At 39.5% G+C, this 115643-nt stretch overlaps 8 protein-coding genes across 18 annotated transcripts; 4 read left to right on the top strand and 4 right to left on the bottom strand.

Moving 5' to 3' along the window:
- Nucleotides 1-7078: 7078 nt before the first annotated feature.
- CEP97 (centrosomal protein 97) lies at nt 7079-20807 on the bottom strand. The gene is made up of 11 exons (XM_008499951.2): nt 20731-20807; nt 18134-18276; nt 16676-16834; nt 16164-16265; nt 15468-15581; nt 14392-14558; nt 13022-13186; nt 11162-11295; nt 9870-10605; nt 8765-8840; nt 7079-8040 (listed from the first exon to the last, which is right to left on the bottom strand). Exons 1-11 carry the CDS (start codon nt 20783-20785, stop codon nt 7342-7344), a joined length of 2550 nt encoding a protein of 849 aa, XP_008498173.2. The 5' UTR covers nt 20786-20807; the 3' UTR covers nt 7079-7341.
- A 204-nt stretch (nt 20808-21011) lies between these two features.
- RPL24 (ribosomal protein L24) lies at nt 21012-25054 on the top strand. The gene is made up of 6 exons (XM_008499939.2): nt 21012-21122; nt 21248-21323; nt 22576-22686; nt 23801-23937; nt 24309-24372; nt 24924-25054. Exons 1-6 carry the CDS (start codon nt 21118-21120, stop codon nt 25002-25004), a joined length of 474 nt encoding a protein of 157 aa, XP_008498161.1. The 5' UTR covers nt 21012-21117; the 3' UTR covers nt 25005-25054.
- Nucleotides 25055-27950: 2896 nt separating this feature from the next.
- ZBTB11 (zinc finger and BTB domain containing 11) lies at nt 27951-46104 on the top strand. Its single transcript, XM_030465494.1, has 11 exons — nt 27951-28792; nt 30911-31146; nt 31784-32015; nt 33130-33950; nt 36579-36758; nt 37262-37498; nt 37836-37980; nt 39027-39144; nt 41545-41703; nt 42164-42339; nt 43671-46104. Exons 1-11 carry the CDS (start codon nt 28483-28485, stop codon nt 44195-44197), a joined length of 3141 nt encoding a protein of 1046 aa, XP_030321354.1. The 5' UTR covers nt 27951-28482; the 3' UTR covers nt 44198-46104.
- A 3909-nt stretch (nt 46105-50013) lies between these two features.
- Nucleotides 50014-60015, bottom strand: PCNP (PEST proteolytic signal containing nuclear protein). Of its 2 annotated transcripts, none has more exons than XM_030451165.1 (5): nt 59915-60015; nt 56280-56500; nt 54340-54414; nt 53817-53872; nt 50014-51977 (listed from the first exon to the last, which is right to left on the bottom strand). In XM_030451165.1, the coding sequence occupies exons 1-5, from the start codon at nt 59967-59969 to the stop codon at nt 51848-51850; spliced, it is 537 nt and encodes a 178-aa protein (XP_030307025.1). In that variant the 5' UTR covers nt 59970-60015; the 3' UTR covers nt 50014-51847. The 2 variants fall into 2 exon arrangements, with proteins under 2 accessions (XP_030307025.1, XP_030307030.1); XM_030451170.1 differs by lacking the exon at nt 59915-60015 and adding an exon at nt 56524-57090 and having other exon boundaries at nt 56280-56448.
- Nucleotides 60016-61612: 1597 nt separating this feature from the next.
- On the bottom strand, nt 61613-66275 carry TRMT10C (tRNA methyltransferase 10C, mitochondrial RNase P subunit). 4 transcript variants are annotated; one of them, XM_030457036.1, is made up of 2 exons: nt 65835-66275; nt 61613-63620 (listed from the first exon to the last, which is right to left on the bottom strand). In XM_030457036.1, exon 2 carries the CDS (start codon nt 63576-63578, stop codon nt 62343-62345), a length of 1236 nt encoding a protein of 411 aa, XP_030312896.1. In that variant the 5' UTR covers nt 63579-63620; nt 65835-66275; the 3' UTR covers nt 61613-62342. The 4 variants fall into 4 exon arrangements, with proteins under 4 accessions (XP_030312896.1, XP_030312894.1, XP_008498160.1 ...); XM_030457034.1 differs by having other exon boundaries at nt 66031-66275; XM_008499938.2 differs by having other exon boundaries at nt 66062-66275.
- Nucleotides 65725-68092, top strand: TXNL4B (thioredoxin like 4B). Of its 6 annotated transcripts, none has more exons than XM_030457064.1 (4): nt 65725-65870; nt 66623-66785; nt 67136-67287; nt 67729-68092. In XM_030457064.1, exons 2-4 carry the CDS (start codon nt 66654-66656, stop codon nt 67892-67894), a joined length of 450 nt encoding a protein of 149 aa, XP_030312924.1. In that variant the 5' UTR covers nt 65725-65870; nt 66623-66653; the 3' UTR covers nt 67895-68092. The 6 variants fall into 6 exon arrangements, with proteins under 6 accessions (XP_030312924.1, XP_030312934.1, XP_030312907.1 ...); XM_030457074.1 differs by lacking the exon at nt 65725-65870 and adding an exon at nt 65945-65965; XM_030457047.1 differs by lacking the exon at nt 65725-65870 and adding an exon at nt 66068-66296.
- Nucleotides 68093-69381: 1289 nt separating this feature from the next.
- LOC103534031 (putative protein FAM172B) lies at nt 69382-71529 on the bottom strand. Its single transcript, XM_008499948.2, has 2 exons — nt 71503-71529; nt 69382-70491 (listed from the first exon to the last, which is right to left on the bottom strand). The coding sequence occupies exons 1-2, from the start codon at nt 71527-71529 to the stop codon at nt 69433-69435; spliced, it is 1086 nt and encodes a 361-aa protein (XP_008498170.1). The 3' UTR covers nt 69382-69432.
- A 539-nt stretch (nt 71530-72068) lies between these two features.
- SENP7 (SUMO specific peptidase 7) lies at nt 72069-114223 on the top strand. Of its 2 annotated transcripts, XM_030467575.1 has the most exons (25): nt 72069-72119; nt 74246-74292; nt 74844-74905; nt 76888-76995; nt 80213-80307; nt 87737-87934; nt 89524-89721; nt 93648-93760; nt 95644-95813; nt 96758-97115; nt 98099-98256; nt 99225-99371; nt 100764-100797; nt 101517-101690; nt 103075-103334; nt 104400-104533; nt 105150-105266; nt 105801-105920; nt 108115-108207; nt 109023-109234; nt 109657-109709; nt 110020-110057; nt 110274-110342; nt 111039-111189; nt 112080-112345. In XM_030467575.1, exons 1-25 carry the CDS (start codon nt 72079-72081, stop codon nt 112215-112217), a joined length of 3288 nt encoding a protein of 1095 aa, XP_030323435.1. In that variant the 5' UTR covers nt 72069-72078; the 3' UTR covers nt 112218-112345. The 2 variants fall into 2 exon arrangements, with proteins under 2 accessions (XP_030323435.1, XP_030323438.1); XM_030467578.1 differs by lacking the exons at nt 72069-72119; nt 74844-74905; nt 87737-87934 and adding an exon at nt 72614-72700 and having other exon boundaries at nt 112080-114223.
- Nucleotides 114224-115643: the final 1420 nt, after the last annotated feature.

The raw sequence follows: 115643 nt of genomic DNA, 5'->3' as shown, positions 1-115643 counted from the left end.
TTCTCCTCAGGTCATACAGCCTCTACACACACAAAGCAGTCGTTACCTCTGCAGCTCATTGTTCATTAACTGCCCACATCAGAAAAGCTACTTGCAAATTCTCAAGGGACCAGAGAACTTCACCCGGTGTAACAAAAATGGACAGGAAGAGATATTACAAAGGCTGCTGCTTGAATGCAGTTTAGCACAATACTATCAAAAGAGTCCTGCCTGCTAGACTGCTGTTCCTCACAATCTCACATTGTTTGAAAATTGTTTATGCTTTCTGAGAGTTTGTTGCTTTCATGAGCATGAACATTTCCAACACAATGTGCACTTACATTTTTAAGGGCATCCTTCGTGATCAGGGTCTTCCCAGTTTTCACAGACAAATTGAAGTGTTTTGGAAGTCAAAGGGAGGGACTGGTTTCATCAGGGCATCTTGTACTCAATTTTATGCTATTTCTTCCCTTGTTCAATGTTGTCTTTCACATATTTGAAAGAGCTGGAAAATGGGATCTTGGTATTGAAAAAAGGGATAGACCTGAGCAGTCCCAAAGCACTCACATTTACAAATTCTGCTGGAAATAACTTGGGCTGTATCTGAAAACATCCTAGAAATGCTCAAGAAGCCCTCACTTGGACAGTGGGCACCATCCCCCAGGATAGAACATTAACTCCATTGGTCTTGATGCTTCTGCACAAAGGAACATACTGGATTATTTTGCAGGACTTCTAGGTCTGAAAAGGCACATGGGACTGCCATATTAAGTAATGCTGGAGTGTAACAAGGGACATACCCGAAAATACCCTTATGTACAGGCAAAACGTGTACAAAGTTATAGACCAAAAATGAAAATGAGCTCCACCAGTGACACGAACTAAGTTGAGGTGGCCTGTGTGTTCAAGTCAGTTGAGATCTTCATGTGCTGTCCCACGTAGGCCGCAATAATACCTCCTAACTACACCCCAAATTGATGCATTATAGCACCACAAATCCTTCAAGCTATGGCTTGAAATCAGTGATGTACTGATGCAAGCTGTACCTGGATGTTCTTGTTTGTGCTTTTCCAATTGTAACAATAGAGAAAAATCAATTTAACCTCACCCCAGCATCATACTGTCACATAGAATTAAGTTTTTCAAACCACACTGTCACGTACAAAAGAAACCCCATGCCCTAAACACATATAAGGATTTCAGCCCATGAAATTCAAAGTGACTATTTCTGTTTGAACAAAACTAGGTCTGTTCACTAGATATTAAAATGTTTTGGCTACATTTGGAAAACTACTGTCTTTATTTATTACACATATGAATCAAAAAAAGGGACTAAAGAGGAGCCTTCAAGCCAGAGCTCCTCAAGTGTTACAGTTAATATCCCTTCAAGATACAGCGTTTAAGAACTTAACATAGCACAGCTTTAAGGACTTAACTACTCCAAGAGAAAATGACATTGTTCTTCTAAGATCTGAAGTCACTTCAGCAATGCTCATTCCTGTCTTTCAAGTATCTTCACAGAAAAGCAAGAAGAATGTCACCTAAGTGTCAGCTAATTTCTTCAATGTAATGAAGTGGAAACACAAAGTAGGTAAAAAATGCCCACTAACCTCTAGGTGTGAAATGAGAGTGAAAAAAAAAAAAAGTTTTGTTTTGTTACCTTAGTGATGAACGTCCCGCAGTTAAAAAATGACTTTCCTATATGTTTGAGCTCTTGGTCTGTTTGTCTGTTAGAGCCTGAAAGATGTTTAATTAGTCTTAATTTAAGCGCACAGCAGGTTATCTGAAGATATCAAAATAGTAGAAGAGGGAACAATATGCTTGGGTGTTTCTCTTGATAAGCCCATAACCTTAATTTTTTTCTAGAAAGCTCTTTACAGAGTACTGTCACATTTTTATTTTAAACAAAGAAGGAAATAAGAATATGAAAGAGAGCCTGTGAATGAAACAAGACTGCAAGTCATGAATACCAATTTCAGTGGCATCTACTAAACTGGTGTATGAATTTTGAGTGCCCTACCATACTCTTTCTCTCTTTAATGATGAAACAGTAGGCCACTAGATGCCAAGTCATGAATGCTAACGCTTACCTTGTCATCACTGGTTTGTATTTCTAAACAGTATCTCTCCAAGATACCATCCAATGGTTAAGACAGTGACTGTTAGCTGTGAGCATCAGGATCAAGAACAAATTAACGTTTACAATAAACGTACAAATCATTTATTTAAAAGTCAAAACTCAGATGTACAAACAAAATATTCCAGAAACAATAAATCCATAAATGTAAACACTTAGAAAATATACGAACTGTACCCATTTAATCACCCACCATTCTTCACAGAAAACAGTGAGAAGCAGAAAGACAAATGAATGCCTAATTGTTCTTTCAGATTCGAGTTTAGAGGTAGAATATTACTGTGAAAGATTCAACAAAATTTAGTTCAGTAGAATTATGCTACAAGTTAATTTGGCCCACATGCTTACAAATGTAATGAAGACAGAAAATAAATTTGTTACCAAGAGGTCTTACACAATAAAATTTGGCATGGCACTTTTCAAGAGATAAAGCATCTTTCCCGATAAATACTATTTTATGCTTTTGCAAGTAAGGGATCCTGTGCTTTTTAATTACTGACATAAAGAAAGCACTTAAAAATAGACAATGTCCCAACATCTTGACACATAGAACTTGTCCTACAAAGGCAAACAAGGAAAAACCCTGTAACTATGAAAGAAGACTCTTTTTTAGACTTCATGAATACTTGATGCTTACTTGTGTGGCACAGTCCTCCAGGAAAAAAAAAATTAATACAAAAGGGAAAAATCTCTTTACCACTATCTAAAAACACAGTAACTGACCATTTTTTAGTTATTGTCATTCCAACTGTCTCCACCACATGCTACAGTTCTATCCTTTCCCAAAAGGGTCTATCTACGAGACACACTAACTTCAAGTCCAGTAAAAAGTACCCAGGTAGTCTCAAAGGAATGCATCTTCCATTTTTTGTTCATCAAACAACCTGCTACAAGTAGAAATAAAGATTGGAGTCCTTCAAACAATATATACAAATTCATAAAACCCAGGAACAATTTGCACACTCAATGACTTGCACCATTATTCAGAAAAAAAATGAAACTTGATTTTTATATACATACAGACTGGTTGCTAAGAGCATTCTCTAAATTGCTGCATGCAACTAATAGAGTCTATGGCTGTTTAGGGAGCTTAAACTATAAACAAGCTATAGGCTTCTGCAATTTAGTTTAATAAGGGCGTTAAGTATTTGCTGAAAGATATTTGTGTTTTAGAAGTAATAAAATAAAATTTGCAGCCTTACTGCCTTCTTGCTTTGTGGTTGTAAGAACACTTCTGGAGATGTAAATGTGATAAAATCCTAACTTAAGACAGCCATTTCACAAGAACACTAATACTTAAAGTATGACCTTGCTTTTGAGGAAATAAAAGCAAAGTTACACCAATGTTCAGTACCTTCTAAAAAGTCCACCCTTGCCACACACATTTTGTTTACAAAATAGCACCACACAGGAATAGATACCACCCATAAAACAAAACCACCCCACAACAAAACCCTAAACAAAACCACCCCACAACAAAACAAAAAACCCACAAACATAAGAGTTGCTGCATTCATTCTGAGGCTAAATCTCCCATTCATTTAAATAACAATTTTAGGTAATAGAAACTAGTTGTGACCATTAAGCTCAATTCACAGGAGGCCAAAACATAAATCCAGTTACTATCACTGGTGAGGCATTGCTTTTTGTTTCCCTTTTGTAAAGAGGAATCAGTACTATTCAAACACCTTAAAAAACTTTGAAAAATAAAATGTGACCAGGCCTGCTTTCATGATATTCTTCTCCCTTTCCAAATACTATCTGGTACAGTGTATACCGAATATTACATACAGTAGAAAAAATGCATTCTTGATTACATGAATGATTGAGATGTGCAGATTCTAAAAATAATTGTGAGGAAGCTGAAACGATAACACCAACTCTTATTACAGACTCAACCTAAAAACACAGAAATTCATCAGTACCTCCCTCCTTGCTCCTGCCTTCAGAAGAAGCAGGCAGAAAAGTAATTTCTGCCATAGATTAGCTGAAAGAGGTTTGCATGTGTTACTCATCTCATTTGGTACAAAACTAGTAATGTGGAACAGTTTGACTAGTTAGCCTGAGTTATGTTTAGCTGATTTTTTTCTGAAGTAAATTAAGGAAGCATTGAAACTGTACTCAAGGCAGCGTTAGCAATATTGCCTGACAAATAACCATCAGTAATCTCTTCCACCTGCACTGGAGGATCAACCCAAGATGAAGAAGAACATACAAGCTTTCCTTTTATAAGGTACAGTATTCTGCTGAATGTGAAGCCTTACAAAAGGAAAATGCTGAAAGACATACAATATTAATACAGGAAAATTTCAGACATGGATTTTCATATAGTAGGCCTTCTGAATTCTTTATGAAATTTATCATCTCCAAAGGGAGCTCTGCATACCTATTCAGGTAAGAGAGTATCACATACCTAGCTTAAGAAAACTGGAGAAGAAAAAAAAAAAGAAAGTACATGTTAACCATACATTTAACTGTGATATTTCCACATCAGGGTTCATTGAGACTCATAACAGACTGCAAGAAGGCATTTTTAAGTATACATCCAGTTACAGTTCCTTATTTTTCTACTCGGTTGCCCATTATGTCTTTCTCTCATTTTAATGGTCAGGATGAAAATATTTTGTGTATATACAAACTAACATTTAACTCTAAAAACTAATACAAAACATCACAGCTGTTTGTAATGTTTGCATATTTAAGCAGCTCATCTTCTACATATGCAAGATACTTTTCAGAATGTCAGAAAAGAAATTATCATCTTTCCCAGCTTCCCTCAAAAAGTAAGAATAAGCTGATATGTCAGTACACATTTTGATGCACCTTCATAAAATCACTTTGAGATATACAACTTAAAAAAAGCCAACAGCTGACCTAGGCATCAGTTTAAAATAAGTAATTTTGAGTTTGTGTTTAAGGCCTAATAACAGGAAATTTCAATAAACATGTAGGGCTTCCATGAAAAATTGAGTTTCACCAAGTTTTCCTACTTTGACACCTCCAAAATTAAAGTTGTTACTCCTCTAATTCTACAGCAAAAATGACAATAATGAAAAATAGCAAAATATATATGGTCCTTTAGTGTCTTACGTAAGCAGAACATTTTTATCCAGACAGTAGTCTCATTTTTCTTGGGTCTTGCATATGCTAATAGAGCACTCTGCAACTAAAATCAATGCAGTTTTTTATTACACCTAACCACTGTCTCCAGAGTTTAAGGTTCAACAACTGTTTCACAGACAGAAATAATTTCTCTCTTAAAGCCCGGTTGAGATGGTATTTCTTTTTATGTAACAGTTTGACAGCTAAAGAACCAATTTCTGTGAGTTGCAGAGATCACCAAGCGTGGTAGACTTTAATCCAAGCTGAGAACCCTTCAGAGGACAAGGGTAAGATCATGTAGCCTACACACTCCTTTGCACAATTAATTAAAGGTTGTGATACATTGATGCACCTGTAACACTTTCAATACCCAAGCACACTCATGCTCTAAAATCTAATTATGAAATTAATTATGCTACAAATGTGCTGTAACTATACAGAGTTAGAAAAATAGCACATTAAGAATTTACCACCTCAGCTGTTTGTTTTCAAAATGCTCTCACGTATGTCAGCTTGACTGCAATGACACAGTGACAGCTCTTTTGAGAAGTCAGTGCCCTAGAAGGAATCTTTGGGGTTGGGAAAAACAAGACAATGGCTACTTCATACACAGGGGCAATCTTTTTTCTTCCAAGGTGAACTTTACCACAGGGCAGATAGCTGGTACAAGTCCAATACACCATTTATGTTCTAAATAAAGGCTACGTTCAGGACTCAAATGGATGCTGGCCTCATGCCAAACTCCTGAGTAATGGTAAATTTCAGCTCAGAATCTAAAGTAGACAAGCAACCAGAACTTTTATAAAAATTAGATTATTTTACATTGTAATATGACCAGAGTCACTTTAAAACAGCACTAGTTGATTTTAACAACATAGCACCAGAAGTTAACCTGTGGATTTAGAGAATTATAACATAGCATATGTCTGTATCCAAGAAGTCAGTATTAGCAAGTTACCAGAGCACTGCCCTTCCAATGCACACTTCAAAATGAAGTATGACCCCACTGAAGTGACCCCTAAAAACCATAACGTTAACTTTTATTTTGCTAATGTCAATCACAAATTGCATGGCAAAACTGATTTCTCTTGCCACTTTTACAGTACTCTAATATACCTGATCTTTTTTCCATTAAAAAAAACAGAGCAACGGGTAGGCAAGAAACAAACCCTATTGCATGTCCAGTGTTGAATTCTGGACATATAGAGAAAAATCAAACAAAACACCCCAATAACATCAAAAAATAGTTCTAAGTTATAATGTCTTGAAAGCCATGCAGATCCAAATCCAAAATGACATTAGCATCCTTGAGGCAGAAAATAGATCACCAAGTCTGCTGCTGTAACCCAGCAGTGTGGTCTTGGAAAGGATGTTCCCAAATCACATGCCCTTTTGAAATTATTATTTAAGTAAAGGCTGCTACTGGTTCCACTCTGAGTTTTACCTGAGAAAGTGGGGAAATTCAACCACAGGGTAAACAAAGGTTTAAACTCTGTTTGAACCTCCCTAGGGTCTGAATCCTCTAAGTCCTTGTTTCAGTGTGTACGTAGATTTCCTAATTCCTCACCAGCAACTTCAAGTAAATGACAAAAAGAAGTTACTGACTTGGACCCTGGTTTCATGGAATGCATCTTTGAAACACTGATAAAAATACTCTTGTTAAAGTCAAAGAAGTCTGAAAGGCAACTGCTTTCATTTTTCTCATCAGGCTGTATATACTTACATGCATATGCTGCCTATATTGGCTGTTTCTTCTCACATTGCTTCCTTGTCTTAGTAAAGTAAGTATTCAATCCCACTTTTTAGAAAAAAAAAATTTAAGACTTCCTAACACATTCAGTGAAGTGAATTTATAGCAAACACACACCTTCCCAACACCCCCAATCTTCAGAATTAATTTAACAGAAGCCAGTTATTTGGATACCAGTTTTATGTTTGGAAATAAAGTGCATAATGACTGTCACTGAGAACTTTGCTGATTTCAGGTTAGCATAGCTGGTTTTCAGTCCTCAGCATCAACACTAAAACAAACTGTTAACATGAGTCAAAATCTGAAACAGAACACATTAAAAACATGAAGGAAAGTAACATGGAATCCCTAGGTCTTTGTGGAACTGAACCTACTATACAGCTATTCCAACGTGCAGCATCTGAAATGAACAATCACAGTCCGCCTGTTTCCCTTCTATTATTCCTGAATTCAGTTTGCAGCTTTCTGGTGTCTGACTGATTTCATCTTGGCCAGGAGCAGATGTACCTTGAGAGAGATCTACAGAGACAGTGTCAGAAGAAAAATCTTGGTTTTCTGCTGAAACAGTGGTTTGTGGCCAGCTACCCTCTCTTTCATCATTGCAATTTGTCCCTTCATCAGCCTCTTCCAGTTGCTGAACAGATTCCAAATACTGTTGAATTAGTCCATTCTCCTGCTCATTACTAGAGCTTTCTTTACTTTGCTCATATTCTCCATGGCCATCCTCTACATCTGAGGAATATGCTGAAACAGAATTGCCACAGTGCTTGACAGTTTCCATTGAAAGAGAGCTCTCAGTTCCTTCTGCTAAACTCTTTTCAGAGCTACACAAGTCACCTGCATGAGTCTGATCAGCCATTGAAGAATGAAAACCAGAATCTGGGAACCGCAGCAAAGACTTTTCCTGAACAACATCACTACCTGGAACTAACAAAGCAGACTTGACATCTGGTGGGGTTTCTTGCTCGAGTGTGGATGATGGACTGGAAGTACTGGATGAAGGGATCCCAGGTTGCCAAGTGGCACTTGAATTTTGTGTCACTGAAAGCTGCCATTGTTGAAGGGATTTAACCTGCAAAGTACAGAGAACACACCAGTATGAGATGCAATGAATAAAGTACTTTGATTTCAAGAGTAATACTTGCAATCAGCTTGAGTATAAAAGAGAAGAACAACTGAATTAACAAAAAGTTCTCTACACCTTAAGGGAAAATACATTCTTGCCATTGGCTTTTAAACCTAGATGCCCACCAGTGACAGAGCACACAAGCCTCCCAGTTCAAATATGTGAAGAAAAAGGAATCTTCTTGTAAACCCAGGAAGGATGGGGAACCTTTATAAAATAACCTATGCTTAAGAAAACAGCAAGTCTTACTTTTGGATTAATGGTTTATTAGAAGATGTATTAATACAACTTTTCTACTTTTGAAATGAGCTGCTCACAAGCAACATAGCTTGACACCATTTCATTTGTCCTGGGCATCCAGCAGTCACATAATTCTTCACTACTCTGCTATATTTATTTTACTTCCCTTGTGTTCTGCCCCCCCCTTCCCACACCAGGCTATAATTTAGCCTTCTTTAACAAAACCAGTTAAACAAAACTTCTGAATGTTATTTTCCACCTGAATACCAGTATAGCAAACAACATGGCAATTAGACTCTAATAAACCATCCAAGTCATCACTTGAAAAAAAAATGAACCATACTAACTATCTCTTCAGGATCTACAGTATCACATAATGCCTTTCAAATTCATATGTAAGCATAAAAATAAGAGGACTAGAAGTATTTACCTGGTTCCAAAGAAATCTGACAGCTTCCTCCTGCACAAGTCTCTGCACTCTATCTTCCTCTCTTTCTTTTCTTAGCCTGCAAGAACATGCAGCCAAAGTTATGCAGCTAAAATAAGCAACATTTTGGTAACAAGATCAACAAGAATACATAAAAATACCTATTTATGTAACAGCACTCTTCAAAGACATAACAGATCCTAATTGTAAGGCATTACTGCAGTCTGGCTTGCCATCAAAATGCAGCTGCTGACTTAAGTTTCTTTTTCAGAGTTACATTAAGATTCTGCTTCCTTTTGCTGCAGCATATTTATTGACTTGCTAATACTGTCTGTTCACAAGCTGAACCTGAGCTCTTAATTTTAAGTAGATGTGTTTTTTCTTGCACAAAAAACCCAGCCCCAGGATAGTGCTTCGTCATTTCAAATTATGCTCTCCCCAACTATCACTTGGGTGTGTAAGCATTGTGAGCTTCTAGAGGTTCCCTGTGGACTCAATTTGTAGAACTTTTGCATCTTGTGATAGAAAAAGAGCATGTTAGACCACCAGTCCCCAGATTGATCCTGAAAGATAATAACTATATCTGCAATTTGTATCTTATAAAGTAGCTTTTATAATAATCTCCTGTAGAGATTTACAGGATGAAAAAAAAACAAAACAGAACACCAAACCATAAAGCACAGAATCACATTTTAAAGTTATCATGCAAGGCAGAGAGAGAATTCTTCTTTTCACAAGTAAGAGGAATTATGCAATATGGACACTTCATTTACAGACTCTGTAATTGCTAGGAGACAAGTGAAAAAAACATTTAAAAAAAAAATTTCTATTTTGGTTATGCAGTGAAACATTCAAGTCTCGCTAATAGAGACATAGAAAAAATATTTTAATTCAATCCATTCACAGAAGAAACTTTGAGAGTATGAACAGCTATAACTATGCTTACCTTACAGAGAGCAAACCTCTACTGTAACTGCAGTTCTTTTTATGGATGCTAGTACAGTGGGCAGTTATATCATCAACACCCATTTATACCTGTTCTGAAATGTCCTGGAACGATGGTTATTTTCATTCAGATTTGTAAATACACAGCATGACCACAACTTACTTTTCTATTTCATCAGTTAAGCAAATGATGTGCTCCTGCATTCTCTTCAGTCGCATTTCGTACCGCACTTCCTTGGCTCGGGAATGGTAGTTCCTTGTGTAAAACCCTCTCCAGCAGGCTTGGAGCTTGGTGGCTGCTTTAGTCATACTTTCCAGTTCAGCTTTGCCTCGGTCAACACCAGCTAACGAATCAGAACTTTCTCCTGCCATCTGGTCAGGACAGAGAGATGCAACTCCTGACACAGCACCTACTGAGGTGCTGGGCGGACTACGTAGAACTTGGTCTTCAGAGGATGCTGACGTGTTGCTGGTATTAGCAGTCAGGGTAGCTGGTACTGGGTCAGAAGAAGGTAACAGCATACTCTCTTTCACACTCCGAGTTTCCACACTTCCCACTGCTCTGCTGGAGCACTCTCTTGTGACATGTGAGGCAATTTGTCCACTATTAACACCTCTCACACACTCGGTGACTGTATCATCATCATCTTCTAGGCCCAAACCGATTCCATGTAGCTTCAGGTCTGACGTAGGAAACACTGGAGACAATCCTGAAGCAACTGGCATGAAAGTAGACTCTGAAGATAAAAGGCTGGTGTTTAGTTTGTCTTCATCTGTCTGCGTATCTTCAAGGTATAGCTCTTTGTGAAAACTTTTTTCAAGAACAGTGTTCTTTACTGCATAGGAATGATCATCATTTGCACTTGGTCCAACCCAAGAATTCTTCTGGATGACAGGTTCTAGAGAGGCAGAAAGCCATTTTCACAAGTGTTAGAGTATTTCATAGGGATTCACAGTTTGGTTTAGATAGTTAGATCTTCTTACACACCCAGGTTCCAACATGCTAGTAGAGATAAGCATTATTTCTATAAAACAATAAGGTCAGTAACTACTTACCACAATAACATCCACAAAATTTTACAAATACTGGGTAAAGTATACTGCACCACTGGAGAATTTACACTTTTACCAGATGGAACAGCCAATGTAGTAACTCTTTAGTTTATCAGATTGCGGTTTTTATCTCACAATCTTTCTAGCATTTTGAGACTTGAGTTAGTATAGTTTTAGAAAACAGAAGTATAATTTCAGTTGAAAATACTAAATAAAAATCCAATAAAAACCATACACACACACAGAAAAAAAAAACCAAAACAAACAAAAACCCCCAAACCAAAATCAATAGAATAAAATAAGAAAGGTGGCATGTTCTGAAATTCTCTCCACAAAGTTATCTATAAAAAAACCTACAACAGCTTCCACAGGTTTGATTACAAGTGCAGATTAGCTTCTTACCACTTTCAAGAGCTATCTGTGGTGGCTGGGCTGGACTGCTGTGTTCGTAAGTATCTGGCAGCATCTTGCTGGGAGTAGATGATGTGGGTGATCCTTCATTTTGGTTCTGATGCATCAACTGCCTCTGGTGAAGCCTAAGCACAGAGAGTTCCAACATTTTATATTTATTTTAAACATTTTTGGTAAAGAAGACATCTAGAAGAAACTATCAATTACTTCAAAGGAAAGAAATGATCAAACTATTCTAAACAAGAGGGCAGTTACACATATCACTATACCTACTAGACACTAACAGGGCTATTTGCAAACTAGGGGACTGCCCAGACTGCTCCTGTTCCCTTGCCCTCCCTCCTGCTCCTTTTTCTCCCTTACAGGTACATGCATATATTAAAAAAACAATTTAAAAATCCATAATGCAATTTGGACTACAGGCTGAAAACCATGAAGTATTTCCATAGTATGCAGATATTTCAAGTGTCTGCTGCAGGATACAGTATGCTTGTATGCATAAGCAATCTGAGGAATAGAGGGAGTGTCTTTTACATTTGAAAAAGACTAAGTATTGAAAAAGATATCCCTGGTCCTAAAGGGACAAAATTCTAACACAAATCAACAAGTATTGCCAAACCCAATGAAAATGTCTTTTACAAACTAAGAAAACACACAGGTTATTTCAGTCCAGCTAAGCTCAAAGATCTACCTTGCCTTAAAATCATATATATCTGCACATATATAAATATTTTGTATGGGAATTTGAGGTGGTTGGGGTTTTTTTGGCGAGGATTTTAGGGGTTTTTCCTTTGGTTTGGTTGTGCTGTTATTACTTTTTTTTTTTAATTTTAAAGAGCTTCATTTTGCAAGCCAACTTCCTGATTTTCTCCAGAAACATCACGTGAAAGTCTTAGCTGGAAATACTAATATCAATATGCACCTTTTCCTCTGGAACAGCCCCAACGTTTTTGTGATTTAGTCCTGAAAGTTAATTTACACTGAAAGCATGCAGTTGCTGCTTCCAGACGCTCCCAAGTTTCCAGCCCTTCTGATAAGATGCTGCCCTTCTGCTTGCCACAACACTTGGTTGCTCAAATTTCTACCCCTACTATGCCACTTATGTAGCCTGCTCCTTTGAGCCTACTTTTCTATCTTTCTAAACAAAAAAAATTTCAGTAAGTACCAGAGAATAGGGATACCAGTATTGTTATATTTTATCGCTGTTGATCCCTACCAGTTCACCTTTTAATGGGAGCAAAGAGTAACACAGTAACTATACTGATCTCCAGGCTCAGAGCTCTGTAGAATGGCTACTGCTGGCAGAACCAGCAAGCTCCAAAGTGGCCTCTATGTGACCCAAGGTGCTGGATGCAGAGATCATAAAGTGTGTCACTGGGAATAATGTTCCTTAAAGGACAGCCTTGAGTTTAAACCCAAGAAAGAGCACACTGACAACAAATAATTGGCTGATACACCTGTGTACCACAGTAGCCTGCATTTACAATTAAATCTAATCTTGTTTTTGTAGTATTCCTCACATTATCTGTGGCAAAAAAAAAAAAAAAATCTCAGTAGGTAGTTTATTTTAATCACAGTCCAAACATAAATCACCTTTAATGTTCTACAGATCACAAAAAAATATAAGAGATTCTGTTCTTATATGGCCCAGCAAGCAGGAAAACACTTGTTGCTGCTGCTGTCTTACATCTTCCACTTCTAGGGCACGTCCTGTACCTCCTTTACTCTTCCTATTTCCATGCACTCGCTGTTGCTTTGAAATATTTAAAATCTTATTCTATCAAACACACAAGACATATAACAGTGTTCTCAATTACATTCTCGAACAGTAGAGAAACAAGAAGTTCTCACCTTTGCTTACTCAGTATTTTTTCTAGTTTGGCATCCTCTTCAGTCTGGAGACCATAGGTAGATATCAGAGGACAAACAGTAGCCAAGTATTGGACCAGCTGAACATGCTGCCCGGGTCGGTATGATCTGCCTTTACCTTGACTATACAGCCATTCTGCTTTCAAACTGTCAGGAAAAGGGAAAACTGTCACCATTAATGCATGGCATAAACCCCCTAACTCTCCTTTGGTTACTCTTCTTCTGGTGACGACCTAGGAGCTAATCCACAATTCTAATCAAAACTTGGAACATGAGCAGTACCCAGAGAAACTGGGAAATTTTATTATCAGGATAATGAATAAAGAATTCTTCACATAAACATGGATGTAACAAACAAACAAAAAGATCCCTGACCAACACTGTGGAGTTTCTGCTTTTTCTGTGTGGTTTTTGAGCACTGAAAACTCATTTGTATCAACATATTTATACGGAAAGCTTTCTTGAAACTGAAAAGCTCCCACAAGCATGCAGAATAAGACATCTGATTTTAAATTAAATGCTTTTCAGCCTGAGAACACTTAGTATAATATGCCCATATATACTAATACAGTTGATCCAGAAAATCCCATTAGTCTTAAAAGAAAAAGTCTAGAACTCTTAGAAAGTAAAATAAGTTGCAGTGAAACATTAACAGAACTAGTTCACCTTTCACCTAAAAGGCAGCTTTTTATTTCATTAATGAGGAATAAAAAAAATTAATACCCTGGAAGACAATGTATTGGACTAGAATGTGTTTTCACTGGATATTTATGCTTGAACTGCCAAGAACTTTAAGACGACATCTGTACTGTCATACAGATATGACAGTGATACAATGGCCACAATGATAGAGTAACAAGTGATTTGAGCAAAGTAATATTTGACTAGTTGATCCAGGAAGTGCCAAGTCTAAAAATGCACATGCAAATTAGGCCCTTTATAAAAGGGTACATCTGAGCTTCCCCCAAGATAATAGCTTTAACATCTGCTGACTGCCTCATTCTGCAAAACTGAAGTGTCTGTAAGCTTGGAAGGAGTAATTAACCACTGAAATTGCTACCACAGTTTTGCTTTGTGCAAGTGCTATTGTAAGTTGAATAAGAAAACAAAAGCTTACCTTTATACTTCTATTTAAACAAACTTATGATCTCAGGTAATTATTCCAGAGTAACAAATGAAAAACTGAGCAAAAGCAACAATATTAATTGACCTGTATCACATAAGGCCATCAGCAAAACAATTTCAGATCACTATCACTTTTTTTATTATTATTTGAAAACGCATTTTCAGCTTAGCCAAACTTTATTTAATAATTTTAGAGACTGCTAATAATTTTAATACTGCTATGTTACCTTTCCTTCTGAGAAATCACATAACCATCAAGAACTTTAAGGTTCAGACACCAGCTGACAATATATGGTCTGTAGTCAAACCCAGGGATAGAAGGTGTGGCCATCACACAAGGGTTGTTCATAATTGACAACTGTTCCAAATGGGGAAGAGAAGCTAGGAAAGAAACCTTGAGAAAAAAAAGATACATTTGTTAACTGAACAGAAACCATTAAATACCTACAGAATATACCACATTTCTCCTGGTTACAACTAGAAATATCACACAAAATAACCAAATGCAATTTTCGATTAATTTATGGGTTTTGAATATAAATATCTTCAAAAGACTTCCATCAAGTATGGCCGTTTTCCCACTAATTCTCCTGTGAATGCTATAGCCCTTGGAAAGTATTACCCTTCCCCTGAAAATGGGGCTACATGTATGGAAAAGTATAGTACTTCTTTGATTCCAGTTCACTGCAACAGGCATTGAGATTTGACCAAAAAAAAAGACAAACAGTCCAACCAAAATCAAGCAAAACCAAAGAAAAGGTAAGCAAAAAGCTGGAGAAACACCATCCCATTCTGAAGTGAAATGAATTACCAAAATAAGATATTTTTTTTTATTCCAACATGGAAGTCCAACTGACAGTTTTGACTGCCACTTACATTTTAAAAAATACAACCAAAAAAAATAAAGCAAAAAACCATAGGCAGAATACTTATTTTTAATATATGGCATTTGAGAAATAAATAAATGAGGCATGGGCCCAAAAATGCTCAGTTGCAACACGTACAATTTAAACCTCTAAGCACAGCAGCTAAAGCAGCCTGAAGCAGTTAATCAGCTCAGCTTTCAACCTACAGGCAATCATGAAAAGCTCTCTCTGAATTTACTCCTCAAAGTATACTTCTGACATCCCTGAATAATTTAAAGGCATAAAATAAATTAAAAAAAAAAAAAAAAAAAAAAAAGCTAACTTTCTTTCCAGGATAAATATTAAAAGCTAACACCTAGCTTGTTACATCCTCAGAAGACCTGCCCAACTATCTGCTTTCAGCCTTCAGACAAGATGATGCATCTTCTATGTCATACCTCATTTAAGTCTCTGATTTCATTTTCTGCCAAAGAAAAAACAGTCAGATTCTGAGGTAGGCAAACAGGGGCAGTGCGAAGTGAAGTTATAATATTTCCATGTAGCAATAGAGTCTATAAAATAAAAATATAGTGATTAAATGTACATTTGATCAAAACACCAGTATTTTTTCCTCGGGCAATACCTGCACAATACACCCAAAAGAACTATAATTAAGGCTTTCTGGCATAATCAATTTTTTTTTTTTTATTCCAGGAAGAAAAAATTAATTTATATTTTAGAGCAAAATGTTCTTATTTTAAATTGTAGAACTGAAGTACAGTCAGTTGCAAAAAAAAAAAAAAAAAAAAAAGGTATTTGTAAACATTTCCTCTACTGTTCATGCCGAAAGAGTTGACACTATTTTGTCTTGATTCATGACATGAGATGAGAACTGGGGGCTATGAACAAGATCTCACCATCAAGATCTCATGTTATCTTTATCACTAGAGTGGTTATAGAAAAATGACTGCCTCTGTTCCTGCAACTTGAAAACAACAAAAATAAATTTTACATCGTTCTTTCAGAAGTTATAGTTATTAATTAAAATGCATTAAGAGCTAGTGTTTGAAGAATCAATGCTTTAAAAGGCAATTTTCAAAGCAAATTTCCTCATGCAAAGAATGTTACAAAACAAGAGATAATATAGCACCTACCTTCAGTGATGTAAGCTTGGAGAGATCACCTAATTGTGCAATATTATTGTCTGACAAATCAAGATGCTGAAGAGACAGACAGGAATTGATTTGTTCAATGGTCTACAAAAAAAACCACAACAAAACAAAACAAAACCGAAAATAACCAGAAGTCAGTTACTCACAGTAACTCTTTTTCTATCATTCAATAAAAGCAGGCATCAGTAAGGATATATTATTTTGTAACCAGGTAAGCAACTCAAAATGAAAACCATGTGTTTACACAGTTTCGTTTTTAAGATAAATATCATCTTCCTATTTTGGGTACTTCCAATTCTCATTACATTTTGATATTGAACTTCATTTTTTTCCTAGACAGTTCTTGTCCAGAAGTTGCTCTCTTTTATTTCGTAAACCAACAGACCCAATATTTCAGCAACTGTTCCATTTAAACCCAGAAACTCGGATTTCTTTGCAGCATTTACCAAATTTGTGCAACATTAGATTCTGGGAAATGTATAAAGACTAAATACCTTGAGGTTATTTCCTGCCAAGTTCAGCCATTCCAGGTGCACCAAGTCCTTCAGCCCTTCCACATATCCAATACTATTGTGAGGCAAGTTTAGCACCCGGAGCTTAGTCAGTTTTGCTACACCCATCATCCGCACCAAACGATTGTTGGCTACAGAGAGCTGCAAATTGATACACAGATTAAAAAAAATACTTAACTCTTAAAAGGCAGACAAAATAGGCTTTTATTTTTAGTCGTCAAATATCTAATCGAATAGAAACTTTGTCAATCTACATGTTCCATTTTCAAGCAAATAACAGACAAAAGCTGCAAGAATCGGGAAATAATTACTGATCGAAGAAACTCGCTCCACAAACTTCAGAGGAAATCCTTCTAACAACAGCCAAAGGAAATTTTTACAATTTTTTTTTTACAATCAGAATTGCCAAATCATTATGCAAATTGTTGCACCATTCCTGGTGTAAAATCACATTTATTGTGAACATGGTAGAGGACAAAATGTACTCCACGTGATTCTCCAAAAAGGTCCCATGCCAGCAGGCTTTATGAAGTGAAAATCACAAACTTTTTAAAGCATAAATCCTGACAGGACATACACATAAATAACATTACCACCAAGCTGAGAGACTGGTCAAGGTTTGTTGTAGCAACAAACCCCACCTCTCCTGTCTCAGCTTAGCTTGTCTCAAGCAGCTACCAGGTGCATTTAAGTCTGTCTGGAGGCGCTTGCAGTGGTAACTAACATGGACTTGAAAGGTCTGCCCAGGGGGGATTAAATACACTGATTTTTGCAAGCACTATGCACAGGCTTAACATTGTTATCACTAATACCCTCATGAACTGAAATGAACTGCTGGTAGTATTAAAGATAAACACTAGCAACATCCAACATCGGGGCTTACATGAATCATACATTAACAAGACTATGTTGATACCTTCCACTTCACATTTTTTATTTGCTATTTCTATTTTAACCTAATCCACGTGGCTTTTTTCTACATGTAAATTATGGCTACAAATCCTCTTCCTTTGTGGGGAGTTATGAAACCCAAATGGGGAGGAGTGTCCTGTATGTGGCTGCATATTTACAATTACATAAAGGAAAGATAAGGTTATTTTTTAATGTTAAAGTCCTAAGATAAAAGCTTAGCTAAAAGCTAAGAAATCAAAATTAGGGTTACTGGTGAATTCTAAGTGTTCTTATGACATCCCTCCCCATTAGGATTTATTTAGTTCATTTCTAGTCACCTAGGTAACCACCAAAACAGCCACCCCTAATACTAACTGTAGAGCTCCACTGAAAACAAAGCTTTCTATTTTAGTTAGCCATCAATTATTTTCCTATGAAGACAGTAAAACTGCTTACTTCAGTTACATAAAATGGCCTTAGAACAGAAGTATTTCAATTAGCAACACAGTACCATTATTTCATAGTAAATTCAAATCAAGTAACACTGACCTGCATCAAGTTCCTGCATTTCTCCAAGTGTTCCAATTTAATTATCTGGTTTTTGTCCAAAATAAGAGTGTGAGTATCAGCATCACAGGGTAAGGTTGGGCCCAGTTTTTGCAATCCTTGACCTGACCAGTTGACTACCAAACCTTAGAAGAAAAGGGTAAGGGGAGAAAGCCCTAAAGTCAACACTTTATGTATGAAAACATGTACTGAAAAACCAAAGCAAGATAACCAGATTAATTTTACAATGCATACATCTAATTTGCAAATACAAACGAACTTCCTTTTCCACATAAAAAAAGCAAATATATTTAAGACCAAAGACAGAATAATTAATACAGTTACTGGAAGATATGGGTTCCAGACCTCGTCCAAATAAAGAATTCTAGAAATGTCAGTGACAGATCTTCTGAAGTAGGAAGCAGAGCAAAATTTCAGTAGCTGAATATAAAGTGTGATCCTAAAAACTGAATAATTTTTAAAATTAGGGCTTTTGAAATTCGTAAAGATTTCAAGTTCTGAGCAGTCTGACAAATACCTAAACTCCTGCTAATCGACAAACTCAGAACATGCCAAGAACACACCTGTAGGATCATACACCATACAAACCAGGAATCATGCCTGTCACTAAAAGATGATTTTTTTTTTATTTTTTTTTTTTTTTTTTTTTTTTTTTTTTTTTGTAAGGAGAAGGGTCTCCTTACAGGTTAAGGTTAAGCAGCATCCACCCTTTCAATCAAAATGTAGGAATTCTGATGAGGGTGCAAGCTTACAAACTTACAAAGGAGCAAATTGTAAAAAGGCCAGCATATCATTTAATTAATAGAACACACAATTAAAATGTTCTATGAATAAAAAAGAAAACAACTACTACATAAAGTTAAGAGGAAAAGACTTGCCATCTACAGGGGAACTTGAATCCCTGGGCACCCATAGCGACACCTGCTAAAAATAACTTTTATATATTAAGCCTCTGCTTGTGTGTTTTACATACACACACCATGCTAGTGCTTGCTCATCTCTTAGTATCTGCTCAGTAAAATAATGCTGCCTTTTTCAGCAGCATGTTCCAAAATAATGTTCTTATCCTAACGTGTGCTATATATTAATATCCTTACAGTTTGCAGGCTTTTAGAGTTCAGTTAAGGATGGAGACAAACATTTTTGGTGTACCTTTCTGTCAACTAGAGAATATGCTTTTCTGAGAAGGATCTCTTGATGACATTTATTATATTACCATTGCTGCTCAAATCCAGAGTTCTGAAGAGCAGCAATACAGAGCCAGCAGGCTTGTAACAATCCAAAGGCTTGTTACAAAATCTCACCACTGGCCCATGCCAACTTAGGAGGGAGGCTAGGACCCACTTTATAGAATTACAAGAGCAATCCTTGTATTCATACACATGAGGAGTTCCTATTCAAGCTGAGCGAGATGAAATGTGGTTCTACATATGGTTCTTATCCCTTTCAAGCATTTAGGTACAACATGATTTGACTAATTGCCATTTATCACACACATATACAAACATTTGAAAAGAAACCTTTTTCTATAGTGTCATTCTCCACCTGCTTCTCTATTGATCAAGATGTCACTTGAGTCAGCCTTGCTATAGTTACTTATCTATGATGCCAGGCAATGGGAAGGCTAGAGGTGGTAGTCCTAGCTTCTCTATCTCAGCTGCTGGGGGCTTAAGATTCAGACAAGCAAAAATCTCTTTTTCAAAGGGGAGAGAGCTCTTTCTTGCAACGAGGCAGGGTCTTTTAGTTTGCTCACTCAAGCATGAGTATTAGATATACAGCACGAATTACATATGCATTAAGTTAATGCAATTCCACACTATAAAGACTCACTGGCATAATAAGGAATAAGATTTTCCTAACAGGCTCTCAGTTAAAAAATCAGAATTGATTATTACTCGTTTGGAAGCTATGTACTTGAAAAGACCACTGATGCTCACACCTCTGCTCATTCACTGAGTCCTTAAGCCTCCAAACCCTGACACTGCACCTCTAAAGACACTGTCTCCCAAGACCCCTCTGACCTCCACTGTAGGAAAAAGGGGTCTTCATTCAACTCCTGACCCACGGTCTACGAGCCTTTAAGCAGATCCCTCCCTAGGGGTCCGGCCCTCAGCAGGACAGACACCCCCTCTCCGCACCCCCCTGCCCGTGTCCAGAGCCAAGTCCTTTACGGGGGGACGATCCCCAGCTCTTCACGGCGGCCGTCCTGACCGCTTCCATCTCCACTTGGGGACCCCCACAGGTGGGGGCCGTAAAAAGGAAGGCCCACGGAGAGCCAAGAAGGGCACGGCCAAGCCGCCTCCTCAACCATCTAGAAGAGAGCGCTCCTCCAGCCCACCCCGCAGCCGAGCCCCCCCAACATACTCGGGCCGCAGAGGCTTTCGGGACTTGTAGTCCCAGCTCCACGCCCCCAGGCACACCAAGGCCCTGCTGGCACTACAGCTCCCAGAGTGCGCTGCGCGCCCGCGCCTCTCGGCACCACACAACGGAGACCCAAACAAACCCCCACCGGCCTCAACACCTGCAACCTGTCCGCGCAGCCCCCGCTAGGCTCGCCGTGCCTCCGGTGCCGCCCTTACCCCCTCCAGACGGCGAGACACTCTCGGGCCGCGCCTCACCCCCCGTCGCCGCCATGCTTCCCGCTTCGCCAACGCCGCCAGGCAACTGAGCGCTGGTCGCCGATTGGGCGCCTTGCTCCACGACAAGAAAATTGCGCCTTTTGTTCTCGGTCGGACAGAAGGTACAGCGAGTGCCGCCGTTCAGCAAGATTTTAAGCGAATAGTGAAAGGCTCTACCGGCACCGGCGACCCCTCCGCTCCTCCGCCCGCCCCTCCGGCCGGGCGGTGCTGCCCTGGCCGATCCCGCCCCGTTCCCGGCAGGCCCCGCGCGGCGCACGGAAGCCGGTTTCCCGTCATCCTCTTGGCCTCTTCTTCCTGGCCGCCGCCCGCTTCGGAGCTGCAGCCATCATGAAGTAAGAGCTTTGGGGGCTCCCCGCTGCCCCATCCGCGGCCATCCGCCCCGGGGAAGCTGCTGGAGGGCTGCGGCTTCACTCCGCCGCTAACCCGCTCTCTCCTTTCATTCTTCTCTCCCGCGCAGGGTCGAGCTATGCAGCTTCAGCGGGTACAAGATCTACCCGGGCCATGGACGCCGCTACGCCCGCACCGACGGCAAGGTGAGGTCGGGGAGGCTGTGGTGGGAAGGGGTGCGAGCCCGGTGGGAAGGGGGCGGCCGCCTTGCAGGACGGCAGGCACTAGCGGGACGGGGCTCTGTGAAAGGGGGAGGGCGAAGGGCCTGAGGGAGAGGTTGGAGCGGTCCTGGGGGGAGTGAAGGCCTCGCACTGAGTGCGCAGCGGGGAGTCAGGAGTTACCCGGGACCTCCGGTGACGCTGCTGTGGCCTCCGCTTTTACTGAGCAGTATGGGAACAGCCCGGTGCTGCGGTCGGTGTCCGTATATCGATTGCCATCAGACCTGATCAGCAGGAGAAGCTTGGGAGTTTGAGTCGGGATTTTGTTTGTGGTTTGGGAAGGATGTGTCCAAGCATCCAGGACCAAAGTTGTGTGGAAGATGCTATTTAGACATACTGTATCCAGTGCTAAGATTTGCTGAAGCAAACAGCTGGACTTGCAGTTAATTTGGCTATGGTTAATTGCCATAATATAGTCAGGAGAACCCCTTCACGCTGTCAAATCTCATACAAATAACTGTAATTAATAAATACACTATTCAAATCAACAAAAGGAGAATCTGTGTTTTGGATATCTCGGGTACGGTCATCTTGCTGGATAGAATCTCCAGGGAAATGACAGCTAGGTACATGGACAAACTGAACCTTCAAGTGCTCTCTTTGGAATCTGATTATACTTAAATTTATGCCTAATATCGTCAGCATACTAATTCTGCCTGCTGCTTTAGGTAACAACGTTAGTGGAAAGAACTGAGGGAAAAAGAATTAGGTGGAGTAGTGGTCTCTTATCCAAAGTTTTGGCTTGCCTCCACGTACAGGAAGTGAATATTTACTTGAGGACAGACACAGTGCTGGATGCAGTTCATCATGCTGTGCCTATAGTACAGTGCAGTAGTGAATGCAGGTGTGAAATTGAGCTTTCCTCAAAGAAAAATGCACTGCTTCCTTGTCCCAGAAACAAAACTGGTACATATGGGGTTTACTAGGAGAGAACTAATTTAGGCCTGGAAAATTCCTTATAGTGGGATGCTTTGTAAGACATAAGTTTAATCAAGGAAACAAAATACCAAATTTAAATTTTTAAATATATGTTCTAAAATTTTCAGTTGTAAGAATTGTGTACAGAAACACAAAAGCACCACTGTTGAAAAACAGTGACTCAGAAAATTACTTGAAAACATAAACTGCGATAATGTCTTTCATAGAACCAAAGCTTACACTAAATACTTCACCTTCACAGGTTTTTCAGTTCCTGAATGCAAAATGTGAGTCTGCATTCCTTTCCAAGAGAAACCCTCGTCAAATCAACTGGACTGTTCTGTACAGGCGTAAACACAAGAAAGGACAGTCAGTAAGTATATACTAACTAATACTGCTCTAAAGTTTTCCATAAGAAGATAGAGTCTGCTAGAATAGAGGTAACTTGAGTATGCTGGTGTTTAGCAGAACCATGACCCAAATAACCAGTGTGAAGACTGGCCAGTAATGGTGAAAATGTAAGTCCATTTACATAAATGTACAAATTGTTTTATTTTTAAAGCTAACCAATTCAACAAAAGCATTATATTTGTATTGCATCATTCTTTAAAGGCTCACTCGGAACCACAGTAGTTTCAGGTGATTTTAATGCTTGTATGAATGCCATGTATTAAAAAAATATGTATTGCTATACAGAATGTGGGTAGTGCTGTTCATGTGGACTTAAAAAATTTAGACTTGTAAACTTCCTGAATGGAGATAGCACAGAGAGCTGAAAACCTGGTGCATTATAATTCAGATATAATGTTACAAACAGATGATTTGGGGGTTAAAAGGTGGGGGAACTTTTCATATAGCCCAAAGTTTTCAAGAATAGGACAGCTTAACAGGAGGTCATTCCTATGTAATTGTCATTGCATGAAAAAGATAAATTTAAAAGGCACATAGTATGAGGTATTTGCATTGCTCTTTCTTAAACTTTCACAGCAAAAGGGTGTTTAGAAAGGCTTACATATCTGTTATAATGCCATTTTGTTTACCAGTTGTTTTAGAGTGTACCAGTTTGTTTAGAGAAGGAAAGCTGATGCTTGATGCCTCATACTGCTGCCTAGCACACTAATGCTGCTTGGAAGTGTCTTCCTTTAAGAACATTCCATCAAAGCAAACCTTAAACCTTATTCCCCTTCCTGTGCACCTCCTCCCCCATCTTTTTTTTTTTTTTTCCCCAGGGTTACAGAAGGCTGAACTTCTGACATTCTTCCAAAATAATTTTTTATGTCATGCAAAAGAGATGCATTTTCTGGCTATTCATCCGCTTTGGCAAATCAAGAAATCAGTTACCTCAAAAGTGAGGAGTAAAATTCTACTTCTGTGTATGGTAGAATTCTGTAGCAGCTTGACTCTTAATAGCAGTTTGTTTTTGTAATTGTCTTTAGCCCTTTATTTAATGTGTTACAGTTTAATGTCTTCATCTTCTGCCATTTTAGGAAGAAGTACAGAAGAAGCGCACACGTCGTGCTGTCAAGTTTCAGAGAGCTATCACTGGTGCATCTTTAGCTGAGATTATGGCTAAACGAAATCAGAAACCTGAAGTACGAAAGGCACAGAGGGAACAAGCTATTAGGTGAGAAATTGGAGATGAATGGAGCTGCCTTAGGTTTTTCAAAGCTTATTAATGATTTTCATACAAAAGCCTCAACTCTATGAGCTCTGTGTTTTTTAAGATTTTTTTTTCTTTGTGAGATTGGTTTTGTGCATTTTTTTAAATCAGTATTTTTGGAGGTAGTACTGAATAATCTCATCAAGAGTCAGTAGCAGCAGAGAAGGGTCACTTCTTGCCCTCTCCCTTTGTGAAAATAGTGCTTCTAGCAGTTCAGCTTTCTGCCTAGAGGGTTCTGAATGCAGAGGATATACCTGATTTAATGCATTTTTCTCTAGAGCTTAGCGAGCTCTAGGAGGTACGAGTAACTGTTACTCTTTTCTGTGAATTAACAGGGCTGCAAAAGAAGCCAAGAAGGCTAAGCAGGCCACCAAGAAAACAGCTGTTTCTGCTGCAAAGGTAAGCTGCACGAGGCAGATGGAAATCATGAAATGGAATATACTGGGCTGTAACATAACATTCAGTGTGTATTTAAGTAGAAATTCCAATTTCTGTTTGGAAGAAGCATTTTCTTACTTATTTTGATACGGAAGCACTTTGACCAAACTGCAGTATCAAAGTTAGACACAAAGAGGTGTAAAATTAACCTTTTTTACAGAAGAAATAAATACTAAAGTAAAAAAACCTTTCTGATCAAATGTCAGGTTCTTGATAGCTAAAAACTTCTCTGGATGTGAGATCTCTGCAATATAGCAACTTGGTAACAATATATTGATGAATCCTAGCATCTATTTCATTGTTGCTTATTGATAAGTACCACAAGCTGGCATAATATGTGTTGTTTACAGTGGTATGCATGTAACAATCTGCTAATGTGATTGTAATTCTGATCTAATCCTGATTTAATTTAAATTGCTCAATTTCTGTCAAGGATTTTAAATACACAGGGGCACTTTTGGGACTGCTGACAAATTACTTTTCTTTGTTCATACTTTATTATTTCTCTACAGGCTCCTACAAAGGCAGCACCTAAGCAGAAGATTGTGAAACCAGTCAAGGTTTCTGCTCCCCGTGTTGGTGGAAAGCGCTAACTTGCCAAGCTGTTAGTCATGCTGAATAAACATCTGACTAAGTTTCATAACTTGTGCCATGTTCTCTTCAACTGCATGAGATATACTAAAAAGGATTAATCTGTGAAATAACTGTGTCTGGTTTTGCAGATGAGAAAATTACATATTACCATAAAACATTTGGTTTCTTAGACAATCTATTGTATTGGCATGCATTTCCTAACCAGTGAACCCTGTGGCAGGGAAGATGGAGCTGACTGAGAAGCTGCTTTTGCCTGAAGGACAAAACAGTACAGGAGTAGAGGTTTGTTGTGCATCTATGTCAGATGGCATAAAAAGAGGTTGCTGAGTTCAGAGATGCAAACTAAATGCCATGTGAAGTGGTGCTGTCTAGAGTACTTAAAAAAGGTTAATGCAGTTCTGATGGTGTGTGATGCATGTAGCAAGATGCTGGAGAGAATAAAAAGAAGTAAGTTGAAAAAGGGGAACAGATGGTTACACAGCATTCATGGCTGTTACACTGAAAGGCTGAGATGCAGCTCCTGGGTCAGGAAGTTTGCAAAATCATGGATTGATGGAAATTGTCAGGAAAAGGATGGCTGTGTCGTGCCTTGCACTCATTCCTTCAGCAAATGGGCTTCTTGACACTCTTCTATTCTGATGTAACACTTGCAACTCTGGTAAGAGGTTGAATGATCTTCAGATGTGCCGATGGTATACATTTACTTCAAGCCCATATAAATCTGAACTTTAGGTTCATATTTAACTTGATAGGGGTTCTCTTAGTTACCCTCCCACCCTCAGAGGGAGTGGCCATTTTTTTAGATTCTTCATGTAAAGTATTCGTCTGTCTACTTCAGGAGACACTGTAAATAAAACGGTTAATTCAAACTTTTGACATAGTTTTGATGGACAGCAGTAGTCTTGCCAACGCAGTATTTACTGGAAGCATAGGAGAAGATGAACCTTGGCTGCATCAGATGCTTCTCCATTTATTGATGCTGCAGTCTAATACTTGTTAGTTTGGGGGGCTTGCTTTGTTACCTTAATACATTAGTCAAGCCACTTTATAGTTTTGCTTCCTGCAGTTCTTTTGGGCTTCAGAAACAATGGCTGTCATGGGAAACTTTAGTGAAATATTTTGAGTTACACCATTCTTTAGGTTTATTAACAATAGATACAGATAGGTTTATTAACTCATGAACAGGTGTAGCATGATTACATTACTGGGATTTGCACCATTATCTTTCTTTACTGAAAAAAAAACAAACCACCACCCCAAAAACAAAACAAGCTACTTATAGTTAGAATTAAACTGAAGCCTTGAAAACTTGCCAACACAATTTAGAGTGGAAGAACCAGAAACTGGAGGAAGAAAAAGAGAAGGAAAACTGCTCGTTACAGGGAAATTTTACATCGGTTAAAACTGAAGGCTGAAAACACGAGTTACCTATGCTGGTGATGTGTGTAAAATCCTAATGATATCACTGTCTTGTATAAAGCACCTGGTACATTGCCTGTGAAAATTCATGCCTGTGAAAATTTTCAGCTTACAAGCCAAAAGCGAAGATGAGCTTTTACAGTGTGCTTGGAAATACTAAGGATGTATAGGAATTGAGTGTCACACTTGACTAATTAGTTAATATTTGTTAATGCTTTGATGCTTGCAGGATTTGGCTGCCTGTTGCTACTGCAAAAGGTGCACACCAATCCTTTAAGATTACTTTCTGCTATTTATGTGTGAGTTCAGACTGTTGAGACAGAGTATTAACAGCCCATCACCTTACTCCTCTCACAAGGTGTGTTTCAAGTGAGTGAGGTAGGCTTTTAGAGCAAGGTGTTAACCTGATCTAACTTCACATTATTAATCTCAAACAGATGTAATGAATTAACATGGAAATGAATAAATTAAAATTCTTATGTTTTCCTATGCAACGTAACTTATCTTCTATTAAAATACTTAAAAAGAATAGTTAAATTATTTAGTGGGTCTAAGAACTCTGGTTCAAAAGGGCTTCCGAAGTCATCTCATCCAACAGCTTCCTTAAAGCATGTCTATTTAGATCAGGTTGCTCAGGGCTGTATTGAGCTAGGCCTTGAATGCCTCCAAAGACAAGAGCTTGTAACGTCGGGCAGCCTGTTCCAGAACTTGACCACCCCCGTGGTTTAAAAAAAAAGAAAAAAAATCCTTATAACTAAAATGTCCAGTGTTCCAACATGTGCGGGTTGCCTATTGCTACGGATGGAACTCTTTGTTGCCACCTTACCTGTATCTTCGATGAAGGTGCTGTGGACAGCAGCAAGGTCCTGAGCCTTTTTAAGGCTGAAAAACCCTGGCTCAGCCTCGCTTCATCTGTCATCCTCAAGCCATAACCATCTTTGTGGCCTTCTTCTGGAGTCATTCCCTTCAGCCGGTACCTTTGTGCTTGGGGGACCGCACTTCTCCCCGTGCTGTCTCACAAGCGCTCGGCACCGCGGAAGGGTCACAGTCAGGGCTGGGTGCGGGCGTCCTGCAGCTCCTCCATTTCACGTCTCTCTTACGGGTGTAAAACAAAAGTCAGAACTCGGACAAGGAAAACGTCTTCTGACGCTCAGAATTTCAGAGCACCAGGAGGCAGCTGCCTGCTCTGTTACGGCTGCCATTCGGGACGGGTGTGCCCACACTGCAACGCGAAACCACACTTCCAGTCGCCTCGTTGCTCCTGCTCCCCAGCCGGCTGCTCGCGTCAGGGTTAGGACTGCGAAGGTTTTACTTTCGGAGCCTTCCCTCCTCCCACCGTCACGGCTGCGCCCGCCCTCAGAGGCCGTGCCCGGGTCTAAGATGTCCGCCCCCCCCTACCTCCCGCCCGGCCTCTCCTATGCCCACTTCCAAGATGGCGGCCCCGCTCCCCCTGCGAGCGGCGCCCCTCCTCCTGCCCCCCCGCACCCATGCGCGCGGGCTTCTGACCTCACTTCCTCTTGTGCAGCAGCCATTTTGTCTTTCCGTTGCTGCTGCTGCCCGAGCTTCTCCCTCCCACCTGCCGCCGCTGGCCGGGAAACTCCAGTTCCCCCCCAGGGCCTGGCTCCCGCCGCCCGCGGGACCCGCTCTCCGGCCTCCCCGCGCCTGGGGGAGGCACCACCGGCAGCGGCGCGGGAAGCCCCGAGCCTCCTCCTCAGCAGCGCATGCCCTCCCTGCCCCGGGAGGTGCCTCCGCAGCCCCACGGACCCCCCCGGCGAGATCTGGGGCGCCTCTCCCCCCACAGGTCAGCCGCATGTGACTTGCCCGGGGCAGTCCCGTCCCGCGTCGAGACGCTGCTCCGCAGCCTCCTCCTCCTCCTCCTCCGCCAAGGCCAGAGCCTGACCCTCCGCCCGTCCTCCTCCGAGAGCGGCGTGCCCTTGCCCGGCGGCGAGGGGGGACGCCCGGCGTGGCTCTGAGAGAGCCGCGCAGAGGCTGCCCCCTGCTCCTCTCTCTCCCCCCGATCCTCCTCCTCCTCCCCTTCCCCTTCTCCCCCGCCCCGCCATGTCCAGCGAGGAGAGCTACCTGGCCATCCTCCGCTACCTGACCAACGAGCGGGAGCCCTACGCGCCGGGGACGGAGGGCAACGCCAAGCGGAAGATCCGCAAGGCAGCCGCCTGCTACGTGGTGCGCGGCGGCACCCTTTACTACCAGCGGCGGCAGCGGGACCAGCAGAGCTTCGCCGAACTCGAGGTGGTGCTGCAGGCTGAGCGCCGCGCACGCCTCATCCGCGCCGCGCACCTGGCCCCCGACGGCGCCCACCGCACCCGGCTGCAGACCTGGCAGGGGCTCTCGCAGAAGTACTGGTGGCGAGGTGAGACGGGGGAAAGGCGGGCGGGGTGGGTGGCGGGGAGCGCCGCACCGAGGGGCGGGGAGAGCCCCGGGGCTGCAGCCCCCGCCGCGCTGGGGCTGTGAGGAAGATGGAAAAAAAGGGAAGGGTGGCTGAGCGGTGCCTTTAAACACGCGTGGTGGAGGCAGTCTTGAGGACACGGCAGTGGGCAGCTCCGTGAGAGGCAGGGCTCCCCGTGTGAGTCACACCTCGGGCAGCAGCAAATCGTCTTGTGGCTTCTGGCTCGGTAGCGGGATTTTGAATATTTGGAAGCATAGAGCAGGACTGTCCCCATCCAGGTGTTGCGTACAGCCGGCCTACGGTAGCAGTTTCTCAACTTGCTCGCTTTATATAGGATGATAATCTGTTCCATGTGACCTCGTTCAGCATTTAACCTCATAATATCGTCTCCGTTTGTGTGTATGGCGTTCACGTTTAAATAATAGAGCTGCCAGTGGAGATTTTAGTCCTTTTACTCATTGTTATGAGTATACATGTATATATAAACACATGTATATATTTACACATGTATATATACACACACACACATATATATAGATGTATATATACACATATGTACCTGTGTATTGAACAGCAATAATTCCCAAGCAGGACCTTCCTTTGGCTTAGCCAGTGACTTAATATCTGTGTTCCCTTTGTTTTTAGTGTTCTACTTTTAGTCTTACGTATCCAGTAAACACATATCTTGCTTTTCGGTTGCCTGGATAGACCAAAACCAAATTGGAGAGAAACTATCAGTCAGCGTGCCTGTCTTTGAGATAAAAGAGGATTTGGTATCTCACAGTTAATACATCCATTCCTGATAATTCTTTTCTTGCCTTTAGCTAGGTTCCCATAATTTGCCCACTGTTGGACTGGGCATCTACATCAGCCTATGCTGGAAACTTCCTTAATGGACCTCAGTAAATTTTCTGCTCATCAGGAGAGGGCATTCTGTATCCTGCATCTTTTGATCTTATTTGTTACTTTATTTGTACAACCAATATTCTTTTATTTCTCTCGCACTGAGAATACTAAAATTCATGCCCTGCTTTCCTTGAAAATGCTTTTTCCCCCTGCCATTTTAATACTATTCTGCTGCTAGTAGACAGCAGCTTTGACTAGTCATCATCATCCTCCTGAGAAGGGTGCCAGTTTGTAGTGTCTGCCTGCTCTGTAACTGTGAAGCAATGGGCTGGAGTGTGGCCCAGTAGCCTGGGAGGATGTTGGATCCAATGATCTGATGACTCGAAGCCTTCTGTCCTGAGAAATAGGCCTGGTTTCAGAAGGAAACATTAAAAAACATTTGAAATAGTCATGCATAGAGAGAGATGTTTGTATTTCATGCTCTGGAAAGGTGCGAGCAGTGCAAGTCTAACTGTGTCAGCTATGCTTTTAAGCTATGCTAGATTTTAAACTACAGAGACACATCTGTTTTTATGTATGCTTTTATCTTGTCCTACTGAAGAAAATCTAGGTTGAAAGGCATATACTGTAAATGCCTTGGTATCTAGAAGAGGATACTGAGCTTAGGAAATTATGAGTATCTAGAACTATTTAAAATAGTGACAGTGGTTAAAGCAGCAGTGGGAAATTAATTCCTTTAATTTCCAAAATCATAGGCAGCTGATTTAAATTGGTGTTCATAGTGCAAATCAGCATCATTGTATATAATGCAGTTGGTCCCGATTTTGCAAAACACCTTAGGTGAGCCTTCCAGTGTTTGTTTCCCTTCAGTAAAGACAAACCGAAATACACTTATGTGGCCTAAATGCAGGATCAAGTTGCAGCTTTCATTGTGTCGGGAATCTTAAGGTAAATATCTTAATACAAATGATTTTGCTAGTCTTAAAAAACTTTCTGGGATGGTCTGCTTGATACAGTGATGTTCCAAATGTTCTGTCTCAAATTAACAATGGATTATTGTAGCAGCAGTACCGTGAGAGAAGTGGTGAAAAGAAGTTGTAGGAAGAAAGTGTAGATGACTGATTTAATTTTTCTCACCGTGTATTGTTTTGCTAATCAACTATGTATTTAATGGTGTATTTAAGGTAAAGTGAACTAAGATTAGAAGACTAATTCGGTCCTGTGAATTTTTCTTAGGTATTCTTAAGCAGGTTAAAGATTACATTAAAGAATGCAGCAAGTGCCAGGAAAAGCTAGATCGCTCTAGATCTCTGTCAGATCCTTCTGAAATGCTTGAAGAACTAGGACTGGATCCAAAATCTCATGAAGACGGTAATGAAACAGATGATGAATTGAGTAATACGTCATCAATCCCAGCTGCATCTCCAAAGCCTGTGAAGAAGCAGCCAATAGCAAAGCATGAGCTTGTATTTGTAAGTAGCACTGTTTACATCTGAATGTATTTAAGATGGTTCTTAATGGGTTCTTAGTCACGTGCTTATTTGCCATTGTTGTGATAATCTTGCAATAATAAGATGACATAAATTTTGTCAAAAATACTAATTATGAGGAATTTATTTACTGGTATATATGACATGAAGTTACTTATAGTACATCATCTTCAGAAATTAAAATCACTCCAATTCCTTTTTATGCATGTACGACTTGAGGGAAAATGCATGGCAAAGCTCTAGGTAGTAAAGCATATTGGAAAAGGTTCTCACAGAATCTATCTCTTTCTTAGTAAATGATGCTATATTTATATACAATTCTGTATGATAACTATGGTAACTGGGGGCTCGTAGGCATGCAAAGGCTTTTGAATCTAGAAACTGTTTCAGGTTGTAGCAATAAAACAGGGCCAAAGAACTGTTTGAATACCCAGGTCTCCCCAGTTGTCTCTAACTGTTTGGAGGGTGGGTGAAACCTGACAGCATTTGAGGAAATAAAACAATAATGAAGTCAAGCTGTGTATTGTAGGGTTGCAGGAAATAATTGTTTTCTGTGTTTCAGTGTGAATGTTTAAAAAAGGCTAAACGAATGAGGTTCTCATAATGTTGTTTATGACAGGTTGACAGTAAGGGCCTTGTGAAGCAATCATCTTCCAAACATTGTCTGTCAGTCTTGAACCAGCTGAATCAGCAGAGGCTTTCCAATCAGTTCTGTGATGTGACTCTGCTGATTGAAGGAGAGGAGTACAAAGCTCACAAGTCTGTCTTGGCAGCCAACAGCGAGTACTTCCGGGAGCTCTTCATTGAGAAGGGAGCTGTCTCTAGTCATGAAGCTGTGGTGGATCTGTCAGGTGAATTGCTGTGGGTTTCAAAGCTAGAGATCATTAGTATCCTAAGTAAGGTGTATTTGATACAGTCTTTTTTGAGTGTTCGAGAAAACCAAGTATTTTATCTTGTTTTTTTCCCCCTCTTTTTGTACTCTAAAAGTGTTTTGTGTGTATTTTAATGCTAAAGCTATTGCTCTGATGTTTCATAATCTAATTTTCCATATTTAATCTTAAAAGACTCATGGCATTTATGAGAAATTTAGATTGCTTTTTCCCTTGCTTAGGTGTGTCTTCTCCTTATACTAGTCATAAGCATTAAAAAAAGGAAACAATCAAGTGCCTAAGAACATCAAGAGAGGGTGTTGACTAGCTTCTCAGAAAGCTGTTTTACTGAACAAATACTAAATTGTTTCTTACGTCTGTAAAACATTATTATACATGTTTCTGCTTATTTCTCAAACCTTCTGGTGCCTTAAAGATAGGAGACGATCCTAAAACAAACATGGTAAACATGGTACAGAACAATGCCTACTGTGTTTTCTCATTAGTTTCTTAGTTGTGCCTGCCTCTGCATGAAGAATAGAAATGAATGAACATGATTTCTAGTATGATGGTCCAGAAAGTCCTCTGGTTTAAATATTTGTTTCATGATTTTCCAGGACTGTGCAAAACTATAGCAAATTCTTATTTTTAATGATTTCTATTTATATATCCATAACTATTTTTTTCAATAGGCACTTTCTTGTTTTTCTGTCACATAAGTTGTAACTTAACAGATACTTTCTGAATGCATCAGACTTTGGTAAAATTTAGTTTAATCTGCTTTCAAAAATATTGTGGCTCTCCCAGCATCCTGAAATGTTCTTCTAGGCAATTTTATTGTTAAAATACTTCAGTATTACTTGAAAAATTGTCTGAGCTTCCTTCCATGGAGAAAATACAGAAGGAGAATGCTTTTGCATAAATGATAATTAATTGAGTCCCAGTAGAGAAGCTTCAATGTTATTTGCAAGTGTATTTCACTCTGAATTTCAGACTTGACCATGGGAAAGGTGAACTGTTGTGTCTATCAGGGGATATTTTGATGTAAGTCAGGGTCATCAGTGTTTGCTCTAATCTCTTGTTTTATTCCTGGTAGGGTTCTGCAAGTCCAGTTTCCTGCCTTTATTGGAATTTGCTTACACTTCAGAATTAACTTTTGACTTCTGTAGTATGGCAGAAGTAGCCATGCTTGCCCGGCATCTCTTCATGTCAGAGGTCCTTGAAATCTGTGAAAATGTGCACAAACAGATGGAAGAGAAACAAATTACAGTGTACCAAAAAGGAGATATTCAAACAGTAGAGTCAACACAAAATTTAGCAGAGCAGACTGAAGTCGAGATGCAACCTGTGGAAGGTGCTCAGCAACCTGAGCTCACAGCCAGTGAAGCTCCAGTAGCTGTGAATGGAGCTCCTTCCTCTGCTGGGCCAGAGGAGGCAGCAGCAGCACCCCCCCAGCCTGACATCCCACCCCCAGAGCCTGTGGAAGCCACTCCAGATGATGTTTCAAAGCCTGTGGAGGAGCAGTGTGAAACAACTGAAAATTGCATCAAGATGCAGCAGCTGGAGAGCATCTCAAGTAGCACCGGGTCTGTTGTAAAGGCTGAGCAATCAGTTGTGGAAGCCATGGACATACAGAATCAAACAGAAATTGGGACAGATAAAAATGAAAGTAGAGCAAATGTGGACACTGGTTCTGAAGACTCCTCAGAAACACTCAAGCAAAAATGTGGCAAACAAAGTAAAGAAGAGAGTGTTTCAGTTTCACAGGTGGAAAGCTTAGCCTCCAGCCAAGATGATACTTACAAAAGCAAACTTCGCCAGCGTTCTGTTAGTGAGGGTGGATATATAAGATTGCATAAAGGAATTGAAAAAAAACTGCAGAATAGAAAGACAAATCCTAAATCTGCAATACAGCAGGTATTCTCTCTGTCTTTAGGCCTGTGTCAGTGGTTGTCCAGTGTTTTGAGACCAATCTGAAAAGGCTTTTTCCTGATGCCAAGCATTGTGGCAAATGTTTTTCTTTTTTCAGTGATTTACATTACTGCAAATCAAAGTAACTTCTAAGATGTGACAGTTGGGCAAAAAAAACCCAACAACAAACCAAAACAACAACATTGGAATCAAAATTCCTTCCATATTGGTGATCTCTAGAATGCTCAGTGACCTTAGCTCAGCTTGAGTATTTCCTCACAGCTTCTTGTGGTTGGACAGAAGGTGTATCTTCTCCCTAAAATTATTGATGACCTGGGAATTTAATTTTTAACTAGCATGTGTGGATGTCAGTCATAGACAAATTTATTTATCTATTAGAGAAGTGCAACCCTAGAAGGACATAGAGCACCTTGAGTGAGTCCAGAGGTGGAGCACCTCTCCTATGAAGACAGTTTGAGAGAGTTGGGGCTGTTCAGCCTGGAGAAAACTCTGAGGAAACCATGTAGCAGGCTTCCAGTACATGAAGGAGGCCTACAAGAAAAAACGGGGAGGGACTTTTTGCAAGGGCATGTAGTGACAGGATAAGAGGGAACAGTTTCAAACTTGAAGAGGGTCGATTTAGATTGGATATTAGGAAGAAATACTTTAATGGGACGATAGTCAGACACTGGCACAGACATCCAGGGCAGCTATGGATGTACCCTGAAGTGTTCAAGGCCAGGTTGGATGGGGCTTTGAGCAACCTGGTCTAGTGGGAGGTGTCCCTGCCCATGCACTGGCCTTGGAGCTAGGTGACCTTTAAGGTCCCTTCAAACCCAAAACATTGTGATTTGTTAAGACTTGAAAACAGAGAAATTGGGGATGAAATTTTGACACCCCCTTGTAGATCTTAAGACTAGTCATGAGTTGCAGTAATGTAATCCTGCTGCCTTCAGATTTGGACCAGTTAAAAAAGGTTCAGAGATGACTGGTGTTAAAAGCTTAAGTACTTGGACATAATAAACATTTAGTAATTGACCTAGCTGTTTCAGTTATTGGTTCTTTTTAATGAAACAGCCTTCTTACTCTTTCCCTCTCAGAAGCCTTTCCTTTTTTAGTGCCTATGGACAGCTGACATTGACCTCACTGATTAATAATACATTCATTTTTGTGACGGAGTACTATCTACTTTACTCATTCCACATTCCACAGCGCTGTTAATTTCCAGAGGTGTTCTGTGAGAGACATACTAGAGCTAGGAGTATACATACAGAGTGATAATTTGTTATCATTACAACACCTCTGGAGGCAGAAATTGTAGCATTAGTTTTACAGAGGGACAACTTAAAAGCCCAGTTGTTAAAACTAGGACAGTCCAAATATTTGAGCAACCTATATATGACGGTTGGAGGATAACAAGGTTTTGTTCTGTTTTGGGAGAAGGAGTATCTGCCTTTAGGAACAGCTTCTGTTAACTTATTTTGCAGTTTAACAGCTGAAGTCTGTAAACTGTGGTTGCTGATGGAAAAGAAGAAATTGGTTTACATAATTGCTCAGAATTGCATTCAGAAATAGGTTTCTGCTTTCCTAACTAATTTAATAGCTTTTAGAATTTGTATCTCGTGCATCCCTCAGCTTCCCCTACACCTCCATGGCACTGGATGTTATATAAACATTGGGAATGAGACACTCCTTCCTGAGTTCTGAGATTTTATGCTGGAAGAATAAAAGAAAGAGAGGTTGCAAGAAAAATGCTCCTGACTTTTGAGTTACAGTAATTGTACTTGGCATAGAGGTGTTGGCAATGAAGTGTGCTTTGTATAACTGAATTATTTTCTAAGGTCTTACTAATCATATAGTGGAAAAGATTTTTTTTTTTTTTTTTGGCCTCACAATTTAGCCAAGTTTGCATTGAATTTCAGAGCAACAGTAAAAACCAAATGAAAATGTTGTACCTGTGTTGAGTTTCAGTTTGGCTTTGAGAGGCATGGAAGGGCTAGGATGTTTTCAAAGGCTGTTAGATACTTGATTTTTTTGAGGGGACAGGAAGAAGAAGTAGGGAAACACTGTACTTTTTTCCCTTGCCTATTCTCAGAAACCTGAAGAGGAAATACGTGAAATTTGAGCCTGATCACATACAATTTGGCTTTTAAAGAATTTTGACAGCAAGTTTCAACAAAGGAAAACAAGATCATCAGCTCCAGGTAGCACTGCCAATACTGCCTAACAAAAAAACCCCAAACCAAACCAACAACTCACTAGTGAAGCTGGAATGCTTTAATTTGATAGAAATTGTGGCTGGCAGTGGTTTTTCTGAAACTATCCCTTAGCGTTTCACTGAGGCTTAGATCTGAAGAGTTAGTTGTCTCTGAACTGGTAAATCACTGTCTGCCTATAATGATAAACAGTTTGTAGTTTTAAAACAATACCTGTTTTTCACCCACCGTGAGATCTGTAGTTTTGCAGTGAGCTTGAAATGGGGTAGCTTTTTAACAGCTAAATGAGCTGAGCAAAATTAGGTGGTATTATAGTAACACACAGAAACATCATCATTTAGTACTAACTAGCAGAGGAAATACAAAATACGGTGCAAAACTAGTAAAATTAATTAAGCTTTCTGTTTTTCCAACTTAGGTTGCCATGAAGCTGGTACAAAGAGGGAAAAAAATGAAACAGCCCAAAAGAGAGACCACAGAAAATAATGAACCAGAAAGTCAGCACAAATGCACTGAATGTGGAATGGTGTTCCAGCGACGCTATGCGCTTATAATGCACACACTGAAACATGAAAGATCTAAAGATTATAAATGCCCAGTGAGTTGTTTTTTTCTGTTAGTAAACGTCACTCTATGAAAATTCATACAGTAATGACCTTAGTAATTATTTTCTTGGTTCTTTGCATGCATGTATTTGGTTTTCTTACGGATTTCAAAAGCAGGTGCAGTCCTGATCTGGGTGTGGTGGTGTAAAATGTGCAGTCACATGGTCTGACAGCAGTGTGTGAGACGGGAGTGTGTTTGCTGCCCAAGACAGAGCTGGTGTGGGCTTTACTTTTAGCCTTAACAGGACATTTGCAGCTGTATTTAGACTAGCCTCAAACTCAGCCTCACTGGAAAATGATCAGTGGTTCTTCCAGTAGCTGTAAAATTCAGAATTTACAACAATTAATTGAGCTGAGATAAAACGCATGTTGGAGTCAGGTTATCAACTTAGCTAATTAATCATATTGCTGTACTTAAAACCTTTGTTTACCATTTTTTGTCAAATATTTTTTTAGTATTAAATGCAAAGTAAAGCTGTAATGTTTTCTTTCCCAGTTGTGTAAAAAAGAATTCCAGTATGGTGCCTCCCTGCGAGCCCATCTTGTCCGGCACACTCGGAAGACTGAAGTGAGCACTGGAGGTGCTGGTGGAGAAGAGACGGGAATGTCTGCAGTGAAAGGGAGAACCAAACGGGAATTTATATGTGATATATGTGGGAGAACTCTACCTAAGCTTTATTCTCTGAGAATACATATGCTCAAGCATACAGGTGTAAAGCCACATGCATGCAAGGTAAAGAGAAAGTCCTTTTGCTCTGTAATCAAATTAGTAGTAAATTCTTCACATATCAGTAGTGACGCTCTGTCCTAATATTAAATCGGTTAATTTAGGTCACTTCAGAATGAGGAAAAACTACTGTAATGTTCCTGATGAAAATTCTTGTAGCCTAAGAATAGAAAAACTAGGATGGAAGTTGAATCATAAAAGTACCTATTCTTGTGTCTAGAAGAATGTCTTCCCTCAAGTACTCCTTTTCCAACAGACCAGTTAAATAATGAGGTTTATTTGCAGTTTTATTTTTTTGTTCGTTTATTTTGAGGTTTATTGGTTTGTTTTGGTTCATTTTTAGGTTTGTGGAAAAACCTTTACGTACAAGCATGGATTAAAAATGCACTTAGCTCTCCACGAAGTACAGAAACAGTTCAAGTGTGAATTGTGTGAAAAGTCTTTTGTGACAAAAAGAAGTCTTCAGGAACACATGAGCATTCATACTGGTAAGTGATGAGAAGGAGAATCCTTTTACTTTGATTGGCTGTTGTATGCTGCTCAACTTTAAAATTTTTCTTCAGTGTCAAAGGAACTATTAAAAAAAATAGCTGTTCCTTTTTTGTCTGCTGGTCAAGCAGCTGAGATAGTGTTAAGTAGTCATTTTACATTTATTTTCTGGGTTTATTTTACCATATCTTAATTTTGTTATCCAAATGCTGTATGCAAGAGCCAGGGCATCATGACTGGTCTGCTTCTATGTTTTTGTGGGCATATTTATACCTGTATTATGTTAATTCAGCATATACAGGCAATAGGCTGGTATGTTCTGGAGCACATAGGCTTCTAGCCTATCCTTTCAGAGGAAAACATGAGAAGTTGAATCTCTGAGAATCTCTGTGGATGCTTTACAAGACTTTTCTCTATTATACTGAAATTTTATAAAACCTGTAACTTGAAAGATCTTAGTATGTGAAAGATTATAATAATTTTATACCAGCAGAGATTTAAAATCGTGATGCTTCTTGTGTCCCATGTTGGGCAGAATCAAAAGTGAGAGACTGTTTCTGCTCAGGAAATTTGTTCCAGCGCATTCGTGTTAATACTCAGCACGCCCAAATTAATGAATTGGGGCAAAGAACCTGTATTTTAAAATGGTGGTCCACAAATTCCAGATGCAAGTCATCTGTAAGCAATGCTGTGTTGCCAGAAAAGCTGCATGCTATATGAACAAAGGCAATTAGTTGTTTTTTCCACATGAAAGCAATATTTTATGCCACTCATGTTTCAGGACTAATTAGTAGCTGCAATGTTGTACCTTTGTTCAAAAGTATGCTATAAAAGTAATGTAGAGTTGCTATAATGTATTACTACATTGAGATATATGAAACACACTTTAAAATTCTACCTTGGTATGTAACTAAACGAACTTCTCTATGTAGCACTGCTCTGATTATTTGACCTACATTATATGAGAAGAAAAAACCACTCTCATAAAGTAGTCCAGAGGTATTGAGGCCTGGCTTGGTAACATGTTTTGTTTTGGTTTTGTCAGGAGAATCCAAGTATCTTTGTTCCATCTGTGGAAAATCTTTCCACAGGGCTTCAGGACTTAGTAAACACATAAAGAAACACCAGCCGAAGCCTGAAGTTCGTGGATATCAGTGTACTCAGTAAGTTAGTTGGTGTTTTGCTTTGTTTTGATTGCTTGTGTTTTTTGTTTTCATTTTTTTGTGGGGGGGCTTTCTTTCTTGACATTTATAATCCTAGTAATGCTTCTTATTGCAACATAAAGCTATTAACAGGTATGGACTAAGACTGTCAAAGCATAAGAGTGAAAAATGCACTTTTGTTAATATGTGCATTGGGGAACAAAAGCTTGGTTTTTTACTTTTACCTAGTTCTACTTTCATACAGTTGTTTTCTGATGAGTGTGTGCTTGTAGCTGTAAACAGTAGTTGTATGGATTAAAATTTTACTGTGCTGGTTGGTTTCAGTTTAATTTGAAAGCTTCCTCTCCATTTTACAATGTGAGGTACTTGTGTGTGCTGCTTTACACACTCTATAGCAAACAGCTCTACAGGAATATCACAAATTAGGACTCAAGATTATTGGAGTTAACTAGATTATAAAACTTACATGCTCATTTAAATGTCTTTGTATTACAGATGTCTGATTAGCAAAAACTGTAATTGGAAAGAGCATGTCTCCTAGTGCATTAACAAAACATGGATACTTTTAAAAAGTAGACCAAAGCAGGCCAAAAGTTGACCAGGCAGACTGTAGGATATCCTTTGCAATAGCCTGCAAAAGCACAAATGATGCTTCATTTCCAAACTGTCAATTAGGTCTTCAGAAGACTCTCTGAGGTATTGAGGGGTTGTACAATATATAGTATTGCCTGTATGCCAACTCATGGTTTTAATGAAAGCTTGTTTCAAGTGTCTCTGGTGCTGCAGTGCATGTTAGCAAAAATAATATTTTTCTAACTGCTGAAAACTCACTTTATTCTGTTGGTGATGTTTGAATTTGTTCTTTTATAATGCCAAAAATATTGATCTTAGAAATGCAAAGCACCGAGCTAATAAGGTCCACAATAGGGACAGAAATGTTTATAAAATATACGAGGGAAGACAGTTTTTGTTTTGAAGAAATCAGTCCTGGATACATAACATTACCTTGACAGAGAAGGTATTTTGATTCCCCAACTCTTTCAAAACAGACACGGTCCTTGTTTCTTCTACTGTGAAGCTCTCTGCTGAAAATGTAATTCATATTGTCACAAATGATTTAGAGAGCTTCACTAAGCAATAACCTGGCTTATTTTTCTAGTTGGGTGGTGTGGTATGTAAATCTCCCTGCCAGGCTTCAGCTTAAGTTCCTGGCTCAGCTGAACAAAGCTGAAGATGAGTTGTTTTCATACAGAGTTCATGGAAATTTTCCAGAGAAGTAGCTATTCAGTTAAATTGCTGTAATGTGTGAGTGTCAAGAGGGTAGAGGGTAGTCATTGCTTGAGTTTTCTACTCCTCCTATGATTTTTCCAAATATGCAGACTTTGAGGGGAGAGCACCAACTGCAATCCCATTCAATACTCTTAAGTGACTTGGATACTTTTTGATGTGGATCTGCAAACCTGGGATCCCTGAGAGCCCCATTTGAACTGGAGCTGTAAGTTTTTCCAGGCTAGGAGGAGGATGTAATATTATTACAAGTTGGGTTTTTTGTTGGTTTTTTTTTTTTTTCTCCTGTATGGTTGTTTTTTCTTTTTAAGATTCTGTTGGAGGTTGGGAATTCTGAGATTCCCTCATTCTCATTCCAGGAGTTGATTAGCTGTAGAAGGTGAATCCTCAACCTTTGCTTACTGGCATTTCTCTGTCCTTTTTTGAGTCATACAAGTATGTGATGTTACATGAGGAGGAGATGCAGATGATCAGGCAAAGATGTCTGAAGAGCAGAATTTATTCAAAGGGAGAAGGCATGTCTTTGATTACACTGATCTCTGTAGTTTTCATACCAAGAGGAGCCTGTTGATTTTTAGTTCCATGTAGTCATATTATGACAAGGTATAAATGGAGGAGAGCTAGGAATTTGCCTGGGTTTAGATGTATACAAACATCAGGCTAAACAATGAGTATCACTGCTTATGCTTTCTTGTGGCATTCTGAATTTGGCTTTTAAAGCATTATAAACAACAAATCTGTTATCTTTCTCAATAATTAATCCTCTGGTTAAGGGAAGAAACAGCTGTTACTACCCTCATAAGTTTATATGGTATAATACAAATTTCTAATGTCTTCCAGTTGGTTTGTCTTTGATTATTCCCAATAAAAGAATATAGTTACCCATAACAGACAAAAGTGTTTCAGAGGCAATCAAATTATATTCCAGACTTTCAGATAAGTTGCTGTTCCTTTTAATTTTACCTAGTTTGGAAAAGGATTGTGCTTTATATAGATAGGAGTCATCTTCCCAAAATCTTCAGGTGTCATTGAAGAAGAGGGTTCTAGTGCCTTTGAAATTAGGGTGATTAAAGATATTTCTTGTATGGAATGCTAAAACCTTTACTGTTACAGGTGTGAAAAGAGTTTCTATGAAGCTCGAGATCTTCGTCAGCATATGAATAAACATTTAGGTGTGAAGCCGTTTCAGTGCCAGTTCTGTGGAAAATGTTACAGTTGGAAGAAAGACTGGTATTCTCATGTGAAGTCTCATTCTGTCACAGACCCTTATAGGTAAGAGAAGATGCATTTAACTACTGAAATGTGCTAATAAATGTGAGTTTATAAAGACCTACAGCCAGACAAAAAGGAAGTGCCTAGTCCACTGTTAAAGTACCAGTGATGTTAACTGGAGTCTTTAGTACTTGAGAACAGGTGGGTGACTTTAGGTCTTGTGGAACAGCTATTAACCTGCTGGCACAATCCTGAAACTAACAAATACCAAGTTATAAAAGCATAAATATAATTGATAAAGTTAGAAATGCTTTGTATGTTATCTTACTTCTCTAGAATGGTAAGCTGAAAATTTGTGGTTGTGAACAAGAGAAAGTGTATTTCTGTATTATGGAACTAATTGTAATATAAGACAGTATTCCCATTAAACTTTGCCTACTGTAATCAAAGTCTATTTTGGCTTAAAAAGCATAACCATAGAATAATGGTTTCAATAAATTTATCACTTAACACATTTTAGGTGTAATATATGTGGAAAAGAATTTTATGAGAAAGCTTTGTATAGAAGACATGTAAAGAAAGCCACACATGGTAAAAAAGGAAGAGCAAAACAAAATCTGGAACGAGTTTGTGAGCACTGTGGAAGAAAATTCACACAACTCCGGGAATATAGGAGACACATGAACAATCATGAAGGTATGTAAAAATCAAGTAGTCATGACATTCCTCACCCCCTAAAACATTATATAGAGAAGGGGTAATTGTTTCTTTGGGTCTTTCTATGTCCTGTGTTGAAAGATGCATAGAAATTCTTACAGATGCTCCAAGGTAGTTTTATGCTTGCCCTGGTTTGTGAACTTGCTTCCAGTGATTCCTAGGAGTCGCTGTTAGGTTCTTCTATAAACTGCAGTCATGCACAGGGATAGTGGCAATTTGTCCTCAAAATTTTAATGGAAGAGGAACTTTTTTGGATGTTATTAAAAGATGTATACTTAGCTAAGAGCTGGCTGTTGTAAAACATTTTCCAGTTTGAAAGGTGCACACAGTTAACCAAATGTTCTTCAAACATGAGGTTTAAAACAGGACCACTATTGGAAATGGATCAACTTCTTGCTTTGCAGTAATCTGTATGATGGTTAGGGAAGATGTGAAACCATTTTATAGTTAAAAAAAAAAAGTGTGCATTTTTACTTCAGATGTGAAGTGTAGTGCTGATTTCTGAGTATTTGTTCAGTTGTGTTGGAAGTCTATATGCTTCTATCTTGAGAAAAAAAACACTTTTTTGAAACGTGTCTCCTTTTAAAGAACTGTTATGAATAAACTGAAGAGCTCACTATTGAAATAAGAGATTTTGTGTTTTTTTCTAACAGAGAAAGTGTCCTGTAATAGATACCTAGTCTAAATCTCCAGTAACTGGAAAACACATTGTTAGAATAGTATTTGTTGCCACCCACATGCTCCTTCACATACTAAAGACTACAAAACTCAGAGGCTGTAAGGGAGGGTGAGGTTATCCAAACACCAGGTGCAGTGTTTGAAGATATGCAGCGTGGAGGAGTGGGAGAAAGCTGTAGATTGTGTTACAAGTGAAATAGTAAGTGCTGATTTGGTTCCCTTTGGTTTTTGGAAGCAAAATGTGACTAGGAACATAAGTGACAAACTATTAAGAAGAACATAGTTCCAGAAAGGCATCATTGGAAAAAATAATAAGGGTTTTTTTAAGCAGTATGTACTTAAAAGAGGGAAGGAACTGCCTTCAAAGGAATTCTGAATTTATTTTTTTTTCTTTCTTAAATAAAATGTTAGATTGTGTAGAGCACTTGTGGAAAATCTTACCACTGAATGTATTACGCTTCCATTATATTGTAATGCAGAAACTGTAAACAAGATCCCTTTTCCCTAGAAAAAAGTCGTAGTATTTCTTTCGTCGCTTTATACTGCTGCTCTCCCTGCCAGTTCTCACCACTGCCGACGCACGTGTGTGAACCCTGAGAGTCCCCTTTTCTTTGCTTTCCATTTGAGAGCAGGTGTGAAGCCATTTGAGTGCCTGACTTGTGGAGTAGCCTGGGCTGATGCTCGTTCCCTGAAGCGCCACGTGAGAACGCACACCGGGGAGCGGCCGTATGTCTGCCCGGTGTGCAACGAGGCCTACATAGACGCCCGAACACTACGGAAGCACATGACCAAGTTTCACAGGGACTACGTGCCCTGCAAAATCATGCTGGAGAAGGACACTCTGCAGTTTCATAACCAGGGCACGCAGGTGGAGCACGCCATCAGCATTTTAGCAGCAGACATGCAGGAGCAAGAGGCGGAGATCAGTGTTGGGGATGGTGAAATCGAGACTGTGGTGGTGACAGGAGAGACGCTCGAAGCCATCGAAGCGGTTGCGGCTACCGAGGAGTGTACGTCGGTCTCTACTCTTTCTGACCAAAGCATCATGCAGGTGGTTAATTATGTACTGGCACAACAGCAAGGACAGAAAATGGCAGAAGTGACGCAGGCCATTGAAACTGTAGAAGTAGAAGTAGCCCATGTTACAAAGGCAGACTGAATATGGGATGTGAGAGGGTGAATTCTTGGTGATCTCTAGGGACTAAATATTTAAACTGGGTGTCTGAGGCCCACAGAGAATCCTGCTTTCAAACAGTTAAATCACCAGGACCAAATGGCTTGGTGACTAAATACTGCTCCAGAAATTATGGGGAAAAAGATAAGATGCTCTAGTGTGGGCCAAGGCTTTGAAGGCAAAGATTTCTGCACTGGCCATAAATGTAAAAAAGAAAACTTAGAAGAATGATGTTTTTTTTGTGTCATGGCGTAAGAATCCTATAGTAACTTAAAAAAATAAAACCCCCATAACTATATAAAGAAACTGCACTGAAAACTAGAAATGCACAGCTGTCCATAGCATTTTTTTACTTTCATTTTTATGTTGTTTTTGTGTATTTCATCATGTTTATGAGAAAATTACCTGTATTGGATTCAATTTGTTTACTTCCCAAGACAAGGGGATGGGTAGAGTGTTTCAGGGTGTGCTTCAAGTGACACACAGAAAATCTAAGGCTTTGGGGTTTTTTAAACAAGAAACACTTCTACCAAGAGGTAACTGAATGTGTTATGCACGTGAACAATCAGAAATGTGGTTTTTATGTTCTCAGTCTAGAATGCTATCAAATGTTTCCCAGCTTTGATAGCAGCAAGATAGCCAAGCAGCCAGAAGCCCATAATATTTGCAGGGTAAATCCTGTAGATAAAGTTACATGTTTATTACTCCCTGGGGCATGGGAAACAAAACTGAAGCAAAGCCGGTGAGAAAGTAACCACCTGATTTGAATGAGTGTATCTGCCAGCATTTTGTTTAACTGAATATCTGTCTACTAAGCTACAGAATGGACTGTTCTTTTTATACTTTGCAAACATGTAGATAAGCAGTTGTTGAAAATTTTTAAAGCAATATGTAGTTTGAGCTCCTGCCTTGGATCTGAATTAATCTGTAGCTGACTGTTTCAAATGGCAAGGTCTTCCTGCGGAGGAGTAATGTAATTATTTATACATTGTGGAGCCCTTTACAATTGTATCATTTTCTAATTACCGAATGGAGTAAAATGAAAATTAATACTTTACAAAAATTACTGGTAGCTGTAACTCTTGAATTTTTGTATGGGCAGGAATCTGGACATAGCTGTCCTGCTTAAAATACTGCCATTATGATAGAAAAAGTTTTAAAAGAGCACTAGCTAAACTTTAAAATTTACTTCAATGTTTGTATCGTACAAATACTCACGTATTACTAAGGAAATGTGAGGAAATGTTTAAGTAAAAATAGCTGTAAATAGTGCTAGAACATTATTTATATATATAGCGTGTTACCTTGCAAAAAGAATCTTGCAAGCACCTCAGTTTAATCTTTGGTGCATTTATTTATTTGCCCAACCTGTGGAAGAGAGAGAATTGAATCTGAATTTAGAAGCTTTGTTTACCCGCTGCAAAGATGCTTTAACTGACTTGATGGTCTGCCATTTAAATACAAACAAAAAGAACCTAAAAAAGCCCACAACAAGCTGTGTTCTGAACAGCTGAACGCCAAAGCTGAATGTTGCAGCACCCCTTTCCTGACATACGGTGCCTTACCTTTTCAGAACAGCATGAGGTAAGTAGGGAGTGTTGCTCTAAGCTTTGCTGTTCCTCTATGTGTGAAGTTGCCTTATGTTTTTCTTTAGATTTCAGCAGTTATATTTAAAATGTTCACCCTCTGCAATCTATTTGAAGTTGGACTGCAGGAACGCAGTTGATATTATTTAATTTTTTTTTTCAAATAAAGATCATAAGTGTCCATTTATAAAGTATTCCTTGTGAGTTCCTGTACATAATTAATTTGATCTGTACATTCTGCTGTTTTTATTTAGTGTTAAGATGTATAAAGTTACGGTTATTTGTCATTAAATAAACTGAGCTTTGCCATGAATTGCTCTTTCAGGTTTTTTTTTTAGGGGAAAAATGATGCAGAATTATTTATCCCTCTTCAGTATTTCACCCTCCGTATATATAGACAGGCATCTGGTCTGAACAGTTCTAGTAACACCTATTTTAAAATTTTTGCTTGTCTTAAAAAATGAACTTGCATGAGGAAAGGAAACCCACTGCCCTCCTAAATTGTCTCAGAGGATAGCGATACAAGAGCAGTGTTAATCAAGCACTGTGCTGTGTATACTGATACCACTTTGGGTGCAAGATCTGCTCATCACCACCTCCCTCTTCTCTTGACTCGGGTGCCTGTACCACACTGCCAAGCATCACAGCACTTCTGACTCAGCCTCGGCTCCGAGACAAATACTCAGGGAGGGTTTGTGGCTTGGAAATCGTCCTCCAGTGTCACTCTCCTGGCTGCAGGAAGAGCTGTGCAGCTGCCTCCTCCTCTGAGCATGGCAGCCTCTGCCCTGCTGTTTGCTGTTAGACCAACTCGAAGGCAATGCCCGTGTTCCAGAAGGGCTGTTTACCTTCTCTGGTCCATCCTGATTCCTCGGGGAAATGCCAAGAGGTTTTTTTTCAGGGTATTAACACCAGTGAGCCCAGATAGGTAGCAGAGCTAAGTGGCTAAGTCTATAATTTCACCCAAAGGGGTCCTACAGAAGGCTGAGTGCTGAAGGAGTGATGAGGCCTCCCACTGAGGAGTTCAATAGGAATGCAACTACAAGTGAAAAATGGAAAAAAAGTGCTGTGTGGATAATTCCCTCCGTCCCTTGCCGTTGCAGCAATTGGAGAGAGAGCCATCCCTGGCTGCTAAAGGAGGAGCCATGCATTGCTGCCACACCAGATCGCTGTATACAGTTAATGAGGTAACAAAGCTGCTGACAAGGTGGAGGGAACCTCACACCTCCCAGGCAATTCTTTACCAGGAGCTGCTCTCATGCAGAGGAGTTTCAGCTACTGAGAAGCCCCAGATCATTTCACTGCCACCCTTGAGTGCAAGGCTGTTGGGGAATATGCTTACAAGTCTAATGTGACTCTGAAGGGACTTTTCAGAAAAAAAACAATTTGTCTTGCACCCCTATGAAAAGTTTCTTGTTCCAAGGGCAGTAGTAGTTCTTGTATAAGGTGCCCTGCCTCACTGGTAGTAACATTGGTTTTTACTTGCTGGGTGCCATTAGATATGTAGTAACCAAAGCTTCCTCACACTCTTTAACTTTCACATGTGAACAGGACTGCATTAAACAAGCATCTGAATACTAAAAATGAAGTACAGCCTAAGACACCTGCTAGTTTTGCAATGACACTGGACACTGTACTGCTATGTTAGGTGCCTGCAATTCTACATAAAAGGTTGGTGTATGTATGAGCAGAAAGGGCTGTCACAGTTAAGCTTCTTTCACGAAAGCAAAGGCAGAATTACAGTTTTGTAATAAGCTACTGAGCACCAACACTTTATATGCAACTATTAAGTTTACAAAATATGGAAATCTGGGGGAGAAAGGGAGAGATAATTATGTTTTTATTATGAGTTGCATTACCTTAAATAAATAAGCTTGTACTGCAAGGAAAACATAAACATAAGCTCATGACTCAAGTTTCACCAGTTCCTACAGAACCACAAACACTTTATTTGTGCATCTGTCTCATCAGGAAGCCCAATGCCAAGAGCCAAGCACCTAATAAGTCACAAGATTAACAAAGGTGTTCAGTATCTCAATATTTGCCACTGAATTAAAAAATGTATTTTTGCAAATTGCCAGCTGTGACAGTCACTGCCACTCTTACCTGCCCTCTACCTCATCTAAAGGACAGCAGACATGTACCTGTACCACAGTGGCCACTCTAAAGCTTAAAAGCTCTGGCAACTTTTGGCTCAGCCTTCCACCACTCCTGACTGTTAAATGAAGTCCATGAACTGTGACTTAACATCCTATATACAGAGTTCCAGTTTAACAGCCCATGCTTCATGCTGTTAATTCTACAGACCATGCACCTACCCTGATGCAACGGCTCCACATTAATTGCACACAAGCAGCTTTCCTAAGGAAGCACTATGTAGTTTTTAAGATGACAATATTTCAAAACTAAAGAACAGTGGTAGATCCCTTTGTTAATAAAGCCAGAAAAAAATAAGGAAGGTGTAAATAGGGTAAAGGAACACGCAAATTGTTACCTGTCCAACTTTTATGGTCTTCTGGTGTCTCTTGGCAGAGGAACTGGACAAAGTATGGTGACTTTAGAATGTAGCCTTCTGTACCAGAACTATTCAGCATTCCTCAATTTGTAATTTTGTAAAGAATTTTTTAAAAAACCCAACCTCTTTTTTGCAGAACACCTAGTAAGGCTATTTAATACAGTGATAAAAAGCCTTCTTGACATTCTGTTGCTTCTCCAAACAGATTTATCTTCTTAGAATCACAGAATCATAGAATTGGTTGGGTTGGAAGGGACCTCAGAGATCAACAAGTCCAACCCTTATCTTATCTTACAGCAGCCCAGAGAGAGTTCTAGTTACACCTGTGGCTGCCAGTAATTTAAAACTTCCACTTGCCTCTTGAGGAAGCAGAGGCTGCCATTTTCTCAAAAGCCATTTTCTCCTCCAAGTCTCCTGTCAATGACAGCTTTGGTAAAGCCACCACCAGGAGACAGAACTCAGCAGTCACACGTGTTCTGACAAGGAGTTGCTCTACAAATGTGGCAGACAGAGAGGTGAAGGCAAGGGGAGAGAGCCTGCTGCTGTGGGGGTCACCTTAGGACATACATGAAAGTTGGTTTTGTCAGAGTTGCCCAAACATTGTCCCTCTGTCACCTGTGACATGGGAGTAAACCCATGAAATCAAAACAGCATCCATGGGGTCACCTGACAGACAGGTTGGTTGGGTACATCCTTCTGGTGATAAAACACAGACTCTGAGAACGTGGGCAAGCTTTTAAAGGAATTCAGTTATGTGTAAAAGGGACTACAGCAGCAACATTTAAACCGCTTCTATCAATAGCTGACACCAGTTGTTTTCAATTATTATTTTAATACACTTAGTATTAGATTAATTTGGATCCATTCAGAACCCAGCAGGATCAAAAGCAGCCCAGCTGCAGGGTGGAACAGAGGTTACTGGGCAGCCATTTACATCTTCACCTGATGTCTTGGAAGCTGCTCAGGTGCTAAATAAAGCTTTACTGCCAAGCAAGCATAAGCTTTCTGAGATAAAATTGCAGAAGTTACATGGCAATACATTGCAGCCACTGATAGGTAATACATACCTGCCTATACTAAGCAGTTAGAGGTCTCAGCATGTTTCCTGAAAGTACGTAAGATAACTAAATCAGGTAATTTACCACAAGCTTTAGGATTCCTGAATATTTTTATAAACAAAGTAACTACCTTCCCCCCCCCCCAACTAACTTCAGCAGACAACATTGTAGCTACAGGATTGCTCAATCCTGAATGGATTTGGCCATCCTGATCGGTCTTCTTCCATGAAGCACTGCAAAGGAACAGAACTCACACACTCTGAGTCAGGATCTCCGCTCATCTTCAGATGAGATCAAGAAGCTGCTGCAGTATCTCACAAGGTGTAAGGTTACATTTATTGACCATAGGAGTAAGTAAGAGAAACACAACTTCTGCTCTCTCACTTCCATGGAAGGTATTTCCCAAAATGTCTGCTGTTCTGTCTGTCAATGTCAGAAAGGATTCGGAGGTACCAGAAACTTCTGCTGAAATGAACATCTATTTTAGCCAAACAGTGGTCGCAGGTTAACTACAGAATATGAGGTCTCAAAGTCATCCTTCTATTCTTACTCAAAAGTTCCCTTTTGAGTTTTCTTAATACAAGTGACTGATACAGCACCAAGTAACTACTAGAGGAGCAAGATAAAATAGCTATTCACTGGGAATTACCACTATCTTAAAGAGATTTATTTAGACAAACATAACCACATGTGATGAAAATAAGTGAGAAGTAAATGCTTCATTTTGCCTTGCCTAGTTCCAGTAATGCCCAAATCAGTTTTGGAAGTCCAGAAAGTCAGTTTTGAAAGTGTGTTTTTTCTTTTAAATAAACCACGGATTTCTGCTATGGAAAAAAAAAAAATAACATGTATGTCTTTATGTTACGTTTATAACAAGGCGTTTAAAGAAAATAGATACAGGTATTGAACTGCATCAGACATCAAAAGAAAAAAGATTACACATACAATACAAAAATACAAAAAAATATTTTTTAGAACTTACAAACTCAAAAATTCTAAGTGGTCAAAGCTTTCCTAAAATAATAAAAAATACACTTATAGATGCACTTTCCTTTCTGCACTCACAGGTTCAACGTTAGCATGAAGAAAGGTTTTAGAGGCAGGATGAAAGCAATTAACATTGAATTCAAGAACCAGTTCCTGGCTGGCATTATTTTAGTGGTTGACACTATCAGGAATTTGAACTTAGAAAGAACCTTATCTTTGGGGTCTAGGGGAATGAATTGCTGTTGACAGTTTTTTGTTTACCAGTTCTGATAGTAAAATGTCTTAAAACCATGAAATTTTAATTGAGACTCAAATTTAGCCAGTGCTCATGAGGGTCTGAAATCCTACAGCACCTTTCTGCAGTATGAAAACAAGGAAACTGAACTGACCAAACTAGTGTTACTGCTGCAAATTACTGCAGAAGGCAGACAGGTAGGAAAAGGTTGAGTTTTACTTTGGAAGTTGACACTGGTTAGAAGCATTAGGATTGGAAAGATAATTCTTTAACCTGATAGTGTCCACTGAGGTCACAGGCATCAAGGCATTTTATTTTAAAAAGCAAGACAGGGAAAGTGCATCTTAGATTTTTTTCATACTTAAGCAGTGAGTTACTGATTTTTGGTGTGGCTTTTATTCCTTCTAGGCATAGTAAAGAAAAGTATTTCAACAAAATCTGAAGCTTCATGTACATTAGCTGGTCTTTTTTGGTAGTGGCTTTTGGGTACCACAAGGAAATGCTAATAAGCACTACTCAAGCCTAATGATTTAAGAGGAGCACACTGAAAACACTGATTTACCTTCGCAGAGAATATTCTTTACAGACTGTATCTAATTTACAGACAAGGCCCATTTCCTTAGGATGAAACAGGCCACAGAAGGTTACACATCCTAATGAAGTTTTAAACAAAATTAGAGCTAAGTTACCAGAGCCACTCAGAGCAACATAATTCCTAGTTTGCAGAGATTTAACAAAAGGTGACTGCAGGGAGAAAAATAATCCAGGTTCTTATTATTTCCTGCATAAATTTATATTCAATAGTCCAGTAACACTTCTAGTACAAGACAACGCTCACTTTCTTTAGCAGTATCTCTACAAGTCAACTGTTTCTCCTGTTAAGAAGAGGGAGCCAGAAGTGTGAATGCAAGAGCATTCAATGTTAACCTGATTAAAGAGACAGTAACCTTTTTAACACACCTCAATTAACCACTGACCAAAACCAAAAAAAATATTAAAAAGGTACCACTCCAATTTCTTTATTGTCTGTAACCTTTTGAAACTAATCACATGGAACTACAAAATTAGCAAATGCCTTGAAATCTGTATACAAAACATAAATTACCTCTAATTTCAAACTTGGTTATTAGTGTACCACTCGAAATCTTAAAAAAGTGGCTCCAAAGATAGTCTTATACCATTCTTAAAAAAGGAAACTGTTCCTTTAACATTACACCCTCCCCTCCCCCCAAACACCCAACTCTCAATCCACATCATTTAGTTATTTTCTTGGTCATGGACGTTGCCAAGGTGAGATTTTATATTTCGTTCCCATAGCTTCTGGTTGTCAGAAAAACCATGCTTTCCTTTATTGAAGGAATTTGGTCCTGCTGATGTTGGTGTATCCCTGTGAAAAGTAAAACAGGGTAAGTTGAGAAAGTCTGTTCAGCTACAGTAGCTTGTGCAACATGACACTGAAAACAACGTCAAATCCAACATGCCACCAGAAATGAAATGACATCATCAACCTTATTTCATTTCCCTTTCCTTCCCTTCCCTTTTCTGTACAGCAGGAATCCTCACCATCAGGAACTCTAACCTGGCCACAAAACTGATCTCTGTAGTAGATGAGGACAGTGATGAGATAAGGCAGCAGAGGAGGTGGGAGTGGCAGTAACTGCTGCCAGCTGTGAAGAATTTATTGCAAGGGCTACAAAACTGAAGATCCAAATTTGCTACTGGAGCAAAAACTGCACTAAACAGCAGCAAGCCTCCAGGGGATTGACTTTAAAAGCAGTCTATTGTGATAACCATTTTCCAAATACAGACATTCAAAATTAAGAACAGAACCACACATAACTGTCACAGCTGGAAAACACCTCTAAGATCATAATGTCCAACCATCAACCCTCCAAAAACAAACAAAAAACCCCACCATGCCCACCAGATCATGTTCTTAAGTGCCTCATCTACACCTCCAGGGATGGGGAATCCACACTTCCCTGGACAACCTATTCCAGCTCCTGACTCATCTCTCAGTAAAGGAATTCTGAGTATCTAGTCTAAACTTCCCTGGCATCTCCAGGCCATTTCCTCTAGTCCTACCATTATTTACTTGAAAGAAAAGGCCAGCACCCACCTCCCTACAACCTTCTTTCTTGTATAGACCTATCAGGTCTCCCCTCAGCCTCCTACAAACAAAACATTCCCAATTCCCTCAGCCTCTCCTCACAGGATGTGTTCACCAGATCCCTCACCAGCTTGGCTGCCCTTCTCTGAACTCTCTCCAGCACCTCAATGTCCTTGTAGTGAGGGACCCAGAACTGAACACAGTACTCAAGGTAAAGCCTCACCAGTGCTGAGTACAGAACATGATCACTTCCCTTCTCCTGCTGGCCACACTATTCCTGATAGCCAGGATGCCATTGGCCTTCTTGGCCACCTGGCTACACTGCTGGCTCGTGTTCAGCTGCCTGTCAACAAACACCCCCAGGTCCTTTCCTCTGGGCAGCTTTCCAGCCACTCTTCCCCAAGCCTGTAGCATTGCCTGGGGTTGTTACGAACCTGCTCAGATCCCTCTGCAGAGCTTTCCTACCCCCAAGCAGATCAACACTCCCCCCCCCCCCAGCCTGGTGCCACCTGCAAACTTGCTGAGGAAGCATTTGATTGTGTTTATCTAGATTGTTGATAAAGATACTGAACAAATTCCTAACTTAAGTGAGGCCTCTTCTGAAAATGTCCCTATTTATTTTAGGATTAGTTCAGTAATTAAATATACAGCAAGCTGAAGAATTACTTATATTTGTTTTAAAAGTAAACAAGCTACTTTTTGTCTCCCTGAGAGAGAGAATTCTCTTCTTCCCCTTGCATGGGAGTTTAAAAATCTGAGCAGATTTTTAGGGCAATTTATAAAATGGCAAACCAGAAAGATACAAAGTTTATCAGCAAGCAGGAACTCCCACCTATCAATTTTCAAAGGAGAAAGTTAGCTAGGATGTAATTTAATCTCAATTTCTTCCTCAGAAAGATGGCTGCATATAGGACTCAAAGTGCAAATGTAAATGTACTACTTGTACCGTACAGCCGAAACATTAGAAAGTATCTGTATTAAAATCTTCTTGGTTTTGGAGAAACTTTCAGAACCTGTTCTATCTTCTTGAATTTCTAAACCATTCGCAAGATCTGATCTGTCCTCAAGAAAGTATCCTCATGCATTCAAGCCTTCTTCAAACCACAGTTAACCTACCTTCCAATGTTCTTCATGCGCATCTTAGCTTCTGGAGGCATTTCTTCTGGTTCACTCTACAGAGAGAAAGGGGATTACAGTGTGGCTGACTGCAATCTTTTCAGCATTTCAAATTACAACACACAGTATAGACTACAGCCCTAGAGGAAAGCAACATGACTTAGGACAGTACAGAGGTTCTACAACTTTATAGAAAGAAATACAAATTCCTTTGTTAACCTCTGTGTAAGAGCAGTAGCACAATAATAAAACATTCAGCAAACAGAAAGGACAAATTTTCTTCACTTCCCCTTTAGGAAGTCCAGGAAAATCAATCATTAATTCAAATTATGCCATGCATCTCATTTTGAGGGAAAAGTTAACAGCACTTTAATGATTTCTTGAACCAATACAGAGCTACAAAGCTCTGTACACAGTTAAACAGAAACACCACAGACATTTCTAGGTTGAAAAACCCGCTCTCTCTGCCTAACTCTACCTCAGAATAGTACTTCTCCTTGTGTTTATTAAGCTTATTACTTACATCTTCATCTTCATTGAAAGCTGCTGCTACAGAAAGGGTTTTTGGAGCAAGGGTTGGAACAGGCTCTTTAGGCTTCTGAAAAATACCAAATGCACAAGTAAAGTAAATTTACTAACTCAAAAAAACCCCTACCCTTGCATTTTTCAAGTATTTTAGTAAAATTTTGGTAAAATATCTTCACCTCAATGGGCAACAAGGGATAAAGAGGTTTTGTTTGAATCCAGCAGATAAAGGTATCTCTCAAATGCAAAAGGAAAATGGCTGGTCCTTTGCACAGGACACACTCTGAAATGCAAGCCGACACCTCTCCTGTTACAAGGTCCCAGTAGCAAGACTTAACTTTCTAGCACACTGCAGGGGGGTATGCAGCCACTGGTGCATGACATGAACAACTAAATCAGAACCTGAATAAACAGTGCCATTTAAAATTTTACTGTTATTATTTCCATTATTCTCTTGGAGTATTCTTATTCATCAATACCAGGAAAATTAATGGTTTTTTTTTTCCTTGCCTTTTAACAAGAAAACAGCTTTCTAGTTAAAAGCAATTCAACACTTTTAAACTAGTATCAGTTTGCATCATACATTCCAATTAAGATAAAGCTCCTTGAAAAATATTAGTTCGATTTCTAATACATTCCTGTATTTAAAGTCGGAGAAGCTATTGAACTCAGGATTGTTACATGTAATACTTCAGAGGCATCAACAGTAACTTCAAGGAGTCATCAGTAACAGTTTGGTTCTACAATACTACCAATTACCCAAATCAGTCACATAGACTGCTTCCTCCATTTTTATTTTATTGGTGATTATTTCATATGGAATCAGTTTCAAAGCTGCAGCAGAGTCCTATACCAGCAGTAGTGTACAGTGTAAATATTGTGCTGGTTTTTAAAGAGAAACAGGGTAAGATTCAGCACTGTCAGTCACCAACCAAATTGAGCCAGAAATTGAACCATATTTATTGCAGCTGGAAGCATATTTCTGTGTGAGAAATCTGAGCTTCCTTGTGGCTCAGAGAAGGCAGCTTTGTCAATTTTTTTAAAGTCTGAGCTGACCTGATTGCATTTATATCCTAGAACACTGCCAGCCCACATCTTGCTCCCATCTCAAAATAACAGAGCACTCTTCATCTTTTGCAGGTCTGTAAAATGCTGGCACTGCAGGTGCAAACCTTTCATGATTACAGTTTAAATTTAATCCAGACAAGGATTTATAGTGCATCCATCACAGTGATATATGGGAGGTGTAAATGAACTTTACATAGAAAGGCAGCATATGGCTTGTCCTTGCCCAAGCTAGTAGAGGACTACTTTGGTAGTAAAGAGAGAAGTATCAAATTCACATCTGAGCAAGCCCAAGGATATCTTGTACTGGATAATAGAAGGGAACAGAATTCTTAGGGCCCTGCATAGCAAAGCATATAGTATAAATGAATCACATTGACCTTGCAAGGAATAGGCAAAGTCATTGAATAATAAACTAGAGTTCTCCATGCTAAAATAAGATCTTTGGAGTGGAAGATGACCTATTAAGCCATCTAGGAGACTACTAGCTTTTCTGTAGCGTTAGGCATCCTATGCGATGAAGCTCCCAGCGCTCATTTCAAAGTAGCCTGAACAGTTAACAAGTCTGCTCATTTCCCTCAGGAAATTATTCCAGACTTATCAAATCTCATTACAAGATTATTCTGTATGTTCACAGAGCTACAGTTCATTTCAGTCAAATCTTATGCTTCCTGAGACAACTGACCTAGTATTAATCACCTTGAAGTACTTACACATGAATGACTGGCTTGCCCCGCAATGCATTCTTAAACTTTATCAAAGTTACCGACATTTGATTCAAGGCTCCTCTTTCACAACTACGCCTCCCCAAGGTGCTTCTTCCTTCCCCTTTGCCTCACTTTTCATAAAATAAAAAGCCCTCAGAAAACTTACGTTTGCTCCTAGTTTGATGGATATTGCAGATGCCTTCTTTGCTGTCTGACTGCCTATGGAAAATCCAAACTTGGACATTTTGGCAGGAGCAGGCTTAGTGGTGAAGTCTTCAGCTTCTTCATTAGCTGCCCGTTTCTCTGCGCTGCGACTCGAACTTTCTCCTCCATTACTGGAAGAAACAGTCTTAGTTTTCACAGGTTTTTCTGCCTCTTCTTCAGGTCCTGGTGAAGTCGAAACAACTTACCAAGATGAGCTATTTTTACTGAGCAGATTGATGGGAGCAGCAACCTCAAAAAGCATTATACTTTGGGTGCAATAGGTAAGGTGTTTTTAGCGACAGCAGTTTCCACCAATGTACATTTAGTGAACAGCAAAACACAAAGAGGAGAAGAAACTGAAAGCACTCCACTACTTGGTAAAGAACTTCTTGTGTATGAGCCAGGAAAACAATCTTGAAGCATCATCTCTTTACTTAGTATGGAAGACAAAGTTCAGGTAGTAAATTAAATGTAGATCACTAAATCTTTTTAGGGTTTAAGTTGTCATAGATAAGCTTTCACAACTGGAATCACAATTCCAAATCTAGAGTAGATAGAATCTAAGTTAAAATTAATTCCACTAAATTTCTACAAAAACATGTCCATGCCAGTCTCTAGGCTTGTCTGGCACAACTCTACAATCATGGAAGTGACTACAGTGAGGCCGGCTGTCTCAATCATGTTTCAAGTCACTGCTTGTCCGCATCTCATCTGTAATAAATTTGCCAAGCTCTGCTTGAGGAAGGAATGAACACTAGAAAAACATATATATAAATTTCATCTTTTCTGGTTTTGTATGAAGTAATGGAAAACATAGCAGCTGAACAAAGATCTACAGAGAGAAAAAAAAACACTCAAATATCATTTTCATTCTTATACACTCAGCTTCTTCATCTATACCAAGAGACAAACGTGTCCTTGGAAAGCTCATGCTGAGCACAGTAAATGCTTCAGCAAAAAAAAAAAAACACAACCAAAAAAACCCCCAACATTTTTCTGCTGCTGCAATGAGCAAATCACTGCAGTATCAAAAAAGAAAAGAAAAAAAAAAATCCACACCAGACTCTGGGGAATGGACAGGAAAAGTGCTCATACTATCAGTTTAAGAAAAACTGGAGTAGCGCTGGTTCCTCATTATATTAAGTGGAGGACAGGACCCTTCGTGCACAACAAATTCAGATCATCAAGGAATAAAGCTCTTTGCACTGCTCTTTAACAGCAAAAAGCTATTAAGATAGAACAATGGGAGATAAGCTAGTCTGAAAGGGGAGTCAACAGGACTGTAGCTCTGAGAAAAAAAAGCAACAACATCAAAAGTAAGAAAAATGAGGCACACCATCTATATGCATTTCCAAAATCAGAAGCAGCAGAATGGAGCCCTTGCACTCCACACTTCCAGCTACTGAGTTCCAAAATGACTGGCACAAAAACAGATTTAGTGTTCATCTTTGGAAACATGGCATATCACACACAGAAAAAAACCCAAAAAAACTAGAAGACAACAGCTTTAATCAGTTTCACTCTGTTAAAAATGGTACTAATCTGCACCACTAGAAATTTGATCCAGAAAGTATAGATATAAAAGTGACAAAAAAAGGAGAAAAGAGAAACAAGCAAAATTTACACAAGTGACCTTGGGTACTGGTTGCTGTCTTAGCAGAGTTTTCCAAACAGCAGTCAGTAAGGCTATGAGAAGCTCTTTACAGCTAATCCATGAAATCACATTTAGCAGAATATTCAGTTACAACTCCAGTCTAGGTACACTATAAACTGTGAAGTGAACTGAGGGTAGGCAGAGGCATCGAGGCACTGGCCTCTACAGTGTTGGAGCCATGGGCCTATGTGTTTTCTTTTTCATAAAATACAAAATCCACAGTAGCCCAAAACTCAGGACACACTAGCCCAGCCCAGGTCCCTAAGCCTATGCTAGCTTGAACCTAATTACACCACAGATTGCTTCTTTGACTGTAAATTTTAGCATACTGCTAAGCACAAGATGAAGCCAAACACAATCTATCCCCATCTGATTTCCCATCAGTATGTTCAATGGCTTCTTTCTCAAAATTAGCTCCTACATTAATGCATTCTGAATGTTACTTCTTCCAGGCTACACGTAGGAAGAACTGGAGATATTTAAAAAGAGACTGGATGTGGCACTCAGTGCCATGGTCTAGCAACCGCAACGGTGGATCAAGGGTTGGACTCGATGATCTCTGAGGTCCCTTCCAACCCAGCCAATTCTATGATTCTATGATTCTAACTGTAGACTGCTGGAAGAAATAAGCTTACTTGCTAAACGGGAGCCATAGATGGATCATAGTAATAAAAAGCTCTCCCACAGATGATTTTTTCTCATTAGTATCAACAAGCTACGTAGACAACCTCTACTATCCAAGTGGCCTAAGTGACAAGACTGACAGTGCTGATTTACAGCGTTTTAGGACCTCTCCCTCATGAGAGTACGACCATTGGTGGCAGTGGTGAGAAGAGACCAGTCACAACTAAGTTAAGGTGAAGCCCACTGATCTTAGCAAAAGCTGAAGATTAAATTGCTCTCAAAAATCATCAGGGAGTACCCATCTTTCCTGCGGGTCAACATACCCTAACTTGTTAAGATCATGTTTCAGTGCACTAAGTAGCACACAGCATGGTAGGGATATCTGACATACTGATGCTGTCCAGTTACAGTAATACTAATATTTAAAAACAAACAAACAAGAAAACAAAAACCCCAACAGCCAACCCACCAAAAAACAAAACCGAAAAAACCCAACAGGGACTCAGGAGTCAAGGAACTACCTATAATCAGGTACTACTATTCCTATTTAAGTGATTATCAGAAATAACATTTGCTGTTAAGGCTATCCTAATTGGTTTATAAACTTAATTTCATCTTTCAACAGATAAAAGCAAAAATAAAATGCCCTCTGCCTACAGATATACTTCAAACAAACAATCAAAAAATACAGGAAAGGGAAGCCTTATCTTTGAAGGGACGCTTTCTTATCTATTTCAAATCAGGGGAAGAAAGAAAAAATATTAAAAAATTTAGGTGAACTCATAAGTAGCAGGGAAGACGACAGGAATGTCTAAGTCATAACATGAATAATATAAAAGCAAACAGAAAACTTGTGGATTGTTGCCAAGCAAAAAAACCCCAGGATGCTTAAAACAGCAGATTCTTGAAAAAGTACCAGCGCTGTTAAAACCTAATCTTTATGGTGTTTTCTTCATCCTTGCCAGCAACGGAGAAATTTCTCTCACTCCACGGCAAAAACTATTCCGTATATTTTTAAGAGAGAGAGAAACAACGCAATTACGTGTACAAGGAGAAGCTGGTAGATTTTTAAAAAGCCTCCTGTAAGGCTGAGGCTAACCCTCACGCCTGAGGACAGCGGGCCCAGACCTCGGCCTCTCCTCCAGCGCAGCCCCCTCAGGCCCGGGCCGCCCCCTTTCCCTGCAGGGCCGGGCACCGCACCGCCGGGCTCAGGCCCGCCCGGCCGGGGACGGCACCCCGGGACCCCCCCATCCCTGAGGGACCGGCCTAGGCCCCCTGCCCACCCCGTAACTACGCGGCGAGAGGCGCTACGTGTTCACCTCCTCCGAGCTGCGGCCGCTTCGCCTTCTCCCCCTCAGCTCTGCCGTCCGCCATTTTCCCCCGCCTCCACCTCCCGCGCCGCGCATGCGCACGGCCCCACCGCGGCTCCACTGCCCCTCGGCCCTCCTTCCACCATAGAGAAAGAGCGGGCGGGGGATAGAGCGGCCGGGCCGGCTCCGCCTCCCGTGGCGCAGAGGGCGTGACGAGCCCCGGAAGCTTCGCTCAGGGAACCGGCAGGAAAGGCGGGAAAGCTTCGGGTGACGCCGCCCTGAGGCGTTTCCGGCGGGTAGGCCCGGGCGCGAGCAGTGCGGGGCACGCGGCAGCCGTTTACATCGCGCGGGGCGGGGTTGGAGTCTTGACGTCACTCTTTACCTCCCCTCCCTTCTGACGTCACACGCAGAACCCCCCATCACTGCTGTATGGAGGAAGAAGTGGGCCCAAGCACAGCAGGGCTGACACCTGCCACCCCCCTCCCTTTCCATCCTCCCCCGGACCCGCGGAGTGAAAAACTCCTGGGCCAAGAAGCCATTTTCTCCTCAACGCATCAGAGGAAACCAACTCACAGTTCAGAAGAGGCCTTTTCATGGCGAAACAGCCAGCAATAGCAGGCACACCCCAGCAGCCAGCAGATCCGCCTCATCTCTTCCTCCTCCCCTCCCTTTCCTGAGGAAAATGTGGGACTGTTCGGGCCAGGCAGCCCCACACTCACCCGGCCCCAGCACATCCTCCCCCTACTAACCCATCATAGAATCACAGAATCGGCTGGGTTGGAAGGGACCTCAGAGATCATCGAGTCCAACCCTTGATCCACCGTTGCGGTTACCAGACCATGGCACTGAGTGCCACATCCAGTCTCTTTTTAAATATCTCCAGGGACGGAGAATCCACTACTTCCCTGGGCAGCCCATTCCAATGCCTGATCACCCTCTCCATAAAGAAATTCTTTCTAATGTCCAACCTAAACCTCCCCTGGCACAACTTAAGACCATGCCCTCTTCTCTTGTTGAAATTCATCTGGCAAGAGACCAACATCCCCCTGGCTACAACCTCCTTTCAGGGAGTTGTAGAGAGTGATGAGGTCTGCCCTGAGCCTCCTCTTCTCCAGGCTGAACAGCCCCAGCTCCCTCAGCCTCTCCTCATAGGGTCTGTGCTCGAGTCCTTTCACCAGCCTGGTTGCCCTTCTTTGGACCTGCTCCAGGACCTCGATATCCTTCCTGAACTGAGGGGCCCAGAACTGGACACAGTACTCGAGGTGTGGCCTCACCAGCGCTGAGTACAGGGGCAGAATCCCTTCCCTGGACCTGCTGGCCATGCTGTTCCTGATACAGGCCAGGATGCCCTTGGCCTTCTTGGCCACCTGGGCACACTGCTGGCTCATGTTCAGCTTCCTGTCAATCCAAACTTCAAGGTCCCTTTCTGCCTGGCTGCTCTCCAGCCACTCTGTGCCCAGCCTGTAGCGCTGCATGGGGTTGTTGTGGTCCTTGCACCAGGGAACAGATCATCACTAACCCCATGTATGTTTGAAGCTTGCTCTTCAAAATTACATTCCCAGAGTTTTTTAATTCATACAGAACCCCACCTTCTGCCATCACTGACACTGAAAAAGGGCTGGGGTAGTCACCCAGATTGTTGTGGCTCTGCAGCCTGAGCACAGGCTTAGCACAGAGAGTGATCAATGCATTATCAGCTCTCAGAAATATTACATGGAAGCATTTACTAACATATATCTGTATCACCTCAAAGTTCCAGCATTTTGAGAGATCTACATTACATGGACTGAAAACACAGGCAATTCTAGGATAAATGCCTGACACAAAAGTACACAAGGTATTTTTTGTGGTGGGGTCAAGAAAATGTTTACTATACCTTTGAAAGAGGTGTGAGAAACCTCTGATTTGTGCCAGATAGAACACCCAGGAAGCACGCCAACTCCCCAAACTCATAAATGGTTCAAACCACTTGTTTTTAGCTCAGCTATTAAAAGTCAGTTCATCTACACACCAAAAGAGGACCCAGGAAGTAAGGGGGAAAGGTCTCAGCTAACTTTTTAGAAGACTGGATGGCCTTCACCTGCAAACCCAAGGCACTATTCTCTGAAGAGAAACCTTTCATTCAGTCATTCACCCTTGTTGCAATACAACTCAACTGAACAGATTTCTATTCTTTGTACAGAGCAATTTTTTAAGAACAGATTATCTCATTTCTCTTACATTTCTCTCATTTCTCTTACACAATGATCTGTGAATAAATTCAAACAGCTGAAATCCTAAGATAATTTAAAAAAAATCCTTAACAAAGGTCTTTCAAACTTGACCAACAAAGGTGTTTTTAAAGATAAACAGTTGAACACAGTTCCAGAAGTTGTGAGAAACTGGAGCATTCAAGGGCACAAGTTGCTTATAAGAAGTAATTTTCTTCCCTATCACTCTATTTTTGCGTTAGCTTCTTCGAGTAGTTCTTGGCAAACTGCTTCTGCACTTCTTGCTGTGTCTTTCCAAGTTTAAGTGTGTTGATCAGGTTTAAGGTTTTTTTCAGTTCATGCACAGGTCTGCTAACAAAGCCACAGTATTTCCTTTTCGGGACAAATTCCAGAGCCTTCTTCCAGTCTCCGGTATCTTTCAACGTTAACAAAATATGCATCATTTGATCCAGGGTGAGATTTTTGGCACCACTATTCCAAAGCAAGTACTTCTCCAATGGAAGGGCAGCAGTCTCCAGCCCCAGTCGCTTTGCCCGTGCTAAAGACACTCCTGTTTTTATACTCTTGTCAACCATTGACCCAATAATGTAGACTTTATCATGATCAAATGTTTTCATTACTTTGGGAGAATCAGCAGTTAGGTAGATGAGCTTATCCTTTGGAAAGATTTGCGTGTAGCACTGGTCAGTCACCGTGACAAGCAATTTGTCCCATGCCTCTCTATAATGCTTGACAAATTCCTTATGATACAGGCTGTCATCTTTCAAGTTACAGAAGTGGATGTGGAAAGGATCCACAGATCTTCGATTGCTGCTTTCACTCAACACTAACTGTCTGACTGTGTTTGCAACTTCTCGGACAGACATATCATTTTCATAAGACATGTCAAATACCAGGGGCTGGCCAAACACCATAGACTGAGCAGCCCTCCAATTGTATGCTCTGTCCATTGAGCTGGCCCACAAACATACGAATGAAGTATTTTTGGTCTTACTGGTTTCTGACGCTTGCTCTTGTGCTACCAGCTTCCTTTCTCTTTTCTCTTCCATCTTTCTCTTGTCGTTTTTCTTGTAAAGTTCTTTGAGATGCAAATATTTTAAATACTTCTTTTTGGCCGACTTGGAAGGACATTCAATGAAGGTTTTTAGCTGTTCGTCACTCATATTTTCTGGAACTGATCTGCCAGCTAGTCTCCACATCTCCACAATCTCACGGGCAGCAGCCAAAGCAGAAAGTTCCTTAGGCTCAGAGACTGTTTCGCTGACTTCTTCTTGCAACCCAGACTTCATTACCTTCTTCCACGCATCTAAATCTATTTTTTCTGAGTTGTCCTGCTTCAGGCACAGTGATAAACTCAGAGTTCTACTTAGTGGAAACAAATCCTTGTTCATCCCATGTTGTGCAGCAAATGGAAGGACAGAACTTCTTATGATTCTTTTCAGAAGCACATTAGCAGACTGCATAATTAGACATGCACAATGTTCAAACACTTATCAGCAAGTCACCTGTAGAAGAGGAAAAAAACCTTATAAGAAATAAAAAAAACACACACAGATTTTCATCATTACTAATACTGACAATCTTCTTGGAGAATACAAGAAATTCCTGCTTCCACTATTACTTTTCTATGGTTTTCTAAATAAAAACAGCATGCACAGCATTGTTCTAAAGAGATATGGTTAGCTCTGCTCATTAAACCAACTAAACATTCTGTGATTCCATACTTAGTGCAATTCAAAAAAGTCTTCACACAACCTTTAAATATCGTCTGAGATCTATTTAAATTATCTGTATCGTGACAAGTAAGACCCCTCCCAAACAAAGCAAGCAAAATGCTGGTTGGATTCAAAAAATATTGAACTTTGAAAAGTTGCTTCATCTTGGAACATTTTCTGAAAAAAACAGCATTACAGAAGCTAAAAGACTTGGGTTTCTATAGCCATGAGAAGAACTTACAGCACCTTCCAGTACCAGAAGGAGGCCTACAAAAAAGCTGGGGAGGGACTTTTCATGAGGGCATGTAGCAACAGGACAAGAAGTAATGACTTTAAACTGGAAGAGGGTAGATTTAGGTTAGATACAAGGAAGAAATTCTTTACTTTTTGAAGGTGGTGAGACACTGGTAGGTTGTCCAGTGGAGCCAAGGCTGCCCCATCCCTGTTCAAGGCCAGGCTGGATGGGGCTTTGAGCAACCTGGTCTAGTGGAAGGTGTCTCTGCTCATGCAGGGGGGATCAGAACTTAATGATCTTTAAGATCCCTTCCAAATCAAACCATTCTGTGATTCTTTTATTTTGGGAAATCTCTAGTGGCAACATTTAGTACTTAAGTTCTGTTCATCTCTTCTATACATTTCCACACTGCAGGATATTTACCAAGCCAACACTACTGTCAATGAAGGCACTCCATATCCTGTCAGCCCCCAGTTTCTAGCTTGCTCTGTCAGCAGTGCAAGCATTCAGATGGCCACACCATAAGCCAAATCAGAGAACCTTTCTTAGGGACAACTAAGCTAAGCAGCTAACCAGGAGATGAAGAAAGGAAAAAACAAAAAGCTAGATATTACATCAGCCAAATGAGTTTCCACACCTGGGTATGGGGACAACTCCTAGAAAGGAGATGACAGAATGAACAGCTAGTGTAGGAAAAGACCATTTCTTTTCTTTTCCTTAAATTGCCTATGAAGCAGATGTTGGCACACTAAGCTAAGGATGTGAAACTCGAAGTCCCATTATTTCGTACACATTTGTATTTAAAAGGTCTGCAAAAAGACCAAAGAACGCGTAATATTTCCCTCATTCTACGCAAACCTACTTAAAATTTTAAGAGCAAAATTCATAGTCTCCCTAATAACTTACCACCAGAAAACAATCTAATATACAGAAGAACAAGTTAAATCCTGTGTTTGTGTTATAAACATACCTGCCCAGATAAAGAGCCACGGAAAGAAAAGTGTATTATTAGGAGACATCATATCATGGCATGCATTTTATGATCCTGTAATTGGTCAAACTGCTGAGTGTCCTCTCACTCTCTAATGTTACTAAGAGAAAACAAAACAAAAAAACCCAACAAAACTACCAGTCTTAAGAGAAAATTCATGTTACATGAGCTATGTTCATAATTCTATATGTAAGTGTTAAATATACTGACAAGTATGCTGTCCAGCTTGGAGAAAACAAGAGATTAGTTCCTCAACTAATTACTGGATCTCCAACTAAGTCAACAGTTGAAAAGTAGATTTACATAGTCTGAATCCTTGATGAGAGTTTTGGTAAAAGCCAAGCTAGCTTTCAGTGTGTACAACATGCACGCTATCATGTAATTAATACAATAATGACTTTAAGTCTCTTTGAAGAACCTGTATTTACAAGACTGAAAATATTTTTCTGGCTTTTTTTTTTTTCTTTTAAATATGATTTTACTGTAACTAACGCCAGAGACAGAAAAGCCCTTTACTGATATTTCGGAAATGGAATAAATCGTCTGCCTCGCCCCGCACGGGAGCTCACGCCTGGCTGTCCTCAGGCCGAAACCCGGTGTGGGGACCTGGCACTCCTGTCTCTCTAATAGCTTTCAAACCATCTCCCAGTTGTATCGAACCCCCACCAACGAGGCAACATCTCAAAGCACCGCGCTGAGCCCCTCAGCACTGCAGGCTCCCCGCACCCCCCTGCCAACGCGGGCACCGGCGGGAGGCCCCCGGAGCACAGCGCAGCACCTCCTAGGAAGGGCGGGCTGGGCAGCACGGCAGAAGGTGACAGGGCTCTCCCAAGGTGTCCGGGAGCCACAGACGGGCCGAGAAGGGCGGCATGACGGGGTAGCCCGGGCCCGCGGGCGAGCGTCTCGCCGGTACGCGCGGCGGCGGCAAACACGGGGCGGGAGAGGCCTTCCCTGTCCAGCGGTTGCGCCTGCACCTGCCCGAGCTCCAGCCGCGTTCTAGCTCGCCTTGTCTCCGTCTTGTCCGGCCCGGGATGGGGAGGGAAGGGGGCGAAAAGAAGCCTCTGCGCGGTCGACACGGCTACCGATCTCCCTGCGGCAGCACAACCACCACTGCCTCCGCCATGCCGACCTCACCTCACGGGGACCGGGATGCGCATGCCCCGGGAGCACCCGGTCCGCTTCTCCTTCTTGCCCGGGCGCGGCGCCGTGCTGGTTGGGGTTCCGCGGCTCCACGGCGAAGGTTCCGTCCCTCTCTTCTGTTCCCTATCGTTGGGCCTTGAGTGGTGCAGAGATCCCGCAGAGCAGGCTCGGTCTGCAGCGGGAGGCCGCGGCGAGCCACCAGGCCCTTGAGAGGGCTGCCGGGGGGATCCTGCCGCTCCCCCTGGTGCGGGGAGGGGGTCGGGGGTCGCGCTTGGGTACTGCCGGGCCGTAGCGTGAGGCAGGCGCGGGAGGCCGAAGGGTTTGTCTTTATTTATAGTTTTTATTTGTTTAGTTTTGTTATTTAATAGCACGGAGAACCTTCGATGGTTTTTTTGACGCATTTTTTGTTTTCTCTCCGTCGGGTAGGGATTTTAGTGGAAGCTGTGGTCTTGTCGGGATGAGTTTTCTGCTGCCCAAGCTGAGCTGTAAGAGGGAAGTGGATCAGGCAATAAAAAGCGTTGCCGAGAAGGTTTTGGTTCTCCGGTTTGGGAGAGATAACGATGCTGTTTGCCTGCAGCTTGATGATATTGTAAGAGACATTCCTTTTTGTTTTGTTTTTTTTTCTCTTTAATTTTAAAAAAATAAACTCTACTTGTATACCTGTTGCATACAAGTGAAGGTCATGTTGCATTTGAATAATACACTGTCACATGAAAAATTTGGTAACACCAAGTAGGTGTTACCAAACACCTTAGAACAGGTTGAAAATTAAACAAATGTTTGTATTATTGTAATAGGTGTACAACATGATCGAAGTAGAGGAGACATTCTAGCACTGCTTGAACTGAAAAGACATAAGGGAAACAGGCTTTATAAAACTCACTGCCATTCTTTGTCTTGTGTCTCAATCCATTTGTCATCCTTTCTCATTCTTTTCAGCTTGCAAAGACAGCTCATGACCTAAGTAAAATGGCAGTCATTTACCTTGTGGATGTGGACAATGTTCCTGTGTACACCCAGTATTTTGACATCAGTTATATTCCATCTACTGTATTTTTCTTCAATGGACAACACATGAAGGTTGATTATGGGTATGTAATCCTACCAGGCACTATCTGTTATGTATGAGAATTATCAATCCTTCTCTATGTCACCATGTTTAGCCCAGGTAATGTTTAAAACTGTGATATTGTTACCAACATCTCTATTGAGAACTCTCTAGGAAGCCAGAAGGACTCCAACTTCAGAAGTATTTTGAAATATGATCTGATGCAATAAGTGTCAGCTGTGAAATTCACGTGACTCTGAAAAAAAAGTCTGGTAAAATTCTTAGACATGACAGTGCACCTTTTAATCTTTGGAGACCACATTATTTTCCTGACTGGTGTATGCCATTACCAGTGTGATTCATTCTTTCAGAATGACCAAATCAGAACCTCTAATTTCATTGTACGTCTTTTCTTGTCTTTAGGTGGTTTTGCACTGAACACTTTAACAATACAATTTTACCTTTATCTTATGCTTATATTTAGGTCTCCAGATCATACCAAATTTATAGGAAGCTTCAAAACAAAGCAAGACTTTATAGATTTGATTGAAGTGATTTACCGTGGAGCAATGCGTGGGAAGCTCATTGTGAGAAGTCCAATTGATCCCAATAACATTCCTAAATATGACCTTCTCTACCAAGGAATTTAAGAGGCTGGCCCAAGATAAAGTATTTACAGAAATGACCGATGCTACAGATCCCTTTTTTTCTTCAAGCATTTTTAGCCACCTCTGATGCTGTGGGACAGTTTAAGCATTTGTGCTGAAGGATCATATTGGTCTCCTTCTGAAGACAGACATTCTGTCACCATATACTTATCTTGTAAATAAATCTGCATGTTCAGGCAATTGACTGTTGAGTTGCATGCTGACTAGCACCTACTTAACAGGCAGGTTGTATGCAGCCTCAGTGACAGCATCTCCAGTGTAATGTTCATAAGTGAATTAAAGCACCATATATTCTAAACTGTTTATTTAGTACCTTTTTCATTCAGGTATCATAGCAGTAAACCTGACTTAACTTAAAAAGTTATGCTCGCTCTCAAGAGTACTGAACAGACTGCTTTTCCATGGAATTTTACGCTTTTATCCATTAATGGATAACTTTTCAAACAGTATTAGAGATGACTGAAATCTGAAATGGATATAAACACAAAAGGGAAGTGGACACTGCCTTTTCTCTAGTACCAGAATGAGTGTTCAATTTTTCTTTTTTTTAGTGAGATGCAGAGTGAAGGCATAGGACAAAGTTTAATCATCCTTCAGAGCTCTTTTGCAGCCACTGAGTACTCTTAATTATCACAGGAATAAACTGGAAATTTAGAATAACTGTTTTGTTTACATTACCTTTAAAGGTTATTTGACCTTCAGCTTGTATAAATTGCAAACCTTGCACATGGACATTTAAAAATTCTGTTTCCTTCCTCTGTCTAAAATTAAACAGATGAGAGAAAACAACAGAGTCATTCCTTCAGATCAGTCTGGTAATTGCAGGTTGCTAGAGCATAGTACTTCTATAGCAGCTCATGCCCAGTAATCTCATTGGCTTAGTTGGCTTTAAAATGGAAATTACTTTAGCTCACTGTGTCATGTTTGGGGCATTCCATCTCTGACTGTAGAGAAGGTAGTTGTATGTAGTTCCCTGAAGTATTTTTCAACTTAACAGTAAACATTTAGGAGGAAGGTGAATGTTCCAGCTCTTGAAAGATTTTAAATACCATCTGGCATATAATGAGAAGGAAATAAATGCCTTATATGGTTTTTGTGTTCCAGCTTTGTCCTTCCAATGAAAGCTATGCACCTAAACAACTGCATTCCCATTAGTTTTGTCTCCTTATAGAGCCATAACTGCAGAATATTTATTCTGAAAATTATACACAAGAGAGTTGCTATACCTTTATATCTTTATTTTGTGCAACATTAAATTTCACAAATAGCTTAAGGGTTGTGGCTTAACCCTTTCAACAATGCACTTATTTCCTAATAGTAATAGTGTGTTTCTCAAAAAAAAAAAAAAAAAAAAAAAGCCACCAAAAAACAAACAAAAAACCCCAAAACAAACAAACAAAAAAACTGGCTTCAAACTGAGAACTTCAAGTTGCTCCACATTGAGAGTCCTTAGATGATTGAAAGGTGCAGTGGCAGTTATGAAAGGAAGAGGCAACTATCAAGGACAAATCAGTATACCTTTATTTATTGCCTCTCTTCTTGCTTGTGCTGCTTCTGGTTACAATAGGTGAATGCCTTAAGGCTGGTGTGGTCTTGGCTTTCAGTGTGCTCTTCAGGTACCTAAAGATGGCATGTAAGCAGTAAGAGGGTGCTAAACCATACTTTTCTGTTCCAGCAGAGACAGTAGGACAATTCACTCTCATGAGAGTGCCTACAGGTTTATCTAGGGGCTTACTGTTTGACACCCACTGTCGGCAGTATTTCTTTATCCATGCTTGTATTTGTGGATCACTTCTAGCCTGGTGCTGTGTGTTGTGCGTGGAGTCAATGAATGCCACAGAATACACTTTATCCATCACCTCCTGTTTTCGCTGCACCAGCAGATCAACAAACACCAACCCACCATAGCCATGGGCAATGAAGGCCACATTCTTGGCTGCGCTCTTTGAAATGAAGTGATCCCATACATACATGGTGTGTTCCTCAGGGTTGCTGCTGTCCTGCTTGGGGATCCACCTGGTGGACTGTGTAGAAGTCAGTGATTCTTCCGGGGCAGAACAGCTTAACCTCTCCTTGTCAGCCTTGAGATCAACAAAACTGTCATTGGGATTCAGTACAATCACTCCTCCATGGTTTTGAAGGGCCTTTTGGATGAATGGTATTTGTGTTCCGTGCTCCAGGCCCTCGCTGACAATCGTCCTTTGCCCCCACTGTCCAGCACGGAAAACTCCACAGTCTTGAAGAAGGACAATCAGGCTAGAACTTCTCAGTGCATTCTCACTCATGAAAAAGAAACTTCTTGGTTCATCCTCTTTAGCATCGGTAGGAATATAAACTTTCTGTAACATGCAGACTCTTTCCAGGAGTTCGTAAACATAGTGAGTAATCAAATGTCCCAAAACTTGGTAACGTTTGTGATTCTGCTCATGTGCATTCTTGTAATAATTGTAAACAAAGGGCTCATTTGTATCCAGATGCCTCAGTTGTCCTTTTGTATTGAAGTCATACTTCAGTTCCTCTTGATATTCTGAATTCTCTATTAGTTTCCTCAAACTTAGTTCATGCTGTGCTTGTAACCACTACAAAGTAAGAAGACTGTGTCAAGGTAGTGATAGACCTCCAGACAACACCTATACAGAGAAAACCTATTGTATTACAATTCAGATTTAATAGTGGTTACGAACAAAATACTCATTGATATAGACTATCTCTTGGTAGCACAGAGGAAACATTCCATAACAATTAGGAGTAGATACAGCCCCTTTCTCTCCTTACCCCTGAAAGTTTGGAGGCTGTAGTTTCCCAGCATACTGTGAACAAGTAGTTACTATGCTCTTACATCAGCTACTTGCAACAACAGTGCTTTTCAGTTCCAATATAAAACAAGAGTATGTTTTTCCAAATTAAGTCCTATGTATATAATATTGAACATCTACTTAAAGGTTCACTTTAGGAAGCACTATGAGAGATTTCTGACTAATTCAGGAAGCAGAAACAAAAAAATACAGTTTTACATCAGGCGTAGGGATGACTTCCCTTCCTAAAATTGCCTTGAAGATGCAAACTGAAAAGTTTTGAAGCAGTTTATAGTAGGTTATCACCTAAGAGTTCACTTGAACGGCACCTTAGAGTCATATATTTACTAGTCTGGATGACTTATTTTATCCTGATTTTGTTGTAGTAATGCCATTTATAGAATTAAAAAGCGGTAGTTAGTTTGTTCTAGATATAGCTGCATAATGCATCTTTTTTTTTTTTTTTATAAAAGTTTAAAAAAAGTTTAAATCAGTGGTGCCTGCTGTTCATGCTTTATTGTCTATATATAAATGCAATATTCAAGTGTGTTTATTCTGGCAGCCTTTACAATTGCTATTTTGCTTTTTTTTAAAATTACTGTTTCACTGGTTTTACTGTTTTAAAAATTACTGTTCCACTTTTCTGTTTGGATTGTTAAGGTTCTTCAGCCCCACATTTAGCTAGTAATTGTCACAGCAATGTGCATACTCGAAACACTGCTGCAGTACAAGTATTACTCTTTATGAGACTTTTCCATTTAAAGTTTCACCTATTCTGCTAAAGCCCAACATTACCGTATGCTCTTCTGTAATATCTGTCATCGTCCTAGATGAAAATCTTTTTCACGCTGAGATAATAGGTTCTCTGTATGAAAGAAAATAAACCCATTTTAGTTCAGGTCGCATTACATTATGTACTTCATTCTGAGAGGTACACATAAATTGTATCAGTTGATAGCTAAGCCCTTCTGGAGTGTTTCAAGGCAACATCAAGGCAAAAAGTTACAAGGCAACATCTCACTTTTGTAATTTACAACTGACTCTGAGTTAATGCTAAATCTCTTGGGTGGGAAACTAAAAAGGTTGCCAAAACTACTTTTGCACAGGTTCTTGTTACTTCATATAAAGGCACTACAAAGAGTACAAACCAGCAACAACCAAACCAATTCTGAAGCTGATAAAAGCCCACCAAAACACTCAAACCAAACAAAACCCAACAAACAAATCTTTGTCTCCGCTTAGCTGTGGGACAATCTCCAAAGGCCACCGCACAAAAACCGCGACCGCAGCTGGGGTTGCGAGGGCGCCCAGCAGCCGAACCTCCCTGGATTCGGAACCACCTCAGCTGGCAGCAGCCCCCGTGTTCCGAAGATGAACCACCTAGGTCTGATTCACACGGGGGCTGGAGCCAGGTGAGGAAAACGTGTTCGGCGAGGTAGGATTTAAACCCGGCTCAGCTGGGTTGAGTATTAGAGCATTTAAAGTATCGAGGGTTTCTCGATCCCTTCCCCAGTTTTGAGTATTTCTTGTTCCCTTCCCGTTTGCTAGCCCATGGTTCCCTATATTTTATGGCGTTCACAGAAGGACTGATTTCTTATTACTCCCCTGCGGTTCGTCCGGTGCAGGTGTGCAGACACTATTACTCGCTCCGCTCTATTTATTTTTGTTCCCCCCCCCCAGTAGCGGCTCAGTTTGAGGCTAAACACAAATTTAAACACAGGAGAGGTCTCGAGTGCGGGGAGGGGCCGGGGCGGGTTTGCCGTGCTGACATTACTGCACCGCGGACACGGCGGAGGGCAACGGGGTCAGCAGCGGCTGAGGGACGGCGCTGGGGAGGAGGCGGAGAGGCGGTTACTGCCGTTAAGGGGCGGGACGGGGGCCACTCTCCAGAGTTGGGTCCCGCCTCCGCCCGGCCCAGCGCGGAAGTATCCGGGGAAGCTGCGCAACCGGCGGTGAGGCCCGGATAAACAAGAGCGGTGGCGGAGTTGGGGTGGTGAGTGCTGTGGGGTACTGCTGGTACCGCTTGCTTCCCCTCTCCCAACCCACCCGCTCCGTTAGCCGCCGGGGGGAGAGGGATGGTGGGACTGAAGCTGAGATAAAGCTGTCTGGCAGTGCCCCGCTGTGTCCTGCGGAGTCGGTGTCCCCGCTGGTCGGGGCTGGGCCGTACGCGTTGCGCAGAGGATCTGTCAGGAACGGGCGAAGCCGACGAGGGAGGGTGAGCAGGCGGCCCGGACACCGGGGAGAGAGGGTTGAGAGAGGGGGTGGTGATGGCGGCGGCGCCGTTGCTGCTCCTTCGTGCGGAGGGAGGGTGAAAACGCGGCATTGCTGACCCTCGCTCGGCATTTGTTCGTTTGTCAAGGAGAATCCTGCTCTCTCTGATGGGAGGAGCCGGCTGCTCGGTGAGGTGCGGGGTGACCCCGCGCTGTCCCGCTGCCCTGCTCCGTGGCGGCCACCGGTGTGGCGGGGGAGAGCTCATGGTGTGACAAGCCGGGTAGTGCCACCCCTGGGTGGTGCCTCTGTTTTCTCCCCTCACCCCCCGACCTGTCAGAAGGTCTCTGTTGGTCTGCTTTCCTTCTTTTACAGGTTTGGGAATAGCGAGTGGTTTATCTTTATAGTCTATCGCTATTGCTGTTCCTCATATCAGGGGGCTGGGGCTGTAAGCTGAAAAGTACGCGAACCTGAGTGAAAGTACTCGAGCTTGAAGGTTTTCGTGAGAGATTTCGAGCTAGCTGTAACGTTTGAGGGTCTTACACCAGAATCATACATAATATTTATAAAGAGGATGAATGGTGGAAGCTCTGTGTTCTTCCACTGAGCAAGAAGTTGATCTGTAAGCAGCAGTCCTTTAATTTTATTTATTCTTGGAGCTCCTGTAGTGTTACATGTCTTCTGTGACTTCTTTCACTTTATAAAACACAGCTTGAATTGCTTATTAGCTGCATACTTGACAAAGGGTGGAGTTAAGCAGTCGCTAGGTCTAGTAGAGTTAAAGAGTTACTAGATGGAGTTTAGGAGTCACTAAGAAAATTTCTAGTGAAAATTGTTTTAACATTTCTGTCCACACTGACAATCCAGAGCATCACCCAAGAACATTTATTTATTTATTTATTTTTAATTGTGGCTGTCAGTGACTTTTTACCAAGGCTGTAGTGACAGCACAAGGGGTAACGGCTTTAAACTGAAAAAGGGTAGATTTAGATTGGACATAAGGAAGAATTTTTTTAATGATGAAGATGAAATGGTGGAGCAAGTAGCCCAGAGAAGTTGTTGGTGCCCTGGCATTGGAGTGTTCAAGGCCATGCAGGACTTCAAGCAACCTGATCTAGCTGAAAATGTTCTTCTCTGTAGCAGGGTGGTTGTAGTGGACGATCTCTTACAGTCCGTTCTAACTCAAACCATTCTGTGAATGAGGTTTCCTTGTGCTAGCCTGCTCAAAAATAATTTTCTGATCCTTGCTTTGTGCCTGCTACTGTGGTCATGCTTTCGTCTGAGGAAATAACCCTCTAATTGCTAAGCCTATTTCGTATCTTTTTTACAGTAGAGAAAATCATGGAAGGAAGAACATCGTCTTCAAGTTACGTCAGTGTAAGTCTTCCAACAATTTGCAACAATTTACTTTGGGTATCCTAGGGTGTTCCGATGTATTTGCACAATTGCATTAATTCTCCAGTGGTCTAGATTTTGCTTTGTTGGAATATGCCTACGAAGCATTTTATCCTGGTAGCAGTCAATAGTAAGGTCTGCTGTTGAACATATATTAATATATAAGACTTAACATTTCACTCACAGTGCATTTTCAAGATATGTGAAGACCTAAGCTAGCATCTTATATTAAAGATTAAATTTAGTATAAAGATTTACTTAAGCTGCTTAAGTAAATAGAGCAGCTACATAATCATATAATGTTTATTTATCTACAGTGATGTGTTCGGAGGCTAATTGTGTTGGTGTTTCTTTTTTTCTAAAATATTCCTGTGTAGTAGTAGTAGTAGTTTCTAGCAATGGAACAATGGTGAAACCAAACTGTAGGCACAGCAACTGGTTTGATCAGGTAAGGTCTGGACTGTCTAATGGTTTAGAGATAAGCTGTTTCCAGCACCTTGTTTACACACTTTCTCTGATCCTTGCTCCTACAGGTGGGAAGCTTCAGAAAAGTACTGCTGTTTTAGATGAGGAGTCTGCTAATGCGTATGCACATGTATGTGTTGAGTTAGTCACTTTCTGGTAGGGAAAAGCTGAGGCAACTGCATATGTTGCACTAACCATAGATACAGATCTCTGTGTTTTGCCTCTTGACTTTGTGCTTGTTCTGTCAGTCAACTGTGAACTCTGCAAACCAACATCTTCTTAATGAGTGCAAGCATTGGGAAGATATTGCACAGTGAAGTAGAAATTTTGATGATAAATGTATCTTGTTGTTATATCCTTTTCTGTCTGTTCATCTGTCTCTGTTTGCTGAGTCTGACCCTACCTGTTCTCAGTGTTATTTGTTCTGTTACTACAGAGGTTATCTGAACATCTGTACCTTTCAATGTGTGTTAAAATTTTAGATAAATCTGTGTTCCTGGGAAACTCAAACCAGCAACCAATGGTCAGGCATCAGTTGGAGTTCTGAAATAAGAAATGTGTACCTGGCCATCAGGGTGCAGATCAGAAGAATGCATTCTGCCTGATAAAACATGTTTATAGGCCACTTATCAAAAAAAAAAAAAAACAACCCAGCCAAACTAAGCCCTATCAAACAATCTAATTGCAGATGTTCTTGAATAACAAAGTGTCCATTTCAACCCTTAAATGTTGATTGAAAGGAAAGGAAGGTATTTGTATTAGAAGTTGTTTCCTGTGTGTAACATTTACATCCTTCATAATTCGAGGAATCTGTTACTGAAGGCATACTTATACATACTTATTACAGTGTTGGAAGAACAAAAGCAGTTTGTGTTTCTGTATAGAAATTCAGGTCTAATTATAAAAAAAAATATAAAACAAACAAAAAAACCCAGAGAAGGAATCAGAGCACTTATAAATCAAACTGAAGAATTGAAGAATTATCTCATTATCGTAGAGTATGCTTCAGCTATGGTCTGTCTGAAGGACTTGGATCTAATGAATGCAGTTTCTGTGCTAGTTATTAAGTTGTTGTAGTTATTAAGTTGCTGTTGTAGGACTCCTTCCTTGTGATTTCATGTTATGAGGTAGAGAACATCTGGCAGCTTGCAAATTAAGTTCATAATACACTTGGCAGTAGTTGTCATATGGAGTAGCTTCAGCTTTTCCCTGGCTGAGACTCAGTTGTCTGAAAGATGTAAATGCTGAGTTCCCTCATACATTCTAATCTAGTCATTTTTACAGTGTAAAGCTTTGCTTCTCAGAATGCCTGGAGAAATGGCAAGGCTTGCACTCTTATTCTTACAGTCAGTGTTATTTTATCTGGTTTAATTAACTGATGGGTAATGTCACCCTCTTCCTTTGTCTCGATGACCTGGTAGCATTTTAGTTTGACCATTTCTGTTTTGAATCTCAAAGAATGAACATTATTTACTATGTATTTTTTCTGAATTGGCAGTTTTCTCTGAATTACTGCTTTATCTTTAAATAGTTACTTTAGAAATGCTGGTTCCATTTTTGTGAATGTTGACAATTACAATAGCTGATACCATTCTGAGTACCTTGTAGCGTATTGATGTATCATACTGAATGAAATACTTGTACTATTCCAAGATACAATTGCTCTTCATTCTGGATGACTTTGACAGTGCAAATCTGGTGTGTCATTCATCATCACATTCAGCTATTTTGTTTTCTCACTATCATTCTCAAAGCTGAGATGATTAAAATAGACTGCAAACAAATCAGAGGGAACTAAGAAAACTTCTTGGCTCTCACCTTTTGGTCACACATTTGAAGCTGTTGTAAAGTTGTTGAAATAGTAAGAGCTTTTTATTGCTTTTTAGGACAGTTCATATATTCAAAACAGCTCCTTAAGTAATAGGGCACATGATTTAAGATCAAGCATCAGTGAGGAATGCATTTAAATGAAAGTCACAGGTCAGTGGTTCCCTTGCAACTTGATTATTTTGCCTGACAGTTAAAAAAACTTTGTATACATGGCAGTATGTCAGCTCATAGTACTAGTGGATGATTTAGCTTTATTATCTGTGTAACATGATCTGTTTGCAGTTTCGTATCCCAAAGAAGAAAACAAAAACCAAGTCAAAGGATATCCAAGTTCAGTCCCCTTTGGCAAGGCTCCCAGGCTCCCACCACTGGGACTACCCTTTAAAAGAGGTAAAGAGAAGTTTTTTTGGGTCTAACATGTATAGGAGAATGTGATAATGGGGTTTTTATGTTTTGGGAGCCCAATTTTTTTGAAACTGAGTGCCTCCTTGTTAACAATGTATTTCCCACGTTGTCTTAGAAAGAAACAGAGAGAAAAGAGAGAAAATGTATAGGTCTGAACTCTGCCTGAAACTTACAGAAATGTTACATAAGCTACAGAATATTAAAAATTATAGAAATTGAAGTCTTAGTGCCCCATTGCAAGCCTAAAACATTAAAAAGCAGATTTTGTCTTAGGTGTAGGTTGAAATTAAATTGAAGGCAAATATATTTATTTGATTTTTTGTTAATCGTATTCTGATTTCTGAACTTTTAGGTTCTGTTCAGGTTAATTACCACTTTTTTGTTACGATATGAAAAGAGTTTTTACATTGAGTTTACAATTAGTTTACAATTAGTTTTTACAATTAGTCGTTATGTGTGTCCAAAAACTTAAACTGTAAGGGAATATATTAAGTACTTTATGACTTCTGACACAATTTTAGGTACTAATTCAGAAATAACTAGTTTCAGTATTAAGACCAAAAGACAGTGTATTTGCATGGCATTTATCATATATGAGTATATTGATCATTTCAATCACATATAGAAGCAAATATTTTGTTCTACAAATCTCTTCCAAATTCAGTAAGTTTTTAAAATGCCAGGTTTTGGAAACCTATTTTGCTACACTTCACTCCCTCAGCTCAGCCTTCAGAGTTTGTTGTTGGTTTTAGTGCTTTCAGAGCCATGTGGCTGGACAAACAGGCTCCCTTATGGCAGAGCTTTAAAAACCTGGTGAGGAACGTTAGGATTGTTTTTTGACTTAAAGAAGTAGTAGTAATGTGACCCAAGCCTCTTGGTAAGCCATGCTGCAGAACTTGAGCATGCTGCAGTACAAACTCACTGTGTGGTTGTGTTTTACACTGTTAATACTTTTAAGTGATCAGAGCATCTAATTACAGTCAGGTTTTGAGGTCGGAAGTAGTGTATCTGGTGGTTACAAGCAGCAACCTCTTAGGCAGAGCTAGGCAGCACTTGTAGGGAATTCTCCTGCCTTTCTGCCTCTATAAAAACAGTGATTAGGCTGGATGAATTGAAAAATCTTTTTTCTGTTTATTACCTATATATTGTCTAATTTTCCATGTCTTATTTTTCTTACCTATGTCTAAATATTTCAGACTTTTCCATGTGGTTGAGGGCTCAGTATGGTATTATGATATATCTGTACAATATTCCTGTGTAATCTACTCTAGGGGATCCTACTCTAGCAGGTTTGTACTAGATGATATCCAGAGTCCCTTCCAACCCCTTAATTCTGTGATTCTGTGGTAAACATTGACCAGTCTTTATATTCTACTTAAAATATATGCTAACGAGGTATCATAATTAAAAGAAATATTACATTTATCCACACAAAGGTGTGTCCAGGTTGTGTTTGCTGTTACCAGACTTTGCTGGATGTTGTTTGAAAAATTTTGTGCAGCTTTCAGTGACTTTGGTATGTAGGTCTCTTAATATGTTTGAAGACCAATTCTATGAAGGGAATTAGATGGTGGTTGAAGGCAGGAGGAGGGGAGAGCACCTTCAGAGCAAGTTCTTGCTGCCAGCTGTTTTATTAATGAGGGTATTTTCCACTACAGAGGCAGCCCCTGTGGTAGAGAAAAGATTTCAGATGCATCTTTCAGACTTCACTAAAGTATGTGAAATATGCATGGGTGCCCATTTTTCAGATGCCCTTTCACCACATGCTTAAACAGAAAGGAATATAGGTTTTTCTTTCAACTTGATGGCATAACTTTCAAACATGTTTTTTTCTGTGTTAAAAAAAGCGAGGAGATTAGGAGGACCTAGTATCAGAGGGAGATGGTTATTTCTGCAGTTCCAAAACCTGATATTTTGTGGTGTCCTCACTTAATTATTTTGAAAATGAAAGTGCATTCTGGTAAGGTAAGAGAATGTGGAAAAAGTGAAATTGTGCTTTTATGGGTTTTGCCACCCATGTACCAAAACTTCAAATTCCTTTTCTTTCACAGAATTTCATCTCTTTGAGAGGTATATACGTTGGTTAAATGCATGGAGTTAAAGAAGAGGTTTTCTTGGGTATTTGTGATTATGTAAAACAGGCCTAATATTTAAGTTCCTGTTTGGGATAGCCCTTTAAATAGGGAAATAATTGGATTGTCCTATATTGTCAAATTTCTTTAGGAGAAAATTCAGCTAAGTTGATACATAGGTGTTTTAAATCAAGCAAAATAATTCTGTGTGGAATTGTTTTAGATACACTCTTTGGCTCTGCTTTATTTGAGCAGTTGAATTGTTCAGCAAGGCCAAGTGCAAGGTTCTGCACATGGGCCATGGCAGTGTCAAGCATAGTTACAGACTGGGCAGAGAATGGATGAAGAGCAGCCCTGAAGTAAAGGACTTGGGGATGTTGGTTGATGAGAAGTTCAGTATGAGCCAGCATAGTGTGCTTGCAGTCCAGAAAGCCAACCATGGCCTGGCCCGCATCAAAAGAAGCATGGCCAGCACTTTGAGGGAGGTGATTGTCTCTCTCTGCTTTCATGAGACCCCATCTGGAGTACAGTTCTGTAGCCCCCAGCACAGAAAGGACATGAACCTATTGGAGTGAGTCCAGTGGAGGGCCACGAAGAGGATCCAAATGCTGAAGTACCTCTCCTATGAAGACAGGCTGAGAGAGTTTGGATTGTTTAGCCTGGAGAAAAGAAGGGTCTGGGGAGACCTTAGAGCAGACTTCTAGTACCCTGAAGAAAGCTGGGGTACTATAAGAAAGCTAGGGAGCTACTTTTTAGCAGTGCATGTAGTGATAGGCTGAGGAGGAATGTTTTCAAACTGAAAGACTGTAGATTTAGGTTGGACATTACGAAGAAATTCTTTACTGTTTGAGGATGGTGAGACACTGGCACAGGTTGTCTAGTGGAGTTGTGGCTGCCCTCTCCTTGGAAGTGTTCAGGGCCAGGTTAGATGGAGCTTTGAGCAACCTGGTCTAGTGGGAGATGTCCCTGTCCATGCAGGGGGGTTTGGAACTAGATGATCTTTAAGGTCCTTTCCTACCCAAACCATTCTGTGTTTCAGTGTATGGCATTATTCCATTTTTCTAATGTAATATCCATTATGACACATTTATGCCTGTTTGAACCTGCCATTCTAATTTTTTTTATTTCAGTGGAAATTAAGGGCAAACAACAGAGCACCTTCCACAAAAGCAAGAAGGCAAAAGGACTGTGATAGACACAGCTCTAATGATGAAGAATCCATTGGGTAAGAACTGGTCTCAAAATTAGTTGTCTACTCAGTTTCACAATCTTTCTTGAAAATGTGTATCAGTGGTCTCTGCCTAATTATTTGCATCATGGAGATGTTCTTCAGGCTGATAGGTAGCCTAGCTTCAGAGAATCACGGTTCTGTGATTTAATGGTATTGTGAATTATGAAGCAACCATAAATTTTCTTTGCTCTAACACAAGGCAAGACTGTGACATCACAATAAGAATGTAATGCTTATTACAGGAATTACTGATTGTTTACCTTCTTGGAAATCTGGAAAATGTTAATTACTCTTTAAGTCTAAATGATCGTTTTAGCCCTAGGTATTTTAGATATTTAGGTTTCCCACATTTTCATTTGCTTTTCACATTTTGCTTTGTAGTCCACAATTATTAAACTGGCATTATTATTAAAAAAGAAAAAACAGCAAGAAAACCCCAATCCAAGCAATATGTCAATTAGTAGGGAAAGGCAATAAAAAAGCAGTGTTCTTTTACCTCTGTGTTCATAGTCAATACACCTAGGTGAGTAAATAAGACTGCTGATGTGCCACTTCTTTATGATATGTTGCCAAGAGCAAATATCTTGATTTCTTTGTGACGATGACAGATTACTTAAAATCATCTGTTGTCAGCTACATAATTGTTCATCCAAGAAAATTTTGAAGCTGTAAGTGCTGTAGTTTACAAACAGAAATGAAAATACAGAATTGGATAAATTGACAGCATCTAGGAAGCATAATGAGGCATGATGAAAATAATTATATTGATGAAGCAGTTGTTGCTCCACAAAATATTTAAATCTAAACAAATTAGAGTATGCATTCTCTGTCCCATTTTCTGACTGGCACATAACTTGACCGTAAGTGATTTAATACCAGGAGAGACTGTTTAAAAAGTGCCCAGATAATGAAAATGCTTAATGGCAGCAGGTAGTTTTGACATTGCTGAATATGGTGGTTTTGTGACCTGTGAGTGGTCATCATTTAGCCTGGTCTTTATATTCAGAATGCTTCAAACCTTTGCAGGCCAGAGGTGAACTTTAAGATTGTGGATTTATTTGTCATACCTTCTCAGAGATGTAGCTGTCAGTTTACATATGGTTACCTCAAAATGCTTCTCTTTGTAACTTTAGCTGAGGTAGAGGCTCACAGGGTCAACCTTATTTTAATTTTTTAAAGATTTAAATCTTTATAAATTGCAGTTTCTCAAGTGTCAGTTACGCTTTGAAATGGATACTATGTGATACCAATCTCCAAAGGTCTTTCAGTAGATTTTGTACTGACTTTTCAATGTTGAGAAACTGTAAAAGACAAAAAAAAAGGCTATATTTGGGTATAATTTTGTAACAATTTGGTAGTTGATTGTTTCTGTCACTCCTGCTGTGGCGTGAGTGTCCCCCAGGGATCAGTGCTGGGCCCAGTCCTGTTCAGTATCTTCATTGATGACTTGGATGAGGGGATTGAGTCCATCATCAGCAAGTTTGCTGATGACACCAAGCTGGGGAGAAGTGTTGATCAGCTGGAAGGCAGGAGGATTCTGCAGAGGGACCTGGACAGACTGGAGAGATGGGCTGACTCCAATGGGATGAGCTTCAACACGGCCAAGTGCCGGGTCCTGCACTTTGGCCACAACAACCCCATGGGGAGCTCCAGGCTGGGCACAGAGTGGCTGAGAGCAGCCAGGCAGAAAGGGACCTGGGAGTCTGGATTGACAGGAAGCTGAACATGAGCCAGCAGTGTGCCCAGGTAGCCAAGAAGGCCAAGGGCATCCTGGCATGTATCAGAAACAGCGTCACCAGCAGGTCCAAGGAGGTGATTCTGCCCCTATACTCAGCCCTGGTAAGGCCACACCTTGAGTACTGTGTTCAGTTCTGGGCCCCTCAGTTCAAGAAGGATATTGAGGTCCTGGAGCAGGTCCAAAGAAGGGCAACCAGGCTGGTGAAGGGACTCGAACACAGATCCTATGAGGAGAAGCTGAGGGAGCTGGGGGTGTTCAGCCTGGAGAAGAGGAGGCTCAGGGGAGACCTCATCACTCTCTACAACTCCCTGAAAGGAGGGTGTAGCCGGGGGGGGGTTGGTCTCTTTTGCCAGGCAACTCTCAGCAAGACAAGAGGGCACGGTCTTAAGTTGTGCCAGGGGAGGCTTAGGTTAGATATTAGAAAGAATTTCTTTATGGAAAGGGTGATCAGACATTGGAACGGGCTGCCTGGGGAGGTGGTGGACTCTTCGTCCCTGGAGACATTTAAAAAGTGACTCGATATGGCACTCAGTGCCATAGTCTAGTGACTGTGGCGGTAGTTGATCAGGGGTTGGACTCGATGATCTCTGAGGTCCCTTCCAACCCAGCCTATTCTATGATTCTATGATCATGGGGACAGGGAGCAGGAAATAGGGCTGCTCTCACTTGAACATCTCTGCTCATGGATGACCTTCTGAAAAGTCACTGTCAGGTGATTTGTTATCCCAGGCAGGGCTCTCAGGTCAGTCACCCTCATATACTGGAGGTCCCTTCACACTCCTGGAATTGTGTCACAAAAAAAATTAGCACATGTCATGAAATATGAATAGTTCACTTTATTGGTTTCATTGCAAAAATTTAAATGCAATATGTATGTAATTGGTCAATTAATGTTTTGCATCCCACTTATGAAACTTTGTTATTGTTGAGGAAGGGGGTGACACTATTTCAAGGGTAGCTGTCACCATGTTGAAATAAAGCTTAGAGGCATCCGCTTACCTCAGATGTTTTACTCCTGCATCCTCCAAGAGAAAAATTAGGCGAAATAAAAAAGAAACTAGAAAACGGTTTTGAAATCCAAGCTTCTCACTCTGTTCTGTCAAGTTTCTTTTATCAGGAGGATAGGAAGAGTACTTAAATAATATGTGTGTGATTTTTTCATCAGAGTATTGTAAATATTAACTAAAATACGTGTCACAGCTGAATGAAGTACTGACCCAGTATCAGTAAGATTTTCTGTGGCAATCATTTACATACTGGTTCCCCTTGCAAGCACATTTTGACAGTAATAAGTTCCTGGTCCAGCAAAGCAAGGTGGTTAGTAGGGATGTTCATGGTTACTGTTAAAACATAGACTTCCAATCCTTTGATGAAAGGACAGAGCCTTGAAGTAGGAGGAGGACAGACCGGATCTCTTCTCAAAAGGGTGTAGTCAGTGAATGTGGAAATCAAGAGCTGACTGTTCATGGTGCATCATGTTATTCCTTTGGGCTCTGATGGGCCAAGATCAGATAGCAGAGTACACATTGAGTGTATTTATTCAGTGCCTTTATTCCGTAAACTCAGGACAGATGGTCAACTTTCATGGGAGCATTTTTTTTATCACCTGATGAGGTGTCACATGGTATTTGGTATCCCACTGTCAAAATATCTATCTCCCCAAACTTGGGTTTACTACTAGGAGAATGTAGGCATGAAAATTGTGGTGTAGACAATTAATATTAAATTACTCCAAAAGCAGTCAGTAGCCTCCAGGTCTCATTTTGACCACCACTTTCTAATACAAATTTGAGCAAATTAGAGCCAGTGATTACAATACTTGACAAATATGGTCGAGAAGGGAGCTCAGTCTAGCAGCTCTCATTATTGGGTGAAATAGGGGTCACACGTTTTCCTCAAAAGAGTACAAACAATAACTTCTGGTCTTGCACTTTGTAAGGTAGAATGCTCCATTTTTCCCTGTGAAAAATTGCATGAGACTGGCCAGGACAGCAAGCTATTAGCATTTTTCAAAAATTTTTTTTTCTCTTCCATTGTTACATGTGTAAGCATGTTTCAATTACCTTTGCTTATGCTTGGTTTATTTTTGTTTGTTTCTTTTGGTAGATAAAAGATACAGTAAGTTCTTGCTTCAGAAACAAAAATGATTGAGTTTGATTTTCCTTCACCAAGATGCCTCCAGTCTTAGTGTTGTGCAGGTTACTTTGCTGGGTCTGGTCATGGGCCTTGCTTCTTATGTATACTTTGCTTACTTTTGTTCTACTTGTTAATAACTTTTATCTTTTAAAATGTCTTTTGCATGACTTGCTCACTTCATTATGTGGACAATTTAACAGGCAGTTTGGAGATCTGTGACCCAGCCATCATTTACAGATGTGCAGGCTGGTTTAAGTGTAAATGTTCTTAGTAAATCTGTTTTATGTTCAGTCTTAATTACACGATTTTTCAAGAAATGCCACCAGATGCCATTCCTTCTTTAGAAAGTGAAGCCATTGAAAGCTCTGAAGCCCCTGTACTGAAAGCTTTGAAGATCATGTCGTAACCAGCAATCCTATCAAGGTCTTCAGTTGAAAACGGGTACCACATAAGAAGTGATGCCTTATCTGCACATCATCTTTAAGTATAGCCAAATTTATACTTTCTTCCTTGTTGTTTATTGAGGGTTCATCTTCTTTGCACAGGTTTCCAGTGCAAAGCTAGTTGCAGAGATGCACGTTTGCTTTAAATTGTAAGATTATTTTTGCAAAGATGTTTTCTGAATATGTATAAACCCTATTTAAAATTAAGAGTGGGGAACACCACAAGTTCTGTACCTAATTACAAGCAGTAAACCAGATTGTGGAGTGGCCTGGACCCTGTCAGGGTCTAGCCTGATAAGAGTGTGAGCAAAGAATGTCAGATCTGAGTTTCCAAGGTCTCCAACAAACTGTAGATAATGAAATAGTTTCACTGGGAATTGACTACCTCCTGTTCTGAGCTTTCTCTGTCATGGTGGCATTTTTTAAGACCCTAAAGGTTGGAATGTTTTTATTATCCTTAGAAGTCCTGATCATATAATTAAAATAAAGGCTTTGAGACCATGTGTGTTCTCAGTGGATTAACTACTGTGCAAGGCTAAATTTAGTAAAATTTGTTTGACCAACAGGAAGAAAATAGTCTTGCATTTCTACAAGATGGAACAATGAAAACTGAAAGAATTTCAACCTCAGATATAAGCTGTTAGGCTCAGCATGAGTCTTAACAGGACAACAAAAGTATTTCATGGAGAATAACATTTATATTGTCTCATGGTGCATCATTCAGTAATGATTTTTAAACATTTTAATTTTTAAGAAGGAACGCTTTCTAATTAATATCTTCACACTGTTAGGGTTCACTTCCACACTTGCTACATATTAGGAGGAAGAATGCCATTTAGATACTTCAAGGTTTGATTTGCAATTTCAAGTCCTGCTGGAGGAGGAGGAGAAGTATTTGGCTCATTCTTTCATTGATCAATTTGCATGAGTTACTTGATGACTTCTATCATGAAATAGCTTTTAATTGCTTAGTAGTTGTAACTTTTTTAACAATCTAACAGGTTCTGTGTAGCTGAATTTTGAATTCTTATCAAATCTTAAATATGTAAATTCTTTATTTTCTGACACACTGCTCAGATATTCCTCATTTCTAAAATGCATTACAGTTGGATGAACAATAAATTATGTACATGTTCAGTCACTGTAAGTTGATCTGACATGATGCTTGTTAATGATATATCAACTCTGAACATTTGAAAATCCCAGAAAAAAAGCTAGAACTTTTGATCTAGCTGAGGGTAAAATAAATCTCTTGCTTTGTATGCTAAATCAAGAACACTTTGCAGGCTTGGTGTATGCTCACAAGGTTGTTACAGTTGGGCTCCACAGTGTAAGACACGAGTCCTACTAAACTGTCCTTCAGGACCTGTATTTAATTTCTAAACTTTTCAGTAGTTAAAGCATATCTTCAAATGGAATTCCAATCTCTTCGTCCTCAGAGTGTGGAATAAACTTTATTTAGGTCTACAATATTTGAAGCATATGCTCAAACTCTATAATGGGTTCTTTAAAACAACAGTTCTTTCCATTGGTAGTCATAGAGTGTATAGAGGTAAAAGAGCAGATGTATACCTGCCTTTTCCTGGCTCTGCCTAAAACATTCTGGAGCATTCCTATAGATTAGGTCACTCTTCTAATGAGTCTGTCTTTATACATATGACTTCTCATCAACTTCAAAGAGTCAGTCATTTGCATGATCAAAAGAAGTTTGGAGAGCACTGATCTAGGAAGTGCATAGCAGAACTCTAAGAGAAAGCAGCTTATTGCATACAACATTGTGGCATTCAGTGATGCAGAGTTTTGGTAAGGCTGACTCATTGGTAGCTTCTATGCAGGTTCTCCAAGCTGTGTATAGGAACCTTAAAGTCTAGTGTTGTTCAATGAGGGGTCATGTGTCTTGTTAACATGTCAAATAACCATGGAAAATAAATCTTGGCATGCAGCAATTACTGGAAAAGCAAAACATAGGGATTACCTGAAACACTTTCCCCAGGTTCAGCACATTTTGCTAGCATGGCAGTTCTAAGTCTTCCTTTAGTTTCAAGCATATCTATTCTTCAGCATTTTTCATGCCATACATTTTTGTTTACTGCTGGTACCATGTAACCATGCTGTTGAGCTGAATGGAGAATGTCAGTAGGACCACTGCAGTTCCCTAGTAGTTGCTTGCACAGTTGTCAACAAATAGACAACCAACAGCCATGTGGTTAAGAAATGTCACTGTAGGATGCATGTAACAGCTATGTGAGTAATTTCTGTAGCTGTAAAAGGAGGATCCTTGCTCTACATTGTGAACAATTTAGTTTGTTACACAAGACATGCAATGGAAAAAGCAATTCTTGCTTTGGAAATATTTTAAAACCAACTAATGAGCCTGAACTGTAGTGTCCTCTTAGGGCCAGTCCTGGCAAAACAAGTCCAATTCTCATGTTTGAAAATAAAGTCAATCTATAAATAATGTATTATATTTAATCCTTATTGGTTTATAAGGACACTGTCCAAATCACTGGTCATGCTGCAGAATTTTAACAAACTTTGTAGTTCATAACTGTATGGCATTATGTATGAACATGAGTCCGTTGAAGCTTCAAAACTGAGAGATTGTACTAGCTTCTTGATTTTTTTAAAAATTTTTTTCCCTCAGCAAGATCATAATCTAATGTTTTACAGTAACCAATACTATTCATGGTTCTAAAATAAGATGCCACAATATGACAACTTGTTTGCATATTCTGCAAGTACTCAAGTGCATGTTTTTAAAATAGTTTGTAAGGCCACAAAGGTGAATACTTTGATAATTTTACAATAGAAAGATGCAGTGAAATTTCCTTATTTCTGCACTGAAAGTTTACCTCTTCAAAATCCCATATGGATGTGTTAGTCATTGATGCCAGAGGAAGAAACCTTGTTCTGATGAAGAGGTGTTTGTTATTCTTCCTCTCCAGAGATAACTGCTTTGTAAATTGTCAGGGAACTGAACTTAATTCTACTGATGGTATAAAGTATGATGCAGAGACAGTAAATACAGAGAAAAGCTTTATTGAAATAATGTGACCTAAGGAGTTCTCAGCACCTTATTATTAATTTATTGTTATATGTATGGCAGGCAACCCAAAGTTATCTTGACGAATGTACTGAGGACGAAAATAGGAAGAAAATACACACAGGCACAACATAAAACTGGTGCTAATTTCTCTGGTGCTGGCAAGCTGCAGGCAGATCAACCACCTTCCTCATCTGCTGCCAGCCTAACAATATGGCAAATTTTAAACCCTACTCTCCAAAGCCTTTTTCTGTCTAAAAGGTACGTTGGTTTTGCCTCACATCACTAAACAAAGTATTCCATGCTGTTGTTTTCTTTTTATGAGAAAAGGTTCTTTGTTTTATCACATCTGTCTTATTCATGACATATGTTCTCATGTCATCCCTCTTGATTGAATTTCCTTGTACCTGGTTACTTTTGATAATCATTAAAAAAAAAAATGGTGCTGCGCACACTATGGTGGGTTTTCTGATCAGGTAAATCTATACTGACAAGACTAATTGATTCACCCACTGGACTGTCACAATATTTGGGGATCAGTCTTGTGAAAAGAAGCCTACATTTGCATTTATTACCCTCTTTTCCCAAAGAGGGTATCAAGATGTATTTTAACTATTACCATTTCTGACTACTCATCAAAATAAGACAACTGGCATAAAGGGTGAGAAGAAAAGCTTATCAAATCCAGTATCTTCCTTCCTCCACCACTGTTCTCACCCACCTCCCAAATAGTGGTCAGTTGCAGATAATCAGGGAGAAGCATGGCTAGAGTGAATGCTTTTTTCAATGAGATTTATCTCTGATAAATCAGGGTAGAGACTTCCTGTTTCCAAGGTTGCATCGGACTACAGTGTTCTTCTATATTAGACTTTTCCTCTCAATCATATCCTTACTGCTTGTCACCTTTGTACCTCTGCAACTTGTTGTCTTTAAAGCAGTCTCCTGATTAGGAGCAAATTTGTCTCAGTGCAAAAGGAGATCTGAGTGCACCCCAGACATCACAGAGTCTGTGCTGGATTGTGCTTTGCAGATGAATACAGGAGGATTAGGCAGTTGATACCCAAAAGATAATGTTGTTAATAATGGATGCAAAAAAGGCTTTGAAATTGCACCTCATGCAAAATAAAGTGCAATAGAAACGGTAAAATTTAAATCTCAGTCTGAGAAAGTAGGTGGATAATCAAGGCTATATACAGCAGGCTGTCTGCAGTGGCACTGTATGAAATGAGCAGTACTGCTCTTGTACATCTGGGCTCAGATACGCTTTTGCATCTTCATATTTCTGTTTAGCTTATTTGTGGTGCTTGCCTTTTCTAACAGTTGCAGATGTTTTTCTGAGCCTTGTTGCTATTATGTAGAATGCCATTGGGAATTTGAGGAGGGAAAAAAAAAATCTAATGCTGCCTTTTTTTGTGTGTTTTCTACCTGTTGCTTAGTGCTTGAGAAAATGCAGTCTCTCTTACTGGAGGTTTCTTGTTCACAGGAAAATCAAGATTGTTTACTCCATAGTTTTGAGAAATGGGGACAGAAATTACATTATTAAAGATAAATGTATATACAAGTTTTTAAACAAAACCTCGATGTATAAGAGGCAATTCAATGTGAATTATAACTGGTTTAAATGAAATTATATGGCTGGTGTTTTTTACCCTTATCTCTTGTTGCTTTTTTGTTTATCTGCTTACCTTGAATTTTAGGTTCCTTAGCTGGATTTCATTGTGTCTGTGGGGGACTGAAAGTAATGATGTTTCATGATTATCAATCCTCTAAATCACATGAATTTAAAAAGAAGGGTTTTTTTCTGGATTTCAGTGCAGTATTTATGATTTACTGTTATATATACATGGCAGGCAACCCAAAGTTATCTTGACGAATGTCCTGAGGACGAGAATTGGAAGAAAATATATACACAGCCACGTAATAATTGATGCAAATTTATCTGATGCTGACAAATTACAATCGGGTCAACTACCCTCATCATCTGTTGCCAGTCTCCAGACATGTCAAATATTAAGTTCTCCACATGAAAGTTCTTTTCTGTCTGAAAGGTATGTTACCCACTGGTCTTGTCAGTCTTCCTGAAATGACATAACTTCACAATGGAAAAGAATTTCCCTAGAAAAATTTGTTACATTCTTGTCTTGAAGCAGGAGATTGATTTCCTGCGTGCAAACTAACATGATGCTTCAGTGAGCCATTTCAACATTGCATTTGTTATGATTTACAGTACCTGATGTCAATAGGCCACTTTTCCTTCATAGAAGGGGCTCCCCTTTGCAACAGATCAGTGTTTTGATTTATGAAGATGGCCAAGTAATTCAAACATATTTAAGTTGGTTTTATGTCCCATACCAAAATCTTGCTTTCCTGTTGCTATTAATGTGTTCCAGCATGATTTCAAGTAGCTTCTCTGGCAAAATCTCTCCAAACTCCTCTCTGTGATAGTTAATTTCTTTTTGAATTAATCCACCAGTATTCTCAATCCCAACAGAATACCATTGTTTAAAGGCTTTGTGTGTGTCCTCTCATTGTTTAACATCTACTTTTCCTCTTCTGTGTTTAGGTTCACTGACCATCACAGTAACATAACATGTTACTCTTGACATAAAAAACCCTAGCAGAAATCAGATACTAGATTTATGTAACATTTGTTTTGGTCTAAGGTGGCAGTAGAATTCAGAGTAACTTTTTCCTTTTTCCTTTTCTGGCTTTTACTGCTATGCTTAACAGCAAGTAACCCACAGGAGTAAATAGTAAGCAGTTTGGGGGAAGAAGTAAAAATGAAAGGATGAGAAGAAAGTTTTGTGAGGGCAGGAATAATGAACAGTTCCCAGGTTAAATAAATCTTAAAAATTCTTGATAAAATAAGTAATATTTCTCATTCTGAATGATGAAGATCTTACAGAACCTAAATTATTAAGAATAACTTTCTTTTTTTTCTGTTGTGATTCCCATTGCTGTTTAAGTTAATCTGACAAAGCTACGATTTTAGTGAGGAATTTAGAACAGTTTATCAGACTGACTGTTCTTAATAAATAGTTTTCTGTATCTTTAGGCTGACTAAAGAGGGGGAAGCTTATTTGGATTGGGTTTTTTTGTTTGTGTTTCTTTTGTTGTTTGTTTTGTTTTACTATGAAATCTTTAAGAACTTTAAATTTTAGTATCCAAAATACTAAATTTTAATATTATTTTGGATGATGGGAGGAAGTTGGTTTATAGAGAGGAAAACATGAATTCTTCTGTATAACTCTAAATCTGAGGAAACATCTTGTATGTTTTTCAGTCTCACTTTTGAAGGACAGCTGTTGAGTTTTATGTTAAGCAGAAGAATGGTTTGAACTAGTCAGGTTTGGTTTTTTTAGTAGGTGGTGTACTCAATTTGATTTAGAGTTGGAGTGGTTCATTGTTTGAAGGATTAATATTCCATTCCTGTGATATGCTTTTCTAATATGTTAAGTAAAAAGCTTGTTACTAGCAGGAACTGACGTAAGGAGGATTTTCTATTCCTCCCCAGTGACCAGCACATTAGCTCAAGTTGTGATAAAAATATAATAAATAATTGGTAATTAAGGAATTATTTCAATAAATGTGCTGTTTAAGCCTGGTCACTTGTCTTTAATTACGGTCTGTGTATATGATACACTAGGCACTGATAGTTTTGGGGTGTCTTTCAGAGACAAGTAAAAGGTTTCTCCTTCTATATGCACATGGCTGAATAGAGGGTCTGTAGTGTTGTCAGAGTAGCTAGAATACATGCTCTGTTTTACTGAAAATTGTGCTAGTTTTGTACTATGGAAATTTCAGGTTAAGTAGAACAATTGTAAATGATCAGAACAGGGATAATAAGTTAACCTTTCTCTGTCAGCTAGAATTTGCTGTGAATTCCATTTCCTTACTTGCTTTTGGTGTTACAAAATTGGTGGATTTCGCATTGCTTGTTCACAGCAACCCAGTGTGAAACATTTGCCTAAGTCACCACTGACCTGTTTAACTAATGAATTTGAGGTAGGTTTTAAATATAAAGAAACATAGAGTTTTAAAGGATGTTTCCTACTTTTTTTTTTATTCTCATAGCTCTTGAGAATACTTCAGTATATGCTGCAATAGCTTAAGTTATGCATGTATTTGTTAAGGAGTGTATCTTAAACTGAGTTTTCAGCAGAGAGTGGACGTGAAATTAAAACCTGCTGAATTTGTGTATAGACTAAATCCACTCAGAGAAGTCTAATAGCCAAAACATTCCTATGGAAATGTTTTCTCTTGTTGAAATTCCTGAATTGTGATGTTGATATAAGACAAATGCTAACAAATACCCGATAGTTTTGTATGTTCTTTTAAGACAATCAGATCTTTATGCATGCAAATATTTGAGGGAGAGACATGGATTAAAAAATGAAGTTTTGAGTAGTGAGGTTATTTCAGAACTACAGCTACCTGATCTATGGAAGACTGTCTTGTTCAGTATACAGAATGAATAACAGAACTTAACAAACACTTTTTCTTTGGTCCAGTTCATGATTCCTTGTGAATGGAAGGATAATCAGTAGTTTGTTCACAGTGCTTACATACTGTTCATCACTGTAATATCAGAGCATTTCAGAAATCTCTTTGTGTTTTCAGTATTCCCCAGAAGCAACAATACTCCAATCTACAGGTACATCACTGAAGAATAGGTATCTTCAGAAAGTGTCCAGCAGTTTTGGCTATCTAGATGTCAAGAATATTCTTTCCCATTTCTTTCCCATGGTTGGTGAGGTTCCTTATGGGTCCAGGCTCAGCTGTCAGTGATTTCAGTTGTAGTGATAGCCACCTAGATCTTTACAAATTGGCAACTGCAACATTCTGAGTTAGTCACATTATAAAACAAAGAATACAAAATCACTTTAGATTGAGGTGACTAACGGAGGAATAGAACAGATTTTCCAGAGCAGCATCAAATTTTGTCATCTATGAAATCTTGTTTTCTTTTTTATTTTCCAACTCTCTCAGGAAGTGCAGCCAGAGTTGATGAAGATTAGTTTCTTTTACCTTGTAGCCCTCTTAAATTTTCAGAAGTTTTGCTTACTGAATATAATAATGTTCCTGTGAGAAAATATCACTTGAACATATAATTGTAAATTATCCTAATGTGTACACTAGAAACCAAAATACGATTGAGTGGACTTTTGTCAGCTGTAACTATCCTCCAGAGAAACTGAGAGTATGTTTACAAGATCAGACCTCACATGGGAGACCATCATGATCAGACCTCACTGTTCAGTCTGTCAATACCTCCTGAATACACTCTCCTATTTATAAAAAAGCTAATAAAATATAAACAAAGAAAATAACCAAAATCAACTGATTACTATTTTGCATGCCCTTGTTTTTAGGATGAGCCTACAAGCTCACCTGCAGGTTGCCTAGTTTCTTACACTACAGTCATTTTCTGTTTCTTTTCTATTTCTTATTCACATGTCTTGTCTCCATGCTACTCCTTCAAAGTAACTATTTCAGGCCCTTTTGAGCAGTAATGGCTATTTAAATCTTTTCTCATTTTAGAAACTTACTCAGTGGATTCTATTAGCAGCTCTAAATCTAGATTTTAAATGTACTACATTGCCTCATTCCCACCACACTTATGGCAAAGACAAGGATACACTCAACTGACGTCTCTCTTTTTTTTTTTTTTTCCTCTTCCTTGGTATGTGTTCGTGTTGCAGTCATGCTTTAGAGTGAAATCCTATTTCAGGTCTGATGATAAGCATGCTAGATTTTCATTCTTTGTGCCTTTCAAAAGCATCTGTTTCCTTAGTAATGTCAGAGTATCTGTGTGTTTTCCTATTGGGAACTGAATTAGTTTGTGTTTCATTTGCCAAGCTCTGCATGTTTAGTAAGGGGACAGAAATTTGTGGTCTAACCAATTTTTGATTCTATTGGGATTTTTATTCATTATTCTTTCAAAATTAAAGGTAATACTGGATATTCTTTACAGGTCTGAGCACTGCCTGAGAAAGACAGATGATGACTGCAAATTGACCAAGGCTTCTAAGGAACTAGGAAAAAATAATGTCTTCACTTTAAGAAGACGGGAGCTGCAGAAGAAAGGTTTGTAGTGAACAAAATCTGGCATTTGAATACCAATTTTGGAGATTGTTGGGAAGTTTTGGGGGTTTTTTAGTCTAGTGTTATGAGAAGAGCATAGAAATTAAATAGGCATTGAATGCAATAATCTGTTTTCTCGAAATACTGGTTCTTACAGATAAGTTGTAATAATTAGCCATTTTTAAATAGGAGTAAAGCTATGGTGAATCAAATCCATGGAAAAACAGAAAACTGAGAGAAACCTTTCTGTACCATTATAACCCTGATTTTATAAAGGTTTTTATACTCAAGAATTTAATGCATTAGGAGTGCTAAAATGGTTTGTTAACTTTCATAAAATGTTGATACTATATGACAATTTCTGTATTTACTGTTGAAAAATTATAAGCTCTATGCTGGGGCTTCAAGGAGAACATGCTCTCTTTTTAATACTGCTTAGTAATATTTGCAGAATAGAAGGCAAAAGCCTTTGGAATACGTAGTGCTGTCTGACTTGGGAGGGAGTTTTAATTTTGTTATAGCTTTGTCTTAGCTATTTGTGCAATGATAATATTTCCTTAATTATTGTTGGGAAACTGGAAGAAAACAGACGTGAGCAATCCTGACTTTTAGCTTTAGATAGAGTAAGATAGGGGCCTTGAGGCCCAGTTGCAAGGTTACTGAAAGATGAGCTATGGGAAAAAGATAAGGGAGCTGGCAGCAGAAAAGAAGAATAACAGGATAATGATGCAGGCAGCAGAAGTTCTGTGAGAACAGGGTTTGTGGCCAAGATATAGCCACCTGCAAGATATTGTGATATAAACAAGGGTTCTATATAAAGCGAGTGTGAATTGTTAATAAGTGACTTCACTTTAACCATACTGGTGACTACGTGTTTCCCTTAAGCCTCCGCAGATTTTCTACAAATTATTTTAGGGAATATATTTTGGCAGCCACACACAATTAAAAAAGGAAAGAACTATGGTGGAAGGTGTCTGCTTCCATGCGTTTTATTTATGACATAACCAATATGAAGACCTGGACAGACTGGAGAGTTGGGCTGATTCCAATGGGATGAGGTTTAACACGGCCAAGTGCCGGGTCCTGCACTTTGGCCACAACAACCCCATGGGGAGCTCCAGGCTGGGCACAGAGTGGCTGAGAGCAGCCAGACAGAAAGGGACCTGGGAGTCTGGATTGACAGGAAGCTGAACATGAGCCAGCAGTGTGCCCAGGTGGCCAAGAAGACCAATGGCATCCTGGCCTGTATCAGGAACAGTGTGGCCAGCAGGTCCAAGGAAGTGATTCTGCCCCTGTACTCAGCCCTGGTGAGGCCACACCTCGAGTCCTGTGTCCAGTTCTGGGCCCCTCAGTTTAGGAAGGATATCGAGGTCCTGGAGCAGGTCCAAAGGAGGGCAACCAGGCTGGTGAAGGGACTCGAGCACAGACTCTATGAGGAGAGGCTGAGGGAGCTGGGGGTGTTCAGCCTGGAGAAGAGGAGGCTCAGAGGAGACCATCGCTCTCTACAACTCCCTGAAATGAGGTTGTAGCCAGGGGTATGTTGGTCTCTTTTGCCAGACGACTTTCAACAAGACAAGGGCATGGTCTTAAGTTGTGCCAGGGGAAGTTTAGGTTAGATATTAGAAAGAATTTCTTTATGGAGAGGGTGATCAGACATTGGAATGGGCTGCCCAGGGAAGTAGTGGATTCTCCATCCCTGGAGATATTTAAAAAGAGACTGGATGTGGCACTCAGTGCCATGGTCTGGTAACTGCAGCAGTAGTGGATCAAGGGTTGGACTTGATGATCTCTGAGGTCCCTTCCAACCCAGCCAATTCTATGATTCTAAGAAATACAAAAGGTTTTCAGGGATAACCCATTTAATAATTTTTAATTTTCTGACACAGAAAACAAGAACTGTGATGTACTGGAAAAGAAGGGAAGAAATGTGAACAGCACCACTCTTAATCAGAAAGGATCAGGCTCTTTTGATTCTGAGAAAAGGAAAAGAAGATCTAGTGGCAGTATTTCTGATGACTGCAATGCACACATTCCAGAAAAATCACTTCTACTGTCTGTAAGTTGTCTCTTAATTTTAATGTATGTGTTTGTGTTTACACACGCACACACACCTCAGTAGCAGTAGCAACATCTAAAATAAAAGAATTATAAGCATGGGATCTAGGGATACTTTTATACCTGTTGAGGGAAAGTAGTTCAGTGGTGCATTAAGAAGACTGTGTGTATGTAATTCTGTCTACAACATCAGATGCTTGTAGCAGAAAGGTTGTGAGTGTTCCCTTCTAACAGGAACATGGAGTAAAGTAATTTTAAAAATAAGGCATCTAGCTACTTAAGTGAAGCTCATTTCATAGATAGTATAGAACTAGTTAGAGATTTCAGTACAAAGATTACATTGTATACTGGGGGTTACTGAAATGTTGCAGATGTCATCTTTTTTCTCCTCCTTAGTCTATTGTACGTTTTCGCGCAAGTTTTATTCCTACCTGTCATTAAGATTAAAAAGAACAACAACCCCAGAAGAAATTAACAAACAAAAACACAAAAGAAAAAACCATGAGGGAATCAGTCAAGTACAAACTGTCATTTATATTCAAGCATTTGAATACAGTGACAGCATCTGTTACCTTCTGATGAAAACCCAACAGAAGTAAGTAGTTGTTGAGTGCCATCCATCCAGTTGACCAAGCCACACATTTTCAAAGTAATGAACATCACTGGTGCTTGGCCAGAGAGCTGCTCAAAAATCTGTAATAGTTTTTCTCATTTTGAATGGGAACCACAGTAGGCTTTGAAAAGGTTGTCCCTCATACCTTTATGTAATAACCTTTGGAATACAAGGAAGGAGAAATTACCCTGACTTGAGCTTTAAATGCATCTGCATTAAGCTATAAATTTTATTGTCTAGTATGTAGCCAAGTCTCAGTGTTCACTGATTTGAACCATCATGGAAATACCCAGAAATAAACATACACCCTGTCTCTTACTCCTCTTTTCTAGAAAGAGCAACAGTTGAGTTCGACTCAGTCTCTCAGCCACAGGACACCCTGTGAGGATGAACAGAGTCGGATATCTAATACAGTTCTGGTAACAAATTGTATTTCGCAGCCATCAGAGAGAAACTGTGAAGACACTGTAACACACAGCCACAGGCCTGCTCACAGTTGCACAGAGGAACCTCACTTGGAGTCTTCTCACAGAAATCTGTCAGAGAAACAGCTCTCTGCTGGCAGTGAGGATGTGACTTCTCCACGAGTTAGTACCATTAGGAGATTAAAGATGGACACGTCAGAGTATCTGAGCAAGCTGCGGAACAGGATCTGCAGGGCTAATCGGCAACTTGATTCACTTGACCCAAGTATGTACTGTAACTGTGCTGCTGGCAGTGACCATTGGTATGCTTAGGTACTGCAACTCATGCATGACTGACTAGTTAAAACCTATGGAATGAGAGACTGAAGACAGAGATCATGTTTGAGAGACAAACATCTCTCTTTAAGAGGAAAGGCTGAGAGTCTTGGGTCTGTTTAGCCTGGAGAAGGAAAGACTGAGAAGAGATCTTACCAATGCCTATAAATATTTAAAGGGCGGGTGTCAAGAGAGTGGGGGCCAGACTCTTCAGTGGTGCCCAGTGACAGGATGAGGGGCAACAAGCCAAGCATGAACTGGAACAGAGAAAGTTCCATCAAAACATGAGGCAAAACTTGCTACTTCGAGGGTGACAGAGCAGTAGAACAGGCTGCCCAGAGAGGTTGTGGAGTCCTTTCTCTGAGGATATTTAAAACCTGCCTAGATGCCATCCTGTGCCACCTGCCCTAGGGTATCCTGCTTTAGCAGGGGGATAGGACTAGATGATCTCCAGAGGTTCCTTCCAACCCCTAACATTCTATGATTCTATGTTTGTGGTGCATTGTACAGTTTGAGAACAGAGCCTAGTGCCAGTGTCCTCTGATGGAGCGGGGTAGGTCTTGCACTTGAAAAACAGGATAAACAACAGGATTTTCAAATTCCAATTCATATTTTGTAGCTTATTTTTGTGCTATGAAAAATCAAGCTTGTACTTTTAACTGATGCTTAAATTGAGAAAAAGCATTATCTCTTCTTTCAAACAGCTGAATTGTGGCCTGTTTAATAATTCAGTTTTGGAGATCTCATGTAAAAAGAGACAAAGCGGTACTTGCTGCATACACTTTAATGAACACAGACCTAGACTGGTTTGGACAATGTACTTTGATACTAAATACTGCAAGGGAGAATTCTTTGCTGATCTGAAATGGACAATGAATGACATATTCTCAAGTCTGCATCACTTAGTATATGCATACTTTCTACCCCCTTTAGTTGTCCTTTCCAGTGATGATGAAGATGGATCTTCTGAAACACCACTGTCAGAGCTGCTGCAGGATAATACCACTGGCAATAAACAGACAGGCCAACAGCGTGGCTTCTGTTACTCAGCAAAGCAATTGGGAGACAAGACAAAAAGTCACACAGAACAGGTAGTCCATTTTTTTTGCCTATGTATTGTTATTTCTCAAATGGTTGTGGTTTTTTTTGGGTTGTTAGAGATACAGTTACTGTCTAAGAGCAGATACGATTAGTCCCAGCTAACAGAAGTAGCTGTAGTACCTTATTTCTCAGAATCCTGGACAGCCTTCTGAAAAGATCTCTGGCTATGAAGCTGGAGTGGTTTTGCAACATAAAATGTACTTCATGTTTTTAAATAAAAACTTGAAAATGTTTAGAATTAAAAACCAGGAAAGATCAAATAGAATCTCAGCTAGAAGTGGACATGATGAAGTTGTATCTGTGAAAAGCTGTGGGTTTTTTTTTTCACATGGTGTTTTGTATTGATCACTGTTCAATTGAGTAGTTTCATGTCATCCAGTGTTCTGCTGTAGTGCAGTGCATGGAGAAGTTTGAGGATCTTTGCTGACAGCAGAGATAGGGTAAAGTTTCCTTTTCTGTGTGGCTAGCACTGGAACTTGAATCTAAAACTAGCCAGAAAGGTTGTTGCCCAATTTTGTGCTTGACTAGGTTTGCACTTTTTCTGGTAACCTGGATTTCTCTCTTTAATCCTGAAGCAAGTCAGAAGAGCCATTCCTACCTTTTATCACAGATGAACAGTTTTGATCATAAGCATTGAATTGGATCCTTTACCTTTGATATCAAAAGAGGGGTGTTTTTTGTTTCTCTGCTTTTTGAGTTTTTACTTGGCTCCAGATTAGTAGAGAGCATAGGTTCTATCTTGGCAATGGGAACTTCAGAGGTGAAGTACAATGCTATTAGGCCCTCAACACATTGTCAGTAGTGATTGTGATAGCATTTACAGCTTTTTAATATGAATTTTTTATGTGAAAGTTGGATTTGCAAGAAAATTCTTACAAAGATCAAGGGAAGATTCTTAAGGTTACAGGAGGGAAATGTCTCATTTAAATTCCTGTAGTAAATACACTTTTTTCCCCAGTTACTAACAGAGTCAATTGAAGATGAATGTCCTATCAGCTTACCATCTGGAAGCACACTTAAAAAACAGAAGAACCCAGAATTGGATGTTGAATTTGCTAATCTATACATTGGGAAATTTAAATGGTTATCAACAGGTCCTGCTAGAGTAAGTTGGTCTGTTGTGGTGATATTTTAAGAATATTTAAATACAAAAATTCTGGTTAAGTGAAGCTAGTGATACTTCGTGTAAAAGCACTGAGTTTTGGTCACTGTTGCATCAAATTGCTTTGGCTAAAGGATGGAGTCTGTAGTCCATTACCTTGTATGTTTGGACTGCTGCCAATAGAAAAGCTAAGTGGGATGTTTTGTGGCCTCAGTTTTCAGAAGTAAAGGTTTTGTATAAGTGCTGTACTGGGAGAGAAACTGTACTGAGGAAACTTTTGATGCATTATAACGGAACATAGTTACCATGTTAATGACCATACTGTCACTTGAAAGAAACTTCTTTTCTCTGAATTAGTACAGTTATTGGAATAAAGTAATAATGCAAAAAACATTGCTTGGTTTGTAGCTTTAAAGAGCACAAAACCAAAACTAAAAGCATTTGTGCATAAGCAACTTGCTACTCACAGGGTGCAGAAACAGAAGTGAAAGTGTATTTCAAATGTAGTACCAGCTGCAGGTGTTTCAAAAGGTCTTGATCCAGGCTCATTCTATATACTTCTTATAGAATTTTTTAAATCTTGGATTGTAGTAATAATTTCAGCTTTTCACAGGACAGCTTTGTGCAGTAGTTCTCACCCAGAAAATATCTCATGGAAATTTCCTAAGTTAATATGCCAAAATTATATGAAGAAAGAATGAAAATATTTTTAGAATCATTGTTTTTTGGTGGAAAGTGTTGGGGTTTTTTTCCCTTGAAAAAAACTTGGTGCTTACTGTGGTAACATAAGAGAAACCCCTTCACTTAATATGTATAACAGCCTTCTGTCAAAGTAACAATAAAGCTTCTTTATTTCATTGATTCTTTTTAACATAGAAGCTTTAAAGTCCTTTATTTCAAAGGATAATGTAACTAGCAAAGTAACACCCCGTTGTTGTACCACTTATGTAGTGTTCTTAATTCAAACAGTGCAGCTGACACTCTTTACCTTGGGGTGCTTACAAATAAGCTCCTTTTGTCCCAAGTGTTCATAATTTTTTTTCTTCCTGAGAAGCCTGTATGCAGGTCCACAAATGGCTGCTTATTTCTTCTGGGCTGACCAGCTGTACAAGTCAATTTGCTGTAATTTAGATGCTGCAATATTTATTTAGGAGTGTTTTTTCAGGTGAAATTGGCAGTATGAAATCTCAAATTAGGGGTATGGGACTTGGCATTGTTAGGGTAACAATTGGAGTCGATGATCCTAAGGGTTTTTTTCCAACCTAAATGGTTCTGTGGTATTATTTTCATTTTCTCTGGCTACAAGCAAAGAAAGATGTGCAGATAATGAAAAAATCTTACTTTTTATCAATTTCTAAGAAACAAACTAATTCATATTTTTAAATCTTATTTCAGTTTACAACCAAGTACATTACGATCCCATTTCAGGGTAAGAGAATATTTTCCTTTAACCTTCTCAACTATATCTTTAAATTATTGCATTTATAGACACAGTATGTGTTTATTTTATGAATAATTTATAATCTTATTTGCTTTCACAAAGACATGAAATATTTTTTTAAATTAACATTTTTCAACAAAAAAATTACTAAGTGTTGAACTATAGTAAATATGACTACTCATGTTTCTGAGGTGAAACAATAATCTTTTCAAATTAGGGTTTTAGACCCTTAGGTTTATTAAAGAAATATGTACAAGTTGCCTAAAGTTAAGAGGAATATAATTGCAGATTTGCACTCACTCAATTTTCCAAAGTTTATGTGTGGTTTCTGTATCTTGTAGATGAAAGTTTGTGAGCAGTTCTGAATTGGACTAAAAGCATATACGAGTTTATGGTTTGCAATATTTTTTCTATATGTGTAGGTATTACATTCTGAGCAAAGATACAATACTTTCATGTAGAATCCTGCATTTAGATGTTTAACTTTTGGTATTAAAATTTGGTAACTTTGTTTTATGTAGTTTGATGTATGATTTGTTTGAAGTATGAAATTCTCAACACATTTCATGTAATACCAGGAGTAATTCTACAAGTTCCGTTTTCACACACTCTGATCATGCTTACTTAGGTCTTCATATGTAATGACTTTAATATGTATGACTTCATAATTACCTGTGGCTGGTTGTTTTAATTTCTATTTCATGCAGTGGGTCTTAATAAGAATACTAAGCTGACAGTGGATACTCTGGATCTGAGGAGGTTTGGCTTGTGGAAAGGTGATGGTGACTGTTCTTCAACAGCAATAATTTTCCTTTGGTTGTCTATGGATTATGTAGAAAATATCAAAACTCAATTGGGAAAGTTCATTACCAGCGAGCCATGTGAGTAATTTCTTCCCTTCAATGCAACAAAAACAGAATATATAGCATGTCAATAAAGTGGTTATTTTACTGTTGTGCTTCTGGAATACTGCTTCTTGAAGATAGCTTGGTCAGTTATGCTTTTCAAATGCCTTGCTATACTTGTATTTGGAAGAAAACTCCATTGCCACTTAAAACAAAGACCTAATAATGCAGTTGAGTCATAATCTGTGTTAAGAGACCCTCTAAAACTGTGCTTGCTTATGAAGTATCTCTCCCTTTAAAATAAAATTTTTACTGAAGGCCGAATGGGCTATTTAGTTTCTAGGGTCTTATGGACTAGCTATATTTCTTTTTCTAGTGTGAAGCTCTGAAATGCTGAAAAAAATATATATTTCCTTTTATATATATGTGTGTGTATATATATATATATACACACTCATACAGAGGTGTAGAAAGTGGTTGCTGCCAGTTGCTGGGACAGACTGTCATACACATGCAGTCACACAGCTGGCCAGGGCTCCCCTGGTCCCAGTATCTCCTGGACCCTCCTGTGCTCTTGTCCTTAGAGATACAGAGGTGGTCTCACAGCCAGAGCTGTCCCTTAGGGACCTGTTTTAACCCCCTGCCTCCCAGGACACCACCTCTACTCCCCCAGTTTGATCCTTACGAGTAATCTCATGCTGACTTGGACATGCACACACTCATTCCAGTTGCTGTGGGCAGACCCCCATACACACACACACACACACACACACACACACACACAGAATAGAGAGTCCCTCACCCAGGAGAGACTTAAAAAGGAATTTATTAAGAAGACAGGACAGACTGTGCTTATCCATGTATAGGACATGGCCAGAGAAATGTACTGACCAGCCAAGTATTTAGATGCAGTTGGTCTTTTTTATTCCCCTAGCCCTCTATTTTCCCACACTTGTTCCTTCCCAAACCACCTAAATGCCTCTTTTGCCTACCTGTGGTTCCTCCCTGCTATAATAAGTCCCATGTAATCCCCAGATGCTCTTCCCTGCATCCCATCATGTTTGCCATACACCTCAGCAGCAATTCCCCCCTCAGTCCAATAGGTGCTCTGGCATTGACTCATCTTGGTGGGTTTCAGGTCTGGACCCTGGGGCTGAGGCTCTCCTGGGGCAGCCCAGACCAGCTCTCCCTTCCTCTGGGTTCTTAATTCAGGTTCCTACCTGCCATTGTGGCCCTGTGCTCCTCTGGGCTTGCAGAGGTGTACCTGTGGTGGGCTGATGGCCCCTGTGATGAACCTGGCAGGTTATTATTTGGGCTCTCCTGACTACCATTGCAGTCTTTATGCTCCTTCGTGGATGTGCAGATAAGTTTTTATCAGATAACCTAATAGTTAATGCTATCCATTCTCTCCCTTTTCCAGCCAAATCTAGTGAATTTGTGTTTCTTGAACTGTCCCAACCACTCAGAGAATGGGAAGAAGACAGGCTGACCAAACTGATTACAGATGTAAGCAAGAAGAACAGAGCACCGGATCTCCCAGAGTTTTTGTCTTTGAAGCAAGCATTACCCTTGTTTAAGGACCTTTCTCCTGAAGAGAGCTCTTTTATAAGTTACAGTAAGCATCTACTAAAGCAGTGTATGCCAGAAGAGAGCACCTTGGACAGCCATGAGCCTGCAGTAGTGAGTAGCTGTTGCTTGTTTTATCACCACCTGTTGGCATTCACACATTGTAGAAAATGTAGATCAGCCAGTTACAGAAATTATTATTTCTTAATCCATAGCTTGAAAAAAGAATTTGTCATATTTTTTATTTCTCTCTCACAATGGGACAAGATCTGCAGTAAATTAGGTTGTCTCCATGGAGGGATAGTGTACAGAGCTTATCATTATCATCAAGTGGCAAATAATGAAGTTTTAGGTTGACTGATGGTTGCATATGCTAGAACTACAAAGATTTCTTGCCCTTTTGGTGTCTGCAGGGCAGCAAGTTGCTGTTAATCAAGTAAGGAATGATGGAGCCATTTTTTGGTTGAAACAGAAGTGAAGAGGTGAAGCAGAGGAGGAGCTATGTATCTTTCTCTTTAGACACCTCTAGACGTTTTCATGGGCCTCCACAGCTTGAAATGCTAAATAATTCCTTGGGCTGCTGGGGAGATGAGGCTGTGCAAGTTGTGTTAAATTTTCTTATGCCTCATTTACTCTGAGGAGTAAATGTCTCAGTCCAACCCCACATCACTGTAACTTCAGAAATTACCTGCTTGTTCCCATCAGTAAAAAGCAGAAACAACTGATCAATCTGGCTATGAAACTGGGAAATTAAAAATTGAGCCAGCCAGTTCAAATCTGTATCATTTTTAGGCAAATTGTTAAGGACATTTTCAGACCTTTCAAGCATACACAGCTCCTGTTTGATTAGTCTGGTAGTAGTCTCCATTCTCTAGGTCCTGTTTCTTCTTTGAAACCAGTTTTGCATCATTTGGCTGAATAATGCTTAAACAGTTTTAGAGAGAGATTATGAATAGATGAAGACCTGTCATGATTTTAAAAGGGACATAACTTTTTTACTGTCAGAGCACCAGCCCATTTACTTAAATATACTGATGCTTACACTTCTGTTTTCCAGATAGATTCCTCTTCAGTGACACAGGGGGCTCCTGTGGGCTTCAGGCTTAGGTTTTGTGTGTTCTGTTTTACATACCAAGCTGGGCAATGCTTTTAACTATTGTTTGGATTTTTGTCTGGTAGGAATCAAGATTAAAAGTGGTCAGGCCCAGTTACGCCCTTGCAAACAAGCAAAATAGAGGTTGCTATTCTATCTCTCTGTCCTCTGCACTGAATGAAGAATGGAAAGAAGTAAGAGAAACTGGAGGAGTTAAGAAGTAAGTCTATTTCATGGGAAGGTGAAAATAAAACAAACTGAATAAACAAATTACTGGAATAAAAATGGTCTCTTGTTCATTTGTAAGTATTGTGGGAAAGATGCTCTGGAAATGTAAAATACCACCAAGTATAATTGTAGTTATTCCCATTTCCATCATGAGAGTTAACAGACAAAACAGATGTGTTGCAGGATGATGAAAATCTTACAGAAATTAAAGAATATCTGAATTGTGACAACAAGCTTATGTCATGCAAGCATCAGTGACAGGATAGGGACTTCATGGCTTCTGTGAACGTTGAAGTTGATATCACCGCACAACTACTGTTAACTTAACCTGAGCCTTTTTTTTTTTTTTTAATCTAAAAAATGTTTTCCTTTACTGTTCTGTCACAATCTATTTATAACTAGTTCGTCATATAATGTACTAATTAGTACAGGAGCTTGCTTATACTGGTGGAGGAAATGGTAAAGGACTTTTGAGTTTTTCAACAGCTTTGAGAGCTGCCACTTCAGACAGATTTTCTAGAAAATCTTCTACATGTGTAACAGCTGTGCTAAAAATAATGTAATATAAAGGAGGACATCACTGTTATAATCTGATTTGTGTTTTCTAGTTTAATTGTTTATCCGCCCCCACCTGCAAAAGGAGGACTAGGAGTCACAAGAGAAGACCTAGAGTGCTTAGAATATGGGGAGTTTCTCAATGATGTCATTATTGATTTCTATCTGAAGTAAGTAATCACAGCCTTAGATGTATCCTTCTTTCTGGGACCTGATCTGGACTTGAATGTTATTTAAATGTTGGTCAGTGAATGGTGCAACAGTTTGAGAAATAATTGTGTGATAAATTTGTAAGCCGGGCTTTTTAAAAAGCTTATGTGTATTTTCAGCAGTTTCATTTGTTTCCATGTTGTTCTTGTTCCTCTAAGGGGCTGAGATGCCATCTAGATAGGGTATCTAGGGAAAAAAAAAAAGCTAGGAACCTAACTAAAATATATTCAGAAGTATTAATACTGGAGTGCAAATCTGAGATTAAAAAATAATTATGTTCTTAGTAAAGTCTCTGATATACTCTGATGTCCACCCATGTGTGTAATAAAATACTGCGTAGAGAGAAAAGTTTGGTGTGACTAATGGTTATGAAGGCAAAAGATAGTAAGCATAACCTGAGTAGAAGTCGTTAAAATAATTGTATTTCTCTTTTATTAGTGATGGTACTTTCTAGAAAAGGAATTTAATAATTTCCTTCTTTTTTTCTTTGGCAGATACCTGTTGTTGGAGAAGGCTCCAAAGCATCTTGCTGAGCGTACACACATTTTTAGCAGTTTTTTCTATAAGTGCCTGACCAGGACAGAAAAAAATTCTGAAGGGGATCCCAAAGTTTCGTAAGTTCATTTGCATGCCCTCATGACCAGGAATGAGCTATCAGTTGATGTCTCCTGGAAGTTTTGCAGATCAGCTCCTAATTAGCACATAAAATTGCAATCAGTGGTCTCCAAAGGATGAGTGGCTAAATTGTGTAACTCACATTTTAAGCATAATGGTGTTTTTCATTAAAATCTACAGATGATTCATGCTGAATATGAATGAAAATTCTATCACCTTTTCCAGTGTTATCTGGATCTTTACCTCAGACAATTATTTATGTATTTTGATGTTTTTATTAGAGACTCAGAGTATGCATAATTTAAAATTGTATTTCTAAAATATTTTTAGATTTACCACATTTTATTTTACATATTGGTAATAAATTATTGTCCATATTTTTAATGAGAAAATGTTCTTACACACAAAGTTTACACATTTTGGTTTTAACACTTAAACACACTGAAACTGGAGAGTTTCACAAAAAGATGTCATTAAGAGCTCAAGAACTCTGTATTGCTTGATGTGTCCAGGTAAGACTGAATAAAGTGTAGGACCATCCCCAGCACACTTTCCAATTCTTCTCAACATTGATGTTAGAGAGTGTTGGTTACTCTGCCACTTCACTTTACAGTGATGAACTGCCAGCAACTTTCTTCTGTTTTCATAGTTCAGGTTACTGAAGTTTTTCTTTCTGTTTCCGACTTTTCTTCTGTTACCTATGAAGTCTTCAGCTTCTTCATTTTGCTGGCAAACAAGGCCACCTGCAAGAAGAGATGTGCCATCTTGTTTGTGTTACAGTCACTGCTGGGTGAAAGCTATGTTTAAGGGAAAAAATACAGCTTCTCTAATATTTTCAAAGATGTCTGAAAAATTCAAGGACCTATGCTTGAGAGTCTGTTTTCCATCATTTACTGTCTTCTGTGCCTAAATGTTCTTAGGTGGAGGCAAAGTTACCCATGTTAAGAATGATGTTGTGCCTTGATCTAATTTCTTTCAGAAGTTTGGACTGGCCTGTACTGTCCATAACCTTCTTGACAAACTAGGATAGTTCTCTTAATTCACTGTGTTTCAAGGACTGTAACTGCTCCAGACAGGAGATAGTTATAGAAATTCTAGTTTTATATTTGGATTTAGATACCAATGTGGTGATTTAAGAGTACTTTGGGTTTTGTTTGTTTATTTCAGTGTTTTGTATAAATGGAGAGTGGAAAATTAGGCCAGGTACTGTTGTAAATGAAATTAATCTCAGCTGGTGTAGTTACTTAATTAAAGACCCTTTTCTTCTCTTTCTTCATACTGCTTAGGCAGTAGATTCAGAAAGCTTCTATAGGTGCTTTCCCAGGTTGCAAACATGCTGTCCCCTTCCAAGTTCCCAGTGCTTCTAGTCATGTGACAGAGGAAGTTTGCAGCAAGTCCAAAAGCAGCCTTTTTTCCCCATTATTTACTCCTTTTCTCCTGTTCCTTCTATGCTGAAGTTAAGTTTCTTGATCACAGAGCAGGGTAGAATCAGAATGTCTCCTTAGTAGGGCGAGTTATGCTTCCAGATCAGATTGGAGCAAAGTTCAACAAACCATTGCTCTCTATTTAAGTTTGTGCAAATTAAGAAAGCTGAAAATCTAAATTTAGGTTTCTTGTTGAATTTTTCTTGTTATTTTTTTAGTATCCTATTCTCATGCTCATGTCTGTAAGATTGGACATTATATGTTTTTCACCATTTAATTTAAAGCTCAGGACTGGAAGGAATCTGTTTCAGTTGTGGCTTTGTTACAGGTGTGTTGCATGACCCTATGCAAGGCATTTTCGTTTTTTTCTTCAAAAGATAAGGTTTTTTAGACAGGTCTTCAAAACTGCTATTGTGAAGTTTAATTGATGAGTGTTTGTAAATTGCTACTTTTACACTAGCTGGCATTTAGATGAGATCTTTATATGTAGTGTAAATCATAATTACTGGATAAATAAATAATAAAAAAAAATCCTTTCAAGGCTACAGATGATATTTTTTTCCAAAAAGAATTTAAGATGGTTTGGAAATGGCTTGCTAATCACTTGAGCTTAATGCTGTGCTGATTTATTTTTCCTCTGTTGGGGAAATTTCAAGCATGAATGAAAAAAAACCATTGAGGGATTGGGAAGATGTAGGAGTACTAATCCCTCTACCTTGCTTTAGCTAAAAAGAACAAATCAGAATAACTTATCATTTGTTTTCTGCAGAGTGGCACAGAGAAGACACAGAAGAGTAAGAACATGGACTCGTCATATAAACATCTTCAGCAAAGATTATATCTTTGTGCCTGTGAATGAGGAGTAAGTCTGTGTGTTTCAGATACCTTTTCTGATATTTAAGATTCAAACATTTGAATGTTATGGTGATAAAAAGACTTTTTACCATAAGATTGAACACAGTTACTTCTGAAGAAGTAATGGTGTGGAATGAGTAATTCTGAAGTCTCTTCAAAAGTTAAACTTTTTATTTATTTAACTAGTCTTTGGTAAACTTAACATCTTTGTTTTTTGTTTTACTGAAAACTACTTTTTCTGTATTTTTATAAACAATTTGTGTGTTGTTGTGATGATTCCTGTGCACTTAAATAATATTTATATAAAGAAGTCACAGCAACTGGTAGTATTAATGGATCAGGAGTAGTACTTCTGTGGTGTGGGCCTTGGCTGGGTTGAATAACTGATCTGCACATGGACATTCCAGTAAAACTGAATAGTCATTGAGTTACATATGCAAAACAGCTGCAGAAAGAGATAATCATGGCATGCCCTCAGATATAGTTGAAACTAGGATCACCATTACAAAGGATTGTATTATTATTTTTTTTTAAAGTTTAGCATGGGTGGTGAGACCCTGATAAATTGCTGTAGTGCTTTTGGGTTGTTTTTTTTTTAAGGGCTTGATACTTATTTTTGCTGTCATGCTACAATGCAAAGTAAAAAGTGAGTTAGAAAGGTTAGTAGGGGATGCCATGAAGGGACATAGCAATGCTGGTTACATGTCATGGAACAGTTGTTCATGAGCTCTTGATGCAACAAAAACTTTACAAATCCTTTTGAGAACCAAACGTTACACAGGCTTGACTTTTTTTCCCCCCATTCTTCCCACTGCTGGGCAGGTCCCATTGGTACATTGCAGTTATCTGTTTCCCATGGTTAGAAGAAGCTGTGTATGAGGAGTGTCCCCAGCAGAATTCATTATATGACCAGCATCAACAGTCTCCACTTCAGTCAGAGGGTGACAACACTAGAACTAGTTCAGTGTTGGTCTTGACTGGCAACTCCAAGGATAAAGAAGAAATGGATGCTAGCAGAAGTTTGTTCTCAAAAGGTAGGTAATCTCCAAGTAAGTTATGTCAAGCCATACACAGTTCTAACAGTATTCTAATAGTTGGAAGAAGAGATATGATGATTTAAAAAGTATCATTCACATTAAGATTGATGTAATATGTTTTTGTTGCTTTACATAAGAATGTAAAGGACTTGTAAAACCAGGGTCTCTGTTCCCTTCATGAATGGAAAGTCCTAGGATTTCAGTAAGATTTTATTGGGAAGGAGGCCTGTCAGTAACTGGTATTTGAGCATTCAGAAGTGAAACAAAATCAGGTTACACTTCACTATCATGGTGAATATACTTCACTATACTATACAGATACACTTCACTATTCTAAATTCTAGTAATCGTTATTTTGAAAATACAAGTATTTCAGTTAGGAAATGTATTCTTAAGACTGTTTAATTCTTTTGTACTAGGTGGCAATGAAATTGCTACTTCTACTTCAGCCTTGGATTCAGGTATTTCCAAAGTAAGTGCCTTTTTCTGCTGGTAGAGGAAGCATGGATTGCTCCATTTCTAAAGGCTCTGAGACTTGAAGTGATTTTGCATTATCTTTTTTGCAGCAAGTGTTGATATTTCCTTGGCTTGCAGCATATGTGGGGCACTTTGGCTTAGCCTAAAGTCCTCTGTTGCCCACCTATGTTGCCTGTGCTATGTGTTTTTCAAAATTATATATAATTTTCTCCCATTCTGATATGGCTTTACCTTAAATTCAAGTGTCTTCATAGATTTAATAATTATAGGGTTTTTAAGGTTATTTTTATTTTCTCTTCTCCCAGATGTCCTTAAATAGTTCCAAAAGGCTGATTTGTAAAAGGTATGTTTCTGTTTTTATACTGATACTGTATCATTAAATTATATTAGGAAATGCTGCAGTTACCCTGTGATTTTTTCATAAAGCCATAGCTGTAGAAACTTGTTAATTTTTTTCCGTGTTTGTTCAGATGCTGATGCTCTTGTTAAGCTGTATTAAAACAAAATACTTGCCTGAATAATGAAAGACTACAATGATTTGTTAATTTGTTTTTAACAGGCCTTGTATACTCATCTTAGATTCTTTGAAAGCTGGGTCCGTGCAGAAAACAGTTCAGGTTTTGAGAGAGTAAGTAACTACAGTTTCTATTTATTAGAAAGAGGTGCTGCAGGTCATATTTCTATGTTCAAAATAATTTCCTTTATAAAAGCATGCTTTTCTAATGCTAAAGGAAAATCTGTTAAGAACCAAACCAAATTGCACTAGGAGTACAGAGGCTTGTGTGAAAAGCCTGTCTTTGTTCCACAGCCCAAGTGTAATGCAAAAATTGTAAAGGGGACAGTCCTTTCAAAATTGAAGAAAAAAAAAAAAAGAATCTTATGGAATTGTAGTGATAAATCCACTCCTATCTATGTGCAAAAAAAGTAGCAAATGTAGCTATAACTGTGTATCTGTGTGGTAGCCAGGGAAGATTACCAGGGTTCTTCTTTAGTTAAGGTTTAAAAATGTACTGATATCCTAATAGCTTGAAGAAACTCAGCACAAATAACTGTTTTTTAAATGGCATCACTTATCTTTCAATTTTGTACATTGCGTATTATGTGGAATTGTGTATAACGTGCCCCTTAGTGTGTTAAAAATATTGGGGTAGTGGAAATTGTGTTATTTCTTATATGAAGTTTTTTGACAGATTCTGTGAAAGAAGTTGGTTAAAGCTATTTTAGTTTTTTGACCAGCTTCAGAACAGTATGGAGTAGTATTTCAAAACACATTGAGCCTGGGAGTTACTTCTCAAGTCTTTAATCTATTTGCTTTCTTTTGCAGGTACCTTGAAATAGAATGGGAAGCTAAACGAAAAACACACCGAACATTTAGTAAATCAACAATGGTTGATCTGTGTCCCAGAGTGCCTAAACAAGATAACAGCAGTGACTGTGGAGTCTATTTGCTGCAATATGTGGAAAGCTTCTTTCAGGTACAAATGGAAACTACCTACCCCTGTCCCCAAAGTCACCTTAAACTCACAAAAGCAGATGCTGGGCTTCAGACACTGTCTTTTACGGTGCTCTCAGCTCTCCAACCCCTAATCAGTGTTCTGCCTTTTGGTGTTGGTCCTTTGAATGGTTCTGCTTGTTTGATGCTTTTGCATGTGGCCCACATTCCGTCTGACAGTCCTGTGCATGGAAAGCCTTGTGTGAAACCTTGGTCAGCGGACAGATTTTTATTCTGTAGTAGAACAGATTGCCATTCCAAAGTGTTTGTACACTAATGCGCGCATAGTGGGGAATAAATGTGAGGAATCAGTTATCTGTGTGCAGTTCCAGGGCTGTCTTGTGACTGGAGTGGATGAATCACAGACCCTTTAGGAAGGACAGGCTGGGAAGATGAAGAGGTAGCCCTTCATGTGAGAACTGCTAGAATGCATAGAGCTCTGCCTAGGGTTGGATGAGAAGCTATCAAAACCTCATCATGCTTACTGCTTTATGTTTGATCCTTCCCTATGGTGTGATTGTAAGGCATGCTTTGTGACTAAGTGCATCTTTTCCTTGTTAGATATCAAGAGTACATCTATTTGTATCATAGAATGTGGAATCTGCCTTGAATATGTGCTTATACCAATGTATCTTTTAATACAAGTAGTGATAACCTGTTTGGTGTTTACCACAAGTGTGTTGTGGGAAGGGCATCTGTATGTAATTGACATATGTGTGCTTACCATGGAGGAACTGGAATTTGAAGCCTGTCACAGTCTTACGGAAACTTTTTTGTACTTCCTTGGCCTCAGCAGTAATGGGAGGGTTTAAATTGTTTTTGGAGGTTGCTTTAAGAAGTTCATGTTATAAATATTCCTTTTTCTGTTACCAGAATCCCATAATTAACTTTGAACAGCCATTGCATCTGGAGACGTGGTTCCCTCGTCAGCTGATCAGAAGCAAAAGAGAAGAAATTAGAGACCTGATCTTGCAACTGCACTTCCAACAGCACAGTGGCAGCAGCAGCTAATAAATCTAATAAGCCAGACCAGGCAAAGAACATTGCTGTATGAAGTAACTGAAATTCTGCTTAGGAGCATCTGGCCTCTTTCTGCCTTGCAAGGAAGAAAAAAAAGAAAAAAGAACCACAAGAAGTATTTTAAGTGTTCAGTGTGTATTTATTTAAAGATTTTTTTTTCATTTGTAGTCATAAAGTTGTGACAAGGAAAGGAGAAAGTTGTAGATAGAAGTGTAAATATGTAAGTTAAGCTAATATATATGAATTGCTAATGAATTATTTTTGTGGAATATGAAAGCTGTATACAGCTGTGTGCCACAAGGATGTAAAAATATTTTCATCTTTTGGAGCCAGTTCTTTACAATACTACATGAATATGCATGACCATGTAGGAGTCGGACCTGAAGACAGGATTTTTGACCCTATGCTGTGTCTCTTTCAATTTTGCAACTCAGAAAGAATTAATACTATGTATTGTTTTAATTTAAGTATCTAATTGACTCTCTTTAGAGATGTTTTTGTTTTGTTTGTTTGTGTGTTTGTTTCTCATTATATGCAGAAGTAGTCTGCATGAGTCAGAAAATTCTGCCAGGATTTGAGGTGGCTGACTTATTTTTTATTTTCATTATATTTTTTTTTGTCCCTAGTATTTTTATCATAAGAATTTTATTTCCAAGACTGGAAGACATTTGATTGAGATCTTTTCAAGTCGAAGGCGAATTTTTTTTTAAAGTACTTTTTCTGAATTTTTTTTTACCAGATTTTTGAAGAAATCTTGTTCTAGAAGTACATGCCACTACAGTGCATGTAGGATGTAGAGTCTTAATCCTATTTGCCTTATTTTTGGGAGTTGTACCTGCGAATCTTATGGCATCATTTACATTAGGAAGGCAAACGGATTGTAGCTCAACAGTCTCAAAAGTTTGAGGTGTTTTACTGAAAAATAAGGCTGTTTTCTTTCAAGAAGGTCACTATGTTACATATCTTTAAGATATGTAATTTGCATATAAGACAAACAGGGTTTATACATTGCTCAGGAAAACTGAGTAATGATACCCAAATATCTGAGTGTTTGAACACAATGTATTTATTTAGTTTTTCTTCAGTAAGCACTTGAGACCTCAATAATGTTTTGACATGTGCACACTTAATTTTATGTGGTTACTACATGACAGGAGGTGACTTAAGGAGATGCTTTTTCCTTTCCTCACTGTAAATAAACAAGTGTCATTGCATCCTTCAGAAGGGCCATGTGTCAGGTAACCACTGAAACCATCTGTGCCATAAATGCACCTACAAAACCAGAGCTCTTAAAGCTGGAGATATGCTACAGAGTTAAAATAAAAATTGAGGGCAACCCAAAGATGTGAACATTTTTATGACATTGCAGAATTCTCAGGGCCCCTTCCCTCAAGATGACTCTGAAACCTAGCACTTGCAATATCCAATTATTACTTCAGGTTCTGTACAGTCATCCAAAATAATCGCTCACAATTGTTTCTCAAATCAGGAAGCATTTTTTCTGAAGAGAGGCAACTATAAAGAAGATAGTTGGCTGAGCACAGTTACCTTATGTAAAACTGTGAGCAGCCTAATACAATTACTGTGTGTTTTTTTCTGTGTTTCTACTTTAATTCTGTAGTTTGTCACTACCTGCCACCAACATCTTTCCTGTTTGGCTTTTATCACCTAAACCACAGTATCAGCATAATAGTGATAGTCTGTGTATTTGTTTTAAGACAAATGAAAGATAAAATGCCTAAGTGTGTGCCCTTTTTCTACACCTTTTTAATTTATGCATATTTTCATTGTTTCCTTATGACAAGTAGTTTGGGCTTTTTCTTATGGTAAAGTTAGTTTTTCTTATAAAGTAATTTGTTCTTTTTTTGTTTCAGATTGACTGGTTTATAGATATTTAAAAACAAAAGTGATGTATAAAATTTTCTAAATTGGTTTTATAACATGAAATTATTGCCTTTGCTATAAGAATGCCAATACATTTGATATTAAAATTATCTCCAGAAGTTGCTGAATGTGATTTGTTATCATTCTTTTCCCAGCTGCCACAAATAGCCAGTGGTGTAGTGGACAGTAAGAGAGGCCATCTGATGGCTTTTAAGGTGTATCCACAGTATGTGTCTCTTAACCCAGAACTGTATCAAAGTGATATTTGTTTACCAGTCCTTATAATGGCATGCAGCTAGCTCATAGCTTCTTGTGTCAAACAACATTTATTCAAGAGCCTTGCAGTCATTTTCTGTAGTTAAGCTAATAATTGTCTTGACAGCCTGGATGACTAACCTGGGAAATGCCTGGGTCCATCAGCCCCGTTCCAGCCATTTGCATTTAACAGGTATGTGGTGAATACTGGAAGTATCTGTGGAAAAAGTTACACTCCAGGTGGCTTTGTGCTTCTTTTTTGGTTGCTGGAACTCCCCAGAGATAATTTTTAGCATATATGTATAAGGCTTCAAGCTGGCCAAGGGACCTGTCTGCACATCTATGTCCTTCATCTCCATTTCCTGTATTGGTACCTGTTTAAGTGAAATGGTGGAGTGGCTTGATGCTTCAAAACAAACCAGTCTTTGTAAGGCTTTTTACCCTGCATGGTGTAATTTTGGTTTCGAGGCAATGAATTGCTCTCAAAGTGTTAAATGTAGCTATCAGTTTATTTGAAAAGAACCAACACATTCTGTCTGGGTGGTACCAGAAACTGGCTTTCCTGAAGAAATCTTGAGTCACGAGAGATCTGTTCAAGGTACTGTTGGCAATTATGAGAAGAAACAAAGTGGAAGTGAAGTAACTCATAGGAAGTAAATCTTCCAGGAAAAACATAACCTCCCCTCCCCGTAGTATTCATTAAGAGCTGAAAAAGTGAATAATGAAACTCTTAAGTGTGCTTTTAAAAGAATTATCTGTGGACTGATGTTTTTTGTCTGGAATGGCAGGTTTAGATTCATTGCAGTCTGTCTGTCCTTTCTGGGACTTGCCTCTTAGAAATTGACTCTGAAAAGAGCTTGCAGTACTTGGTAAGTACTACACCACATAAAATAATAAAGACTTAAAAGCCACAGTAGTAATACTTTTATCTTGATCATGACAGGGAAACAGAGTATTGCTCCTGGCTGTTCCCCTGCTCCCCCCAAAAAACCCCCAAAACCAAACCAGACCAATTCTGGTTTCTAGATGGAGCAGCAGGAGTTGTAGAATGAGACTTGGAAGGTTTTGGGATTGAAAATGGTCAAATAGAACCAGTACCAGCAACAAGGATTCTGTCCAGCCAAACTGAAGTTGGAAGCACTGTTTAAAGATGCACCAGAGGCACTGAGATCAGTGAGCAAGGTAGGAGATAGTTCATCAACAGTTCAGAAGAGAGGGAATGCTGAGAGTAGGCTTACTTCACAAGGTCAGACTAGATTAATTGTTAATTTGGTTGAC

The sequence above is a fragment of the Calypte anna genome, chromosome 1 (genome assembly GCF_003957555.1).
Source record: "Calypte anna isolate BGI_N300 chromosome 1, bCalAnn1_v1.p, whole genome shotgun sequence".
NCBI lineage: Eukaryota > Metazoa > Chordata > Aves > Apodiformes > Trochilidae > Calypte > Calypte anna.
This window is presented reverse-complemented; position numbering and strand designations above follow the sequence as displayed.

What these genes read in the sequence shown, in the direction of transcription:
- CEP97 (XM_008499951.2), bottom strand. Translation starts at nt 20,785, where the DNA reads ATGGCGGCGACGGGGGGTGAGGCGCGGCCCGAGAGTGTCTCGCCGTCT. An exon ending in GTGATTTCTCAGAAGGAAAG is followed by an intron (nt 13,187 to 14,391) that starts GTAACATAGCAG and finishes TTTTCCTGACAG; the next exon opens with TTTGAAAGCAGAATGGCTGT. An exon ending in TTAACTGATGAAATAGAAAA is followed by an intron (nt 8,841 to 9,869) that starts GTAAGTTGTGGT and finishes ATGTTCTTGCAG; the next exon opens with GCTAAGAAAAGAAAGAGAGG.
- RPL24 (XM_008499939.2), top strand. An exon ending in AACACAAGAAAGGACAGTCA is followed by an intron (nt 22,687 to 23,800) that starts GTAAGTATATAC and finishes CTGCCATTTTAG; the next exon opens with GAAGAAGTACAGAAGAAGCG. An exon ending in CAGCTGTTTCTGCTGCAAAG is followed by an intron (nt 24,373 to 24,923) that starts GTAAGCTGCACG and finishes ATTTCTCTACAG; the next exon opens with GCTCCTACAAAGGCAGCACC.
- ZBTB11 (XM_030465494.1), top strand. Translation starts at nt 28,483, where the DNA reads ATGTCCAGCGAGGAGAGCTACCTGGCCATCCTCCGCTACCTGACCAAC. An exon ending in ACACATGAGCATTCATACTG is followed by an intron (nt 37,981 to 39,026) that starts GTAAGTGATGAG and finishes TGGTTTTGTCAG; the next exon opens with GAGAATCCAAGTATCTTTGT. An exon ending in CGTGGATATCAGTGTACTCA is followed by an intron (nt 39,145 to 41,544) that starts GTAAGTTAGTTG and finishes TTACTGTTACAG; the next exon opens with GTGTGAAAAGAGTTTCTATG.
- PCNP (XM_030451165.1), bottom strand. Translation starts at nt 59,969, where the DNA reads ATGGCGGACGGCAGAGCTGAGGGGGAGAAGGCGAAGCGGCCGCAGCTC. An exon ending in GCGGCCGCAGCTCGGAGGAG is followed by an intron (nt 56,501 to 59,914) that starts GTGAACACGTAG and finishes CGACTTCACCAG; the next exon opens with GACCTGAAGAAGAGGCAGAA. An exon ending in CTTTCAATGAAGATGAAGAT is followed by an intron (nt 53,873 to 54,339) that starts GTAAGTAATAAG and finishes TTCTCTCTGTAG; the next exon opens with AGTGAACCAGAAGAAATGCC.
- TRMT10C (XM_030457036.1), bottom strand. Translation starts at nt 63,578, where the DNA reads ATGCAGTCTGCTAATGTGCTTCTGAAAAGAATCATAAGAAGTTCTGTC.
- TXNL4B (XM_030457047.1), top strand. Translation starts at nt 66,088, where the DNA reads ATGGGGAGGGAAGGGGGCGAAAAGAAGCCTCTGCGCGGTCGACACGGC. An exon ending in GCCTGCAGCTTGATGATATT is followed by an intron (nt 66,786 to 67,135) that starts GTAAGAGACATT and finishes CATTCTTTTCAG; the next exon opens with CTTGCAAAGACAGCTCATGA. An exon ending in CACATGAAGGTTGATTATGG is followed by an intron (nt 67,288 to 67,728) that starts GTATGTAATCCT and finishes GCTTATATTTAG; the next exon opens with GTCTCCAGATCATACCAAAT.
- LOC103534031 (XM_008499948.2), bottom strand. Translation starts at nt 71,529, where the DNA reads ATGACAGATATTACAGAAGAGCATACG. An exon ending in ATATTACAGAAGAGCATACG is followed by an intron (nt 70,492 to 71,502) that starts GTAATGTTGGGC and finishes CTTACTTTGTAG; the next exon opens with TGGTTACAAGCACAGCATGA.
- SENP7 (XM_030467575.1), top strand. Translation starts at nt 72,079, where the DNA reads ATGAACCACCTAGGTCTGATTCACACGGGGGCTGGAGCCAG. An exon ending in ACGGGAGCTGCAGAAGAAAG is followed by an intron (nt 93,761 to 95,643) that starts GTTTGTAGTGAA and finishes TTTCTGACACAG; the next exon opens with AAAACAAGAACTGTGATGTA. An exon ending in CAGAAGTTTGTTCTCAAAAG is followed by an intron (nt 109,235 to 109,656) that starts GTAGGTAATCTC and finishes CTTTTGTACTAG; the next exon opens with GTGGCAATGAAATTGCTACT.